At 32.5% G+C, this 144,179-nt stretch overlaps 1 protein-coding gene, 2 long non-coding RNA genes and 1 other non-coding gene across 15 annotated transcripts; 2 read left to right on the plus strand and 2 right to left on the minus strand.

Moving 5' to 3' along the window:
* Nucleotides 1-9,515: 9,515 nt before the first annotated feature.
* LOC105797400 (wall-associated receptor kinase-like 2) lies at nt 9,516-106,580 on the minus strand. The gene is made up of 3 exons (XM_052621133.1): nt 106,400-106,580; nt 105,459-106,168; nt 9,516-10,149 (listed from the first exon to the last, which is right to left on the minus strand). Exons 1-3 carry the CDS (start codon nt 106,578-106,580, stop codon nt 9,559-9,561), a joined length of 1,482 nt encoding a protein of 493 aa, XP_052477093.1. The 3' UTR covers nt 9,516-9,558.
* Nucleotides 58,980-60,397, minus strand: LOC105798213 (uncharacterized). Its single transcript, XR_001134972.2, has 2 exons — nt 59,576-60,397; nt 58,980-59,297 (listed from the first exon to the last, which is right to left on the minus strand). It is a non-coding gene; the product is annotated as an uncharacterized LOC105798213 (long non-coding RNA).
* LOC128032881 (small nucleolar RNA R71) lies at nt 77,629-77,735 on the plus strand. The gene has a single exon (XR_008189221.1). It is a non-coding gene; the product is annotated as a small nucleolar RNA R71 (small nucleolar RNA).
* An 8,002-nt stretch (nt 106,581-114,582) lies between the features above and the next one.
* Nucleotides 114,583-117,337, plus strand: LOC105798212 (uncharacterized). 12 transcript variants are annotated; one of them, XR_008188746.1, is made up of 7 exons: nt 114,594-114,824; nt 115,128-115,414; nt 115,528-115,644; nt 115,748-115,935; nt 116,073-116,182; nt 116,330-116,509; nt 116,735-117,337. It is a non-coding gene; the product is annotated as an uncharacterized LOC105798212 (long non-coding RNA). The 12 variants fall into 12 exon arrangements; XR_008188754.1 differs by having other exon boundaries at nt 114,596-114,824; nt 115,128-115,274; nt 115,743-115,935; XR_008188753.1 differs by having other exon boundaries at nt 114,598-114,824; nt 115,128-115,274.
* Nucleotides 117,338-144,179: the final 26,842 nt, after the last annotated feature.

A 144,179-nucleotide genomic window follows, 5' to 3' on the forward strand; every position in this document is an offset into this window, starting at 1 on the left:
ATAATTTGAGCATCATTTTATGATAAATTTGAGCTTTGCTTTATGATAAAAGTTGCAAATTGAGGGGATGTGGTTTTTAAAATAACATGAAGCTTTAGGCAAATGGTTAAGATAATTAAATTATACATTTTGTTGGTGCAACAATAGATGGTGTGCTTTGCAATATAATTTCAAATGTTGACACATCTTTTTCCATATACCTTGTTCAAGTAAGTATAAATCGAAATGTTTTTTACATTATACAAGATAATGTCACATTTCATTGAGACTTCTTTAGTTGATAATGTGATGGCTATTTCGGCTACATACTTTTTAAAAATAATCATATTCAATAGTGATCATCTAAATCAAATATTTAGAGATAATGCCATGTTGTGCGAATGTCTATGGCACACCTCACTAGCACTTTTATATTCACTTTTTAATTACGGTTTACAACTATATCAACTACCAAAATAAAAATCAATCATTATAAATACTAATTAAATAATTAATTTAACAAATTAACTCTCCCATTCCAACCGAAACAATTTGTGAAATGACATTAATTGTTGTTAAATTAAAATCATTAAAGGCGATTAACCCTAAATTTTAAGCTATATATGCTATTAAAATATATATACTTGGTCCAAATATATTTATTTTGTAATGTCAAATCAAATTATTATTTCTTTAATAACAAAAGTTGTTTTGATAAATATAAACAAATTAATTGTAAATATAAATGCCAAGTCAAAGTCTTTTGATAATTTTTAACTTATTTTAATCTTTGAATTCATAAAAGCAAAAAAATATCATATCAAAACTTCTATTTTAATTTAATATATAATTTACATAACTCACATAACTTACAAAAGTCACATACATACATAACTTACATAACCTACATAATACATAACCTACATAACTTATATAACTTACATAATACATAACTTAAATAAATACATAACTTACATAATACATAACTTATATAGTACATAACTTACATAATAACTTACATAGCTTATATAACTTACATAACTTATATAACTTACATAATACATAACTTACATAATTTACTTAATACATAATCAACATATATTATATCTTAACTTACATAATAACTTACATAGCTTATATAACTTACATAATACATAACCTACATAACTTATATAACTTACATAATATATAACTTACATATCTTTTATAATATATACATAACTTGCATAATTTACTTAATACATAACTTACATTGAGAAAAATATTAACTTACATAATAACTTACATAGCTTAGTTATACTTATCCCTAAATCCTAAACCCGTGCAATTTTTTGTCAACATCAGACTTAAAGAATTAAGAAATGGACCGGTCTTGGATGAATTTGTCAAGGGTAAGCAACGGTTATCGGAATAGAGTGGAAGTAGAGATAACATCGACGACAAATAAGAAATTTTGCCCCTTCCAGAACAAAACTTAAACGATAATATCCCTAGTACTAGTACACAATTTCAATGGGTTCGTCAGGATATGGATGAAGATATTTACGAATAATGATGTAGTAAGATTTTACGATTGTTTAATTATATGTAATTTTATAATTTAAATCTTGGTCTTATTATATATTTCAACTATTTTATATGTGTTGTTATTGTTGTAATTAGTTATTAAGTTTTCAACTATTTTATGTGTATTGCAGATAAAATGCCTAGAAGTAAAATTCTAAGGGGAAGCATTGTTCAAAATGATCCAAACTCGGCAGAAACAAATAGTACTGAACAACAGACAGTAATTGGATCTTTGAATATTCCGATTACACCTGAGGATCCTACAAAAGTTCAAAGTAATTTTACATTTAATTTACATGCGTGTTGACTTATAATTGATTTATTTTTCAAATTCTTATATTATAATATACCATTTGTAGCTGAAAATGGTGGGACGCGCAGAGGTCGAGGACGTACGCTACTTAGAGAGTTATACGAGTTAGATCCAGTCGAGTGTGTCAAAGTTGGACGAAAAAGTTTTGGTCAGCCTGTTGGATCAGAAGCTCGGCTTTTAGCAGGATACATGGGCATTTTAGCACGAAATGCAAATATGTTGCCTATCAACTACGAGTCATAGCATCAAATGCCTGATAGCAACAAAAACCAAGCCCTCGATAATATTAAGGTAACAAAATGTTAATGTCATCTGTAATGCTTGGGAAATAGTTTCATTTATATTTACTTTATTAACTTGTGTTTTTTGTAGGCGAGGTTTGCTTTAAAGGTCTTGGATGCTTATGTAAAGAAGGCATTGGGAAAAAGATGGAGAGACCATAAAGTAATTTCAAGAAATACTATTATAAGACAAAAACAACCCTTGATGAGAAATTGCAAAATGTCCCGCCAGGTATGCTGAGGTACCAATGGGAAGATGCGGTTAGATTTTGGCATTCGAAGAAAGGCGAGGTATGACATACTTCCAAACTATTGTAATTATTTTGGTTTATAGTATTTACTATTTATGTACTAAAAAAATCATAACGTAGGATCGTGAACGAGTTGGAAAAAGCAACAGGCAGAAACAAAAATTCACTCACACAGCCGGGTCGAGAAGTTTTGCATGTGTAGCTGAGCGGAGGTATTTTTAATTTTTTAATATTGCCAAATATGTATAACTTTCCATTAAATAATATTTTTACTACTATATTGTAGGAACTGTCGTCCGATCAAAAAGTTGGACGCCTTCAACTTTTTGAAATTACACATAGGAAGAAAGATGGATCTACTATGAATCCTGAAGCTGGTGAAATTATGGAACGTTTACTTAATACGATTTGACTTGTTTTAGTTATTTATAGTGTTTATTTTCTAATGGTTTAATTCATTTCTTGTAATGCAACTATTGTTGTGTTGCATTTGTTTTTTTAATATATATTATGCTTCCTAACTATGTGATTTATTTATTAGGAAAAACTAAAGGATAAAAAGCGAGTCTGGCGATTGCTTCTAGTGATAGTTCTGTTCATCTTGAAGACATTGATAACCGGCTTATTATCAAAGTTTTGGGTCCCGAAAGGTATGGTCGGGTTCGATTTCAAGGATCTTTTGTTAGCCCAACCAAATATTTTGGATCCATTTCATGACAATACATGGCTTCGGGGAGTTAGGCTCAAGCTGAAGTTCAGAGGTTAAAAGACCAAATGGCTCAGATGCAAGCGACCACAGTTGAGGTTCAAAGGAAATATGAAGAACTCCAGCTACAACTTAAAGGAGAGGCAGCAGCGAGGGAAGCAGAGGCGGCAGCGAGGGAAGCAGCGGCTGCAGCAAGGGAAGCAGAGGCTGCAGCGAGAGAAGTAGAGCAGAGCAGAAAGTACGACGAACTCCAACAGCAGCTTCAGAGTATAATGAAGATGTTTCAACAAGAACTTCATTGTCATAGTGTATTGCATAAATATTTTTATCATTTTAACTTTTAACATTTTTGCAAAAATAATATGAATTCACTTTTATTTGTTGATATTAATATTATTTTATTCGTTTAATTTGAAATATTGTATAAATTTATTGCTTTTGGTTGGTTTAGATCTGGTTGCTTTTGATTTGTTGCTATAGGAGGGCTGAAAAAAAGAAAAATTTTATATAAAAAAATCCCAAAAATAGTGGCGTTTTTTATAAAAGCGCCGCTAAAGAACATTTCTTTTAGTGGTGTTTGTGAATAAAGCGCCGCTAACAATCATGTTCTTTATTGGCGTTTTTTCTGAAGCACCGCTAAAGAACATGATCTTTAGCGGCGTTTTTTTTTTGAAGCGCCGCTAAAGAACATGATCTTTAGCGGCGTTTTTTATCAAGCACCGTTAAAGAACATGATCTTCAACGGCGTCTTTTTCACAAGCGCCGCTAAAGATCATGTTCTTTAACGGCGCTTGAAAAAAAAAGGCCGCTAAAGATCATATTCTTTAGCGGCGCTTAAGAGAAAACGCCGCTAAAGATCATGACCTTTAGCGGCATTTTTTTTCAAGCGCCGCTAAAAAACATGACCCTGCAAACGTTAGCGACGTTTTCGTTAGCGGCATTTTTTGCGGCGCTTGTGGAAGCGCCGCAAACACCTTTAGTGGTGGTAAAAAGCGCCGCTAAAGGCCTAAAAAAACGCCGCTAAAAACCTGTTTTGATGTAGTGATTGCCTACACTTTGGTTCATCATGTGCCCACCCGACCCATTTTAGATGTTCATTTTACTATTTACTTTGAAAAAGAATAATCATCCCAAATATTTATTAATGTTTTGAAAGAAAATTCTGTCTATCCAATTTATTGATGATGCATAAAAATAATTCCTTAAAATTTTACTAATATATTTTAAAAATAATTCTTTTGTACATATTATAAATGTGAAAGGGTACGATACTCATGTTTGAAGTCATGCTATACTCAATCACTTACTAAAACCAAATTAAAACAATTAAATTTACAATAGTGGCCATAAGGCACTTTTTAATTTCACTTCTAATATATAAATGTGAAGGCTTTTCTTTCTATAATGAAAATGAAAATGTGAGATAATAAAATAATATCATCTAGACTTAAATTAAAAGTAACAAATATTTCACTCTTAATATATAAAAGGTATTTATATTGAGCTGCAAAATTAAATTTCTTTATTAAAAGACTTTTATCTAAATTTTAGGTCTAATTCAAACAAATTTAAATTTAAATTGTACAATAGATGAAGATACTTGTTAATTTGAATTAATTCTTTGTTTTTTAATCAATCAAATAGGTATATAGGCTATGGATGCCATTTGCGTTTATGAATGGCTTTACCCCATATTGAGGGTTGGGTTGCAAGTCACTCTAAACCAAGGTTTAGTATAGCAGGTGCTATGGATTCCAAAAGGGGATGGAATTGTAATATTTCCACATACTTCTTTACCACAGGCAGGTTCTTGAGATTCTGCTGCTTGTAATATTGGGCACAAGAGGAAGAGGAGTAGGAGGATGAACTAACGCGGTAACTGAAAACCCATTTGCGTTGTTATTTTGTTTGAGGGGAATGAATGAAGATTTAAAGAAACAAAGGATGTTTGAGTGAGAAGCAAATGAAAATAATTTGCTCACACTTTCCTTGAAGTTCCAGTGTAAGTGCATTTGATTTGAGAATAATTCATTAATTTGCAAAGACTGTTGGATACAATTTTCCAGCTACACGTAAGACGTCTCCATTCAAAGAAATAAAAGGGAGAGTCGAGCCTTGACCCCTAATTTGTTTTATATTCCTTCAAATATTTTTACAATAGCATTAAGAAATAAGGATAATTTATGTTCCTCCTTCAAAACTTATAAATATTTCAAATCATATTGTAAAATAGAAAGCTTGATATTATAGATTAAATAAATTATTTTAAAATTTTATTAGTTAATATTAATTTAATTATATTAACAAGTGGATGAAAGAAGTGATAAAAAAACTTTATTTAAAATGAAGATATATGTGATTATAATCAATTTTAATTAATTTTGTACTTTATTTTTATATAGATATATTTATATTAATTATTAAGTTTATACAATCCTAGTTGTCTATAAAGCTAGAAGGGAGGAGATAACAAAGAGTGAGCATTATCCTTAATGAGCGATAGCAAAAGTGATTGTTCTTTACAATAACTTGAGAAGAAATTCCGAGGAATGTCACTTTTGACGCTGCTCCTATGATTAGAGGTTTCACATTTATATTTATAGCTATTCAACATAGTTAGTATCATAAGTCTAAGGATTATTTATGTTACCGATATATGTGGGTATTTTAGACATTTAAGTGAAATTCTCAATAAAACTCTTAAGTCAAGTTATATTTTATAATTTTTAATAATCATTAATATTTTATTTTCTATATTTTTTCTAAGTTTAGGTAACTTTTACATTTCTTAAAAATATTTTAATAATTTAACATGTCACATCAACATGCTTTCGCATGGCATACTATATGCCAACTTCTCATGACTTCCGTAAATCATGTAAACAACATATAATATTTAAATTAATCAAGAATTTTGATTTTTTTACTTAGTCTTTTTACCATTTAATTGTATATTAATATTTATTACTTTATTAAGAATTGATTTTTAGGTAATTTTCCGACAAAATTGGTATTGAGCTCAATAAAATATATTATATAAGCATAGATATAACTTCATTAAAATCTGTGAAGAGAAAACGTTATTAATTTGTCTCAAGTCCCTTTTTGAGCATATGAGAAATTTTGTAGATAGAAGTTGAATACAATTTTCTTTTTGGTGAATTACAAGAAGAGAATAGAGCTCGAAGTGACTTAAATCTAGACCGCATTTGGAGCAATAAATACTTTAACCATTAAACTAACATATGGAATTTGAATACGATATTTTGAAGTAAATGTCAACTCTTTGGAAAATAAAATTTCAAAAATTTCCGAGTCATAATCTTTTGTGGAATGGAAAAGTATACCCACAAAATGATCGAAAAGGCTTTGGGCCACAATTAAATCAACATCATTAAATTGTTATACCAAATTAAAGAGGAATAGTCTTTGTCTTAAATTAAACCTCTGAAATTAGAATAATTTGATAAATTTTCTTTGCAATTGTTTGGAAATAAAAACAAGCTGGTATCATTATCAACAAATATGGACCATAAGAAGATTCATTCCTTTTATTATATATTATTCATACTAACAACATAGAAATTTCCATAGAAATACTTTGATCTTGTTCTCAATTACGTATGCTTAATTCTTGATTTAATATTTTAGGTTATTAATCTATATTGATGTGCTTAAATCAGAGGAGGAATAGACCCTATATAAAAGTATATCTAAAGTAAAAATAATTTGAATAAGTAATAAATAAATAAAATAATGACTAAAACAATACTCAATACCAGAAAAATTAGCATGAAAAAGTAATAGCAAATGAAGCTACAATTAATATAATTAAAATGTACAGATGACATGAGCAAAATTAAAATAATCATAACCTTATTAACAAAATGTAGAATAAACACACCACTATACACATGAGTTGAATATAATCAATATAGCATATAGTTGGTAGTTAATCCAAAAATCATTATGTGATTGAATTTAATCCTTCACTGAGGCTTTGTTTGTTTCATTAAGAATGGCTTTTACAAAATGATTTCTTTGAAAAAGTTAATATTTTCGGTGTTTGATGATTTCTTGAAAATATTTCATAAAAATTGTTTTCAATGAAACAAACATACATTTGAGATTTATGATAAAGAGCTTAAATATGAAAATGCGAATTGATTAAATAGCGATGTTAAGGTGAAATTATAATAAATAATAAATCTTCATGATGTTAAGGATTAAATTGTAAACTTTGTGAAATTTATAATTGAAACAAGAGAAGTGATATGCATGAAAATATGTTATGTGAAATAAGATATTGTAATGAATTATTTGATTAAAGTGCTTATACGATGAAAAATAAATCACATGGCAATAGGGACTAAATTGAAAAATATACAAAAGTTTAAGCATGAAACAATTTAATATGTGAGTAAGGAAATTGTGATAAAACTTTAATGAATGTGTTATGAGATGATGAAATATGCATAAAGTATTGTAAAAGTGAAATTGTCGAAAAATATGAAATTTTTATGATGATAAGAATTAAATTGTTAAACTTAAGAAAATATGTGGATGAAATAATAGAAGTGAAATACATAGAAATTTGATATGTGAAACAAGATATTGAGATCAATTATGTAATTAAAGTGTAACAAGAAAGAAAATTAATTTATTATGATTTATCATGAATATTGAACTTTTATGACAAAAAGGAGCTAAATTAAAAAGTTATGAAAGTTTATATAAAAAACGTTTGATAAGTGAAGAACGTAGTAGAGGATGTAACATTCTAGTGCTTTTATGAGGGTGTTACAATGAATATAGCCTTATCAATTTGGAAAATGTATTACGAGCAAAAAATTGGGAACACATTTTACGGTAATAAGAGGGTAATTTTACATTGACCATCCTATTTTACATGAAACAAACATCGAAAAAGGCTGAAAATATTTTCTGTAAAAACTTTTAAGCTAAAACAAACAAAGCCTAAAATAATTTTATTAGTTAATATTAATTTATAAGCTTGATATTGTAGATTAAATAAAATCATATTTAAAATTTTATTAGTTAATATTAATTTAATTATATTAACAAGTGGATGAAAGAAGTGATAAAAAAAAACTTAATTTAAAATGTAGATATATGTGATTATAATCAATTTCAATTAATTTTATACTTTATTTTTATATAGATATTTTATATTAATTATTAAGTTTATACAATCCTAGTTGTCTATAAAGCTAGAAGGGAGGAGATAACAAAGAGTGAGCATTATCCTTAATGAGTGATAGCAAAGGTGATTGTTCTTTACGACAACTTGAGAAGAAATTCCAAGGAATGTCACTTTTGACGTTGTTTCTATGATTAGAGGTTTCGCATTTTTATTTATAGCCATTCAACATAGTTAGTATCATAAGTCTAAGAATTATTTATGTTACCGATATATATAGGTATTTTTGACATTTAAGTGAAATACTCAATAAAACTCTCAAGTGAAGTTATATTTTATAATTTTTTGATTTTTAAAATCATTAATATTTTATTATATATATATATATTATAAATTTGGGTAACTTTTACATTTTTTAAAATATTTTTACAAAAATGCTTTCAGATGGCATATCATATGCCAACTTCTCATGACTTCCGTGTAAACAAATATAATATTAAAATTAATCAAGAATTTTGATTTTCTACTGAGTCTTTTTACCATTTAATTGTATATTAATATTTATTACTTTATTAAGAATTGGTTTTATGTAATTTTCCTGACAAAATTGATATTGAGCTCAATAAAATATATTTTATCAGCATAGATATTACTTCATTAAAATCTGCGAAGTGAGAAAACGTTATTAATTTGTCTCAAGTTCCTTTTTGAGCAAATGAGAAATTTTGTAAATAGAAGTTGAATATGATTTTCTTTTTAGTGAATTACAAGAAAAAAATAGAATCCTAACAACAACGCAACTTAAATTTAGATTGCATTTAGGGCAATGAATATTTTAACCATTAAATCAACCTATGGAATTTGAATACGATATTTTGAAGTAAAGGCCAACTCTTTAAAAAATAAAATTCCAAAAATTTCCGAGCCATAATCTCTTGTGGAATGGAAAAGTATATCCACAAAATGATCGAAAAGGCTTTGGGCCACAATTAAATCAACATCTTTAAATTGTTATACCAAATTAAAGACGGAATCGTCTTTGTCTTAAATTAAACCTCTGAAATGAGCATAATTTCATAAATTTTGTTTGCAATTGTTTGGAAATAAAAACAAGAAGGTGATTGGCTCATCTTGTTTTTGGTGAGAAAGTAAAATAGCAGCCAACATGCATGCATTTGTTTTGTGGAAATTAAATTAAAACCAAGGAGGTCTCATTATCAACAAATATGGACCATAAGAAGATTCATTCCTTTTATTATATATTATTCATACTAACAACATAGAAATTTCCATAGAAATACTTAGATGAATTCTTGGGCAACCACAAGACTCCACCAGTGTGACAAATACAAAAGCCAAAGGCTATCAACCAAGATAAATTGTTTCAGGAGTGTTGGAAAGTAGAAAGATGAGTTCAACGGAAAAGTTACACTGTCGGTTGGAATTGTCCTGGACATTGAACTACTAGGATTGGTATCCCATGAATGGATCATGTCATCTATTTCAGATTCTTCATCACCACAGTCTTCAATAACAGTTCCACCTGAAGCTTTAATCAACTCCAGCTCCATTACTACTTGTTTCATGGTGGGTCTTTTCTTTCCATTAAGATTCAAGCATCTTTTTGCTAGCAGAGCCACAACCATAATCTCCTGCTCTGGACCATCCTTTACTACCATTGGATTGAGAATGCTAAATAAGGAATTCTCCTGCATTGAATGCAAAAAATAAGATACCAAGCTTTTCACTTGCTCTGATTGGTTTGCGGAGATGGGTTTTTGTCCTGTTAAAAGCTCAATAAGAACAACTCCAAAGCTATAAACATCACTCTTCTCTGTAAATTGATTTGTTCGAAAATATTCGGGATCCATGTATCCAAAAGTTCCTTGCACCTGAGTGGTTAAATGTGTCTGTTCAAGTGCAACTGATCTTGAAGTTCCAAAATCTGATACTTTTGCCCCATATTTATCATCCAAAAGTATGTTACTAGATTTTATGTCTTGATGATAAATAGGAGCAGAAGCAGCTGAATGCAAATAGAACAAGGCATTGGCAATTTCAATTGTAATTCGTAAACGCATTTCCCATGTCAATGGTAATTCTTCATTTTGGTTATGAATGAGATCGTATAATGTACCATTTGGGATGAACTCGTACACCAATAGAGGAACTTCAGCCTCTAAACAACACCCTAAAAGCTTAACCACGTTCCTGTGATTAATTTGAGATAAAATTACCACCTCTTTAATAAACTGTTCAACCTTCTTTTCATCAAATTTTTTTTCAAAATCTATTCTATTTTAAACAAAATATTTCATTTACAAAACCATAAAAACTTTAAAAATAATTAAATTTATTAAAAATTATATGTTAATTATATTTTAATTTGGTCTTCTTTGATTCTTTTAATAGTACAATGGTTAGATTAATTCATTTAATAGTAGAGGGACTAATTTGGTCAAATTCCTATAATAGGGACCCTTAGATGCTTCATCCATATAATGCAATAGATATTAAGTAATTAATGCATGCTGTGTATACATTTCTGGCACTATAGATGTTTAAGGATTTTTACCAATAAAATATGCATAATTATCTGCAAAAGTATATATTATTTTAGAGATTCATTTCAACGGTATAAAATTAAAGTTGTTTTACTCTCCTTCGTATCTTTTTGTACGGTTAATATTTTGACAATTCAACCATTGAATTTAATATTTTATTCATATAAATCATTCATGTCAAATTTGATATATATTAAAATTTCCAACTTTTGTTTAATTAAAAAATTCAACCGTTGAATATATATTAATATATTGAGTATTGTAGATCAATATGATAGAAATATCAAATCGATTTAAAATTTACATGCATGACAATTATAACCATAAATTCAACAGTTGAATTATTAAAATATTAATCGTATAGAGAGATACAAAAGGATGTAAAACAACTTTCATTTTTACCGTGTAAGTGGATTACTCCTATATTTTTATACAATTATTTATATATATATCAAAATTTTACATACTTTATTAAATATGATTTTTTTCTTGAATCTTCAACTAATTAGTATATTTTAGTCATGATATACCTCAACCAATAATAACTAAATTATGATATACTAACTATGTGAGTGAAAAAAAAACTTATGTAACCATTTATTTTAAAAGATATTGATATATAAAAAAGATTCGATTGAAATAGTAAAGTTAAGTAATAGCTACTAAGGTTTTTGTTAAAATTTTATTATACTCATTTTCTAGATTTTAGATAAAATATAAAATGATAAAATACTCTCATAATAATATTTATTCTTTTATAAAAGTAATAGATTTTCATAATGTTTCAATCGAATCGAGACTGAGTTGATGGGTGACACCAACTCAAGTAACCCTTTAAAAATAATATTAATTTAAGGTACACCGATAATGGAATCGGAAAAAATTTTATGGAATAGACATATTTATTAAAAGCTTATATAAGAATTAAATGAATCACTTGTTGAAATGATAAATCTTCAATCTTAAAATTTTTCGTTGAAGGTTCAAATCTCACCATCTTAAATTTATTATCGATTTTATATAAAAATTTAAAAGATGTGAATACCTTTAAAATAATGTAATTTAATTTGTTAAATAAAAAAGATAATATAGATATAAGAAAAAAATGTCCTTAAACAAAACATTAATTCATACCTTCGCATAACGTCAAATAAATGCGAGTATCACTATCACATGCACATAGATGATTAGAGCTCAACCATGACCAGCAATATTCACCATCGAATGTACAAGAAGTGTCCCAACCATCATTCAAATAGCATTCTCCAAATAATGGTGTGCCCCATTGCAGTTGTGTTGGGACATGCGTCCTACTACTTATATCAGAATCTTCTAAATCATAGTCATCAGAAATCAACGAAGCAAATCCACATGATTTTTTCTTACTATAATCACTAGAATCAACCCTACTACTCATGTTTATGTAGAATGAACTGAGACCCTGAGGGAAAAAAGTAAGACAGCGAGCAACACAGGAAGTCTTGTTATTAATCTTACAACTTGGTTGCAAACATCTACCCAACAAATTATCTGTTTCATTGCCAAAAATAGTAACCAAATTACCACAACCTGAAGACCAAAAACTGTTGTCAGAAGTTGAGTAGGAAAAGCGGGTGCCAGTTAGGTTGAGACTCATCCCATTGTGATGGTTCTTTTGACAGTTGAAGTAAGTTATTGGATGGTTGACCTTGATGGTGCCGTCCAAAAAATCAAAGTCCAGTATTTGTAGATTCGTGTCATTTATGTTTAAGAAAGGAACTTTTCCCCCGTTAGCGGTTTTGTTGCAAATTACTTCAAACCAATTGCCAGTTTCATAATCTTGGTCCTTCATTCTAAAGGGGTAGTGAAAAGTAACATTTCCACAGGACCATACCTTGTAGGTGTTGACGATGATACGTCCTAGTCCTGGTCTTCCGCATTCTGCGGATTTAGCAAAAAAGGAGTAAATCGTAAAATCTACTAAATATATGTACATCCAATTAGGGGCGAGTAAAGCTCGATTAGATTTGAAAATATCAAAAAAAAATTAAATTTCAAGTTAATCGAATTGAGATATTCAAATTATTAGAGTCAACTCGAATAAGTAATTCGAGTTTCAAGTTCAAATCGAGCTGAATTTTACAATTAGAATAATTCGAATAACAGATTGGTGTACATATCCTTTATGTCAATGTTAAGTTTGAAAATGAGCAAATTGGTCTCTCTCAACAAAATTTTAAAATAATTCAAAATAATTTTCAAAATTTCAAAATATTTTTAAATTTCAAAATATTTATAAAAAACCAAAATTTTATTTTTAAAAAATTATAAGAAATTCTGAAAATGCATAAAGAAAGTTAAAAAGTAAAAATTTTCTAGATTAATAATTTTGGGACCTAAATAAGTTAATTAATGATTCAAGTTTATCATACTAAAGTATTTTTAATTTTTCTTTGAAAAGTTTTCAAATATATATGGTTTCAAATTTATGTGCTTTAATAAGGAATTAGTTATATTGTAATAATATTTTAATTTGACATGTTTAATTTTTAATTTAAAATCAAAAATTTCGACTCAATTAAGATAATAAAATAGGACTTGTCAACTCGATTAACTCAAATTATATATATATAACAAATATGAATCCAATGTGTCCCCGATCTCCCTAATTAAGTGAACAAATTAGTAAACTACACCTTTCTGCCTCTTTCAAAATAATTAATAATTTAACATAAACACTTTAACCCTTGAATAAATGTAAAATTACATTTTAACTCATCTAAAAATAATAATTTAATTTAATTTATTCTCATTTAACTATTAATTCAAGTTTTTGGAATACAAAACTTTTAGGTATAATTTTTGAAAGCCAAAATATTAATATACAAAATGAATGATCCTAAAACCCCTTTTTAGAACTTATATGATTCTAAAGACTGATTTTAAACAATTAGCAAAATCTATATATTAACTGAATTAAAAGAAGAAGAATAAAAGCCAAGCAATTGAAGTGACAGCGCGTGACTGACCTCCGTCACCGCAATAGGTGGAATTCCAGTTGAGCACGGCAGGAACATGCGTAGTTCCAGTATTGATGCCAGTGGGTAATGGGTAAGCACTACGGAAAGAGTACTTGCTAAAGATGAAAACGTTATTAATTTGTGTCAAGTCCCTTTTTGGGTAGATGAGAAATTTTGTAGATAGAAGAATACGATTTTCTTTTAGATGAATTACAAGAAGAGAATAGAGCTTTAATAGTAATGCGATTTAATTTTAGACTGCACTTGGGGTAATAAATACTTTAACCATTAAACCAACATATAAAATTTGAATACACTATTTTAAAGTAAAGGCCAACTCTTTGGAAAATAAAATTCCAAAAATTTCCAAGTCATAATCTCTTGTGGAATGGAAAAATATATCCACAAAATGGTCGAAAAGGCTTTGGGCCACAATTAAATCAACATCTTTAAATTGTTATACTAAATTAAAGAGGGAATCGTCTTTGTCTTAAATTAAACCTATGAAATTAGCATAATTTCATAAATTTTGTGTGCAATTGTTTGGAAATAAAAACAAGCAGGTGATTGGCTCATCTTGTTTTTGGTGAGAAAGTAAAATAGCAGCCAACATGCATGCATTTGTTTTGTGGAAATTAAATTAAAACCAAGGAGGTCTCATTATCAACAAATATGGACCATAAGAAGATTCATTCCTTTTATTATATATTATTCATACTAACAACATAGAAATTTCCATGAAAAAGTAAGTTCCATGACATCCACGGAAGCAACGACAACAATTTGCCCCTATAACAATTGCAAAAAGACCTTGACTCCTCTAGAAATCCGTCAGTTTGGAAACTGTAACGTTTATGCTACAACCAGATAAACATTTTAGAAATATATGCTCTCCAAAGTCATCTTTTGTTCATCTTCATTTTCGTCCTTATATAAACAAAACTCCAACATATAGAAAAAGAAATGATAGCCCTTGAAATCCTTAATATCCAAACCATATTTATGCATAAGAAATTTGCATAGGAGACGAGAAAATTGAATCTGAACTTAACGGGCAATTTCGTCACAGTCAAGCTAAAGTTTAACAATTTAGGATCTTCTATCTATATGGTGTTCCACTTTTATGTATATTTCCAAGTTTGTCAATATGAATTCGGTTCAAGGAAAAGGAAATTACTTTAAATTTGTATAAATATTTTTTAATAATTTGGTATGCCAAATTAGTATACTTTCACACAACTTCTTATGAATCTCACATAACACATTATATGTTAATTTCTCATGAATTTCAGTAAACCATATTAACGATTAATATTATTCAAGTCAGCCCAGAATAATTCCAAAAATGAATTTTATTGAGAATATTGAATTACAAGTCGGAACTTAAACAATGAAAAAGTGAATCGAATACGTATGACTCAGTTTTATCTATGGTGCAACTCGATTGATTAGCCTTACAACTCGGACAATGTTTTAAAAGTGATTGGAATAATATAACTTATCCATTGCTTAGCAAAGGTTGCATTGCCTACACTTTGATTCATCATGTGCCAACCTGACCCATTTTAGATGTTCATTTTACTATTTACTTTGAAAAAGAATAATCATCCCATATATTTATTAATGTTTTGAAAGAAAATTCTGTCTATCCAATTTATTGATGATGCATAAAATAATTCCTTAAAATTTTGCTAATAAATTTTAAAATAATTCTTTTGTACATATTATAAATGTGAAAGGGTACGATACTCATGTTTGAAGTCATGCTAACTCAATCACTTACTAAAACCAAATTAAAACAATTAATTTTACGATAGTGGCCATATAGCACTTTTTAATTTCACTTTTATATAAGTCTTTTCTGTCTATAATAAAAATGAAAATGTGAGATAATAAAATAATATCATCTGGACTTAAATTAAACGTAACAAATATTACACTCTTAATATATAAAAGGTATTTATATTGAGCTGCAAAATTAAATTTCTTTATTAAAAGACTTTTATCTAAATTTTAGGTCTAATTCAAACAAAATTAAATTTAAATTGTACCATAGATGAATATACTTGTTAATTTGAATTAATTCTTTGTTTTTAATCAATGAAATAGGTATATAGGTATATTTATATTAAGTGCTAAGTATATACAATCTTGATTGTAGGTAAAGCTAGAAGGTAGGAGATACCAAAGAGTGCTAGCATCTTGCCTAAAATAAAAGGCATTATCCCTAATGAGTGATAGCAAAGGCGATTGTTCTTAGAGAATAAATTTTCAAGAATGTCACTCTTGACCCTGTCCGATGACAAGAGGTTCGACATTTTTATTTATAGCCATTCAACGTATAAGGAGAATTAGTATCACAAGTACAAAAATAAAATCCATCACAAATGAACAAAAAAACTTTCAGGTCATACTCTTTTGTGGAAAGGTATTCTCAATGGAAAAGTATATCCACCAAATGATAGAAAAGGCTTTGGCCACAATTAAATCAACATCTTTAAATAGTTATACGAAATTAAAAATGGAATCATCAATGTCATGACATGACGTCATCAACTTACAACTGTATACTCTAAAGAAAATTTTGTTAATTAATTACTACTTTAATTATCGATAATTTTGCTAATTATTTTTAAATTAGTACTTAGTACCCCAGCACCATGTTCGGGTGTTCCGTTTCTACGACTTATGATTTTCCAATGATTTTTGAATGAAAGTTTTGATTTAAGGATAAATTGCAATTTCGCATTAAAATAATATTAAAAAAATCCCCCATCTGTTGCAACATTGAACAGTGAGATGGTTGCCTGAGATTCTCTACGTATGAAAAGAAACAAGCAAGAAATTAGCGAGGCAGGTACTCAAGTATATATCTTTAGCAAGAAAAACTAACACAGGAATTCTCCAATTTGATCCACTATTGTGTTTTCTTTCTATGGGAAGAACATTAATCAATGTGCCCTGGTTACTTCCATGAATTTCTGCTTCTTTAAAAATAAGAAGAAGAAGAAAGAAAGAAAACCATCAACTTTAGTCCTACAATGAACTCGAATATATGCGTTAGTCCTGAAACTATGACTTAATACAACTAAACCTTTAGAAAAATATGGCCTCATCCTTAACCATTTCCCTTATTCTAGGGATACTGCAGCTTACCATCCTTCTAATTTCGTTTGATACAACTGTGTCAATAACAGATCCATCGCCATTGGAGTCCAAAGCCATAGCGCTGCTAGAAAGCGGGTGGTGGAGTAACCATAGCAGCAATACTTCACAACGTTGCAAGTGGCCTGGTATAACCTGCAACACTGCTGAAAGCATCACTAAAATTAACTTATCTGATGTGCCCAACATTGAGGTTGCATATAGATTTGGGAACCAGAACCAGCAAAACAACAAAACAACATTGAGGTTGCGCCCAACATTGCTGAATGAGCTACAATTTTGAACTCCATTTTGTTTTCCATATTGCATCAGAAATGTAAGAATAATCATATATGAACCAGAACCACAAATTAAGGGGATATTTTTGAAAAAAATCTGCTCTTCAAATTCCTTTGGTCTAGCAATCATTGGGTCCTTCTGCAACGCGAATGACAAAGTCAGTCAGCCATGGTGTTGGTCCTCCTTTCCTTTCTTGATGTAATTTTGTTGCAATATGCGGACACTAAGTTGGGACGAAAACCCATAATTTACTAAGGTGAAAGGATGTGCAATTCAATGATTAATAATTTATATACTAAAGTTTTATTTAAATCTTAAAAATTAATAATTTTATAATATCATATACATGATTAATATTAGTATATTTATATACTCATTTAATTAAATTGGGTTCATTGACTCTCATTATATCTCTTCAAATCCACTATATGCTTAGAAATTTCGAAGAAAGATGAAAACAATGTTATGGACAATTTTATCGAAATTGATCCAAAGTTTTCCAATTAAGAACCATTCGTGGAAAATTTGACATTTGAATAATCATCACATACAATTTTTATTTACAAGGTGTTCCACATTTGCATCTAATATATTTCCAATTTGGTCCAAAGAAAAAGGAAGATATTTTAAAACTGCCTAATTTTGAATTCAAAGGTTAATATATGTAATTTATGCTTAATACATTCAATATTTATGTGTCAAGTAAACTTATCAAATATAAAAAATATCTCTTTCAGAACCTCATGTGATGGCCTGATAGTCAAGAGTATTTGTCGTCTCAAATATGGTCTAAATTTAAGCTGTATTGGTCATGTTGATTGTTCGAGATTTGCCAAAAAAATATTGTCACTTTTATCAATTTGCATAAAGAAAACATTGAGGCGCCAAACCATTTAGAAAGGAAGGAATGATGCTCATAGCCTGAGTTTTATTCTGGGTGTTTAAAACTCTTAAATTGTCTTTAATAATTTCATTCGTTTTGATTTATTATTTTTATACTAAGGTTAAGTTTGGGGTATTTGCACTTATTTTAATTTTATTACTTTTAAATATTATTCGATAAAATGTCTAGTTATTTTTATAAATATTCTTAAAATAAAAGTATTCAATAACTTTTTAAATATATATAATTTTAAGTTATTTACATTATTTTTATATCATAAAATTAAATTAATTAATATAAATTAAAAGGATAAATTACTTTTAACTTAGTTGCTTTTCTCAAGTTGATACCTAATGTTTTGGATCTAAGTTGGTATTTGAACCTATATTTTAGGTAACATTTTACTCATTTTTGTATCAGTGTTAAATTATGTTAACATACATTTTAAGATTTGTGCCATGTTATCACTTTAAAATTTATTTAAATTTAAAAATATTAAATAATAATAAACAGTCATTTAAAATATAAAAATAAAACTATAAAAACTATAAACCCTTATTAAAATTATAAAAAATGAATAATTATAATAAATCTATTTGAAAATATTTTAATTATTTTTCTTTTACTTAGGATTTTTATTCCTTTATAATTAGTTATACAACAATTATGATAATACTCTAAAATGACATACTTTTATGTGTTAATGACATATATATATATTTTTTGAGCACGATCCTACTAATTTGGGTCGTTTATGGTTTTTTATCTTGTATGGACTAAATTGAAGGCAAAAGGAATTTAAAGACAAAACGGGTCAGCATGCAAAATAGGGAAGAAATTGTGCTGAAAATACAAAGTGTAGAAGACTTGGGGCAAAATTTCAAAGAAGAGATTTATGAACATAAGACTTTATTTAAATTTGAATTTTATTTTTAAGATTATTGTTAGGATTATTATATTGTTTAGATTTAATTTCAAATTATATCTCTTAAACTTATCATCTAAGTTTAAATAGGAACAAATTGGGTTCTTTCATGTACTATAAATAAGGAAGGGAGTGACATGAATATCCACTCATCATTTCTGTAAAAAAACTCATTCCCCCCTAAGGCTCCTAACCTTTTTGTTTCTTTTTCAATAAAATTCCATTTCATTAAAACTTGTGTTTTTTTCCAAAAGCATGAGTAACTAAACTCATCTAGTCAAAGGTTATCAAGACTCCTCCAAAAGAGTTCATGAGGCTTAGAACTCACACTTAGCCATTCTCAATGAATATTCATCATTTCTCTGCATTATAGGACTGACACTTCTGTCCATATCCTTCCAAAAGTAATCTTTTCATATTCTGCAAAGACGACCGTTTTGTATGTTTTGAGAAGGTTGCACAGTCGGTTCACTAACTTACTACGTCAGAGGTAGTCGAGCCCGAAAGACGAAATGGCACGGCATTCACCATTGAGAAATGATGATCTACTGTAAGACAGTCCTACAGAAGTGACGGTTGGCTAGAGTTAGGTTCCACTAGATCGTAAGGCTATAACCTAAGTGGAGCTAGTGGTCGTAGGCTCCTCTTCCATTATATCACCTAAAAGCCTATGATTGAACCAAAGGAGGATCGAGATAACCGGAGGCTGGAATCCCTCAATCGAAAAGTTCATATTTCTTAATTCTACTTCTTATCACAATTATGATTTCAATCTTTTCAATTTCAACTCAATCACATTTTTAATTCTGTTTTTTTCAAGTCAACTATTTTTCTTAGGCACAATTGTGCCCGAGATTTCGAGAAATAAGGAGCTATGGTGATCTAGTCCCTAAGGATTTGACCCTACTCCTCTTATACTATTTCTTTTTGTTTTTTAGGGATAGGATATATTTGGTGTGTAACACCCCTAACCCGTGTCCGTCGCTGGATTGGGGTTACGAGACATTACCGGACACAAAGCTTATTTTAAATTTTAGTTAACTTATGAACTTTTTTATACACAAAACCGAATAATGCACTATATATAAAAACATGTTTTTATATAGCATAAACAAAAATGAAACAAATCAAGTATAACAAATTTGCATGCTTAATAATTAATTCAAGTACATAAACTAATCATTCGTGCAAATTAAAAGTGTACATTTTACCATTTCAACCTAACTCGAATAACCTAGACATATTCAACCATCCATATTTCACAATCCCCATATAGTTAACATAAGCATATTAGGTCATTGCACATAAATTATTTAATCCTTAGCACATTATAAAAAATATAACCAAACTTATTTTAATCAAATACTATAACCGAATATGCTACATAACCAAGTTATAAATTTAACGATTTAATAACTCACTTAACCAAATATACAAGCACATAAAAGCGAATTTGGCAAATACCTATGAGGCCAAATATATATATTCAACTTAAACTTAACCTACTAAAGCTCGGCTATTATATACATATACATATAATATACCATCCATTACCAATCAAATAATTCAGCTAATGGCTTAACACTTCCATATTTCCATGTAAGATTTGTACTTACTATACTTGTAACTTAATTCATTACCCACTATCAAAACATAATAACAAGTTAAACATAAACTTACTTAACCAAAATTATACACGCAAACATAAACAAAGCTATTATATTACATGTGTAACAAGCTAAGGGTAAATTCTTAAACCGAATTCAATATGCACATATATAAAACTCATACCATAGTCGAATATACATAATTAACAATATCATTTCAAACTAATTATCAAAGGTTTAAGGATTAAACATAGCTCTACACTTATAAATCATAATGAATCTATATAATACCAAAAGCCAAATTACACCATACAAGTATAATATACTTGCTAGTATCTATCCACACATATATTTCATTTACCAACAATATATATACATTCGTAATTTAGTTCAACTCATAACCAATCGATCTATCATCCAATGCATAACAATTATATACATATACTAATCACTTAACCAAATTTAATATGTCCAAACTATATATATATCACATTTATTTTCATATCACAAGCTTATACCATAATCAAATATGCATAATTATAAACTCCATTTCAATGACCATAAAGACCATATACATGAACACCAAATTCGATCAAAAGAAGATGAGCCATTTTCGCATGTCCATTTATATACATGTTCCAAAACTAACCAAAAACATAAGCAAGCCTATACATGCCATAATATCGAGTTCAAAAATTTATCAAAATACCCAAAAGATGTCGATAGTGTGATAGACTTTGCTGACGATCCTCGAGCTCATATCGTGACTTCTAAATCTATAAAACAGAGGTAAACAACAACACACTCATAGTAAGCTTTTGCAGCTTACTAAGTCGTAAGCAAACATTATTCATTTTAACATTAATATCAAACCACTTTACCAAGCCAACCAAATCAAATATAAGTAAACATTTAACTTTATAAAGCTTAATGCACAAATACTCAAATACTTGTATACTTATCAATTTATAATTTAAAAACTATAATAATAGGCCAAATCTCCTTATACTACCAAATCACTTATAAGCACGAACATGCTCACATATTGTTCATATATCAAATAACTTTGTATCATCAATTCAATATACAACTTACTTTAATTTCATAGCATGATATAAATACATACCTGAACACTATTATTATTTCTATTTCACATTCGGTCTTCACTTAACATTGCCCGTTGAACCGTTCGGAATTAAAAAGGATACTCAGATAATCAGAAAGTTCGTACAATGCCAACGTCCCAGACGTGGTCTTACATGTAATCACATACCGATGCCACTGTCCTAGACAGGGTCTTACACGTAAACACAGGCCGATGCCGACATCCCAGACGTGGTCTTACATGAAAACACATATCGGAGTCCTATGGCATGACATAAGTATCCTATCTATTCCTAGGGTTCGTACGGGGCTTTTAGGCATTGATTATCGATCGAATCAAACTCGAAACAAAATTTCTATCTCAATAATCACATTTGGCCAAAACATATAACAAATAAAATAATTTAATTCATCACTTATCATTTATATATTCTTGAATTTAACAACATTTAAATGCTTATCGACTTACCTCGAATATCGACGGACGAAATCAACTACTCGACTACTTCTGACTTTCCTCGATCTAATTTTGTTTTCTTCAGTTCTTGATCTAAATAAGTTCAAATTTAACTAATTTAACACACAATTCACTCAATTTAATCCAAAAACACATAAATGAAAATTACTATTTTGCCCCTGACATTTTACACTTTTTACAATTTAGTACTTATTGCATAAAACACAAAATACACAAAATTTCAAAACAGCATAGTTAGGCTGAATCTTCCTTGTATTCATACAAGCTCATGCATTTCATTTATTTCACATTTTAGTCCCTCAAAAATTTATTTTCTCAATTTAGCCCAATTACTCAAATTCACCAAAAATTCAAAGACAAAACATGTTAATCTAACACTTATATTTCATATTTCATCAACTAACATCATGAAACTCAAACATTCGTCAATGGCACATTTCAAAATCATCAACAATTCACAAAATCAAGACATGGATTTTGAAGTATTTAAAGCAACGATCTCAAAAACATAAAAAATATTAAAAATCGAGCTAGAACTCACCTTGAATCAAGCTTAACAATGGCCGAACCTTAGCTTTCTTTCTTTATTTTCTTTTTTTTTTTGTTTCGTGTAGAAGATAAAGTAAAAATAATAATGATAATGACTTTCTTTTAATGTTTATTATAACATATTAATATATTATACTTATTATAACATTTATATATTATATTAATAATATAAGAAAACTATATATTATACCTAATGCCATCCACTAACTTGGAAAATAGCTTAATTGCCATATAAAACCTCTAATTTAAAAAAACAATAACAATTGAGCACTTTCATATTTAACCCTCGAATTTTCATTTTACGCGATTAAGCCATTTTCTCAAATTAAGCAAACAAACAATGAAATTAATTCATGAAACTTTCACACATGTAAATTCACACATTATAAACACACAAAATAATATTAAAATATTTTTTAGACTCGAATTTGTGGTCCCGAAACCACTATTTCGATTAGAGTCAAAATTAGGCTGTTACATAGTGCTTTCAACTTCAATCTTGATGGAAATCTGCTTCAGAATCAAATTCAATGGTGTTTTTTGAGATAATTTCTTGAGCATTCTATGACGGCTCACTCCTCTCTTCTTATCTTTGTCATATATATAAGTCTTAAAATGTTTGAAACATTTAAAAAGCATGTTTTCTTGTAGGTTTGGAGTACGATTCGCAATTTCCACACGGTTTGTCACATGGCCATGTGACAGCCCATGTGACTCACATGACCGTATGTCTAGCTCATATGGCTCCTAAAACTTGCTCCAATTGTCACTCGATTTTCACTCGTTTTGCTCCCAAATGCTCTCTTAAGTAAAGAAACATGAATTTAAAGGATTAGGACCATAAAATTCACCATTTTAAATTGAATAATCATCCAAAATACATTAAGAATGAGGCTAAAACATGTTATTTTTGGCATTTATCATGCAGTCTAGCATTTTGGTCGCATTAAGTTAAATTTTGCTATTAATCCTTGTATTTTAAAATTTTTTGTGGATTTAATAATATACTTTGATTTGGTCATTTTACTCCCTATACTTTTGAAATTTTAAAATTCAATTATCACCAAATGATAACGATTAAAATCATTAAGTTATGCTATTTGATGCAATGAATAAATTATCTAATAAGTGCAAAAGGTAATACATTTAAACCTCGTTCTTAATACGTTTTTGGGTGCTTATTTATTTAAATTGTGAATTTTATGCTCATAACCCTTTAAATTCATGTTTTTATACTTAGGAGAGCATTTGAGAGCAAAAGGAGCAAAAAACAAGCAAAAACTGGAAAATTAGAGCATGGTACAGGGAACGCACAGGTTGATCCCTTCCACACGTCATGTGAGCCACATGGGCTGCCGTACGGCCACGTGGCAGGCCGTGTTGATTTCACGAATTAGCACTCCAAACAATGAAAAAAAGATAAATTTTAGGTTTTTCAAGCATTCTAAGATGTATACATCTCCCAAATATGAAGGTAAGAGTAAGTCATCATAGAATACTCAAGAAAACAGCTTGAGAACACCATTGAAATAGATTCTAAAGTAGATTTCCATCAAGATTGAAGATCCACAGTTGATTTCTTAGGAGATTGTCATGAGTTTCTTTGTTCCTTTCGATTATACTGTGTTTTGGATGTTTTTATTTGCAATCATGAACTAATTTTCTAATATCTAGGTAGATGAACCCTATGATGGATTTTGTCTTTTGATTTTTATTTTATGCAATAAATACTTAGATCTTGTTCTCAATTATGTATGCTTAATTCTTGGTTTAATATTTCTAGGCTATTAATCCATGATTGATGTGCTTATATCAGAGGAGGAATATACCCTATATAAGAGTATATCTAGCGTAATTGAATGGATTTGCATGCAATTCTAGAAATAGGACGACATAAATCTACCGGATTAGAGTCAAATCTAATAGGGGAATCCATAAATCGAGTCAATGTAATAATAGAGGTTTTCATTAGAAAGAAATTTCATTTAATCAACCCAGAGTCAATTGCTCTTATTCTTGAAGAGAGATAATAACATAATTTAGGGATTTCTATGGATCAAAATACTAAGTGAAGAAATTGCATAATTGAGTTTGATAATGACATATGAAATCTAGGTGAATTTTTTCTTGAATATTGTTTCGCTTCTTGGTTGTTTACTCGGTTATTTTCCTAATTTTTTCTTTGTCTTTAGTTACTTTAATTAGTTAAATTTAGTTTTTAATCAATTACTCGAATTTATCGGTCAAATAATAGAAAGACGGTAATTACTATTACTTTTAGTCTTCGTGGGAATGATATTTTTGCTCACCATAGCTATACTATTAATTGATAGATGCATTTGTCTTAGTCAAAATTTTAGTTGCTTTATGACTGCAATCATTATCATATGTGTAATGTCATGTTAGGCGATTATTTCCACGCATGCTCACTAAAAATCCTATTGATGTAATAATGATTGTTATTAGTGTAAAAACTGAAATTTCAAAACATAAAAAGTATAGAGACTTAGATGACCCAATTGGAGAATATAGATTAAATCTGAAACTATACACATAGTACAGGACTAGTGATTAAATTTAACCAAACAAATTTTAATTGTTATTGTTTGGGTTAAGACTAAAATTTCAAAATTCTAAAAGCACAAAGACTAAAATCAGCTAATTCATAAAGTATCAGCAATTTCTCTTAAAAACTGGGTGACCCTTCATCAGCTTCTTAATCTATTTCTATTTTGAGAGTATTTCAAAATAATAAATGATTTCACAAGTCAATTTAGACTCATGTTGTCTTAAGTTTTATATGTTTTGTTTTATTTTTTTTATTGTTTAATAAGTATTTACTTTTATAAGTTTTTGTTTGCTCTTATAGCACATTTTTTAGTATTGCTTATGCATGTAGTCTTACTTTTGCAGGTGATTTTAATTATAGTTTTGTTGTCGTCCTCTCCAGTTTGGTAGATGTTTGGTTCTTTTGTTGATTTTGTCTACCATTTTGGACTATTCGGGGTTGATTTCCTTATCGTGATAGTTGCTTGCAGTCACTCTAGATATGTCATGCTTGAGTAGTGACAAAGTCTATTCTTAGCGTGTCATAATATTCTATTGATGTTGAGGCTGAGGCCTTTGTCGTGTCGATAGAGCTTGTCTTTTACCGACGACGATGATTATTTATTGTTTTCTCTTTTACTCGAATTATATGGTCTCATTCATGGAATGAATTAATGAATTTTATTTTAAAAAATTGTTTTTAGAATTTAGAGTAAACTACACTCAAAGTCACTAAACTATGAGTAGCAATTTTATTATTTAATTACTACTTCTTTTATTATCGACAATTTTACTAATCAATTTTAAACAAGCACTTAGTACACCTGCACCATCTTTTAACATACAGTTTCAAATTCAAATTAAACTGATTATTTTTATTTTGCAATTTCAAAGACATTTTAATAATTGCAACATACAGATTTCCAATGAAAAAAACTACCATTCTGAGTGAAGAGGTAAGTTTGGAACACATTTTTATATGTTCCATCACAACAGCTGGCACCTACAACAATGGCAACAAGACCTATTAAATTAAATTAAACTAATTTAAAATCCAAATTAAACTATACTTCTAATCAAACTAAAATTTAACGGAATTGACACTACACCTCTATTAGCAACAATCTTTGACTTTTCAAAGATGGATGGTGTCAGACAATTGGCACCGGAAAATCTAAGCATTTAAGGCACCGAAATTTGGTTTGAAATTTGGCATGGAATAATTGCAATTTTGGTCCCTAATTGTATAGAGACTTTGCAAGTTGATCCATGAGCTTCAACTATAAATAGGCCTAGCTATTTCTCATGTTCACCATCCCACAAATGCCATTCTCTACTTAAGGCATTATTCTCTCTCCTTATTTGTAAAATTTCACTTGTATTTTGGAGTGAAATATATTTGGTAGTGCCCGAGGACGTAGGCAAAATTTGCTGAACCTTGTTAAAATTCTAGTGTTCTTTATTGTCTATTCTGCATATTTTGTGAGTGTGATTGTAGTGCTTTATTGTGCTATTAAATTACGATAGAGGGATATTCTGGCTAGAAAAGACCTGGTACTTAAGCGATCTTCGTGATCCACCTCTCTTTCCTGGGAATTGAACTTAGTGTGATTTTTTAGTACAATAATTTTACTCTTTTACACGCTGGTATGTCGATGAATGACCATGTGAACTCATTCAATAAAATTTTAGTAGACTTGCTAAATTTGGATGAGAAGTTTGAAGATGAAGACAAGGCATTGTTGTTGTTGAATTCTCTTCCCGATGAATATGATTATCTTACCACCACATTGCTTCATGGGAAGGATACGATCACATTTGATGCGATCTGCGGTCGTTATGCTGATCTGAGACTCGAAAGAAAGATAAAAGAGATCACAGAGATACAACTGCAGAAGTCTTAACAGTAAGAGGTCTTTCACACAGCAACAAACCTGGTAAAAGGGGCAAGTCCAAAGGGAGACCCGCCAAAGATGAATGTGCTTTTTGTCGTGAGAAAGGGCATTAGAAAAAGAATTGTCCTAAGTTACAAAAGGGCAAGGCTATTTCTAATGCATGTGTAGCGGAACATGATGAGGAGTCAGACTTTAGCTTGGTTGGCATGGCAATGACATGTCATACGGATGAGTGGATATTGGATTCGGGATGTACTTACCATATGTGTCCTAATAAGGACTGGTTTTCTAGTCTTGAAGAACTAGAAGGTGGAGTTGTTTTTATGGGCAATGACAGTTCCTGTAAGACAATGGGAGTAGGTACAATCAAATTGAAGAATCACGACAGCTCAATCCAAGTCTTGACAGATGTTCGCTATGTACCTAGCTTGAAGAAAAATCTCATCTCATTAGGGGCCCTAAAATCTAAAGGGCTCACAGTCACTTTGAGAGATGGATTACTAAAGGTAGTAGTTGGGGTATTGACGGTGATGAAAGGCACTAGAAGAAATAACTTGTACTATTTAAATGGAAGTACAGTTATTGGATCAACATCAACAGCTTCTGCGAAAGATGCAGAGGCTACCAGGTTATGGCATAGACGATTGGGACATGCTGGTGAAAAAGCTTTGCAGACTTTGGCGAAGCAAGGCTTGTTGAAAGGTGCAAATTCTTGCAAATTGGAATTCTGTGAACATTGTGTTCTGGGCAAGCAGACAAGGGTAAAATTTGGTTCAGCAATTCACAATACGGAAGGAATTCTGGACTATGTTCACAGTGACGTGTGGGGACCTACCAAAGTGGCTTCTTTGGGAGGTATGCACTATTTTGTTACTTTTGTTGATGGTTATTCAAGAAAAATATGGGTGTATCTAATGAAAAGAAAAAGTGAAGTTTTGGATGCATTTTTGAAGTGGAAGAAGATGGTGGAGACTTAGACTGGTCGAAAGGTCAAACGACTTCGATCAGATAATGGTACTGAGTACAAAAATGATCCATTTCTAAAAGTATGTCAAGATGAGGGCATTGTGCGACACTTCACTGTTCGGGATACACCACAGCAGAATGGGGTGGCAGAACGTATGAATCGGACTATACTGGAGAAAGTTCGATGTATGTTGTCCAATGCTGGATTGGGCAAGGAATTTTAAATGAGGTCATTACATATCGTGCCATCTAATTAACCGGTTGCCATCACCGCAATAAATGGAAAAACTCCTATGGAGATGTGGACTGTAAGCTCACTCGATTATGATTCTTTACATGTTTTGGTTCCACCGCATATTATCATGTAAAGAATCTAAGTTAGACCCAAGAGCAAAGAAAGCATTATTCATGGGTATAACTGGTGGAGTAAAAGGATACTGTCTCTGATGTCCCGATACAAGGAAGATTGTTTTCAGTAGAGATGTGACTTTTGATGAATCAACCATGATGAAGAACAAGGATTCACAAAAGGATGACAAAACTAGTAGTACTTTGTAGCAGGTAGAGCTTGAAAAGGTTAATGATGATCCAGCTAATATTGAAGAAACAAATGATGATGAAGTTTCGACCCAAGAACTTCTATAGCAACAAGATTAAATTGCATATAGGAGGCCAAGAAGAGAGATTCGTAAGCCTGCTCGCTTTGATGATATAGTGGCCTATGCACTTCCAATTACAGATGATGATGTTCCTTCTACTTACACAGAAGCAATAACTAACCCTGATGGTGTAAAGTGGAAGCAAGCTATGAATGAAGAAATGCAGTCTCTTCATAAAAATAGGACTTGGGAGTTGGTGACATTGCCCAAGGGAAATAAGGCGATTGGATGCAAATGGGTATATGCAAAGAAGGAAGGATTTCCTGGTATTCGATACAAGGCTAGATTGGTAGCAAAGGGTTACGCTCAGAAAGAAGGAATAGACTACAATGAAGTGTTTTCTCCAGTTGTGAAGCATTCGTCTATTCGGATTTTGCTAGCCTTGGTTGCGCAATATGACCTTGAACTAGTTCAGCTTGATGTGAAGACGGCTTTTTACACGGTGATTTGGAAGAGGAAATCTATATGACTCAGCCTGATGGATTCAAGGTTGTTGATAAAGAAAATTGGGTTTGCAAACTGACGAAATCGCTTTATGGATTGAAACAATCTCCAAGGCAGTGGTACAAGCGATTTGATCAGTTCATGAAAGGGCAAAGGTACACAAGAAGTAAATTTGATCATTGCGTGTATTTTCAGAAGCTACAAGTAGGAACTTTCATATACTTGCTCTTATATGTTGATGATATGCTGATAGCATCTAAGAGCAAAGTTGAGATTGAGAGATTGAAGACTCGACTCAATCTTGAATTTGAGATGAAAGATCTAGATGAAGCTAAGAAGATTCTTGGCATGGAAATATGTAGAGATAGAGCTCATGGCAGAGTTAGCTTGTCTCAGAAGTAGTATTTGAAGAAAGTACTACAGCAGTTTGGCATGAACGAGCAGACCAAACCGTAAGTACCCCGTTGGCTTCTCATTTCAAGCTTTCTGCACAACTATCTCCTTCGACGAATACGGAACAAGAATACATGTTACAAGTTCCGTATTCTAATGCAGTGGGTAGCTTGATGTATGCAATGGTGTGTACAAGACCCGACATTTCACAGGCAGTTAGTATAGTGAGCAGGTATATGCATAATCCTGGAAAAGGACATTGGCAAGCTGTGAAATGGATTCTACGGTATATTCTGAAGACCGTGGATGTTGGAATACTGTTCAAGCAGGATACTACACTTGGTAAAGGTGTTATTGGGTACGTTGATTCTGACTATGTCGGTGATTTGGACAAACGAAGATCAACCACCGGTTATGTGTTTACACTTGCTGGAGGACCAATAAGTTGGAAGTCTACATTGCGATCTCACAGATTCGTTGTCAACCACGAAGCCGAATACATGGTCGTAATGAGAGGTCAGTAAAGGAAGCTATTTGGTTACAAGGTATGGTTAAAACCTTGGGATTGGTTCAGGAGCATATTGACGTGTATTGTGATAGTCAAAGTGCTATTCATTTAGCAAAGAATCAAGTCTATCATGCACGTACAAAGCATATCGACGTACGATTCCATTTTGTGCGGGAAATTATTGATGAGGGGAAAATTCGTCTTCAGAAGATCAAGACTGCAGATAATCCCACAGATATGATGACCAAGGTGGTAACAACAATCAAGTTCGAACATTGTTTGAACTTGATCAATATCCTGCAAGTTTAACAGTTGAAGAAGGCACTATCAAGTATTGTTGTCAAGGGTAGAAAGAATTGTGTGAAGATAAGATTATCCTAATCAAATCTTCAAGGTGGAGATTATTAGCAACAATCTTTGACTTTTCAAATATGGATGGTGTCAGACAATTGGCACCAGAAAATCTAAGCATTTAAGGCACCGAAATTTGGTTTGAAATTTGGCATGGAATAATTGCAATTTTGGTCCCTAATTGTATAGGGACTTTGCAAGTTGATCCTTGAGCTTCAACTATAAATAGGCCTAGCTATTTCTCATTTTCACCATCCCACAAATGCCATTCTCTACTTAAGGCATTATTCTCTCTCCTTATTTGTAAAATTTCACTTGTATTTTGGAGTGAAATATATTTTGTAGTGCCCGAGGACGTAGGCAAAATTTGCTGAACCTCGTTAAAATTCTAGTGTTCTTTATTGTCTATTCTGCATATTTTGTGAGTGTGATTGTAGTGATTTATTGTGCTATTAAATTACGATAGAGGGATATTCTGACTAGGAAAGACCTGGTACTTAAGCGATCTTCGTGATCCATCTCTCTTTCCTGGGAATTGAACTTCGTGTGATTTTTTAGTACAATAATTTTACTCTTTTACACGCTTCCGCACAACAACCTCAATAATAGTAACATGGATAAGTAATAAATAAATAAAATAATGACTAAAACAATATTCAATACCACAAAAAGTAATAGCAAATGAAGCTACAATTAGTATATTAAAATGTACAGATGACATGAGCAAAATTAAAATAATCGTAACCTTATTAACAAAGTTTAGAATAAACACACCACTATACACATGAGTTGAATATAATCAATATAGCATATACTTGGTAGTTAATCCAAAAATCATTATGTGATTGAATTTAATCATTCACGAGGTTTTGTTTGTTTCATTAAAATGGCTTTTAGAAAACGATTTATAGAAAATGACTTTTTTTAAAAGTTAATATTTTTTATGTTTGGCGATTTTTGAAAATATTTCATAAAATTGCTTTTAATGAAACAAACATACATTTGAGATTTATGATAAAGAGCTTAAATGAAATAGTGAATTGATTAAAAGCGATGTTACGTGAAATTATAATAAATAATATAAATCTTCATGATGTTAAGGATTAAATTGTACACTTTGTGAAATTTATAATTGAAACAAGAGAAGAGATATGCAAGAAAATCTATTATGTGAAATAAGTTATTGTAATGAATTATTTGATTAAAGTGCTTATATGATGAAAAGTAAATTACATGGCAATAGAGAGTAAATTGAAAAATATACAAAATTTTAATTATGAAACAATTTAATATGTGAGTAAGGAAATTGTGATAAAACTTTAATGAATGTGTTATGAGATGATGAAATATGTATAAAGTATTGTAAAAGTGAAATTGTGGAGAAATATGAAACTTTTATGATGATAAGAATTAAATTGTTAAACTTGAGAAAATATGTGGACGAAATAATATTAGAAGTGAAATACAGAGAAATTTGATATGTGAAACAAGATATTGAGATAAATTATGTGATTAAAGTGTAACAAGAAAGAAAATTGATTTAATATGACTAATTACTGAATATTGAACTTTTATGACAAAAAGGAACTAAAATAAAAAGTTATGAAAGTTAATAAAAAAATATTTGATAAGTGAAGAATGAAGTCTAGGATGTAACATTCTAGTGCTTTTATAAGGGTGTTACAATGAATATAGCCTTATCAGTTTGGAAAATGTCTTACGGATAAAATTTTGGTAAGACATTTTGCGATAATAAGAGGGTAATTTTACGTTGACCATCCTATTTTACTTGAAACAAACATCCAAAAAGATTAAAAATATTTTCAATAAAAACTTTTACCCTAAAACAAACAAAGCCTAAAATAATTGTAATCAAATCAAATATTTGGCAAATTTCCCCATTTTCAAATTCCATGTAACTTTGTACCACACATCCATACCGATTTATGTCATTTTGTTGTATTATTATACATGATTAGAGATGAATTTAGTTATGAAATATGTAATGAAAATCGTAAACATAATTAATGGACAAAATTGCTTAAAATACTTTTCATTATGAAAATAAAGTTTTGGACTCATAAGCTTATCTTATGACATGTAATTATAAGGTAATTAGTGTATATGTTGTACAAATGGAAGATTATCAGATAATAAGAATAACTATATGTTATTATTTATTATCATAAAAGATTAGCTCAAATTAAAAGTAATCTAATGTGGTTAACACATATTGGATTTTAAATATTAAATAAAAGATGAGCCAAATATGTCTAAATACTAGTTAACTAATTTCTAATTGAGGAAGAGCTAGTTAAAATTAATGTCAATGAGAAAAGTTAGGGCTATAATTTTCAAATCACACGTAATTAACTTCTTTGACATCTGTATTTAGAAAATAGAGAAAAGAAAATCACATTGTTTAAAATACTTGTGTTTTAATCTTGTGTTTTTATGTGTGCTTTGCAAGTGTTATGTTTTATCGATATTATTTTATTTCTGTTTTAATTATTCATTAATAAGATTTTTTTATAAAAAGGGGGAGGAATCCAGCACAAAATATGGGAAATTTTAAAATCTACGTTTGAACCTCATTGCCTTTTATAATATAGCTTGTTCTTAAGATTGTACACTGCTTTTAATGTGGAGTCTGAACGACTAATGTAATATAGCTGTTGCTTCTATTTTCACCAAATAATAATAATAATAATAATAAAATAATTTGTGTCATAATTAAATTAATTTATAAATATTTTAATTTTAAATATCTAAGTGAACTTAAAAGTTGGAGTTTGAATATTATTTAAGTGCGTTAAAGTGTATTATACTCTTATTTAAGAGTTGGAAGAAGTTATGAGTAGTTCTAAATATTTTTATATAAAAGGAACAAATATGATATTAATTTATAATGAGATTAATGTTAAAAAAGTTAAAGTTTAAATTTTAAAATTTATTATTATTTTTATCACAAGTTTATTTTTTAAAATAAATAATATAATGTAGAGGTATTTATGGTTGGACTGGGCCGAGACTCAATTTGTAAAAAATTCTAAAGTAAGCCTAAGCTCAACCTACATAAGTTCAAAGAATAACCTATTTCATTGTTTAAATTTTTTATTTAAATTTAATTATAAAATTTGTTTTAAAATCTTTTATTACTTTAACTAGTAAGATGCATGTGTTAGGCTAAGACAGAGTTAAAAAGTTTGGTCCATGAACATCTCTAGTGTAATAATATAAATAAAAATCTTAATGTTTCTAAACTAAATATTTAGGTAAATTACTTAATTGATCATACAAAAATTTTATTTTGAGCACCGAAAACACAACTTTTATTTTAGACACTAACATTAAAAATTGCTTTCATTTTGGTCAACCGCCGTTAATTCAATTATGTTATTATACATTCATTTTAGACACCCAATTTTAATAATTTTTTAGTCACTTATTCTATCCTTTTAATTTTTTTTAGTAAAAGGGGAAAACTTGAATGTATTGGAAAAAAATTAGGTTTTTTACATGAAAAATTAATTTTTTTTAAAGGCAAAGTAGCAGTATTATTTAATACATGAGGCTGAATGTTTCAGCTGCGGCTGCAAACTTACCTGAACAACATGAGTAACCTTGGCTTACTGCAATACCATACACAGAATTGAAAACAGGTTCAGAAACAAAGCAAAATAAAACTAAACACTAGCCTCTTACCCATAGCAGAGGTTCACGTCTACCCACACCCGTATTTGCCAAGCCGTCGGCCTCATGATTTGCAGTTCTAGGCATCTAATCACCCAAAAACCATCACCCGGTATAAGGTCAACAATACTATGGAAAATGTTTCTAAACTGTAATGGGGGACAAGTCCCAAGTTGCATTATGCACAGAAGAAAAATCATTTTTTCTTTTTAATTTCTTTTAACTTTTTAATAAAATTAATTTTAAACTTTCCAGCAAAACGAAAAAATTTAGAATTTTACAAGGAATTACTTGGTATTTTATAAGAAAAAAATCATTTTATCTTTTATTTCCTTTTCCTCTCTTTTAAAAATAATTTTAGTTTTTTTTCAGTAATAAGGAAAAAAACTTAGATTTTTTAGTGAATTATTTAGTTTTTACAAAGGAAATAAGTTACATAAAGAAAACAGAGGTTTCATCTTTGCAGACATTGAATAATTCAATTTCCTGTAAAATCCCATGTTTTTTCTTTATTTAAAATAAAATAAAATTAATTCTAGAAAAGAAACGAGTGACCAAAATAAAATTTATTATAATTGAGTGACCAACATGAGTGTACATAACATTGAATTAAAGATAGATGACCAAAATGAAAACAGTTTTAACAGCAGTACCTAAAATAAAAATAATTTTTTACTGCTGTACCTAAAATATATTTTATTTTTATTTTTGGAGATCAAAATAAAAACTTGTGAAAGTTTACTAATCAATTGTGTAATTTACCTAAATATTTTAGATCTTATACCATTTTTTTTTGTTTAAGTAAGCAACTACATTACTTACAATAGAGGAAAGGACAAATAGGTTTATAACAATTAGGATAGAACACTGAATCTTATGCTAATTAATTTTAAAACCAACACAAATTTTAGGATTCGGCTTCGTATGGTAATATTAATACTGAAAGTGTAAAAACCTTTGGAAATTCGTGCATAACATGCATGCAAGTAGGGGTGAGCAAAACTCGATTCGACTCAAAAAAATCGAAAAAAATTCGAATTTCGAGTTAAACGAATCGAGTTGAGTTTTTGAATTCGAATATCAAACTATAATATTTTACATTTTTACCCCAAACTCCCAAACCTTTTTACTTCTCCCTCAAAACTTTTACTCATTCCCACTTTCCCCCCAAAACTTTTACTCCCCTCCCTTCTCAACCCCCCAATCTACCCAAAATCCATTTCCCACCAAAATTTTACTCTCCCATTTACTTTTTCTCAAAATTTTACTCCCAAAAACCCTCAAAACCTTTTATTTTCCCCCAAAATTTTTACTCCCTCCCACTTTTCCCCTAAAACTTTTATTCCCTTCACATCCCACCTCTCATCTACCCCAAACCCTCTCCCATCCAATTTTTTTTTAATATTTTCCCTCCAAAATTTTACTTTCCCCTATTTACTTTTCCTCAAACTTTTATTCCCCAAAACTTTTTATTTTCCCCCTAAACTTTTACTTCTCACCCTTTACTCTCAAATAAAAAATTAAAATTATCCAAAAAATCACTAAACATAAATAATAATAATTTTATTTATATCTACTATTTATATTATTAAATTAAATTTCACATTTTATATTATTTATATTATTGAATTGTTTAGTCATATTGAATATTTATATTAAAATTGAATTATTAATTATGCCATAAAATATTCGTGTTAAAATTTTATATTGGTATCAATTTCACATTTTATTTTTAAAGTAACTTTTATTAAAAAATCATATTTTTACATTTAATATAGTTTTTAATTCCAAAATACATAGTGACAAGAATCTGAAGATAATTGAAACAACTAAGCAAGCAAAGAAGCTAACCAGTATATAAAAAATTAATAAATAAATTATGAGGTGATGAAAGTTAATAAAAAATTTAATTAAGGTGGACAAATTTTATTACGATGGGTGACAATGGTTATAAGGACCCAAAATTATCTTTTAAAATTTAACTCGAACAAATATATTCGATTTGATTCGATTCGATTCGAATTCCATCTCACTTGACTCGATTTGAGAAAACTTCAAATAAAGTTAAGATGATAAAATGAAATTCGAAAACTCGATTAATTTAAAAATTTTCGATTCGATCGAATGCTCACCCTACATGCAAGTTCCAAACGTGTTGCCTTTTCAAAGTGAAGAATAGTAAGAGCATTGACTATAACAAATGGAGTTTACTTGCACTGTGGAAAATATAATAAATGGACTTAAGTTTGACCCAGCACATTTTGGGGCGGTTTGGAGGAATGATCATAATGGAGAAATTATGAATGAACAAATTAATGGTTCCCGTGTGGGTCATTACTGGCCTCTCATGGCAAACCGTGACCATAGAAGGGAAGACCTTGACTTCCAAAGCAATAAACTTTGTTTAAATTGGATTAAGTTATTAGCCTGGAAATCACGAACTTATACTATTACCAAAACAAACAGAAATAAGCTCAAAGAAATTTGAAATTAGCCTGGCACTTCCTCCAACTTTGGGTCGCTTAACCAATTTGAAATTTTTGTACTTCACTTCAAACCAAATTAGTGGTTTCATTCCATCTGAATTACAAAACATGAAGAGTTTGGTTAAATTATATCTCATTAATGAAAACATGCTAGAAGGCCCAATCCCTTACGAAATTGGAAACATGAAGAATTTGGTTGCATTGGATCTAAGTAAAAACAGGCTCAATGGCTTTATCCATTCATCAATATCTTATTTGTCTAGATTGAGATATTTGTACCTTGATTCGAATTTTTTAGAAGGTCCCTTGCCACAAGTAGTGGAGAATTTGAATGATTTAAGATGCCTTAACGTCTCCAAAAACAATTTGATTGGACCTATTCCATCTCAAATTGGGGATTGCTCAATTTTACAAGAATTGTCTTTGAGTAACAATCGAATAATTGGAAGCATTCACTTTGAAGTTTTAGTCTGTCCATTTCATTCTTGATCTAAGTCATAACTTCATCGAGGGAGAAATACCACATCAATTTGGTATCATGGTCAACATAAGCATTTTGGATCTTAGCCACAACAAGCTAAGGGGAATGATTCCTAAATCCTTAAACGCCTAAGGAAAAGGTCAATTTGTCCTATAATTTTCTGGAGGGTCCTATTCCACATTACTTGAGTGGTTTTCCCCGACTCATTTCAGGGAAACAAGCACTTATGTGGAAAGATACCAACAGCACGTTTGGTTCGCTGTATTGGAATAGAGGTGTTGACACCATTTTTTTGACAAAACGGGGTCGACTTGGATTTTGAAAATGAAAACTAAAAACGGGAGTCGCCACCAATCTTTTTTGATGAGGTGTGATCGGGTCACCTTGAAAAGTGGTTGTTTTTAAAAAGCGATTTGATTTTATTAAAACAATAGTTTTGGTCCACGAAATTCAGAAAAACAGGTTCGAGAGTCGGTTACGTACGAGGAAGGATTAGCACCCTCGATACGCCCAAAATTGGTACCTAGTTGATTAGTTAATGTCTTAATGTCGAAAATTGAGAACTTTGAAGAAATTTAAAAAATACGATCCTTGTATTAAAACGTTGAAAATTTTCAGGAAAATGGGCATATTTCACGTTATTCGAGAAAGAGAATCATATCCAGTAAGTTAGGACATAATGTCTCGAATTCCCGATACGCGAATGAAAAATGCTTATTTAAAAAGATATTTAACTATCTTGGATTAAAAGGGATCACGACCAGTAAGTTAGGACACGATCCTATTTTAATTCCCGATATCGTTTAAAACTTGAGTTTGAAAAGATTCATGTAATAAAGTTTAAAAGAATATTCACTTGTTTAAATCAAATGAAGAAATCGCAACCCAATACGTTAGGGCACAATTTCTCAAAATATTAAACATTGAATATTGCATTTATTTCAAAAAATCCTCGTCTCGAGAAAACAACGTGTCACATCCAATGCGTTAGGACACAACGTATTGAATTTTCGATAACGAGCTTTTATCATTTTAAAAGAGTAATCCCGATTATTTAGATTCAACGAAAAAATCGAAACCCAATACGTTAGGGCTCGATTCTCTCAAGATCTAAAATACGAATATTACTTATATTTTAAAATTTCTTTTTGAAATCTAAATAAAAATGGGTGTAATGGAATGATGATGATAATGTAAGTAAAATAACACGAGCAAGATAAAAGATAAATGAATAATAAGACTAATATAAAAAAAACAATCATGCAGCACAATAACATAATAAATAGATAAAAACTAAAGCAAGAAAAATAATATTAGCAGACGCATACACAAATAAATTAACAAAATTATAAAAATTATAAAAATAAAAAATATATATATACACATATATATATATATGTGCGTAAAATTATGAAAAATGAAAAGCATATGTATGTTCACATTTTGAAGCTATTATACATAAAAATATGTGGAAGTATGTATGCATGAATATATTTCAAAATTCTTAAATATAAGAGGCATATATATATACGTATACATATATGAGTTATAGAATAAAGAATATATACATATAGATATATATTATAGAAATGTATATATACACGTATATAACAAAGTTTGTAATAGGAAAGAATAAAAGGACATGAATAAACAAATAACAATATAATGAGACAAATATCTTGGATATAAGTATACATAAACAACAGTAACAAATGATAGTAGTAGTAATAATAATAATAATAATAATAATAATAAAAGTAATAAAAGTAATAAAGGTAATAATACTATAGTAATGATGACATTATTAATAATAATACTATTAATAATATAAACAATATTGCTACTAATAATAAAAATAATGATAAAATAACAAAGATATCAAAAAGGGATTAAATTAAGCTAAAAACAAAATTTGGAGGCAAATTCAAAATAAATAAAAAAGGAAGAAGATCAAAATGAACGCGCAAAAAACTTGGAGGGGGCAAATGGGAAATAATCCCAAATTCAAAACGTACAGCTGTAATAGGGATTAAAATGAAGCAAAAAATAGAATTACAGGGTAAATTTAAAAGGAAAAATAGAACGGAATGGGACCAAATTGAAAACACTAAAAAGGTGGAAGGACCTGGTCTGCCAATAGCCCATTAGGCGCGAAAACACGCGGACCTTGGCTGCTCTCGGGTCGGGTTATCAGATAATATTAAAATGACGTCGTTTTGGCGCCTGAAACTCAGGCCCAAAACGACGTTGTTTTGATGAGCCTATTTAAGTTTTAAAAAATCTAAAATAAATCATTTCTAACCAGCTTTTAAAAAAAACAAAACATCCTTCACCTTTTTCTCTCAAAGCTCTCAAGTCCAGCCTTGGCTCCGGCGGTTCGCCACCGCATCGGCCGTCGGTCACCGGCGACAGCGCCGCTATACGCGGTGGCCGGAGAATAACAAAAACTTCATTTTTAATGCTTTAACCTTCCTAAAGCCAAATACGGACCCAAAGTTCTCAAAAACTTAACAAAAATACCCAAAAGCTCAAGAAACCTCTCGGTTTCCGGCCGCCTATCCTCGGAGGCGACTTCCTCGACCGTTCACGGCGCTAAAACCCGAATACAGGTTAGTTTTCCCACTACTTTTTCCTTTTTGACTTACTTTTATATATATGTAAATATGACAAGAAAGTAAAAATAACAGTAAACAAGAAAATGAAACGAGAAAAAGTAAAGCAGAAATAGGTATAAACCTTTAATTTCTTTCTATTGATTTTTTGAATCTGTTTTTTTCTTTTTTATTCCAAACTCCCCTTTTGATTACATTTCCTCCGGCTCTTATAGTCGATTTGCACTAGTTATACTACTGTTCGTATTACTGTTTCTTTGCACTGCTATTGCTTCCTTTTTTGCAGGTGGGGTGAGGTCAACGGAAGGATTTTCCATCTTGGTGCAAGGCAGTACTAGGAGAGCAGACCTCGGGCGGTGGGCGTGCTGACACCACACATAGGGGCAACGGCGCAAAAGGGCATTAGGGTTTCTGAAAACTTTATGTTGTGGGCTTGTATTTGGGTTTAATTTAGATTGTTGGGCTAGGGCAAATTTGGGCTTTGTACAGCTGCCCCTCTTTGCTCGTTGTCGTGTAACGAGAACAGAGCAAAGACCAAGAAAGACCAAATTTGCCTGATCTTGCTGAGTCTTAACTTCTTTGAGTGCTTCTCTTCTTCAAGTAGCTTTATCCCAGTCCACTGTGTCTTATTGCTTCAATCCACTTCTCTACATTTCAAAAGGATCTGACTTGTAGCTTTAATTTTCTTCGCCGTAACTCCAGGGGGACGATGTTTGTGGTTTTAGTCTACTCCGCTACAACGTCAAGGAGATAAGACTTGATGTGATCTGCTCCACTACTGCTTAGGGAGATAAGATCTGTGGTTTTAATTTGCTCCACTGCAATTTTAAGGAGATATGATTACTTTCTTCCGTCTGTTCCACTACTGCTTAGGGAGATAAGACTTGATGCGATCTGCTCCACTACTGCTTAGGGAGATAAGATCTGTGGTCTTCAGTCTGCTCCGCTGTTAACGCAAGAAGGCAAGATTTGTTTCTTTAACCAGCTCCACTGCAACTGATGGAGGCAAGGCTTTGTTTTTGATCTATTTCGCTGTTAACGCAGGAAGGCAAGATCTGCTTCTTTAACCAGCTCCACTGCAACCGATGGAGGCAAGACTTTGTTTTCGATCTACTTCGCTGTTAACGCAGGAAGGCAAGATCTGCTTCTTTAACCAGCTCCACTGCAACCGATGGAGGCAAGGCTTTGTTTTCGATCTGCTTCGCTGTTAACGCAGGAAGGCAAGATCTGCTTCTTTAACCAACTCCACTGCAACCGATGGAGGTAAGGCTTTGTTTTTTTTATCTGCTTCGCTGTTAACGTAGGAAGGCAAGATCTGCTTCTTTAACCAGCTCCACTGCAACCGATGGAGGCAAGGCTTTGTTTTTGATCTGCTTTGCTATTAACGTAGGAAGGCAAGATCTGCTTCTTTAACCAGCTCCACTGCAACCTATGGAGGCAAGGCTTTGTTTTTGATTTGCTTCGCTGTTAACGTAGGAAGGCAAGATCTGCTTCTTTAACCAGCTCCACTACAACCGATGGAAGCAAGGCTTTGTTTTTTATCTGCTTCGCTATTAACGTAGGAAGGCAAGATCTGCTTCTTTAACCAGCTCCACTGCAACTGATGGAGGCAAGGCTTTGTTTTCGATCTATTTCGCTGTTAACGCAGGAAGGCAAGATCTGCTTCTTTAACCAGCTCCACTGCAACCGATGGAGGCAAGGCTTTGTTTTCGATCTACTTCGCTGTTAACGCAGGAAGGCAAGATCTGCTTCTTTAACCAGCTCCACTGCAACCGATGGAGGCAAGACTTTGTTTTCGATCTGCTTCGCTGTTAACGCAGGAAGGCAAGATTTGCTTCTTTAACCAGCTCCACTGCAACCGATGGAGGCAAGGCTTTGTTTTTGATCTGCTTTGCTGTTAACGTAGGAAGGCAAGATCTGCTTCTTTAACCAGCTCCACTGCAACCGATGGAGGCAAGGCTTTGTTTTTGATTTGCTTCATTGTTAACGTGGAAGGCAAGATCGCTTTTTAACCAGCTCCACTACAACCGATGGAAGCAAGGCTTTGTTTTTTATCTGCTTCGCTATTAACGTAGGAAGGCAAGATCTGCTTCTTTAACCAGCTCCACTGCAACCGATGGAGGCAAGGCTTGTATCTTCGACCTGCTTCGCTGCTAACGCAGGAAGGCAAGATCTGCTTCTTTAACCAGCTCCACTGCAACCGATGGAGGCAAGGCTTTATTTTTTATCTGCTTCGCTGTTAACGCAGGAATGCAATATCTGCTTCTTTAACCAGCTCCACTGCAATCGATGGAGGCAAGGCTTTGTTTTTGATCTTCACTGATCTACTCTCTAGGGAACATGACCTGTCTAATGAACCTAATTATGCCTAATGACTAGGATGGCATGATCAAAATGAATCAAACGCTTCTAACTAGACATGTGTGAATGGTGTTTGCATGAATGCAGAATTTTATCTTTCCGAGAATGATCCCGCTTAGGTTGTCATTACTCGAAGTTTATTAAGGCTTTGTGACTGACGTGCTACGACGCCTTCTCGCTTGATTGGCTTTTCTGAAGAGACATTTAGCCAGGTTGCCCCCCACTTTAAACCTCCCAGTTTAATTCATTGGGGTGCAAAACTTGTACTATCATTCTCCCACTGTAATCCAAGGGTAGAAATATGGATTTTCCTCAATCCTCTCTTATCAAAATTCAAGGATACAGGATCTGAATCATTCTGGTTTCTTACACCATTCCCAAGGTGTCGTACCAAAAACTTATGCGTAGATGAGGGCTCTCTTCTCTGAGGTAACCTCTTCCTCTTGCCTGGTGATCATCGCTTGCTTGTTTATGTAAGCTTTGTTGCCAACATGGCATCTTGTCAATCAACGCATTTGACAACAAAATCCAAAGAGAAAGTCTAAATTTAGACTATTCCTTCTCAAATTTCCAACCTTTAAATTTGGTGAGTTCTAAACAATAGTCCTGTTTCAGGTTCCTGTATTATTTAGAAACTTTTCAGAGTAATATGCAAAACTTCCCTTGTAAAAGTTTTATTAGTCCATTAATCATTATTCCAATGCAACATGCTTGCAAAAAGGGTGATGACAATGGATAAGAATAAAATTGGTTCTGAGCATAGCTCAAAAGGAATAAATTATCAAAAATAATAAAGAAGGATAACAAAGAAATTGATTGGGAATGTATATCTTGGAAAAGAATAAAGTATTCCAACAACAACAAATTCAATATAAATAATATGAGAATTAGGTGTCTCAGATATCGCAGCTTGAACTTCTCTGTACAAACTTTCTGAAGATTATTCTGAGTTTGACAAGTGTTTAGGAGATCTACCATGCTTTGTCGATGCCCCAGGACGTCGCCTATCCTTTCCTGTTGATTCAGGCATAACAAGATTACTACATGCCCCAATCTAATTAAGATTCGAATCGCTTTGATCACTTCATGCCCCCTTTTGATCAATATTTAAGCCGCCCTTTTCGGGTTTTCAACTCAAATCCCCCTTGGCCTAAGGTGTCCTTTGCGGGTTTTCCCCTTAGCCTCTCCATTTTACTTTTTATTTTTCATTTTTCATTTTCATTTTTCATCTCTCTTTTTTTTGAACTTCATTGTCTTGCAATACAGTGACAAAACCGTGGTGCCTGATTTTGAACTAGTTACAGCCCTCAGCTATCGTGTTGTCATTCCAGTTCAATGCATTTTCCAATACCATCCTCTCTGGAATTCTATATCGGCATATGATGACATTGACGCGTGCAGTAGCCTCTATCCATTTGATGAAGTAATTAATCTCAATAGTGGAGCAATGCCCATTAGAAGTCTTCGATAATGGTGATGTCCATGCCCCATTTTACTCGAAATTTGAGTCGTCCTTTTCAGGTTTTCAACTCAAAACCACATTTGGTCACCAAGCGCCCTTTTGGGTTTTCGCCTTGGCCTCTTCTTTTCTTTTCTTTACTTTTCATATTTTTATTTTGACTTTGATTGATTTCCCTTTTTCTTTTCCTTTTTTCGAATCAGATCTAAACTCTTGGGATTAGGCAAGTCCTTGTTATCCCTTTCAAAGGATCTTCTCTGATATCGAATTTCCTTTATAGAGCCTTTTGGGGCAAAATTACAACTGGAAACTTTTGATCTTCCTCTTCCATCGTGATAAAATCCAACAACATCTTGAAGGGATAGAAACTCGACTTCAAACGGGCAAAGCTATGCTGAATCGACGAGAACGACATTGCCCCGACAAAGAATTTTCATTGCGTCATTCACACTGCAACTTTCGTCATTGTGTTTTGTGCAGATTTCATTATCAGCACTTAACTCGGCATATCCTGGTATAATCCTACAAAGACATCTTTGAACTCTAAAGGCCACTCAACAAGGTATCGCTTCGTCTTTGACGTCAAGTCAAATCTAATCTTCACCAAGCCCACAATTCCTAATGATTCCTTGAGAGGTAGGATCTGCCTATCCTTTTGTTCAACCGTCATCAACAAGTCCAAAGATGAACTACAATCTATGTCATTTTCAAAGTCATGTGATCCCTTTAAACACATGCCTCACTCAAAAGGAAAATCTGAGTCTATAGCAGTGTCATTCATGTCATTGATATCTGAGGACTCATAATAAGTACCAAAGAATATACAAAAGAATGTATAAATTTATGAATAATTATTTATACAGTATGATTATGAATGAATGAATGATGTGGAAGAAAATTCAAAAGAATGAAATAATCAGAAATAATTATTCAAAAAGAATATTGGCTCAAAAAGGAATGCAAATATGTATTTTATTAGAATAATAACGTTCAGACATTAGCCTATTTCACAAAGGAATTTCTATCGCTTTAGGCTAAAACGACAAAAATGTTTTGAACATTACTCTAAGTAAGCTTTGATAGCTACAGGGGATTGCTTAGAACACTCCAAATTTATAAGGGCGGGTGTCTAACAAGGTCACTTTTCCTTTGTGTCTTTTCATTGATGTGAACATTTCCCACTCTTCTCCATGCGTTGCATTGACTCCATTATCAATTATGATTGGGTAATGGATTTCTCGCACTGGAGTCTTCATCAAATTTGACGACACCCCTACTGATAAGCCTTTCAATCGCTTTCTTAAAGGCAATGCAATTTTCTATGGAATGCCCCGTATTTCCCGCATGATATTCGCATTGTGCCATTTGGGGTACGGAGGCTGTGGGGGTTTTGAGTAGAAAGGGGAAACAATGTGCGCATCGAATAACTTTTGATACTGCTCCTTATACGTCATCGGAATTGACGTGAACTGGAGGTTCTCAGTACCTTGTTTCACACAAGGTTCTTGTCTAGATGAACCTTGTTGACTAGCTACCCCTTTACCTGGATGAATTACTGACCTTGAGTAAGCTGTGTTTTTCACCTCATTTTCTCTTCTCCTTGGGTTGACCTCTTATCACTCTTCTCCGCCTCGATTTTTCCGGCTTTTATAGCATTCTCAATCATTTCACCATTCATAACTATGTCAGAAAAGCTTTTTGTTGCGCTTCCTAACATATGCGTAATGAACAGGGCCTTCAGTGTATTGATGAAGAGCATTGTCGTCTCTTTCTCCAAGAGGGGTAGCTGAACTTGGATAGCGACCTCCCTCCATCTTTGTGCGTATTGCCTGAAACTCTCGCTCGATTTCTTCTTCATGTTTTGTAACGTAATTCTATCAGGGGTTATATCCGTTACATGACTGTATTGCCTCATGAATGCTTGTGCTAGGTCCCTCCATGAACTAATCTCGGTACGGCTCAATTGATTGTACCATTTAGATGCTGCCCCTACCAAACTGTCCTGGAAGTAGTGAATCAACAGTTGATCATTGTTGATGTACCCGGTCATCCTTCGGCAAAACATAGTTATATGAGCTTCGAGACAGCTTGTTCCGTTATGCTTCTCAAACTCCGGTATTTTAAATTTGGGGGGAAGTACCAAATCTGGGACTAAGCTCAAATATTTAGCGTCGATCCCATGATAATTCTCGCTACTTTCCATTGCTTTGAATTTCTCTTCGAGCCATTTACATCTTTCCTCCAATCGGCTCGGCAGTTCTTCCTTTGCTTTCTCTTTTCCCATCATTTTGTCGAAATCAGGTACTATGGGATTGGTAGGGGCTTCTCTGAGATGAGAACCTATTCCAGTTTGGAAATTTATGGCATTGAAGTACCAGTCTGAAACTGCTGAGGCCTGATAGTGATAGATGATCTGCGTGGGTGCACCTCAGCTTGGGTTTGCGCATAAGGAGGAGTGAAACCTGGGGGATAGAGAGGGCTATCATTATTTCCTTCTTCTGTATTAACCACAGGGTCCTTTCCTTTGTCGTTCCCCCCTTTCAACAACTGCGTCAATTCAGCTATCATGTTTTTTTGAGACTCTGTCATTTCATTCCTCATATCTTGTTGAATCTTCTCTAACCGCTCTTGCATTTGCTCTTGCATCTCCTTTTGGAGTTTTTCAAGTCTTTCGAATCTTTGATCCATGGCTTTTGTCTTGCGACGGGTACCGTAGTGATAAACGGTTGGCGAATTTTTGTTAGTTTCCAGGGTAATTCTGTCATAATTTTAAATTAATTAGGCTCCCTTTTTAAAACTTTAATGCATATGATGATATGTAGATGCATGAAATGAATGCCTAAAGAGACGTTGATTCTAATTCAATTGCATTTAGGAAACTTTTCTAGAAAGCAAATTCCTTTACATAAAGCAGATGCATGTACCGCCTCGCCCTTATATTCCAAGAGGCAACATCGATCTTTTTCTTCATCCACAAGTTTGAGATAATCTCGCCAATTTCCAAAAGATGCCACTACTAGCTCCTTTTCTTGATCTTGGTCGCGATCCATCATCTGTCCATCTTCATAAGGCTCGTCAGCTTCTTTAAGGGAGTTGGAATGTCAAAGGCTCTTGGACAATCGTCTTGAATCCTTAGGCCATAAAGTAAAGGTCCCGAACTCTTTCATCATCCTTATTGAGTTTCTCAGAATATATTCGGGAAGTCTTATTATTTGCCACTTTATCAAGGAATTCGTATTCCATGACAAGATTTCTAAGTTAGTAATTAAACTTGAATCAATATCTCCTTCCTAAGATGCAAATGCAATGCAATCATAATCAAAACGAAACAAGATAGGTTAGTACCAAATAGAAGCAAACAAGGAAAACAGAAAGTACCTAATCAGGTAACCACTAGGGATTTAGAGTGGCTCTACCTATGTTAAGTTCCTAAGTCCACTATATGAGGTTTGGTTCTAAAGTCAAGGTACCCGAACCAGCAGATTCCTCGATCCTCACCCATTATAGGCTCATATAGACCGAGTTCAGTTCAGGGGGATACATTTCCCTATGGCTGCATAGAGATGAAAATCTCACGAAGACATAGGTACGGATGTATCCCGAAAGCGATCCACTATCCTGCACGGAGGTGAAAACCTCACGAAGGAGTAGCTTCTCACTCCCACTTAAACGGTTGTGACCAAAGGTCATGCAATGCAATGTGCAGAAAGATGCCAAAATTTAAGCCAATACATCAATCATAAACCACAATTGTAATAAAGACGAATGAAATGCAATGAAAGGATCGTAAATTTAAACTAAAATTTTGATTTTCGACAAAAGACAAAAAGTAATCAACTCGTGGCTTGACTCTCTTTTTATGTCCCCAGTGGAGTCGCCAAGCTGTTGACACCATTTTTTTGACAAAACGGGGTCGACTTGGATTTTGAAAATGAAAACTAAAAATGGGAGTCGCCACCAATCTTTTTTGATGAGGTGTGATCGGGTCACCTTAAAAAGTGGTTGTTTTTAATAAACGATTTGATTTTATTAAAACAACAGTTTTGGTCCACGAAATTCAGAAAAACAGGTTCGAGAGTCGGTTACGTACGAGGAAGGATTAGCACCCTCGATACGCCCAAAATTGGTACCTAGTTGATTAGTTAATGTCTTAATGTCGAAAATTGAGAACTTTGAAGAAATTTAAAAAATACGATACTTTTATTAAAACGTTGAAAATTTTCAAGAAAAGGGGCATATTTCACGTTATTCGAGAAAGAGAATCATATCCAGTAAGTTAGGACATAATGTCTCGAATTCCCGATACGCGAATGAAAAATGCTTATTTAAAAAGATATTTAATTATCTTGGATTAAAAATGGATCACGACCAGTAAGTTAGGACGCGATCCTATTTTAATTCCCGATATCGTTTAAAACTTGAGTTTGAAAAGATTCATGTAATAAAGTTTAAAAGAATATTCAATTGTTTAAATCAAATGAAGAAATCGCAACCCAATACGTTAGGGCACAATTTCTCAAAATATTAAACATTGAATATTGCATTTATTTCAAAAAATCCTCGTCTCGAGAAAACAACGTGTCACATCCAATGCGTTAGGACACAACGTATTGAATTTTCGATAACGAGCTTTTTATCATTTTTAATAGAGTAATCCCGATTATTTAGATTCAACGAAAAAATCAGAACCCAATACATTAGGGCTCGATTCTCTCAAAGATCTAAAATACCGACTATTACTTATATTTTTAAAATTTCTTTTTTGAAATCTAAATAAAAAATGGGTGTAATGGAATGATGATGATAATGTAAGTAAAATAACACGAGCAAGATAAAAGATAAATGAATAATAAGACTAATATAAAAAAACAATCATGCAGGCACAATAACAAATAATAAATAGATAAAAACTAAAGCAAGAAAAATAATAGTAGCGACGCATACACAAATAAATTAACAAAATTATAAAAATATAAAAATAAAAATATATATATACACATATATATGTGCGTAAAATTATGAAAAATGAAAAGCATGTGTATGTTCACATTTTGAAGCTATTATACATAAAAATATGTGGAAGTATGTATGCATGAATATATTTCAAAATTCTTAAATATAAGAGGCATATATATATACGTATACATATATGAGTTATAGAATAAAGAATATATACATATAGATATATATATATATATTATAGAAATGTATATATACACGTATATAACAAAGTTTGTAATAGGAAAGAATAAAAGGACATGAATAAACAAATAACAATATAATGAGACAAATATCTTGGATATAAGTATACATAAACAACAGTAACAAATGATAGTAGTAGTAATAATAATAATAATAATAATAATAATAATAAAAAAGTAATAAAAGTAATAAAGGTAATAATACTATAGTAATGATGACATTATTAATAATAATACTATTAATAATATAAACAATATTGCTACTAATAATAAAAATAATGATAAAATAACAAAGATATCAAAAAGGGATTAAATTAAGCTAAAAACAAAATTTGGAGGCAAATTCAAAATAAATAAAAAAGGAAGAAGATCAAAATGAACGCGCAAAAAACTTGGAGGGGGCAAATGGGAAATAATCCCAAATTCAAAACGTACAGCTGTAATAGGGATTAAAATGAAGCAAAAAATAGAATTACAGGGTAAATTTAAAAGGAAAAATAGAACGGAATGGGACCAAATTGAAAACACTAAAAAGGTGGAAGGACCTGGTCTGCCAATAGCCCATTAGGCGCGAAAACACGCTGGCTGCTCTCGGGTCGGGTTATCAGATAATATTAAAACGACGCCGTTTTGGCGCCTGAAACTCAGGCCCAAAACGACGTTGTTTTGATGAGCCTATTTAAGTTTTAAAAAATCTAAAAAAAATCATTTCTAACCAGCTTTAAAAAAAAAACAAAACATCCTTCACCTTTTTCTCTCAAAGCTCTCAAGTCCGGCCTTGGCTCGTGGTTCACCACCAGATCGGTACGTCGGTCACCAATGATAAGCGCCGCCAGACGTGGGCGGAGAATAACAAAAACTTCATTTTTAATGCTTTAACCTTCCTAAAGCCAAATACGGACCCAAAGTTCTCAAAAACTTAACAAAAATACCCAAAAGCTCAAGAAACCTTTCGGTTTCCGGCCGCCTATCCTCGGAGGCGGCTTCCTCGGCCGTTCACGGCGCTAAAACCCGAATACAGGTTAGTTTTCCCACTCCTTTTTCTTTTTGACTTACTTTTATATATATGTAAATATGACAAGAAAGTAAAAATAACAGTAAACAAGAAAATGAAACGAGAAAAAGTAAAGCAAAAATAGGTATAAACCTTTAATTTCTTTCTATTGATTTTTTGAATCTGTTTTTTTCTTTTTTATTCCAATCTCCCCTTTTGATTACATTTCCTCCGGCTCTTATAGTCGATTTGCACTAGTTATACTACTGTTCATACTACTGTTTCTTTGCACTGCTATTGCTTCCTTTTTTGCAGGTAGGGTGAGGTCAACGGAAGGATTTTCCATCTTGGTGCAAGGCAGTACCAGGAGAGCAGACCTCGGGCGGTGGGCGTGCTGACACCGCACATGGGGGCAACGGCGCAAAGGGGCATTAGGGTTTCTGAAAACTTTATGTTGTGGGCTTGTATTTGGGTTTAATTTAGATTGTTGGGTTAGGGCAAATTTGGGCTTTGTACAAGAGGCGTAATGGAATAGAGGCGCGTAATGGAATAGAGGCGTAATGGCAAATCAATTGTTTGGTTGAATGTAATGGAATAGAGGCGTAATAGTATTCTTGTGTTTGGTTGAATGGAATAGAGGTGTAATAACATAATGGAAAAAACTAAAATGACTAGAATACCCTTAGCATAAATTTGTTTGGGTAAATGATTATTGTTATTGTCATTTAAATTGTAATAAGATTATTAATATCAATAATAAATAATTTAATCATATTTTAACATAATTATTATTAAATATATTATTATTAAAAATATAATTTAATGAAATTCTTAATAATTAATATTCTTATATGAATTTACTCAAATCATAATATATGATACTATAAAATATAATTTAACATAATTATTATTAAATATATTTTAATTAAAAATATAATTTAATAAAATTCTTAATCATCAATATTCTTATATGAATTTACTAAAATCATAATATATGATACTATAAAATATAATTTGAAATAATTAATATTAAATATATTTTAATTAAAATAAATGATTTAATAAAATTTAAAATAATTATAACTAATAAATTTTCTTATATGAATTTGTATAATTTAAAATAATTATTATTAAATATAATTTCATAAAATTCTTGATAATAATTTTTCTTATATGAATTTATATCATTTAAAATAATTAATATTAAATATAATTTAATAATGATATATAATTTCATAAAATTATTGATAATAAATTTTCTTATATGAATTTATATAATTTAAAATAATTAATATTAAATATAATTTAATAATGATATATAGTTTCATAAAATTCTTAATAATAAATGTTCTTATATAAATTTACTAAAATCATAATATAACTTGAGAATTATATTCTGCATAAACATAATCAACTTATATTAAGAAAATATTAGATGAAAATGAAATTCTACATCATAATCCATATATTATATAGTTTTACAACATCAAAAAGTTTGAACATTGAATTTTAATGGCAGAAAGAAATCTTCTGACCCATTCCAATCGCGCAGCAGAAGGTAAACTAAAGAAAACGAGCATTTGAGTTAGATGATCTGAAATTTTACTCAAAGCTCGATACCGCTCATCGTCGGTTAAACCTTCAATTTCCCATAAGGCTGAATATAAATTTGTAGCTTTCTCTTGGATGATCTGGAATTCTTCTGACTTCTGCTGAACTACCACATCGGAGGCAATACTCCTACTGATTTGATCGCCAATGGCCCGCAGGTTTTCGGCCAATAAAATGGCAGCCTCATCAAATGAAGAATACATATTATCACGAGCATCAAATTTCTTCTTTCTCTTGTTTGAAGATGAGGAACCCCCTTGGTTTGTACCTCGTCGCGGCTCCGCAGCAGAAACATCCATGTCATCCAAAGATACGTCAGCTTCGCAGTCATAGAATGAGTTTCTTTCTTCATCCATACCTGTAGTAGGTATACCCTCAGCATTTATTTCTTCAAGAACATTAGCAGCTATTTGAGCATCTTTCCCAGTTCCTCGATCTCTTACGTATATGGTAGTAAGCTGGTCGTAGTAAGGGAAAGTACGATGTCTGAATTGAGCGGCTTCTTTGTGACTCTAAAAAAATGAGGAAATCATATTAGTTATAAGTTTGGTAAAAATAAGATAATAAAGACTTGAAATAATCTTACCTTTAAATAGGAGTCCCAAACCGCATCTTCAGCAACAACGAGCTGCCTATGCTCGACCCAACCAAAACTGCTATTGTTTTGGCCATTAAGCATGTCATAGACGATTGACCACTCCCTTTTTAGTAACCTAATCCTCGATTCAATATTAGGTTTCGCCTTCAACATTGCATTTGGTAAAACCCTTTGTAGCATTCTTTCCAACTCGTTTAAATAACCAGCTTTGAACCCGGTATCAGCATTCAATGTTCCAACATTGTTGGTATATGTATAATTGACCTAAAATTAATTGTTGGTATATGGCTGACTTTTTCGTTTGTATTATTATGGTTTATGGTCAAAACACATGCTCTTGAAATCATACTCTTATCCCAATCTATATGAATTATTCTTTATGAATTGGATATGGAAAATCATTTAGTTCCACCAAATAAAAATAAATAAATTCGATCAAATATTGATTTATGATAAGAGCTTAGGGAGTAATATTTAGTTCCACCAAATAAGAGTTTTTTAATATATAAATTCACCATTTGATTCATCGGCAATGCACAAGGTTAAAATTTTGTTTGAATTTTAAAAAATATATAGAAGGATAAAATTCATAGAGTATTTTATTATTCTATTTTAGATAATCGAGTTAGAATTCGTAGTGTATTGATAACCTTGTATTATCATTTTGTTAATGAATTATCTTTGATTTTTAATTTCCAAGTTGTTGAATTAATTAGGTTTCAAAAAGTCAATTCCATTCTTCATGAAATTAAAGGAAGAAGAAAAAATGATGGAAAACAATTGGAATGCATGATTTGCGGATTCAAAACAATTCGTAGTGTATTGGAATGCTGACTTTTTCCTTTGTATTATGGTTTATGTTCAAAACACATGCTCTTGAAATCATACTCTTATCCCAATCTATATGCCTGTTACAGCACGGTTTTAAAATTCTCTCAACACAACTATAACCAATTGGGTTAATTATTTTTTCTAATTCAAGTCAATTTTGTTCAAGTTGGTGGAATCATAGAATACACCTCAGATTTTGCAGCAACAAATGAAATGAGCTGAAAGATAATATTAGCAGTGTTCATTGCCCACGGTAGAATAATTTCAGCTACGGTCCCATTGCATAAGATTCAGGTCATTTGGTTGCAAGTAAATATATGCAGGATGAAGATATATTTCATAACATTTCATCACAAATCAATGCAAGAATATCAACAAATTTAAAATATCAATATCATTTCTTAAGCCTAATCCGATAATCGGGTTGTCTGTGGAATGCACAAGGTAAAAACGAAATGAAAACCAAAATTTGCCCTATTACAGTACAATTCAATATACAAATCCATCCATATTCAGGCAAATAAGGGTATCAAAAACGACAGTATCATATGTTAAGCCTAATCCGACTATTGTTTTCAAAGGATTGTCGGTCCTATGCTGATGAATAAAGACATACATGCATAATTTTCCCTTAATTACACTACAATTCAATAGCCCCATCCATCCATATTAAAGCAAGCAACACTATCAACAAACAACAGTTATCATTTCTTAAGCCTAACCAACAACACAAAACACATAATTTCCACTTAATTACACTACAACTGGATATATAAATCCATCTATATAAGAAAAGGCACCTTATCAACAAACAACAGTTATCAATTCTAATCCGAAAATTGTTTCTCCGGAACGGAATGCTGTCCTATGCAGAAGAGTATACATGAAATGCATAATTAGCCCTTAACTAGAGTAGGATTCAATATACAAATCCCCATATTAAGAAACAACAATAGAAACATGCAATCGGGGAAAACTAAACATTTTAATCGAACATGCAATACAAACAAAATACCTATGGAAAACTAACCTGTTGTTCTACACCAAGCAACAAGGTAATAATTTCTCGAATCGTCATCCCAATTGTTGGCTTTTTAGCCTTACTATCTATGGGTTTTCTTCTTTACTTAAGATGCGGAGTAGAAAATCATACTTTTAAGTCAAATGCCACAGAAAATAGAGATTTATTCTCAATCTTGAACTTTGATGGAAGAATTGCATTTCAAGACATCATTAATGCGATAGAGGACTTTGACAACCGATACTGGATTGGGACTGGTGGTTATGGTAGTGTTTATAGAGCACAATTACCAAGTGGAGAGATTGTTGCTGTAAAGAAACTTAATCATAGAGAAGCAGAGATCACAACTTTTGAAAAGAGTTTCAAGAATGAGGCAAAATTATTATCAGAAATACGACACAAGAAAATCATAAAGCTTCATGGATTTTGTCTCCATAATCATTGCATGTTTTTGATTAATGAATACATGGCTCGAGGGAGCTTATTTTGTGTCTTAGAAAATGATATTGAAGCAGTGGAGTTGGATTGGATTAAAAGAGTCAAGATAATAAAAGATACATCATGTGCTTTATCTTATTTGCATCATGATTGCCACCCACCAATAGTTCATCGAGACATATCAAGCAATAACATTTTATTGAACTCCAACCATGAGGCTTATGTCTCTGATTTTGGAACAGCTAGATTTCTTGATCCTGATTCATCTAATCAAACAATGCTTGTTGGAACCTACGGGTATATTGCACCAGGTAAAAGGTTTCAAGTATCCGATTGTTTTTGTTTGCTCATCCTATCTGTTTTATCTACTTAGGTTGAAAGTATCCCTTATCAATGCTTGTGGTTAATGATTAGCACGAGTTTACAGATAGAGCACCATGATTTTCAAGTGTTGAAGTATTTTTTTCTATAAAGAACGATAGATTTTAGATCTTTTACAAGATTTTAAAAACTATATTTTAATTGTGGTTCTTTCGTTGTGAAATGCAGAACTTGCTTATACTATGGTCGTAAATGAAAAATGTGATGTGTATAGCTTTGGAGTATTAGCACTTCAAACACTCATGGGAAAGCATCCTGGTGGACTCTTGGTATCACTATCGACATCATATTCCAAGAATATAATGTTAAGTGATATTTTAGATCCACGTTTATCACTTCCAAGTGATCAAAGAGTTGCAATGGATATTGCTTTTGTTGCAACAATTGCCTTTGCTTGCTTAAGGTTGAACCCAAAGTTCCGACCAACAATGAAGTGTGTGTCTCAAGAGTTCCTTTCTCAAAAAAGACTAGTAAAAAATCGTCTCCAAGCTATTTCTCTCTTGTAACTCAAGGAGCATGATATGTATTTGGATGATAAAGGCAAAATTCAAGCTCAGGAGTCAGGGGAAGATGGTGAAATCCATGCCATTTCTTCAACTTAATTTTCATGTCTAACATTATTTGAACAATGTGAGGCATCTCCTTGTTATTTGATCTCTTTATTTTATGTCTTTTCATTCGACATCAGATGTTAGCATTCTACTTTTGAATGCTACCCTCTATGTTTGTTTTTGTAAATATAAGGTCTGGGTATAAACTCTAAACCTTAACCCCTACTTTTATTATCAATAATTTTAGTGGAGAAAATTGATATAGAAACCATGTCTTCTTTTGCTAAGTAAAGATATTTTATTAATAATGTAGCAAAAGCACCTAATCCAAACATTAGCCTCTTTAAAGTGAAGAACAAGACAAAAACAAAGACTATTCAATCAAACGTGAAAGACCATTGAATTGTAATTCTTCTCACTTAGATTTATGTTAGTTCTAAAGTAAAATATTGTGTTTAGTTGAATAATTAGCGTAGATTTCATGAATTGCATCGTATTTGCGTTTTATATTCTTTTTACCTATTTTTAGTTAAATTATTTCAAACCATATATATAATTAAGTGTTTTGACTTGAATTAGTCTAATTTGGAATGAGAAGCGAGTTCAAATACAAGTGGAAGCAAGACGAAGGTTGAAAAAAAGGGAGCAGTAGAAGCAACGTGTGTTGGAGCATGCTGTTGGTGCAAACAGAGGCAACACCATGTCATTTTGTTGTTTATTTACCCTCAATTTTGTCCCCCCCCAAGGATATAAATAATCATTTTTAAGTCTTAATAGAGAGAGACGGAAGGTGCTAATTAGTCTTTATTATGTTTTTCTCTTTTAGTTTTTTGTTGATTTTCTTTCAAAGTAATTGTAGTTGCTGTACAAGCCCAAATTTACCCGGGCCTAATAACATTCAAAATAACCAAAAGACCAAGCCCAAAAATAATTAAAATTACAACCGCCAAAAAAATACAGCCGAAACCCTATGAAAAACTAGGGTTTCAGAACCCTAGTCCCTCCCATGTGCGCCGTACGCTTCTGCCGTACCCACTCCTCTGTTGCGCCACCTGCTCTGCCTGATATCGCCGCACCTACTCCTAGAAAAATAGAAGCCAAACAGAGAGAAACAACAGAGAACAAAAATAAAAAAAACAATATATTACTTTTGGCTATAAAAAGCCAAAATCTTTGTAATACGAAGGGGATTTTTTTTTCTTAGATGTTTTCTTCTTTTCTTTCGGCTAAAGCCGAATATGCTGTAAAAAAGGAAAAAAAACATTGTATGAAAAGAGATAAAAAATAAAATACAAAAACAGAGGTGATTCTGGTTTGATTTCGGTTTTTTTACGTTAATTTTTTTATTTTATCTACGAATATAAAAAAGGGAAGAGGAAAAGAAACTTACCTACGTCGGCCGATCTACTCGCCGTCGACGGCCTAGCCGGAAAAGGAGAAGAAACGAAGCATTTCTTTGTTGCTCTGCCGATTTGGCCGGGTTTTGGGGGGTTTTGGCCTCGGATCTTTGCTCCACGTGCAAAGGGCTTCGAAAAGAGGTTTTTTTATTTTTTCGGCCACCACGGACGGTGGCGTCGTCGCCGACGACCGGCGGTCGGTGTGGTGGTCGATGGTCGGACTCCAGGCCGGAAAAGGAGAGGAGCTAGAGAGAAAATGAAAAAGGCAAAAGTTTTTTTTCTGAAATGGTTTCAAAATGATTTTTTTGTTTATTTTTTACTTATATAGGCCCCTTAAAATGACGTCGTTTTGGGCAAGCCTCCCAGGCACCAAAACGGTGACATTTTTCCTTAGACCCGCGCGCGACCCGACCCGCTCTAGGAAGGATCCTCGCGTTTTCACAGAATGGGTTATTTACAATCCTGGTCCTGCCGCGTTTGCGTTTCTTTTAATTTACTCCCTATTGCTTATTTTTAACCTTTTTGAAAATTTTCCCCAGAATTTTGCTTAGTTTTCGATCAGATCCCTGACCCATCAGCGCGCTGAAAAGGGGACACTTGTCCAGGGTCTGGTTTATTCACTCATTTGGCCCCCGCCCTTTCATGCTCTCTTCGTTCTGGTCCCTCCTCGTTTATTTTATTATAGCTTTGACTCTCAAATTTCATTTTTGTCTTGAATTAGTCCATTTTCTTTATTTCTTTATCATCTTGTTAATTAATCTAGTATTATCATATTTATATTGTCATTTTATATTTATTCATGTATTATTATTATATCATTATATTATACTATTAGCATTGCATTATTATTATTTATTATATTCCTATATTCACTTATTTAAATTTGGAATATATTTATCCTATTGTATATTGATTATTATTACTTGCTTATACATATCATTTTATTTCAAACTTTATCATATATATATATACATACATATATACCTTTTATATTTGATAATTTTAAAATGTATTTATGCATACGCATGTTTTTTTCATATATTTTAAAATATATATATGCATACATTTTATAATATACGTACTTATATATTTTTATATTTTATAATTTTCGTATACATATTTATATATATACGTACATAATTTTTAATTGATTTGTATATATATATATACATACTTATATATTATATATACTTTATATATATACATATATGTGTACACATACATACATACGTTTTACAATACATGTATATATATGCATGTATATTTTATAACTCATACATATACGTGCATATAAATGTTTTTCATATTTCATAATTTCAAAGCATACACATATATACATGCATACATTTCTACAACATACACATATATACAGTCGGAACCATGTTTTAAAATTTTGAAAAAATTGGAATTGATTTTAAAAAATGGAGTTGCCACCAATATTTTATTGATGTGTGATCGGATCACTTTAAAAATAATTTTGGTCTGCGAATTTTGAGAAAATAAGTTCGGAAGTCGGTTACGCCCGAGGAAGGGTGAACACCCTTGTAACGCCTAAAATTGGTACCGAATTGATTATTTAATGTCTTAGTGTCAAAACTTGAAAAGATTTTTAAATACAATCCCATGAAATGAAAGCTTAAATAATTGAATTGGTTAAATGGACAAACCCATTTCAAAGAAATAGACCGCCACACTCAGTGAGTTAGAGTGCAATAGTTCAATCTTCGAAGTTTGGTTCGTCCCTTTTTAATTTTTTTTAAAAAAAACATGTTTTAAGAAAGATATTTGATTATTTAAGTCAATCGAGAAATCAGAATCTAGTAAGCTAGGGTTCAATTCCTCGAAATTCTTAAACATCAAATATTGCCTTTATTTAAAATCGAGATAATAAAATATCGTATCCAGTAAGTTAGGATCCAATATTTTGAAATCTTAAGAATTTTATTTTACTAATTGTATGGTTTTAATAAAATGAACACTTGATTATCTAAATTCATCGAAAAGAATTGAAGCCCAGTAAATTAGGGCACAATTCTCTCGAGAACCTATGAACACCAAGCTTTTTAAGGATTATGAAATAAAAAATTATAAGCTTTAATTAAATTCAACTCTTACAAATGGAACATGATTGAATAACAATACATATGATGTAAAAGATAAATGACAATTTAAACTTAAACTAGAAGCAATTAAACAAATAATAGACAAATAATAACATTGACCTTAATCACATCATACAAACATCCACATTAATAATTTAATAACCTATAAAACGAATAAAATAAATAAGGTTTAAGAAGTAAAACCTTTATATATAAAAATTATGTAAAAAGGGGAATCCGAAGTTAATGATATACTCTATATACGTATTGTAACAGGTCAATTTTGACCTGGGCCTAAAGGCCAAAAACAAATAAAAACAGGCCAAATTAACCCCAAGCCCAAAACTAAACTAAACCCTAGCCCAAAACTAATTTTTCTTTCAGCAAAACCATAGTTGCTGGCCGTCGCTCCTGCCCCCTGGTCAGCCTCCACCGCCGCAACTCACCAATCGCCTCATGCTTCTACCGCACGCCACTTCCTTTACACGTCTGACACTGCTCTGTCACCTGCAAAACAAAGCCACCGCAGCAGGAGAAAAGCCAAATAGAAAAGTGACAAAAAAATAGAAACTAAAAGGCTGTAAATCGGCTATAAAAGCCAAAAATCAGACGATTGTAGTTCTTCTTCAGTTTTTACAAACATCTAAATAAAAAAAAGAAAAGTAGAGAAAATTTCGAAAGGAAAAACTGTTTTCGGTTCTTGTTTTCATTTTATTTTTTATTTTCTTTTATTTTCGTTTTTGTACTAAATAATGAAATAAAAAGAGGAGGGAGAAGAACCGTACCTGGTCACCTTGTAATCCCGGTGCCGGTGATCTTTTTGTCGTCGTCGGAGCCGAACTATTGTGTAGTAAGGACCTTTTTCAGTCCTACGGTTTGAGAGAGGCCAATCTTTGAACACACTGCGAAGTGAGGGTTGAAAAACCCATTTATTTCGCTGTCGGCCGTTGGTCAAGGCGGCGGCGCGGCCTTTCATCGGTACTGACTATCGCCGGATATGGGGGGAGCATTTTGAGAGGTTTCTCTCTATTTTTTTAGGAAGAGGATTTGAAAATGAGGATTTAAAAAAAATCTGGCTTTTATAGCAATACAAAACGGCGCTGTTTTGCAACTGCAGGTCAGGTGCCAAAACGACGTCGTTTTGGCCCTGACCAGCGACCCGGTCCGGCAGCCCACAGGATCCGCATGTTTTCGCGGTGATTGGGTTATTTGCACGCGGGGTCCTTCCCCTTTTGCGCTGATATGCAATCGGCCCTTTTGTTTTTTACATTTTGACCCTACGAATTTTCTGGATGTTTCTTTTTAGTCTACATTGAACGCAGAGTTTTGGGGATGGGAAATATTGCGCAATCAGTCCCTTGTTTCAAACAAGCGTTTCATTTCAGCCCCGAGCCACCTTTTCTACTTATTCACGATTTTGACTCCGAATTTCAGTCCATTTTCAATTCGGTCCTTAGCCTATTTATTTTTATTTTTTTCTTCTTTCTTTTTTTTAAAAAAAAACACAAAACAGTTTTATTTAATATTCCATTTATTTATTTATTTATTTTCAATTTTTGGTCAAAATATCATTAGATTTATTTTATTTATTTATTCATTATTTTTAATTTGGCTTGTTTATTTTATTTTTGTTGTTGTTATTGCAATTTTATTCCATCATTTATTTATTTGTTATTTTCAAAATACTTTTCAAAATTTAGATTCAGTAGTATTATATTTATTGTTATTGTATTATTGTTATTGTTATATTGTTACTTGCGTTATTATTATTCATGCATATTGGCGTTAAGATTCATTAGTATTATTGCTATATGTATTTTATGATGCATGTTATGCCATGATCATTTCAATTGTATTGTAATATCGTTGTTAGCCATATGATCCCTCCAAAGATTTTAAGAGATTTCTGAAGGTATAACCGAATAAACTATGCGCGTTTTGATAGATATTTCATCGACTTACACCCATTAATAAAAAGGGATTTCTTTTTAAAAATTAAGGCAATATTTCGTATTTAGATTCGAGAAGGTCGTACCCTAACTTACTGGGTTTCAATTTTCACAATAAATTTAAATACATGAGCCTCTTCAAACTCACATTTTAAACGATCTCGGGAATTAAGAAAAGATCGTGTTCTAACTTACTGGGCATGATTTTCCCCTTTTTTAAAACCCGAGATAGTTAAAATATCTTTTAAATAAGTAAATCTTCGGCATGTATCCTCGGTCAGGAATTCGATACGTTGTGTCCTAACGCATTGGATGTGACATGTTATTTTCTCGATATGAGGATTTTTTCTAAAAAATAATAAAGGCAATATTTTGCATTTGGAAATTCGAGAAAGTGTGCCCTAACATGTTGGGTTTCGATTTCTCATTTGATCAAATAGCTAAATATCCTCTTAAAACTTCAATGTATGTTTTTTTTGAAACTATAAGGTGATCTTGGTTTCGATGGTTTAAAGTATTGTGTCCTAATGTGCTGGATGTGATACTCCTTCGGAACAAGAGAATCTTAAATTTCAATTCATGTTATTCGAATTTTTATTAAGATCGTATTTTTTAAAATTCTTTTCGAGTTTTTAATTTTCGACATCAAGACATTAAGTAATCAACTAGGTACTAATTTTGGGCGTATCGAGGGTGCTAATCCTTCCTCATGCATAACCGACTCCCGAACCCATTTTTTGGATTTTGTAGACAAAAAATTATCGTTTTAGTAAAATTAAACTTTTATTAAAATGATGAGGTGATCTGATCACACCTAGATAAAAAGGATTGGTGGCGACTCCTATATTCGTTTTCGTTTTTAAAATCCAAGTCGACCTCGTTTTATCCAAAAAATGGTGTCAACAGCTTGGCGACTCCACTGGGGACGTAAAAAGAGAGTCAAGCCATGAGTTGATTAATTTTTGTCTTTTTGTCGAAAATTGAAAATTTGGTTTAAATGTACGATCATTTGGTTGCATTTTTTTCGTCGTTTTTGTGGCCTTTAATGTGTTTACCTTTTTGGTTCAAGCCTTTTGATATTTCTGTACATTGCATTGCATGACCGTTGGTCACATCCTTTTAAGTGGGAGTGAGAAACTACGCCTTCGTGAGGTTTTCACCTCCGCATGTGATAGTGAATCGCTTCCGGGATACATCCGTACCTATGTCTTCTTGAGATTTTATCTCCGCATGGCCATAGGGAAATGTATTCCCCTAAACTAAACTCGGTCTATATGAGCCTGTGATGGGTGAAGATCGAGGAATCTGCAAGTTCGGGTACCCTCAACTTTAGAACCAAACCACATATAGTGAGCCCTAAGAGCCTACCCTAGGTAGAACCACTTCAAACCCCTAGTGGTCACCCGAATATGTGTTCTATTTATTCTTGCTTGCTTTTGCTTTGTAATAACCTGTTTTCTTTTGTTTTGGTTATGATTGCATTGTATTTTCATCATAAAAAAGAGGTGTTGATTCATGTCCAATTGCTAAATAGAGAGCTTGTCATAAGAAAATGGGTTTCTTGATAAAGTGGATGACAATACGGTTGTCCGAATATGGTTCAAGAAAACGTGATAAGAGAAGGATGATAGTTTAATGGAGGACTACATGACTTTACTTTGTTGCTTGAGGATTCAAGATGACAAAGATTATTCGAGAGCCACTGAAATTTCTTAAAGAACAGCCAAACAAGCATCACGAGGATGAGTGATCAACAAGTCGCGACCCGGATCATGCAAAAATGAGATAAAACAGACGCCCCTTTTGAAGAGTTCGTAAGATTTATCTTAACGCTTGAATGAAGAAGAGGATCAAATGTCTGCACATATGAGGGCAAGGCCGTATATATATATCCGCTTTATGTAAAGAGATTTATTTCCTAGTAAAGTTGTCCTAATAGAAATAAACCAAGAATTAACGTCTCTTTTTGCATTCATGTATCTGTGTTACATTTCATTGCATGCATCTTTTCATTCATTAACATTACATTTCATTGCATACAATAAATTTCCTAAAATCCAAAAATGCATTAAGTTTAGAACTCTAGTACGGAGCCAGATAGATGATAAAGAATTGGAATTCTTTGAAGATATCGATGGTATGGAAAGGAAAGGTGTTTGTGCCTTTGAAGAAGAAACTAAAAAACAAAAAAACCTATCAGGAATTTGTTTCTATATCCCTAGAGGCGTTCTGAACAATGGGACTGTGGAGGAGATCCTTATATTTTTTAGACCTAATTCAGAGTAATGTCCAAAACACGCTTATTGCTCTAAGCCTAGGAGCAATAAGAATCCTTTTGTGAAATAGACTTATGTTCAATATCTTTATTTCAATAAAATGCATCTTTGTTTCTCACTTCGAGCAAATATTCTTTTATTATTTCCATTTCATTCATAATCATACTATACAGATAAACATTCTTAGATTCTTTTATTCTTTGGATCTGGCTTCGTCCCTATAACAGGTCTCCAGATATCAAAGACATGAGCGACACTGCTATTGACTCAGAATCTCCTCTTGAGCAAGATATGTGTCTAGATGAGCCTCAGGACTTTGAAGATGACTGAGACTGTAGCTCATTCCCTGATTTGTTAATATGGTAGAACAAGATCCTACCTTACAAAGAATCAATGGAAGTCATGATTTTTCTCTATGTGGGGCACGGATATCATTGAGCCAATCTCGTCTAAGGTTTTGGTGATCATCAATTCATCTGTATGGTCGTCGATTATCACTAAGTGGGTAGAAGCTTTCATATGTAGATGTCACAAAGTTGACGACCAGTAAATTCTTGAAAAAGAAATCATATGTCAGTATGGAATGCCAAAAGGCTCATATCAGATGATGCATTGAATTTGAACAACAGCACGACATTAGAAGTTTGCAGTCTGTTCAAGATTAACACCATGTTGCCCCAAAATGAATGATTCAGTGGAGGCAAAAAAAACAAAAAAACAAACAAAAAACAAAAAACACAAAAAAATGAAAAAAAACCTCTACCGGGGCAACTCATTTCTCATTGGCATATGGAATATGGACAGTTTTACCCAACGAAGTTGATACTCCTTCCCTTCGAGTCTTGTCAGAGATGAATTTGGATAAAGCAGAATGGATCCAAGCCCAACATGATCAGTTAAAATGTTGAAAGCTATCTGTCATGGTCAAGTGTACCAAAAGCGAATGATGCAAGCTCACCAAAAAGGTTTGCTCCAGAGAATTCTATGAGGAGCACCTGATATCGAGAAGATCCTTTCCATCCAAAAGGACTTCAAAAGAAAGAGGATGCCAAACCTGAAGGACCTTATGTGGTAGGCCTTATCTGGGAGAGCATCGGTATTGACCAAGATGGACAGCAAGAACTTGCCTAATCTTGAGAATTCTGATTCAAGCAATAAATACTTCACTTGACAAAAAAATGAAAAGAAAAAAGAAAAGAAAATAAGAACGAAAAGAAAAGGAGAGGCCAAGGCGAAAACCCGCAAAGGGCGCCTTAAGACCAAATGGGTTTTGAATTGAAAACCCAGGAATGGGCAGTTCAAATTGTGATTGAATGTGGGGCATACGGTAGTCTTGTCCTCTCTGAATTAATAAGAAGGAGATATGCTACATCTTGGGGCATCAACAAAGTCTTCTAGGACTTCTAAACACATATCAAGTTCAAAAGGGTCTTCAAGAAGTTTGGGGCAGAGAGGCTCATGCTACGATATCTGGGGCACCTATTTCCATATTTTTTTTGTATTTTTGACAAAATACACCATCTTGATTAATTTATTCTCATTTTGTATTCTAGCAAAATTTTCTATCTTGATTGATTCATTCATTTCGAGCTTTCCTCTCAACAAAATTTTATCTTGTCCATTTCGATAATCTTTTTCAAGTGTTTTTCATTGAAATAACGATTATTGGACTGATGATATTCAAGCAAAAGAAGTTTTACATATTACTCTAAAGGTTTCTAAATAGTACGAGGACCCGAAGTAGGGCTATTGTTTAGAACTAACCGAACCTAGGGGTTGGAAGCATTTGAGAGAGAATAGTCTAAGTCATGACTATTTCTTTGGTTTTTCTGTTGAAGATACCGACTGAACAAGAAGACATCAGTGATGGGACCTTGATGAACAATGAGTAATGACAACCTAAGCATTAAAAAGAGATCATTCTCATGACATTCTACAAGTATCATACATAAACATGTAGTTAGGAGGATTTGATTCATTTTAATCATGACATCCTAAACACTAGGCATAAATAGTCCATGAAATGGATTTTGCAGGTCATGTTCCTCAGAGAACAAATTAATGGAATTACTCATACCCCTGAGGTTGCAAATTTAAAAGATTGAAGCCGCAACGGCGAATCTTACTTCTTTGGTAGTGCAGTGGAGCAGATTGAAGCTACGATGGCAAATCTTGCTTCCCCGACATTGCAATTTAAAAGAGTGAAGCCGCAATGGCGAATCTTACTTCCCTGGCAGTGCGGTAGAGCAGATTAAAGCTACGACGGTAAATCTTACTTCCCCAACATTGCAATTTAAAAGATTGAAGCTGCAACGGTGAATCTTACTACCCTGGAGGTGCGGTGGAGCAGATTGAAGCTACGACGGTGAATCTTGCTTCCCTGACATTGCAATTTAAAAGATTAAAGCCGCAACGGCGAATCTTACTTCGCTGGCGGTGCGGTGGAGCATATTGAAGCTACGATGGTGAATCTTGCTTCCCCGATATTACAATTTAAAAGATTAAAGCCGCAACAGCGAATCTTACTTCCCTGGTGGTGCGGTGGAGCAGATTGAAGCTACGACGGTGAATCTTGCTTCCCCGACATTGCAATTTAAAAGATTGAAGCCGCAACGACGAATCTTACTTCCCTAGCGGTGCGGTGGAGCAGATTGAAGCTACGACGGTAAATCTTACTTCCCCAACATTGCAATTTAAAAGATTGAAGCCGTAATGGTGAATCTTACTTCCCTGGCGGTGCGGTGGAGCAGATTGAAGCTACGACGGTGAATCTTGTTTCCCCGACATTGCAATTCAAAAGATTGAAGCCGCAACGGCGAATCTTACTTCCCTGGCAGTGCGGTGGAGCATATTGAATCTACGATGGTGAATCTTGCTTCCCCAACATTACAATTTAAAAGATTAAAGCCGCAACGGTGAATCATACTTCCCTAGTGGTGCGGTGGAGCAGATTGAAGCTACGACGGCGAATCTTGCTTCCCCGACATTGCAATTTAAAAGATTGAAGCTACAACGGTGAATTTTGTTCCCTGACATTGCTGTTAATTTGACAAAAATCAATCCTATCTCCCTGAAGTTGCAGTGGAGCGGATTAAAACCACAGATCTTATCTCCTTAGGCAGTAGTGGAGCAGATCGCATCCAGTCTTATCTCCCTAAGCAGTAGTGGAGCAGACAGAAGAAATCAATCCTATCTCCCTGAAGTTGCAGTGGAGTGGATTAAAACCACAGATCTTATCTTCCTAAGTAGTAGTGGAGCAGATCGCATCTAGTCTTATCTCCCTAAGCAGTAGTGGAGCAGACAGAAGAAATCAATCCTATCTCCCTTAAGTTGCAGTGGAGTGGATTAAAAACCACAAAACTTATCTCTCTGAAGTTGCAGTAGAGAAGATCACATCCAGTCTTATCTCCCTAAAGTTGCAATGGAGCAGACGAAAGAAACCAATCCTATCTCCCTGAAGTTGCAGTAGAGCGGATTAAAATCACAAATCTCGTCCCCATAAAGTTGCAGCAGAGTAGATTAAAGCTACAAGTCATATCTTTTTGAAGTGCAGTGGAATAGATCGAAGCAATAAGACACAGTAAACTGGAAGGAGGCTACTTGAGGAAGAGAAGCACGAGAACAAGTCAAAACTCAGCGAGACCGGGCAAAATGAGTCTTTCTTAGTCTTTGCTCTGTTCTCCTTACACGACAACGAGCAAAGAGGGGCAGTTGTGATACCCAATTTCTGCCCGGCCCACTAACAAATGAGACCCAAAACAAAAATTAACCCTAAACCCAATCACAAACTGGCCCAAAAATAAAAAACCTAGCCCAAACAGCATTAACATTTTCAGCAGAAATGAGCAAAAGAAACCCTAGGAGCCGCATGCCTCGCGTGGCCTCCTCGTCTGCCACACCTAGCCGCACGCCTCTGCACCTAGCCACACGTCTCTACTCCTGGCCGCCAACCACCGCATGCGCACCAAGCCTCTTCTACGCGTGTCTTACACCTGCAAAGAGCAATAAACATGACAGAAGAAACAACTAGAAATAAATAGAAAAAAGGTTGTAACGTGGCTATAAAAGCCGAAACTTAATCTTTGTATTTTTTTACCCACATCAGAAATCTAAAGCTGAATAGAAATTTTAAAAGGTTGAATCATTGCTTTTTCCTCTTCGTTTTCTTCTTTTATTTTATTTATTTATTTGTTTCATCTTATTTTATTATTTTTTCTCCTTTTTTTGCAAATCTATTTTAAATAACTATAATAAAAAATCAAAAGCAAAAAATAAGGGGAAGGTAACTCACCGGAAGTGATCGTGGTTGCGCCGTCGGAGGGTTTCTCCTCCGTCGCCCGAATCAGGTCCAAGAGGTCGAGAACCTCCTTTGTTTTCGACTCTCATGGGTTGAGAGAGCTTTGGCTCTCAAGGATGCCGTGGAGAATGGGCTAATGGGCTCATTTTCCAGTGCCGGTCGCCGGCCACGGTGGTGGCGCGACGGAGGTCTTAGGGGACCGTCGGCCATTTGAGGAAGGGGTGTTGAGAAAAAAAATGAGGCTCCTGCAGTTTTTTTTTTAAGAAAACCTGAAAAAGTGAAGTAAAAAAAATATTTTGGTTTATATAAGACGTTAAACGGCGCTGTTTTGGGAGTTTAGGTCCAAAGACCAAAATGATGTCGTTTTGGTCTCTGACCCGTGACCCGACCTAGTGGCGCTGAGGATCCGCGCGTTTTCGACTTTTGGGTTATTTACCCTTTTAGTCCTTTCGCATTTTTATTTGTTTGCAATCGAGTTTTTTTATCTTTTAATTTTGCCGCACAACTTTAATCCTGTTTCATTTTAGTCCCACTCAAAGTGATACGTTTTGGAGGGCGGGATATTTTCTATTTTGGTCCCTCCATTTCATTCGCGCACTCAATATAATCCATTTCCTTTTTTATTTATTTCGAGTCGGCCCCAAATTTTCGTCTTTAGGTTCGATTTAGTCCTTTACACTTGCTATTTTTTTATTAATTAATATTATTATTATTATTACTATTATTATTATTATTATTGTTATTATCATTACATTTCCATTTAGATTTACTTACGTAAATAAATATATGTGTCTCATTATATTATCATTATTATTATTGTACAATTACTTACATTTTTATATACTGTATAATTTATATGCATATATACATACATACATTTGATAATATATACACATATACACGTACACCTTTTTATAACTTATTTTTATAACTTATTTATATATATGTACATATACATATTTATATTTTATATACATATATATATTATAATTCGTTTACATATCTATATATATATCTATACATATATTTTATTTTCATAAACATATATATACATACTTATATATATTTTTATACTTTATAATTCTAATATACATATATACGTATACATACTTATATATCTTCTTATATATATTTTTAAATTTTATTCATTTTCTTTATTTACATATTTATTTACGCTTTCATTATTGTTAAAAAAAAAAGATGTTTCATTTTATTTTTTTATTTTATATGCTATTGATTTGTCCTTTATTTATCTTATTTTTGTTACTATCGCTCGTAATATTTTTACACCATCGTATTTATTATTGTTTTGTTATGCATAACCACAATGTAATTTTTTTCGCATTTTTATTACAACGTCGTGTTTCATTTTACTCAATATATCAAAATTTATTTTAAATAAATAGCATTTCGTATTTTGAGATTCTGAAAAATCGTACCCTAACTTACGGGGTTTCGATTTTCTCGATAAACCCAAATACATGAATCTTTTCAAACTCAAGTTTTAAACGATCTTGGGAATTAAGAAAAGATCATGTCCTAACTTACTGGGCATGAACCCTTTTTTTTTAAATCCGAGATAGTTAAATATCTTTTAAACAAGAAAATTTTTAGCATCCATTTGCGTATCGGGAATTCGAGATATTATGTCCTAACTTACTGGATATGATTCTCTTTCTCGATTAACGTGAAATATGCCCATTTTCCCGAAAATTTTCAACATTTTAATACAAGGATCGCATTTTTAAAATCTTTCAAAGTTTTCAATCTTCGACACTATGACACTAATTAATCAACTAGGTACCAATTTTTGGGCGTTACAAGGGTGCTAATCCTTCCTCGTACGTAACCGACTCCCGAACCTATTTTTCTAAATTCCGTAGACCAAAATCATTGTTTTAATAAAATCAAATCGTTTATTAAAAACAACCACTTTTCAAGGTGATCCGATCACACCTCATCAAAAAGGATTGGTGGCGACTCCCGTTTTCGTTTTCATTTTTTAAAATCCAAGTCGACCCCGTTTTCACGAAAAAAATGGTGTCAACACGTATGTATACTGAAAATAATTTCATATAAATTATATATTTTTTAAAATAATATTGATAAATTTAAAACATATTGATAATAATTTAAAAAATGTATTATTATTTTAAAAAGAAAAGAAAATTTGTACTAATAATGAGTTTTTGAAAACAATATTAAGCTAATATTAAAATAATGTTAAAAAATCAATATAAGAATTGATTTATTTAAAAACTTTTGAAATCAAAATTAAACATAAAAGGCATTTTTGAAATTGAAAATAATAATGAACAAATTTTAAATCGAAACTTAAATAAAATTAGAATAATAATAAAAGAAAACCAATCTAAATGAAGATACAATTGACTCAAAATATTAGTGTATAATGAATTTAACATACAAAATACAAACTAAAATAATAATTTGTTACATTTTAAAATATAATAATAATAAATTTAAACACTATCAAAAAGAAATATTATAAAGAATATTAAAACTATAATATATGAAAATAAAATTAATTATAATAAATAAAAAATAACGTTGAATTTTAAGAAAGAAAACTAAATTAGTATTAAATTAAGATTTATTTCGAAAATGAAGGACAAAACTAGTAATTATACGCGAACATTGAGATAATCCAAATCAATCATAGAAACGGCAACGTTTAAACTTGGATCTAAATGAATACAAAATTAAATATGAGGTACCAATTACATATCAATAAAGGAAATCAAATCGCAATTTTATTAAGCACGGGAGGACCTGTTGAATAAATAAACCAAATGATCCACAATGCGCGGATCCTTCCCAGATCGGGTTACCGTTTGGATCGGGTCTTCAAAATGACACCGTTTTGAAGCCATTGCATTATCAACAAACGATGACATTTTAAATTCTGTGCTTAAGACTAAAATAAACCTAAAAAAACCCTATCACTTTCAATAACAAAACCTAAACTAAAAACTTTGCGCCACTCGACGAATCCTCTTCTCAGACCCTCCAACCCCCGCTCAACTCCGATGACAATGGAGAGAGAGAGGATGCGGTCACCAAGTACGTCCTTCTTTCTTTTACTATTATCTTTTCTCTTCTCTTCCGATTAATGAACACAAAAATAAATAAAAGAAAGAAAAGAAAGGAAACAAATAACTGGTAAAATGAAAAAGAATAGATACCCAAAAAAATCACCTTTCGGTCTTTTGATTCTTTTTTGTATTCTTAATACGTAAAAAAAATACAAAGGTTCTTCCCTTTCTTTTATAGCCGAGAGAAAAAGAAAGAGAATAAAATAAAAAAACCTTTCTTTTATAGCCGAGAGAAAAAGAAAGAGAATAAAATAAAAATACAATATCCCTTTTCTTTCTGTTGTGTTGTTTTCGTCCCATTTGCAGGTGTACGGAGGCGGTGGACGTGACGCGTACGGAGGAGAAGGCGCACACGTACGGAGGCTCATCACGCAAGAGGGGCTTGGCTGCGATGCCTGGATCTTCTAGGGTTTCCGTGTGTTGTTTAGTGTTTTGGGCTCATTTGGGGTTTGGGTAGAATTAGATGTTGGACCTTAATTGTTTGGGCTAATTTTTTTTGGATCGGTGTTTAGTGGGTTTGAGGCTTAATGTAATCCGGGCTTGGATTTTATTAAATTTGTAATACTGGACTGTATTGGACTTTTATTATATTTATTTTATATATATATTTTTATATTTGGGTTCTAATACTTGGGTTTGGGTCGGAAAAATTTGGGTATTACATGTACATTTTTTTATTATAAATATACACGTATACACACACTCTTATATTTTAGATATTTCATAATTTTTATACACATATATATATATTTTATAACTTATTTATATTTTTACGTGTATATACATACTTATATTTTTCTTATATATTTTAATTACATACATATCTACATATTTCTATATACCTATTTTATAAACACACACATATATATCTTTTTATAACTTTGCTCATTCTCTTTATTTGTTTACTTATATACGTTTTCGTCATTATTTTAAAAGAATATTTTAATTTTATTTGCTTATACTTGTTATTTTGCATATTATCATTTGCCCTTTTTATTCATTCTTATTATTGTTGCTTGTATTATTTTTATGCTATCGCATTCAATATTACTTTGTACGCATATTAACCTCGTGTTTCATTTCTACTATTTCAAGTTAGATTAATTTATCTCGACGCATAAGTTTCGACTTTCAAATAAGCAAAATTTCATGTTTAGATTCGAGAGAACTGAGTCCTAACGCATTGGGTTCCAATTTTTTTTGTTGGATCTAAATAATCGAAAACGCGTTTTAATCAGAAAACATAAATAAAAAGCTAATTATCGGGAATTCAATACGTTGTGTCCTAACGCATTGGATATGACACGTTGTTTTCTCGAGATGAGGATTTTCCTAAAAAATAATAAATATAATATTAAATGTTTAGAGTTTTGAGAAATTATGCCTTAACGCATTGGACTGCGATTTTTTCATCTGACTTAAACAATTGAATATTCTTTTAAATTTTATTTCACGAGTTTTTGGACAAGCTCATTTTTTGGGGAGGTGAAATATCATGCCCTAACTCATTAGGTATGACATTTTATCTCTCCGAAATGAGAGAGGTCTTCACGGCTAATTTGATATATCTAAGTTTTTCTAACACAAGGATCGTATTTTAAAACCTTTCAACCTTCTACATTAAGACACTAATTAATCAACGAGGTACCAACTTTGGGCGTATCAAGAGTGCTAACCCTTCCTCGTACGTAACCGACTCCTGAACCTATTTTTCTGAATTTCGCAGACCAAAAGCATTGTTTTAATAAATCTAAACCGTTTATTACAAACAACCATTTTACGAGGTGACCCGATCACACCTCATCAAAAAAGATTGGTGGCGACTCCCACATTCGGTTTCATTTTTCAAAACCTAAGTCGACCCCGTTTTATCAAAAAAATGGTGTCAACAGTTGCCATGCTAACATTCATCGATACAACACTTGAATAGAGATTGGAGCTGCAATTATTCAATAAGAGTTTTTTTTTTCAATTACTGTTCTTAGTATTGATTTATTATTTTTGTTTGTTGATTTGATGTTGGTTATAAACTAACTGCTCAAATAGTGGTGAAGTAAATCAGAAATTAATGAGTTATTGATCAATATAACTTAGAAATAAGTTTATGTTAAATTTGTTTTTCATAATTAATGTAAGTGAGAGCTGGATTAAGGAATAATCCAAGAGAAAATTAAACATTGAGAGTGTTTGCTTAACTTTAACGATTTAGTTGAATAGTTACCTAAACCCACTAAGATATGCACCAATTGAAGGTTTTTCCTATAAGATATAAACCAACTTAGGCAGTAGGGGTTGATGAGAGTGATGATTTAAGGTTTAGTTAATTTATATATGATATACACTTATAAGCTATATACCAATGCAGGTACCTACATCTTGATGATCATCTCAGTCATGAGCCTTAGATTTATCAATAACCAAATTAGATGAATAAATCCCACTAACTAAATCATTACGACTTCTTTTCCACAACAGGTTCAATTATTAACTTATTTATTTTATTAATTGTTTATTTTTTAATAATTATATATTACTTAAATTTTATCAGTTTAATTATATTCTTGTATTGATAATATATATTTTTATTTTAGAATTGTAAATCTCTATGGATTTGATCTTCAGAATACTTCCTTCAACGAAATTTGTAATATATTACTTAACAATGATCGTATGTACATGCTAGTAGTAGAGGAAGGTATTAATCTCTTATGAGCTTAATTTTTAATTTTATTATATATATATATATATATATATATATATATATGATTTTCTCGCGTCAAGTTTTAGCACCATTTACAAAAAAAATCCACAAATTTCTAGAATAACAGTGCCAAAAGTAAACCAACATTGGAATTAGATGTATTTATTTTTTAAAAATCCTAAGATAGAGAAAACACTTCTGAACCCTATGAAACAGAGAAGAGTAATTGAAATCCTAAAAACTTCTAGTTCGAAAACCATGGCGTTACCACGTCAAAAATGTTTATTTGATTAATCTACTCAATAATAATAATAGACCAAACATACAAAATTCAGTTAAAGCCATCACGTATCACAATCATGACGTGATATGTGGCAAAAAATATATATAACAAATAAAAATCAATAAAAGTTATAAAAATTATTAAATTTTATTAAAAATATATAAAAATATTTAAATTTTAGTAAAAATTAGAAAAAATTATAAAAATCTTAAAAAATTATAGAACATATAGAAATATATATAAAAATTATAAGAATTCAAGGCAGTTTTAGTTCTCATAGAGTTCAATTCCCGTTCTCAACCCATGACCAATATGAACTCGAAGTTTCCTTCGTAACCCCCAGAACATTTTTTTATCTCACCCATTTATGTTAACCCATAACTCATATCTATGTTGTAAAACTATCCCTTTTGATTGACTCACTTTTTGTTGAGATTTGATTTGGTTAGTTGCCAAACTATGTTTCATCATTTGTATTGTTGAATTTCTTTTGCAAAAGAGAAATTGTGATAAAAAAAAGAAAAAATATTTTAAAAAATTGAGGATTTTTTTTTTATAATTGAGCTTAAATCGTTAGTTTTATATTGTGTTGAAAAGCTCATTTTTATTATTTATTTCTTGTTGATGTGAATTCTTTTAATTCGACAAATGATTTTTTCTAGTTTGGTAACTTATCAACTCAATTCTCGATTTTAATCAATTTTTCTGACTTTTTCCATACCCATAATCTAAGCCCCATTACAACCTTATAAAGACCTCTAGATTGGTGTGTCATCTCATACTATAGTGGTGGAGATTTGATTTTCAAGCAAGTCTATGGTAATAACATTTCTCGTTTGACTATTGAGTACATATTACTTGAACCTTAAACACTTTGAGTGAATCTTTAGTGAGGATGTTATTTCTTGTTGAGTTTTAATTTCAAGTAATTATTGAGATAGGAGAGATGCCTAATATTTTTAAACCTTGAAACTTTCTGCTTGGGTTGCTTTGTACCATTTAGTGTCATTTTAGTGTGAATTTTCAATGCATGATTAACTGTAAATTATCCTAAGACATTATCGGTGGAAATAATAAATTGAGAGAGGTTAACTTGAATGTGGGTTGAGGATTTTGCTTGATGATAAGCAAACGCTTAAGTGTGGGGATATTTGATATGTGCTAAAAGTAACATATTTTAGTCTCATTCTTAATGTGTTTTTAGGTGATTATTCAATGTTAATGGTGAATTTTATACTCCTAATCCTTTAAATTCATGTTTTTATACTTAGAAGAGAAATTGAGAGCAAAAGGAGTGAAAACTGAAATTTTGGAGCAAGGTACAAGGGCACACAGGCTGGCCCATTCCACACGGCTTAAACACACGACCATGTGAGCCACATGAGCTTCAACACGACCATGCGACAGGTCATGTCAATTTTACGAATTGCACTCCGAACAGTGGAAAAACGCGATTTTTAGGGATTTCGGGCATTCTGAAACCTATATATGAAAAAATAAGAATATAGGAGTGAGCCTTCATAGAATACTCAAGAAAATAACTCGAAAAATACCATTGAAGCGGATCCTAAAGCAGATTTCCATCAAGATTGAAGATTCCCTTTTGATTTGTTTAGAGATTATTATGAATTTCTTTGTTTCTTGTGGTTATATAGTATTTTGGATGCTTTTATTTGTAAGCATGAACTAATTTTCTAAATACCTAGGGAGATGAACCCTATGATGGATTATGTCGTTTGATTTTTATTTTACGCAATAAATACTTAGATATTGTTCTCAATTATGTGTGATTAATTATTGGTTTAATATTTCTAAACTATTAATCCATGTTGTGCTTAAATTAGAGGAGGAATAGACCCTGTTTAAGAGTAGATCTTACGTAATTGAGTGGAGTTGCATGCAATTCTAGAATAGGACGACATAAATCTACCGAATTAGAGTAAACTCTAATAGGAGAATCCATAAATTGAGTTAATGTGATAATAGGGGTTTTAATTAGAAAGAAATTTCAACTAATCCATCTAAAGTCACTAACTCTTATTCTTGAAGAGAGATATTAGCATAATTTAGAGATTCTACTGATCAAGATACTAAGTGAAGAAATTGCGTAATTTAGATTGATAATTGCAGATGATATCTAGGTGAATTCTTTCATGGGTAATGTTTCAATTATTGGTTATTATTCGATTATTTTTCCTGATTTTTTTGTCACATTCGTAGTTAATTAATTTAGTTAATTTCAGTTTTAATCAATCACTCAAATTTATCAGTTAAATAATAGAAAGACGGTAATTACTAGTACTTTTAGTCTTCGAGGGAATGATATCTTTGCTCACCGTAACTATACTATTAATTGATAGGTGCACTTGTCTTAGTACCATAAATGGGTTTGACCCTCTTGAATTAAGGTTCGAAGGGAACATTCGTGGATCCAATTTGTCTAGCAGTACTTTGTCCCCAACCTTGAATTAATTCGTTCTAATCACATGCACATCATGGTGTCCCTTTCTTTCTTCATCGTGTTTTCTTGGTTTCTCCACAACATTCATTTGTCATTCATCTAGCTCATTGAGTTGCACTATTCGCCCTTCCCTTGTTGCTCAGGTTCTATCACCTTGAATGAAATATGGCTCCTACATGTTTTCATGAGAGGTTTCCTACAAAGAACTTTGAGCCACATGATTACTAAAATTAACAGAACAATTAGTATCATTTCGCTTACTAGGGACTCCCACAAAACCAGGTGCTTGAAAAGTAATCTATTCATCACTTACACGAAGCAGAAGTTCACCAGTACCAACATCGATAATAGTTCTAGCAGTGGCTAAAAAGGGTCGACCTAAGATCATAGGTACCTCACTATCCTCATCCATGTCTAATACAACAAAATCAACAAGGAATGTGAATTTGTCAAATTTTTACAAGTACATCCTCAATAATACCCCTAGGATATCTAATTGATTTATCAGCTAATTGAATACTCATCCTAGTATGTTTAGGTTTTCAGAGACCAAGTTGTTTAAATATCTTGTAGGGCATCATAACATTTATGCTAGCCCTTAAATCAGTCAGAACATTTTCAATATTTAAACTACTAATAAGACAATGAATAATAAAACTCTCTAGGTCTTTAAATTTGTTGGGTAGTTTGTTTTGGAGAATGACAGAGCAAAATGCATTGAGCTCCATAGTTGACAAGTTGTCTAATTTCCTTTAATTTGTTAATAGATCCTTTAAAATTTTTATATAATTCGGCATCTATCGAAGAGTTTCAACAAACGGTAAGTTAATATGCAAATTTTTTAAAAGCTTAAGAAATTTACCATATTGTTCATTTGTGTGGTCTCTTTTCAATGCTGTTGGATATGTAATTTGAGGTTGGTATTCTCTAACCACTGACTTTTGATCTTTCTTACTTCCTCAACCTCATCATCTTTCACAATAGCTTTTAGTATCAGTTTCTATTCAGGTTCGACTAACCCTTCCACGTCTTGAAGAATAATTAGATGTATTTGCTCTCTTAGGTTAGTTTTAGTATTGCTAGGTAAGCTACCTTGTGGTCTTTTCGAAACAAGTTTGTCAAGCTGTCCAATCTAATTTTCAAGTCCTTGAATTGATGTTTGTTGATTTTTCAGTATTGTTTTAGTGTTTTGAAATCTAGTTTTGGAAACCAAAAGAAATTTGGCAAGCATCTATTCAAGGTTTGGTTTCTTCTTTTGCTGATAAGGTTGCTGAAAACCTGAAGGTTCCTTGACCACCTCAAGAAAAATTGGGATGGTTCCTCCAACCTGCATTATAGTTATTACCATAAAGGTTCTTTTGAGGTTTATAATTGTTACTCATAAAGTTGACTTACTTATTCTTTGTGCTAGAATCGAAGGGTAAACATTTTAAATTAATCATCCCTAATCCATTCGCAGTGCATTGCATCACTGAATTCACCTACGTAGAAAAGTATAAACCATCAATTTTCTTATTTAGTGCTTCCACTTGGCTTGACAACATAGTAACTACATCTAGATTAAAAACACCGGTTGTTTTCATTGATTTTGTTTTAATGACTTGCCACTAATAATTATTTAGTGTCATTTCCTCAATAAACTCATAAACTGCCTCGATTGTTTTATTATTTAGTGTTCCACTAGCTGTTGTATCAATTAACTGCCTAGTTGAGGGATTCAAACCATTGGAGAAGGTTTGAACTTGCAACCATAAAGGTAACCCATGATGAGGGCACCTTCTTAATAAATCCTTGAATCTCTCCTATGCAACATATAATGTCTCTAAATCAATTTGGGCAAAAGAAGAGATGTCATTCCTTAACTTAGTTATTTTAGCAGGTGAGAAGTACTTCAACAGAAATTTCTTGGTCATTTGAGCCCAAGTAGTGATAGAGCCTCGTGGTAAAGAATTTAACCACTATTTTACCTTACTCCTCAATGAAAATGGGAGCAATCGTAAGCGAATGACATCATCAGTGATGTCATTAATTTCGAATGTGCTGCAAATCTCTAGAAAATTGGCCAGATAAGTGCTTAGATCTTCATCTTGCAAACCATCAAACTGAACATACTATTGTACCATATGAATTGTGTTCGACTTCAGTTCGAAATTATTTGCAGCAATGGTAGGTCTCACAATACTCAATTCAGCCCCAATCAAAGTGGGCTTGGCATAATCATACATAGTACGAGGGACAGGATCTACAGGAGGTAGTTGATTATTTATCACCCATCTCCACAATAATATTATTGTCCTCTTGATCGTTTACTATATTTTGTTGACTTTGCCTAGTTTCTTTAATCTCTTGACGATTTCTACGAGCAGTTCTTTCAATCTTGCTGTCAAAAATCAATGGTCTCAATAGGTTCCTCTAGTCATAAACCAAAAGAACCTATTAAAAGAAAACTCAGAAAAATTAAAATGTAAAAATTAAATTAAAAATATATATAATAATAAAGTAAAAAAGTGGCTAAATTAATAGAAATAAAGTTTTCCTAATATTTCAGTCCCCGATAACGGTGCCAAAAACTTTATAGTCACGAAATCAACTAAAACTACAACAAAGGCAAATGCACCTTTTGATAAATAGTATAGCTACGATGAGCAAAGATATCATTCCCACGGGGATTAAAAGTACTAGTAATTACCATTTTCCTATTATTTAACCAACAAATTGGAGTGATTTATTTAAACTAAAATTAACTAAAATAATTAACTAAAGAACTCAACAAAGAATAAATTAGGAAAATAATCGAATAATAACCAAGAAGAAGAGCAATACCTAGGAAAGAACCCACCTAGACTTCATCTGTCATCATCAATCTGAATTAAACAATTTGTTCACTTAATATCTTGATCTGTAGAAATCCCTAAATTATGTTATTATCTCTTTCAAGAGTAAGAGCAGCTCACTTTAGGTTGATTAATTGAAATTTCTTTCTAATTAAAACACCTATTATCGCATTAACTCGATCTATGGAATCCCTTATTAGATTTGATCTAATCTGGTAGATTTATGTTGTCCTATTTCTAGGATTGCATGTAACTCCACTCAATTATGCTAGATCTACTCTTAAACGGAGATTTTTTCTCCTCTGATTTAAACACATTAAACATGAATTAATACTCCGGTAATATTAAAATAAGAAAAAAACACACATAACTGAGAACAAGATTTAAGTATTTATTGTGTAAAACAAAAAAATCAAATAACAGGATTCATCATAGGGTTCATCTCCCCTAGATATGTAGAAAATTAGTTTATAATTGTAAATAAAAAAATCTCAAAAATAGTATAACCACAAGAAAAAAAGAAACTCACAAAAAACTTCAAAGAAATTAAAAGGAGGTCTTCAACCTTGATGGAAATCTGCGTCAGAGTCAGCTTTAATGGTGTTCATTGAGTTGTTTTCTTCAATAGTCCCTGATGGCCACTTATTCTCTTCTTTTATTTGGTATTTATAGGTCTTAGAATGCCTGAAAAAGCTAAAAATGGCATTTTTCCTCGTATTTAGAAAGCAAATCGCAAAATTGACATGGTCTGACACATGGTCGTATAGTAGCTTGTGTAGCTCCTGAAATCTGCTCTAATTGTCTGATTTTCGCTTGTTTTTCACTCCTTTTGCTCTCAAATGCTCTTCTAAGTATAAAAAATATGAATTTAAAGGATTAGGAGCATAAAATTCACTAATTTGCATGAATAATCATCCAAAAACGCATTAAGAATGAGATTAAAACATGCTACTTTTACCACTTATCTGTTGGATAATTTTTTAAAAAATAAATGTCTTTAGAAATTAATTTTAGTTCTCCATTTAAAAATTAAAAGAATAATCTAAATAGAGTAGGTTACGTATAAAGAGTTAGAGACAAATAAAAGTTGAGCCTTAACCCCAAATTTGTTATATATATTTTTCAAATTCCTTAAAATATTTGTACAATAGTGTTATACACCAATGATCACCAACTCGAAATCCAAATAAGTTCCCAATTGCCTACCTGTAATCTGGCCTGGCCCCACCAGATGGATGTGTGCGAGATGTACAACGAGAGATCTACTAGAGGAGCTCACAGTATCAGCTTGCACGAGCCAATGAAAGTTCTCGATCTTAGTTCGCAGATATCCAAGGAGTTTACATGTTGGTGTTTGTGAGGTCTCGCGTGCAAGCCAAAACGTTACACGTGTCTAGCATGCTTAACACCTGCTCAGAGCGTCAGTCCTATAAATAGTGGGATCAAGTCCATGAATACTAGAGTTAAATCATGAACCATAATAGTATGTATAAATACCCAATTGTCCCCTACATTGGGACACAACAGAGAATTACTCAACAATTAGTGCGGTGAACATGGACAAACTTCCCTCCTATCTCCCCATCTATATCTATTGGGATTGGGGTTGTGACCCTCCAAGCAGTATAAGAACACATTCCTCAGTGCTAGAAGGTCTTAAATAACCAAGAAACTGCCAACATAGAGCATTTTCAGCTAAGCATAACCACTATCTGTCTTGATAATTTGCTTGAATGAGCACATATCCCAGCTCGGTGTAGACCACCCAATAGGAAAGCCAAACCCATATACGAGCTTGCATCTCACCCTGATATACTTCCCCCCAGTTTAGCCGAAGTTTAACACATCAATTCGCGATTATGGTTGTGCCTTTCCTGCAAAGAGAAAAGTAATAAAAACCCAATAAGTTTCTTTGATTTTGGGCCTTTAACAGGTACAAGCTTTGGAAAACCATGAGCAAAGGTCCTTCATTGCGGCAACAACAATCAATCAAATACACCACCATAATCCACTAAGAGAACCCACAAAGTTGACCTGGAGCAATCTCAAACTCTTAGAGCAGATGGCAGAAAAATAGATCTAGGGGTAGATGAAACCCAACTTCCAAGATGTGGAGGGGGAGCAAGAAACTACCATCACTGGTGTCGCTAAGCCTATACGACCCATCAGGAATCGAGAATTTGAAAGCAAAGTTAGAGATTTGAATCCCCACGTGCACAAAGCTCGATGCATCTCTTTATCTTTTGTAGTGCAGATGAAAAAGTTTGGCTTCAATAAGGACCTTAGAAGTACGCTCTCATGGTGGGCAACGTGGAATTAGCTGGCCATGAGCTCCTCTCATTCTCAACATATCTCCGATACAGAAAAAAGAAAAAAAGATAGAGGAAATTTAAAACCTAAGACAAGGAGTTACTGAGATTTACCTTGAAGAAAAGCTTTGACTGATTCTAGTAACAAAAATGCTAAGTTCGTGCATTTTAGGGTTTCAAAAATCCTTTTTCAAAGAAGCCTCTTCCCCCCACGTTTTGACGGTTCAAATAACCGAGGGACATCAGCGGTCAGATATATACAACCGCGATTCACCCGTACATGTGGTGAAGCTGACACCAGATTCCAATAGACACTGCGTATTTTGCAAGCTATAAGAACACAAAGTGATGGCCCTAAAGAGCACCACTTTATAACCCTCCTTAGGCCCATTAGGGGCAACTAGATTGTTATACACCAATGATCACCAGCCTGAAACCCAGAGAACTGCCAGGGGAGCTCACAATATCAGCTCAAAGGAGCCAAGGGGAGTTTGCGGTCTCAGTTCGGATCATATCCAAGGAGTTTACATGTAGGCGGTCGCGAGGTCTGGTACGTGAGCTAGAATGCTACACGTGTCCAGCATGCTTGAGGCCTGTTAGAGCGTCAGTCCTATGAATAATGGAGTCAAATCCATGAACAATGGAGTCAAATCATAAATAGTAATAGTATGCATAAATACTCGATTGTCCCCTTCAATGGGACACAACACAGAATTACTCAACAAATAGTATTGAGAAATAAGGATAATTTATGTTCATCCCTGCAAAACTTTTAAATATTTTAAATTATATTGTAAAATAGAAAGCTTGATATTATAGATTAAGTAAATTTATTTTCAAAAACTCATTAGATAATATTAATTCAATTCTACCAACAAGTGAATGAAAGAAGTGATACAAGACTTTTCTTAAGTATGTATATTGCACTGTAATATTAAAGTCATCATTGTTGAAACAGGAGCGAAGGCAAAAAAAAAAATTGGGGATCAGTAATTAAATTGTAATTTTTACAATAGTAAAAATACAATTTTTAAAGAATTAAATCAAAATTTTATCATTTTTAGGGAGACAAAACCTTTACTAATTTAAAATATTAAAGAGTTAAAATGAAAATTTTTATATTTTAGGAGGGCCCGGGGCCCCTACTAGCCCCCTAGATTCACCCTTGAAAGAATTTTACTCAAATATTACTTTTAGCTCAAACAAAATTTAACTCAAACTATGCAATAGATGAAAATATTTGTGATTAAAGTCAATTTTTATTAATTTTGTACTTTGTGTTATAATCAATCAAATAGGTATATAGGTATATTTATATTAGTTGTTAAGTACATACAATCCTGGCTGTCGATAAAGCTAGAAGGGAGGAATTAGCAAAAGAGTGTTTGCCCCTTGCCCAAAATAGTGGGCATTATCCTTGGTGAGTGATAGCAAAGGTGATTGTTCTTTACAACTTGAGAGAATGTCACTCTTGACCCTTTCTGATGACAAGAGATTCCACATTTTTATTTATAGCCATTCAACATATAAGGAGAATTAGTATCACAAGTCTAAAATTTATTTATGCTATCAATACATGTGAGTATTTCTAGACATTTGAGTGAAATATATTACATAAAAATTATATCCAGAAAATGATAGAAAAGGTTTTGGGCCACAATTAAATCAACATATGTAAATTGTTATACGAAATTAAAGATGGAATCGTCAATGTCATGACATCAACATATATAAATACAATGTTTCTTTCATCAATTCTCATAAAGATGAAATGGTTAGAAAAGAAACAGTTTCTAAAATGACTACGCCAAAATGGCCAAATCATTATGAGGGTTTGATTATTTACAATAATTTGACTCGGTTTAGTGGTTTCTATACTACTTTTAATTTTTGAGGTGTCCTACTTATTTTAATAAAATGAGTTGTTTTTATGATTTTGGACATTATGAGGTATAATTTCAAACTCTTTTCAATAATTTTTTTAAAAGGGTTTAAAATTTTCAAGTTAATAAAAATAAATAACTCTTATAAAATATATTTTTATGTAATAAACAAATTAATTATAAATTAAATAAGAAATAAATTTGAATTGATTCAGATAATTGTGATCTTTTAACTTACATTTCAAAATCATCTAAACACCATAATTCAAATATGTTTTAATTTCTCGATTAACAATGCTTGCTAGTCAAATGGTTCGAGTATGTTAAAATGTATTATCCTCCTATTTATGATTTGAAGAGGGACAATGAGTAGTTCTAGGCATTATGTAAAAAATAACAGGTATATAATTAAATCTATAATGAAATTATTTAAAAATAAAAATAAAAATTTATTAAAATTATGATAAAAGAATATATATATAATAGAATAATTATATATGATTTCAAAAATTTACTTAAATTACTAACATAAGTAATAAGACAATTTTAAAAATATAATGTTCTGTATAACACAACTATTGAAATAAAATTATTATACTTTTCTTTCTCAGCCAACAAAAGATTTTATTAAAAATATATAATAATAAGAAATCAACCACTCAAACAGTGGGATTACTATAACAACAATTCACGAAAATCACCAAATCAAACAAACAAGAAGAGACATTACAAAAACCAGCAAGAAAATACAAACAACTGCCCAAGGGTGAAGGCAAAAAATTGTGGGTCGAAATTAAATGGTATATTTTATGATAGTAAAAATATAATTATTTTAATAGTTAATTTTTTATAATTTTTAAAAGATTAAATTAAATTTTATCATTTTTGAGAGGATCAAAGTACAATTTTACCATTACTAATTTAAAATTTTATAAATTCTAAAAAAGTCCTAAATGAAAAAAAATTATTTTAGGGGAGTCGAGCCCCTACCAACCCCTTGACTTCGCCATTGCAACCACTAGTAAACACCCAGCAAAAAGTCCACTATGCCCAAAGAAAATTATTTTAAGTCCACCAAGCCGCCCATTGTACATCCCCCTGTTTGAGTCAACGATTACGAGGATGACCCACCTCGTTAGAACAACGACACTGGGGTGTTTGCGACACTATCAATGGATGAATGTATGGTGTCACATGGGCCGGTTGTGGAGAAAACGTGGGGATTGTCAACGATACCGGATGCATCGGTGTTGCTAGTGCCATCAACGTGTATTTTCACTCAATTAAACCATTCAAATAACTTAAAATAATTAATTTAACTTATAACCCTTAATAATGAGAATTTTACAAATCAACCCCAATATTTTACCTTTTATGCAATTTAGTCCTAAATCCCAAAATTTACAATTTAATCACAATTAACTAAAATTCATGTTACCTGAATTTTCTGTAACTTCTAAACAACCCATATTTTCCATCAATTGACAATATTTACATTAAATTTTACTATTTTCACAAATAAACCCTTAAACATTAAAGTCACTCAAAAGTACTTAACAAAACTTGTTTATTTAACAACCAAATTTAATACTCAATCATCTAAATTCACAACACAACAATTACATCCATATCATAATTCTAAACATTTAATAAATTCACAAATTGACCTCAAACTAGTTAAATTAAGTTAATACGAGCTCAAAAAGATAAAAATCACTAAAAACGGTGCTTGAAAACATACCATGCATGAAATTTAAGCTTTGGCTGAAAGCTTCATTCGCCAACAATGGTGATTCGGCTAACACCTCTCCGAATGAAAGAGATGATACCTTTTTCTTTATTTAATTTCAAGTTTAATTTACCATTTTACCCTTTAATATTAAACCAAATTTAATCAAATGCCAAGCCATGATCATCACTATTCTTAAAATTGGTAAAATTACTACTTAAGGCCCTTATTTCATGCTTTTATATCCATTTAATTCAATTAAGGCTATAGTGACTAATTTTTACATCTATTACAATTTAGTTCTTTTTCCTTAATTAACTATTTAAACGTTAAAATTTCTTGACCAAATTTTAATATAACCCTAATAACACTCCATAAATATTTATAACATATTTATAGGCTCGTTTTATAGATTTAGGTTGATAGAATTGGTATGTTTATAAATGTTTTAACCGTGTTTATGTCCATTGAATGTATGTACAAATGGAAGAGCTTGTTAGCCAAGGTTTGCCTTTGGAATGGCTTGTTTTAGGGGCTAATTATGGAGCACACGGCTTGGGACATGGACTGTCACATGACTGTGTGTCACACACGGTTTACTTACACGACCATGTATCTTATTATTTTTAGGAATAGGTTTCACACGGTCTAGCACACAGCCTACGACACAGCCATGTGTCTTAAAAAAGTTTGTTACACGGATTGAGACACGTCCAGCGACACGGCCGTGTGAACTAATTTGAATATACACACAGGCTGGGACACGGCCGCGTGTCTGGACTTCGAATGTCCACACAGTCTGAGCTGTGAAACACGGCATGGCCATACAACAATGTGTCCTCTGTTTTTAGAATTTTCAACTTTTTCCTAATTTTTCCGTTTTGTTTCGAATTGACCCCAGAATGTTTCCAATCTATTTTTAGGGCCACGAAAACACGGTTTAAGGCTCATATGCATATATTTAATTATGAATAGAATGTGATTTGATTATTTTTATTTATGATCAATTATAGATTGTAAATGATGTTAATTTTTGAAATGTTATCGTAATACTCTGTGACTCCAAACCGGCGACAAAGACGGGTTAGAGGTGTTACGTAGATGTTGCAGGGTTGCTTTAACCTTTTCTACACATAACTATACTCTCAAATCCATATTTGATTATGAGATCATGCCTTAGTTTTAAGATTTTCCCTTAGATTTCTCTTAAGATTAGCCTTAAAACTTTGGGTGATAGGTGACTAACCGACCAAGTCTGAATTGATTATTGACAACTTCACTTTTTAGTTTTTCGTGTCTATCTTGTTAGGTTCATCTCTAGCATGTTATGACAACTTAGCAATTCCACTATGGACTCTACTTTTGAGAGTCGATCTACTTTAGGGCTTAGCTTTTAAGTTTTTTTTTTTTATATAAGTTGTATATGTGACTTTATTGATTAATTTATGTGAGTTTTTTTTCTGTTACTTGTGATTACATTTGTTGTAAATTATCATTCACTTTACACATGAATTTGATTCTATTCGCTGATTTGTTCTATTAGGAAGAGTGGTCTCGGGCTTTAATGTGGTCATTTCCATAGCATAAATTGTTTTTTTAAATCGATAGTAAATTTATCATTTATTTATTTAGTTGTTGAAGAGTTTATATGTCAATGTTTATAATTCATTAAAAGTAAAATATATATATAATGTTCAATGGTTCAAAATTCCTTTATAAAATTAATATTAAAAAATTATAGTGCAATGTTGTTTAAATCATACTAAACTATCCGATTGGACTGGGAATTGATCGAGATATTGATCTAAAAGGTGAAATATCGGTGATTTGCAAACTAGGCTAAAAACAGTTGAATTGATTGAATTGTATTTTATAATTATTAATATTTTTATTTTATGATTTTTTAATAATTTTCTTGATTTGAATCTTACAGACTAAAAATAACAGCCTAATTGATTCGATTATTGATACGATCCCAAAAACATTAATATAATATTTAACTTGAATTGTAAGCTTTTTGAATTATATATTAAGATGTTCAAATTTAATTTGCTACAATTTAATTTGGATTCTTCAACTTAAAGATAACCAATCTGATTTAAGCTAAACTCAAGTAGTTTACAACTCTAGTATTTAATATTACTAGCTTCTAATGTCACAAGTATTACGTGTGATTTTGCACATTTAATATTTAATTAAATTATAAATTTTAATTTTTAATTGCATTAATTAACATAAAATAACATTTCTTATTTTAATTATTAGATATAATTAAAATATATTAACTTATTATAAAAAATATATGTTTCTTAAATTATTTTTTGTTAATGTTACACAATTATATATATGCTGGAAGTAATGGATGCTCAATTAGCTGTCAATATGCAGCCTTGATTGGATTTGTGTTTTTGTATGTTTCAAATCGTTTTTGTTGCCTTTTCTCTGTTTGCTGTTATTTTCTTATGGAATTGGATGTTTAATGCTGACTTGTATAATTCCCTTATATTTTTATTGCACGAGAAGATATTAAGCTAGTTTGTTTATTTGTAGGGAAAATCTGAAGAAGAATATGAACAATCAGAACGGTTCCGACAGGCGTTGAAATTGAAAGTTCGAGAGTTGTTGAAAGAGCAGTAATGGCGTCGAGAAAAATGGCAATGAGGGTATGTTGGATCTGTTAATATCCTTTTCTTTCCTTAGTTGTTCCCACTCAATAAAGGCTTACTATTACTATGATGAGTTAATCACCTCTTCTTATTTCATCTTCAGTGTTGGGATCGACTTGATTAAGTAATGAACAAGTAAAAATAGCGGAAGAAATTAAAAAATTTAACACACAAATTTAACATAAAAAAATCCGTCCAAAGAAAAAAAAAACTACGGCGAAATATAATTTTACTAAAATGGAGGCTATTTTACCAAAATAATCCAAAAAATTTATATTTACAAAAAATAACCCAGGTTTAAAAACAATCACCAAAATAACCTGAAAGAAACAGTAAAATGGGGTGGTGGCCTGTCAATGGCCGGCACCACCTGGTATTTTGGACCCATGATTGCTTGATAATTGTGTCAGACTTAAAAAAATGATTTTTTTGGTTCTGACTTGTCAATGGCTAGAACCAGTGTATTTTTAAAAAAAAAAATCTATCATACTAGTATACAGGGAAAAAAAATTTTGGTGGTGGCCTGGCATAGCCGGCACCACCTTTATGTAAAAAAAAATTTTACTTTTTGGGTTGTCATTGGCCAGCACCAGTGTACGAAAAAATTAAAAAAATAATTTGGTGGTGGCTTGCCAATGGCCGACACCACCTTTATGTAAATTTTTTTTTTTACATTTTGGGTTGTCATTGGCCGGCACCAGTATACGAAAAAATTAAAAAAAATTTTGGTGGTGGCTTGCCAATGGCCGGCACCACCTTTATGTAAATTTTTTTTTTTTTTTTACATTTTGGGCTGTCATTGGCTGGCACCAGTATATGAAAAACTTTAAATTTTTTTTTGGTGGTGGCCTGGCAATGGTCGGCACCACCTTTATATAAAAAAAAATTTACATTTTGGGCTGTCATTAGCCGGCACCAATATATGAAAAAATTAAAAAAAAAAATTTTTGGTGGTGGCACATAATGGCGGCACCACCTTTATGTAAAAATAGTTTTTTTTTACATTTTAATGTCATTAGCCGACACCGATATCTGAAAAATTTAAAAAAATTGGTGGTGGCCTGCAAATGATCGGCACCACCTTTATGTAAAAAAAAATTTACAATTTGAACTGTCATTGGCCGGCACCAGTATACGAAAAAATTAAAAAAAAATTGGTGGTGGCCTGCCAATGGCAGGCACCAACTTTATGTAATTTTTTTTTTTTACATTTTGGGCTGTCATTGGCCAGCACTAGTGTACGAAAAAATTAAAAAAAATTTGGTGGTGGTTTGCCAATGGCCGGCATCAAATTTATCAAATATATATATAAGGACAATGATCCTCCATTTTGTTTGGTTTGAATTTTTTTTCCCTCTATTTAGAAGAAACGAATTTTTTTTTTTTTAAAATGAGTTCCCAAATATTGTTTGTTTATGTTCATTTCGATGGAGAAAAATAGGAATGAGATTCAACAAACAGATTTTGCTGTCGGATTTAAAACGAAAAATCAATACAAAGATAGCAAGCCGTTGCGGGAAGCAAATGTTGAGATTGTTTTACAGATTTCCGATTTCAACTAATCTGCTAAAGTTCTCAGAAATGGAGCTTGAAGATGATGATGGTTTAGGGACAATGATAGCAATTTATTGCCCCCCTGAAATAGAAAATCCCAGCCCAGTTGAGTTGATTGCGGAGATAGCTGAACCAGATCCCATTCAAGTGGTAATTCCAGCAAGCCAACGCTCCGGAATTGATTTTGATCTTAATGTCTCTTGGGAAGATCGGTTAGGTTTTGGACGGTCATTATCTATGCCAACTCCCGAAAATCCAAAATGAAGCATCCGACTCATCATCACATTACATGGATCCGGATCCTTTGCATGAATTTCCTCCATCATTTGAAGATATTTTTGGTGACAACCTCTACCCTCAACATTTGACACGATCTGGATCATCATCCTCATACCACCCGGAGTTCCATCCCGAAGCACGTACACCCACCACTGAGGATATTTTTCCATCGACACCTCCGGTCACGCAATACCAATTAAGTCCCGATTATGGTGTATATGATTATTCTACCTTTCTAACTACACTGGATGGGATGCCGGATGCCGAACCGAGCAATTATCAAACGCCTCGACAAGGTGCACGGCATCACCAACGGAGGTATCCAGACCATTACATGCCAGCGCCGGGGACGTCACCGGGATCGCGACAATTTTAATTTTTTCTGTTAATTTTTACTTAATTTAAAATTATTCTGTAAATATTTCTTTTATTTTTAAATAATTATTTAATTATTTAAAATTATTCTGTAAATATTTCTTTTTATTTTTTCCTGTTAATTTTTACTTGATTTAATTTCACTAAAATAATTATTTGTTTAAATAAATGACTTCGTAATATTTAAAAATTAATAATTCAAATAAGTAATACTACACGACAAATTTAATTTACATACACAATAAAAATGAAACCTTAAATCCTAAACAACTATATGAAATTTACAGATATAAAAAAATACAAATATTTTTGAGAAATAATACAATTATTTTCAATACTAGTTTCTTCACAATTAATCGTCTTCTGCTTGAATCAGGTCTACGTTGCAGCGGTACTAGTTTCTTCACAATTAATCGTCTTCTGCTCTAGACCTTTTCTTCTTCCATTGTCCCATGAGATACCTTTTCATGGAGACTCTACCAACCGGTTCCAATCAGAACCTAGTTGCGGAATAAACTCTATTGCACCATAGATAATGTCCATCTGCGTTGGACAACTCGATTAGCCATCTACGGTGCAAATAATCATCCAAACCTTAATAGCATAACCTTTAGGGTGAACATGACAGTATATAATTCAACTCCATTAAAATATGACAGTATATAATTCAACCCCAAAATTTGGTTCTACACTACGAAAAACTCCATATACTATCCCATCTAAAAAAACTCATTTCATGATATACTACAAAACACTCTCATTTTGATGGCTCTCTTAAAATTTTTTTTTCATTCCATTTACACTATCAGAACCCAAACCACTCACTATATATAAAGTTTAATGACGGCCATTGGTAGGCCATCGGGAAATTTTTTTTATTTTTTCGTATACTAGTGCCGGCCAATGACAGCACAAAATGTAAAAAAAATTTACATAAAGGTGGTGTCGGGCATTGGCAGGCCACCACCAAATTTTTTTTTCAATTTTTTAAAATACTGGTGCCGGCCAATGACAGCCCAAAATGTAAAAAAAAAATTCTTTTTTTACATAAAGGTGGTGTCGGCCATTGGCAGGCCACCACAAATTTTTTAAAAATTTTTTTGTATACTAGTGTCGGCCAATGACAGCCCAAAATGTATGTTTTTTTTACATAAAGGTGGTGTCGGCCATTGTCAGGCCACCACCAAAACAATTTTTTTTTAAAATTCTTTCGTATATTGGTGCCGGCTGATGATAGCCCAAAATGTAAAAAAAAAATTACATAAAGGTGGCGCCGACCATTGACAACCCACCACAAATTTTTTTTTTTATTTTTTGTTTACTGGAACCGACCAATGACAGTTCAAAATGTAAAAAAAAATTTACATAAAGGTGGTGCCGGCCATTGGCAGGCCACCACCAAAAAACAATTTTTTTTTACTTTTTCGTATACTGGTGTCGGCCAATGACATTTCAAAATGTTAATTTTTTTTACATAAAGGTGGTGTCGGCCATTGGCAAGCCAATAACAGCCCAAAATGTAAAAAAAATTTTACAAAAAGGTGGTGCCGGCCATTGGCAGGCCACCACCAGAATTTTTTTTTCATATACTGGTACCGGCCAATGACAGCCCAAAATGTAAAAAAAAAAATTTACATAAAGGTGGTGCCAGCCATTGCCAGGCCACCACCAAAATTTTTTTTTAATTTTTTCGTATACTGGTACCACCCAATGACAGCCCAAAATGTAAACAAATAATAATAACTGTTGACACTATTTTTTTGTGAAAACAGGGTCGACTTGGGTTTTGGAAGATGAAATCGAATGTGGGAGTCGCCACCAATCCTTTTTGATAAGGTGTGATCGGATCACCTTGAAAAGTGGTTGTTTTTAATAAATGATTTGATTTTATTAAAACAACGATTTTGGTCCACGAAATTCAGAAAAATGGGTTCGGGAGTCAGTTACATACGAGGAAGGATTAGCACCCTCGTAACGCCCAAAAATTGGTACATTGTTGATTAGTTAATGTCTTAATGTCGAATATTGAAAACTTTAAAGAGCTTTAAAGTACGATCCTTAGAAAACTCGAATGACATGGATTAAGATATAAGAGGATATTTGGCTATTTGGTCCAACGAGAAATCGAAACTCAGCACATTAGGGCACGTTTTCTCGAATTTCCAAACGCAAAACATTGCCTTATTTTGAAATTATTAAAAGGATATTTGGCTATTTGGTCGAACGAGAAAATCGAAACCCAGCACATTAGGGCATGTTTTCTCAAATCTCCAAACGCAAAATATTACCTTACTTTGAAAATTTAAAAGGATATTTAGCTATTTGGTCGAACGAAAAAAAATCGAAACCCAACACATTAGGACACGTTTTCTCAGATTTCCAAAGGCAAAACATTGCCTTACTTTGAAATTTTAATAGGATATTTTTCTATTTGGTCGAACGAAAAAAAAATCGAAACCCAGCACATTAGGGCACATTTTCTAGAATTTCCAAACGCAAAATATTGCCTTACTTTGAAAAATTTTCCTTTTTGAAGTATGGTGTTAATATGCATAATGGAATAATGAATATGATAATATGAATGAAAATAATATGAGCAAAAACGAAAAATAAAAATTAAAAAGAACAAATCAATCATGTATACACAATAACAAATAAATAAATAAATAAACTAAAACATAAAAAATAGACATATAAATAAATAAATAAATGAACATAAAGTAAAAATAATAATAATAACAATAAAGAAAAATAGATAAAAATCATAAAATATGAAAATATGTTTGTACATATAAGGGAAATATATATGTATGTATATACATAAAATTATAAAAATATGAAAATATATATATATATATATGTTTTAAAGTTATTAAATATAAAAGTTTATGTAAGTATATATATATGTATATTTATGAAAATGAAATATATATATATATATATAAACATATATGTAGGTATGTGTATGTAATAAGCCCAATTGTCCAGGCTTGCATACGAGCCCAACACAACAAAAGTTTAAGCAACAGCAGGCCCAATAACGGGCCCAATAGCCAATTTCAACCCTAGTCCAGCAACTAAAGAAAACCTAAAACCCTAAGCAGCCTTGTATGTGCGCTCTCCTCTACCCCAAGCTGCAGCAGTTTCGGCCTCCATGCATGCGTCTCGGAGCCTCTTTCCCGCGCCATACTCCCACAATACCTACAAGCACAGACTAAGAGTCCAGAAGAAGAATATTGTAAAAGTAAAGCATTTATCAGGCTATATAAAGCCAAATTTGTACACTGATTAGGGGATCTTTTGACAGAGAGAATCGAGAATAAAAGCAGCAAAAACTTGTTTTTTAAAGGTGATTATTGGAGTTTTTTTTAGATTTTTTTCTTTTTTTTTGACTTGGTTATTATATCGTCGAAAAAATAAAAATAAAAAAAGAAAAGGAAGGGATTACCTTTGCCGTCGAGTCTGCTAGGAGGGGTTTAAAAAAACACTCGGCATGTCTCCGGTCACCGATCGCGATGAACTCGCGACGAAAGGGTGGTGAACGGCGGTGGCATTAAGTGGGGTGTTTGGGTATGAAACCCTAGCAGAGGTCTCCTCCGCTGTTTGAAAAAAAGGAAAATAAGTTAGGATTTTTTAAAATTTTCAGGGTTTTGTAACGATCGCAAAACGGCGTCGTTTAGGGCCTATTTCTGTGGCCCCAAAACGGCGCCGTATGGTGTGACCCGCGCGGTGACCCGACCCGAATGGGAGGATCCGCGCGTTTTTGCCTTGGACGGTATAATTGCGCATTTAGCCCCTCCCTTTTGCAATAAGACTTCAATTAAACCTGTTTTGCTTCTTTTTAAATTGGGCCGCATATTTTATCTTTATTTCAATTTGGCCCATGCTGCTGCGCAGCGTTCTGAGAGAATGGGTTAATTTCTATATGGGTCCTCCTCTTATTGCGCGCGTTTTGATTCGGTCCCTTTGTGTGTTTTCTAACTTTAAGATTCGGTTCTTAAATTCTTTTTATTTTATTTTTAACCTTCATTTGTCATTTTTATTTTTTTAAAATCTTGTTAATATTATCATTGTATCCTTATTATTATATTATGCATTATTTTTATCATCATTATTATTTTTAGCACCTACACGCATTTTATATATATATATACATATACTTTCTATAAATACATGCGCATTTTACATATATATATACATTATTATTTTATTTTCATATTTTGTAATATATTATACTTATTTTATTTATATTTTATAAGTACATGCATATATTTTATTATTATTTTCCTTTCATAATTTTTGCATACATGTATATATATATTAACGTTTTTCGATACATATATAAATATACATACACATTTTATATTTTATAACTCAAAACATTCATTTATACCTTTTCTATAATATACATACATTTTACTTATTATAAATGTGTTTTTTGTTATTTCATGTGTCCCATTACTCTATATACGTATTGTACATATATATAGGTATTTGAATACATACGTATGCTAATTTTCACGATTTATCTATGTATATACTTATACATTTTATTTTTCTATTTTGTAAATATATATATATACATATGATTTAAATTAAAATTTCATGTTATGCATTAACCTTCGTCACACTTTCAAAAACATATATTTTGGTTTTGTCAAAATTTTTTGTTTAAAACCATCATATTTTATAATTTTAAATATTTGGCATTCATGATTCTCGTGAAGGATCGGGTCCTAACTTACTGGATCGCGATTATTTTTCGATGAATTTAGAAAGCCAAATATTTGTTTTGCAATAAATTCGCAAATTTTAAATAAAAAGCTTATTCTCGGGAATTCAAAATGTTGGGTCCTAACTTACTGGTCATGACATTTTCTTCTCGAAATAAGAATTTTCAAAAGCAAAAGGCAATATTCGGGTATTTTGAAGATTTAAAAACATTGTGCCCTAACTCACTGGGTGTGGTGTTTTATTTCTTTGAAATACGAATATTTTTTTATTTTAATCCATTCATGAAATAAAAGTTTCCTTTTAAAATCTTTTCAAATTTTCGACACCAAGGCATTTAAAACAATCAATTTGGTACCAATTTTGGGCGTTACGAGGGTGCTAATCCTTCCTCGTGCGTAACTGATTCCCGAACCTGTTTTCTCAAATTTTACAGACCAAAATTATTTTTAAGGTGGGCCGATCACACCTTAATAAAGGATCGGTGGCGACTCCAGTTTTATTTTCAAAGTCGACAAAAATTTTTATTTTCAAAAAACGGTTTCGACAGCTTGGCGACTCCACTGGGGACTTTTAGAGAGTCGAGCCATAAATTGATTATATTTGTCTTTGTGTCGAAAATCAAAAGTTTTTTTAAAAAAAAATCATGAGTTCCCTTCGCATTCATTGATTTTTCATCTTGGAAAGTTGACAACTTTACATTTGCATTTTGCATTTCACCCTTAAGTGGGAGCAAGAAACTAGTCCTTCGTGAGGTTTTCACCTCCGTGCAGGGTAGTGGACCGCTTTCGGGATACATCCGTACCTATGTCTTCGTGAGATTTTCATCTCCGTGCAGCCATAGGGAAATGTGTCCCCCTGAACTAAACTCGGTCCATATGAGCCTATAATGGGTGAGGATCGAGGAATCTGCTGGTTCGGGTACCCTTACTCTAGAAACTAAACCTCATATAGTGAGCTTTAAGAACTTGCCCTAGGTAGAGCTATACCAAACCTTAGAGGATTCCTGAATAAATGTTCTGGCTATTTCATGTTTGTATTGGATTATATCTTTTTGGTGGGATACTGACTTGGGTTTATTTTGTCTTGCTTGCATGACATCATTATTGCATTGCATTTGCATCTTGGAAAAGAGATGTTGATTCGAGTTCGATTACTAAATAGAGAGCTTGTCATAAGAAAATGGGTTTCTTGATAAAGTGGATGACAATATGGTTGTCCGAATATGGCCCAAGAGAACGTGATAAGAGAAGGGTGATGGAGGAATACATAACTTTACTTCGTGCCTCAAGGTCAAGCTGATTATTCAAGAGTTTCTGACATTCCAACTACCTTAAAGAAGTTGAGGAGCATTACGGGGATGGGCAGACGTTGGATTATAACCAGGATCAAGTAAAAAAGAGGTAGAGGAGATACCCCTTTTGGAGAATTCGCAAGATTTATCTTAGCATCCAGATGAAGAAGGAGAAGATGTCCTTGCTTGGAGTTTGAGGGCAAAGCCGTATATATATATCCGCTTTATGTAAAGAAATTTGTCTTCTAGAAAAGTTTTCTAAATGGAATTGAATCAGAATCAACGTCTCTTCTTGTATTCATCTCATGCATTTGCATTACATAGTATCATATGCATTAAAATCCATTGAAAGAGCCTAATTGAGTAAAATTATTTCAGTTAAATTGGAAAACCAGCACCCTCACGGCACCCAAGCAAAGGCTAGAGAAATGGACCAAAGGTTGGAGAAATTAGAGCAAATGCAAGTGCAGATACAAGAACAATTGACCAAATTTCAGCAAGATATGAGAGATCAGCTATTAGAATTCCAAAGAGATATGATGAGCCAATTAACCCAGTTATTGGATAAATGGTTAGAAAAAGGGAAAAGTCCAGCGGTTCACTTTGGGGATAATAATGAGGACCCTGTCTATCCCCCAAAATTTATCCCAATAAGTGTTCAAATCCAGCCAGATGCACACCCACGAGGGTACTCTTTACTATCGAGCCTCAACAATATCGGTGGTACATCGACATCGATGAATCACTCGACAGCCCAGTTGTAATCTAAGAGGCAATCTAACCATCTGTTGCCCTTAATGACCCAAAGAAACAAAGCGAGCAAGAGTAGGCGCCCAGATCATCAAAAAGCCCCAAGGAAGAAGGGGAATAAGGTGGATAGTGCAGGCAGGTATAATAGGGGCTACTCAAAACCAACTATTGTGGGGCAGCCAAAGATAAAGATCACCAACCATCAGGCCCCTTTAAAGCAAGAACCTTGCATGAGAACAAATACAGGAAGGCTTCAGTTCACACCCATACCGATGTCGTATAGAGAGTTATATCAAGGCTTATTTGATGAACACGTTGTTTCCCCTTTTCATGTGAAGCCTCTACAACCTCCGTATCCCGAATGGTATGATGCGAACGCACAATGTGACTACCATGCGGGAATTACAGGACATTCAATAGAGAATTGCACTGCCTTCAAGAAGCTGGTTGAAAGACTCATCAACATGGGTGTTGTCAAGTTTGGTGACTCATCGAGGGCAGAAAATTCACTACCCAATCACATTGATAATGGGATGAATACGACATATGAAGAAGAGTTAGAAAGAGCTCATATCAATGCCGTATATGAAGACACACTTGAAAAGGGACCTTGTTAGGTATCCACCCTTATAAACTTGAGAGCGTCAAAATAATAGGATTGTAAAAGAAATCTCTATAGCATCTGGGGCTTACTTAGAGTAATGTTCAGAACACACTTGTTGCTTTCAGCCTAGAAGCAATAAGAATTTCTTTGTGAAATAGGCTCATGTCTGAATATTATTATTTTAATAAATACATTATTGCAATCATCTTTGAGCAAATGTTCTTTCAGTCTTTACGTTTTCTTCTTTCTTTTGGATTTTTTCTGCCAAATCATTCATTCGTTCATTCATATTATTCATACATTCTTTTGTATATCTTTGGTACCCACTATGGGTCCCCAAATATCAATGACATGAGTGACATCATTATGCACTTCGAATCTCCTCTTGAGTGAGACATGTGTTTAGAGGGATCTCACAACTTTGAAGATGACATGGATTGTAGCTTATTTCTGGACTTATTAAAGATGGTAGAGCAAGAAGGAAATTTTACCTCACGAGGAGACAATAGAGACTTTGACCTTGAGGGAACATGCATGATCGAAAAAAGTAATACGTTGTTGGGTTACTTCAAGCATTCAAAGATGCCTTCGCATGGTGATACCAGGATGAACCCGGTTTAAGCGCCGTCATTGCAATCTGAACAACAGTACAATATCAGAAATTTGCAGTATGTTCAAGGTGAATATCATGAATCATGCAATGAAAACTCTACCGAGGCAATGCCACTCTTTCCAGTTTATCACGTTTTTTCATTGAAGTTGAAATTCTTTCTCTTCGAGTTTTGGCTGAGCTGAAGTAGGATGAAGATCCAATCCCGATACGACTAGTTAAACCTGGTTGAAGAAAAAGGCTAGAAACTATTCATCAAGGTCAGATATACCAAGAAATGAATGATGCGAGCCTATAGCAAAAGGTTTGTCCCAGAGAATTCCACGATGGCGACCTAATACTGAAGAAGCTCCTCACTCTACAAAAAAATATAACGGATGCCAAATTGGGAAGAACCTTATGTTATAGAGAAGGTCTTTTCCAAAGGAGCTTTAATTTTGAGTAAGATGGATGATAAACCTGCAAAGTCCTGCAAACTCAGATTCAGTCAGGAAATATTTTGCTTAAAGAAGGAGATGACCAAGGTAAAAACCCGCAAATGGCAGTTTGAGTCCCAAAAAAAAAAGAAAAAGAAAAAGAAAAAAGAGGTGATGAAAATGAAAATGAAAAAGTAAAAATGGAGAGGCTAAGGTGAAAACTCGCAAAGGGCGCCTTAGACCAAAGGGGATTTGAGTTGAAAACCCGAAAAGGGCGGCTCAAATACTGATCAGAACGGGGCATGCAATGGTTTTGTTATACTTGAATCAATGGGAAAGGGTAGGCGACATCTTGGGGCATCGACAAAGTACTCCTAAACACATGTTAAACTCAGAATGGTCTTCAAAAAGTCTGTACAGTAAAGTTCAAGTTGCGATATCTGGGGCACCTAATCCTTATACTATTTTTGTTATTCTTGGAACACTTTATTCATTTCCAAGATACGCATTTCTAAATCAATGTCTTTGTTATCCATCTTTATTATCTCTGATAATTTATTCATTCCGTGTTATGCTCAGAACCAATTCAATTTAATCCATCATTTTGTTCTCTTTGCAAGTGTGTTGCATTAGAGTAATGATTAATAGACTAATAAAACTCTCACAAGGGAAGTTTTGCATATTACTCTAGAAGTTTCTTAAACAGGACTATTGTTTAGAATGCACCAAGTTCAAAGGTTGGAAGTCTAATAAGGAAGAGTCTAAATTAAGACTATCCCTTTGAATTTTGTTGTCTAAAACATCGATTGAACAAAATGGCAATATGTCATGTTGGTGACAAAGCTTAGATGAACAAGCAAGCAATGATCACCGAATAATAAGAAGAAGTTGTTCTTGGAGAAGAAAATTCTTCATTTGTGTATAAGCATTTGGTAGGACACCCTGGGAATGGTGTAAGAGACCAAAGAGTTTCACATCCTGTATCCTTGAATTGTGATAATAGAGGATTGAGAAAAGGCCGAATCTTTTTACTCTTGGGTTACAACGGGAGAAAGATGGTACAAATTTTGCGCCCCAATAGATCAAACTTGGAGGTTTACAGTGGGGGCAATCTGGTCAAGTGTTTCTCTAGAGACGCCAGCCGAGCAAGAAGACGCTATAACACATTAGCGATGAAACTTTAACTTTGAGTAATGACAACCCAAGTGATAAAGAAGGATCATTCTCAAAATATGACATTCTGCATTCATTCAAATGTCATTCATACATGTCTAGTTAGGAGCATTTGATTCATTCTGATCATGTCATCCTAATAACTAGGCATAATTAGGTTCATAAATTAAATTATACAGGTCATGTTCTCCAGAGAATAAACTGGTGAAACCATATATTTTACTTCCTTAGTAGTGCACTGGAACAGATTGAAGCTACGACGGCGGATCTGATTTCCCTGATATTGCAATTTAAAAGATTGAAGCCACAACGGTGGATCTTATTTCCTTCGCAGTGCAGTGGAACAGATTGAAGCTACAACGGCGGATCTGGTTTCCCTGATATTGCAATTAAAAAGATTGAAGCCACAACTGCAGATATTATTTCCTTAGCAGTGCAATGGAACAGATTGAAGCTACGACGGCGGATCTGGTTTCCCTGATATTGTAATTAAAAAGAATGAAGCCACAACAGCGGATCTTACTTCCCTGACGGTGCGGTGGAACAGATTGAAGCTACGACGGCGGATCTGGTTTCCCTGATATTGCAATTAAAAAGATTGAAGTCACAACGGCGGATCTTATTTCCTTAGCAGTGCAGTGGAACAGATTGAAGCTACGACGGCGGATCTGGTTTCCCTGATATTGCAATTAAAAAGATTGAAGCCACAACGACGGATCTTACTTCCCTGACGGTGCGGTGGAACAGATTGAAGCTACGACGGCGGATCTGGTTTCCCCGACATTGCAATTGAATAGATTGAAGATTTTAGACCTTGTCCCCCTAAGCAGTAGTGGGGCAGATCAAAAATGGCGAATTTTATCTCCCTGAAGTTGCAGTGGAGCAGACAGAAGTAAGCAATCCTATCTCCTTGAAGTTGCAATGGAGTGGATTAAAACCGCAGATCTCATCTCTCTGAAGTTGCAGTAGAGCAGATCGCATCAGACTTATCTTTAAGTTGTAGCAGAACAAAGTGAAGCTACAAGTCTTATCTCCCTGAAGTTGCAGTGGAGCAGATTCAAGATAGCAAATTTTGTTCTTTTTGAGAAGCTGCAACGTACGAAGCCTATCTCCCTGACATTGCAGTGGAGTAGATTGAAGCACTAGTTCCTATACCTCTGAAGATGCAGTAGGAAGGAACGAGGCTACTTAAAGAAGAGAGGCATTAAAGAAGTTGAGACTCAGTAAGACTGGGCACAATTGGGCCTTTTAGTCTTTGCTCTGTTCCCGTTACACGACAACGAGCAAAGAGGGGCAGCTGTAATAAGCCCAATTGTCCAGGCTTGCATACGAGCCCAACACAACAAAAGTTTAAGCAACAGCAGGCCCAATAACGGGCCCAATAGCCAATTTCAACCCTAGTCCAGCAACTAAAGAAAACCTAAAACCCTAAGCAGCCTTGTATGTGCGCCGCTCTTACAGCCCCCAACCGCCGCAGGTTTCGGCCTCCATGCGCACGTCTCGGAGCCTCTTTCCCGCGCCATACTCCCACAATACCTACAAGCACGGACTAAGAGTCCAGAAGAAAAATATTGTAAAAGTAAAGCATTTATCGGGCTATATAAAGCCAAATTTGTACACTGATTAGGGGGATCTTTTGACAGAGAGAATCGAGAATAAAAGCAGTAAAAACTTGTTTTTTAAAGGTGATTATTGGAGTTTTTTTTAGATTTTTTTCTTTTTTTGACTTGGTTTTTATATCACGGAAAAAATAAAAATAAAAAAAGAAAAGGAAGGGATTACCTTTGCCGTCGAGTCTGCTAGGAGGGGTTTAAAAAAACACTCGGCGCGTCTCCGGTCACCGATCGCGATGAACTCGCGACGAAAGGGTGGTGAACGGCGGTGGCATTAAGTGGGGTGTTTGGGTATGAAACCTTAGCAGAGGTCTCCTCTGCTGTTTGAAAAAAAGGAAAATGAGCTGGGTTTTTTTAAAATTTTCAAGGTTTTGTAACGATCGCAAAACGGCGTCGTTTAGGGCCTGTTTCTGTGGCCCCAAAATGGCGCCGTATGGTGTGACCCGCGCGGTGACCCGACCCGAATGGGAGGATCCGCGCGTTTTTGCCTTGGACGGTATAATTGCGCATTTAGCCCCTCCCTTTTGCAGCGCACTTCAATTAAACCTGTTTTGCTTCTTTTTAAATTGGGCCGCATATTTTATCTTTATTTCAATTTGGCCCATGCTGCTGCGCAGCGTTCTGAGAGAATGGGTTAATTTCTATATGGGTCCTCCTCTTATTGCGCGCGTTTTGATTCGGTCCCTTTGTGTGTTTTCTAACTTTAAGATTCGGTTCTTAAATTCTTTTTATTTTATTTTTAACATTCATTTGTCATTTTTATTTTTTTAAAATCTTGTTAATATTATCATTGTATCCTTATTATTATATTATGCATTATTTTTATCATCATTATTATTTTTAGCACCTACACGCATTTTATATATATATATATACATATACTTTCTATAAATACATGCGCATTTTACATATATATATACATTATTATTTTATTTTCATATTTTGTAATATATTATACTTATTTTTATTTATATTTTATAAGTACATGCATATATTTTATTATTATTTTCCTTTCATAATTTTTGCATACATGTATATATATATTAATGTTTTTCGATACATATATAAATATACATACACATTTTATATTTTATAACTCAAAACATTCATTTATACCTTTTCTATAATATACATACATTTTAGTTATTATAAATGTTTTTTTTGTTATTTCATGTGTCCCATTACTCTATATACGTATTGTACATATATATAGGTATTTGAATACATACGTATGCTAATTTTCACGATTTATCTATGTATATACTTATACATTTTATTTTTCTATTTTGTAAATATATATATATATATATACATATTATTTAAATTAAAATTTCATGTTATGCATTAACCTTCGTCACACTTTCAAAAACATATATTTTGGTTTTGTCAAAATTTTTGTTTAAAACCATCATATTTTATAATTTTAAATATTTGGCATTCATGATTCTCGTGAAGGATCGGGTCCTAACTTACTAGATCGCGATTATTTTTCGATGAATTTAGAAAGCCAAATATTTGTTTTGCAATAAATTCACAAATTTTAAATAAAAAGCTTATTCTCGGGAATTCAAAATGTTGGGTCCTAACTTATCGGTCATGACATTTTCTTCTCGAAATAAAATTTTCAAAAGCAAAAGGCAATATTCGGGTATTTTGAAGATTTAAAAACATTGTGCCCTAACTCACTGGGTGTGGTGTTTTATTTCTTTGAAATACGAATGTCTTTTTATTTTAATCCATTCATGAAATAAAAGTTTCCTTTTAAAATCTTTTCAAATTTTCGACACCAAGGCATTTAAAACAATCAATTTGGTACCAATTTTGGGCATTACGAGGGTGCTAATCCTTCCTCGTGCGTAACTGATTCCCGAACCTGTTTTCTCAAATTTTGCAAACCAAAATTATTTTTAAGGTGGGCCGATCACACCTTAATAAATGATCGGTGGCGACTCCAGTTTTATTTTCAAAGTCGACAAAAATTTTTGTTCTCAAAAAACGGTTTCGACAGTGTAAATATTATATAATATATATGTACGGGCATAATGCATATATGTATGAATATATATATATGAAATAAAAAAACCAAAAATAATATAAAACTAATTAATATATTATCACAATAATAATGAATAAATAAAAGAAAAATAAAACTAATAATGATCAATAATAAGAATAATAGTAATAATATGAGATTTATTAAGAAAATAAACAAAATAACAAAAGGACTAAATTAAAAATTTAAAACGAAATTCAGGGTTAAATCGCAAGTAAATAAAAGAGAAAGGACCAATCTGAACCGGCTGAAAAACTAGGAGGGGCAAATGGGAAATAATCCCATTCTTGCAAAGTGTAGAATTCCAGTACGGATTAAATTAAAAAACGAAAAAAATTATAGGGAAAAATTAAAAAAACTAAAAGACTTGATTATAAAACCATTAAAAAGCGGAAGGGCTAAAAGTGCAATTAGCCCATCCCTTGAAAACACGCGGATCCCCCTGGAGCGGGTCGGCCAATGGGTCAGGTCAAAACGGCACCGTTTTGGTACCTGAGAAGGCTGCCCAAAACGACGTCGTTTTGGAAGCCTATTTAAGCTAATTTTTTTCAAAATTTTCATTCTTCCCCCTCTTTTCAGAAAAAATCCGAAAATGCTCTCTCTTCCCCCCTTCTTCTCCCTAGAATTCGGCCAGCGATCTGACTGAGATCCACCGTACCGGGCGCCGGCGCCGCCGGAGAGACCAAAAGTTTCCTCTTTTTCTCTTTAACGCCCTCCCTTGGCCTCCCCGAGCACTCCGGCGCCACCGATGAAGGTAAAAATCTTTCCTTTTTATTCTTTTTTGTTTAAAAATAGAAAAGAAAATAAAATAAAATAACGAAAAAAGAAAAAATGCAACCACCTTCTTTGTTTTTTTATTTCTTTTTCTTCAAATCTTGTAAAGAGTTACAAAAAGAGATCCCCCCCTCTTTACAATGGGTTACAATCAGTTTTTTATACCGAAAATAAAAAATAATACAAAATCCCCCTTTTTCTTGTTGTTGTTTTTTGGTCTGTTTCTTTTGCTGTTTGTATATAGGTGATTGACGTTGATAGAGCAAGTGGGTATGACGATGGGACGTGCGGCAATGGCCAGAAGGCAGGTGGCGGCCAGGAACTAGGTGCGGCGGTAGCACTTGGGTTTCAGAAAAGTTGAAACCCTAGTTTGACTAATTAGTTTTGGGCCTGATTTGGGTGTTGGACCTGGTTGGGCTTGGGTTGTGGTGTATTGGGTTTTGGGCTGGGCAAAATATTGGGTTGTACAATAACATAAAGGTGGTGCCGGCCATTGGCAGGCCACCACCAAAAAAATTTTTTTTTTTAATTTTTTCGTATACTGGTGCCGGCCAATGACAACCCAAAATGTAAATTTTTTTTACATAAAGGTAGTGCCGGCCATTGGAGGCCACCACAAAAAAAAAAATTTTCCTGTATACTAGTATGATACGATTTAGAAAAAAATACACTGGTTCTGGCCATTGACAGACCAAAACCAAAAAAATTATTTGTTTTAAGTCTGACACAATTATCAAGCAATCATGGGTCCAAAATACCAGGTGGTGCCGGCAATTGATGTGCCACCACCCCATTTTACTATTCATTTCAGGTTATTTTGGTGATTATTTTTAAACTTGAGTTATTTTTGTAAATATAAATTTTTTTTTGATTATTTTGGTAAAATAGCCTAAAATGGCAAAAGAACGAAAAGTATAAAAGATGGAGATAAAAACTAAACTCCGAAAACTCATTAGAGATTAGAACTCATAACACGTTTAAAGAATTCTTTATTTTCGGGTTTTCGAGGTTTAGTTTTTATATACATCTTTTGTACTCTTCGTTCTTTTGTTATTATAGTAAATTTAACTTTACCCGTAATTTTTTATCCTTTGGGTTTTTTTTCAAATTAAAGTTGAGTGTTCAATTTTTTAATTTCTTCTACTTCTTCGTTACTTTAGATATAAAAAGAACAGCAAAAAGAGCTGTGGATAATTAGGGTTACTATTCTTTCGATTGATGGTGCCCTTGGATTTTGTATCCCTGTTTGGAGGTCTTTTTAATTAATGAATTCATCGACTTAGCAATAGAAAAAAAAAACATATCCAGAACTTGTGTTAGAAATACCTTCAAGAGATAAAATAACATTGTGTGAAACAAGTATGAATTCTTGGGCAACCACAAGACTCCACCAGTGTGACAAATACAAAAGCTAAAGGCTATCAATCAAGATAAATTGTTTCAGGAGTGTTGGAAACTAGGAAGATGAATTTAACGGAAAAGTTACACTGTCGGTTGGAATTGTCATGGACATTGAACTACTAGGATTGGTATCCCATGAATGGATCATGTCATCTGTTTCAAATTCTTCATCACCACAGTCTTCAATAACAGTTCCACCTGAAGCTTTAATCAACTCCAGCTCCATTACTACTTGTTTCATGGTGGGTCTTTTCTTTCCATTAAGATTCAAGCATCTTTTTGCTAGCGAGCCACGACCATAATCTCCTGCTCGACCATCCTTTACTACCATTGGATTGAGAATGCTAAATAAGGAATTCTCCGCATTGAATGCAAAAATAAGATACCAAGCTTCTCACTTGCTCGATTGGTTTGCGAGATGGGTTTTTGTCCTGTTAAAAGCTCAATAAGAACAACTCCAAAGCTATAAACATCACTCTTCTCTGTAAATTGATTTGTTCGAAAATATTCAGGATCCATGTATCCAAAAGTTCCTTGCACCCGAGTGGTTAAATGTGTCTGTTCAAGTGCAATTGATCTTGAAGTTCCAAAATCTGATACTTTTGCCCTATATTTATCATCCAAAAGTATGTTACTAGATTTGATGTCTCGATGATAAATAGGAGCAGAAGCAGTTGAATGCAAATAGAACAAGGCATTGGCAATTTTAATCGCAATTCGTAAACGCATTTCCCATGTCAATGGGAATTCTTCATTTTGGTTATGAATGAGATCGTATAATGTACCATTTGGGATGAACTCATACACCAATAGAGGAACTTTAGCCTCTAAACAACACCCTAAAAGCTTAACCACGTTCCTGTGATTAATTTGAGATAAAATTATCACCTCATTAATGAACTGTTCAACCTTCTTTTCATCAAATTTCTTTCCTTCCACCATTTTGGATTTCTTAATAGCCATAATGCTTCCATCTATTAGCATTCCTTTATAAACAGTCCCTTGACCTCCTTGACCAAGGATTCGGTTTTCATTATAATGATCCATCACCTTTTCCATCTCTTTTGAAGTAAATAACTTAATTTTTTCAACATTACCTTCATTGCTAGACAAATGTTGTTGCAGTAGCAAACCTCCTTTCCTTTTGAAGTATTTCTGCTTCAGCATGATTTTTTGTTTTCTTTTGAGGACTTTGTACACACTCCATGTTGCTAGTAGTAGAAATAGTGTCCCAATACTAGTGCTGCAACCTATATAGATATAAGAAACATAGATAAAAGGTAAATTTGAAAATTAAAATCAATAATGAGAGAACCTTATCGTACCATCCATTGTATCGATATTCAACTATTACAAATTTAATGATAAATAATTGTTACTGCCTCGCACATTCAAAAGTAAATATAACACACCTTGAATTGACATAATCCAATAACCATAATGATTCCACTTTAAAACAAAAAGTGTAAATCAGCACGTACCTATAATAATGCTTGTCAAGTTATGAGTATTTTGAGTTTGTTTTTTGCGCTCACAACGAAATCCCGTACTATTATATTCATAATGATTAGGAGGGCAAGACTCCGACGAGCAATAGTTGGTAGGGGTATTCAAACAAAGCATGCGACAATACTGATAATCCCCACAATTCCCATCTGTCATTTAAGAATTGAATAAAAAGAAAAAAAAAGGTTATAATCATATTATTCGGTTAAAGTATCTGAGAGGTCTTTATGCTATATAGATCGGATCAAATTAGACATTCTATTTTTAAATGGATCAATTTAGTACTTATATTATTAAAAATAATTAAATAAGTTTAAATTATAAAATAGTTAACCTTTCTTGTATAAAAATGTCTTGAATTTTTTTCAAAATCTATTCTACTTTAAACAAAATATTTCATTTACCGAACCATAAAAACTTTAAAATAATTAACTCTATTAAAAATATATGTTAATTATATTTTAATTTGCTCTTCTTTGATTCTTTATAATAGTATAAGGATTAGATTAATTCATTTAATAGTAGAGGGACTAATTTGGTCAAATTCCTATAATAGAGAGACTCTTAGATGCTTCATCCATATAATGCAATAGATATTAAGTAATTAGTGCATGCAGTGTATACATTTCTGGCACTATAGATGTTTAAGAATTTTTACCAATAAAATATGCATAATTATATGCAAAAGTACATATTTTTTAGAGATTCACTTCAATCGGTGTAAAATTAAATACATCAAGATAAAATTAAATATACTAATTAGTTTATCTTAGTCATGATATACCTCAACCAATAATAACTAAATTATGATATACTAACGATGTGAGTGAAAAAAAACTTATGTAACAATTTATTTTAAAAATATTGATATATAAAAAAAGAGTCGATTGAAATGGTGAAGTTAAGTAATAGCTACTAAGGTGTCTTTGTTCAAATTTTAGTATACTCATTTTTTAGATTTTAGATAAAATATAAAATGATAAAAATACTCTCATAATAATATTTGTTCTTTTATAAAAGTAATAGATTTTCATAATTTTTCAACTGAATCCATACTGAGTTGATGGGTGACACCAACTCAAATAGCCCTTTAAAAATAATATTAATTTAAGGTACACCCATAATGGGATTGGAAAAGTTATGTAATAGACAAATTTATTAAAAGCTTATATAAGAATTAAATGAATCACTTGTTGAAATGATAAATGTTAAAGCTTAAAATTTTTGCAAATCTCACAATCTTAAATTTATTATCGATTTTATATAAAAATTTAAAAAGATGTGAATACTCTTAAAATAATGTAATTTAATTTGTTAAATAAAAAAGATAATATAGATATAAGAAAAAAATTTCCTTAAAAAAACATTAATTCATACCTTTGCATAACGTCGAATAAATGCGAGTATCCCTATCACATGCACATAGATGATTAGAGCTCAACCTCGACCAGCAATATTCACCATCGGATGTACAAGAAATGTTTCTAACTATCATTCAAATAGCATTCTCCAATTATTGGTGTGCCCCATTGCAGTTGGGTTGGGACATGCGTCCTACTACTTATATCAGAATCTTCTAAATCATAGTCATTAGAAATCAAGGAAGCAAATCCGCATGATTTTTTCTTCCTATAATCACTAGAATCAACCTTACTACTCATGTTTATGTAGAATGAACTAAGACCCTGAGGGAAAAAAGCAAGACAACTAGCAACACAAGAAGTCTTGTTATTAATCCTACAACTTGGTTGCAAACATCCACCCAAAAGATTATCTGTGTCATTGCCGAAAATAGTAACCAAATTACCACAACCTGAAGACCAAAAACTGTTGTCAGAAGTTAAGTAGGAAAAGCGGGTGCCAGTTAGGTTGAGACTCATCCCATTGTGATGGTTCTCTCGATAGTTGAAGTAAGTAATTGGATGGTTGACGTTGATGGTGCCGTCCAAAAAATCATAGTCCAGTATTTGTAGATTCGTGTCATTTATGTTTAAGAAAGGAATGTTTCCCCCGTTGGCGGTTTTGTTGCAAATTACTTCAAACCAATTACCAGTTTCATAATCTTGGTCCTTCATTCTAAAGGGGTAGTGAAAAGTAACATTCCCGCAAGACCATACCTTGTAGGTGTTGACGTTGATAGGCCCTAGTCCTGGTCTTCCGCATATTGCGGATTTAGCAAAAAAGGAGTAAATTGTAAAATCTACTAAATATATGTACATCCAATTAGGTGTGAGTAAAGCTCGATTAGATTTGAAAATATCAAAAAAAAATTCAAATTTTAAGTTAATCAAATTGAGTTATTCAAATTATTAGAGTCAACTCGAATAAGTAATTCGAGTTATATTTTACAATTAGAATAATTCGAATAACAGATTGGTGTATATATCCTTTACATCATCATTAAATTTGAAAATGAGCAAATTGGTCTCTCTCAACAAAAATTTTAAAAATTCAAAATAAATTTTAATTTTCAAAATATTTATAAAAATCCAAAATTTATATTTTTAAAAATTTATAAGAAATTCTAAAATATATAAAGAAAGTTAAAAATTAAAATTTTCTAGAATAATAATTTTGGGACCTAAATAAGTTAATTAATGATTCAAGTTTATCATACTAAAGTATTTTTTATTTTGCTTTGAAAAAGTTTTCAAATATATATGGTTTCAAATTTAGGTGCTTTAATAAGGAATTGGTTATACTATAACAATATTTTAATTTGACATGTTTAATTTTTAATTTAAATAAAATTATTTCACTCAATTCGACTAGACTCAAATTTCATTTCACTCGACTCAATTCGAAAAAATTTTGAATTGAGTGAAGATAATAAAATAGGACTTGTCAACTCGAAATTATATATATAACCAATATGAATCCAATGTGTCCTTGATCTCCTAATTAATAGTAATAATTTAACATAAACACTTTAACCCTTGAAAAAATGTAAAAATTTCATTTTAACTCCATTGAAAAGTAATAATTTAATTTAATTTAATCTCATTTAAGTATTAATTCAAGTTTTGGAATACAAAACTTTTAGGTATAAATTTTTGAAAGCCAAAAATATTAATATACAAAATGAATGATCCTAAAAACCCTTTTTAGAACTTATATGATTCTAAAGACTGATTTTAAACAATTAGCAAAATCTATATATTAACTTGATTAAAAGAAGAAGCATAAAAGCCAAGAAATTGAAGTGACAGCGCGTGACAGACCTCCGTCACCGCAATAGGTGGAATTCTAGTTGAGCACGGCGGGAGCATGCGTAGTTCCTTTATTGATGCCAGTGGGTAATGGGTAAGCACTACGGAAAGAGTACTTGCTAAAGATGAAAGCAGATCGCATCTTTTCTTTGTCAGATACATGGTCATCATGTTGACGGTATAGGAAGTGAGATTTGCATAATTTGAGTAAAGCGACCAGATTCGAAGGACCATCGTCACACCTTGGTTGAATGCAGCCGCCAAGTGAAACAGCTTCGTTAGTTAAAATAGTAGCCAAATTTCCGCAACCTACTGACCCGAAATAATTCCTCTTACTTGAGAAGAAAAATGGAGTGCCTAAGAGATTGACCCTCCCACTAACCCCGTTTACACGATCACAATTAATGTATGTAACTGGATTGTTGATGAGAATGGTGTTTGAATATAAGGCTTTTCCAAGTACCTCCAGATCGATGCCATTTACGTTTATGAATGGCTTTACCCCATTGAGGGTTGGGTTGCAAGTCACTCTAAACCACGGTTCCGTATAGCAGGTGTTATGGTGTTGTGCGGAAGCATGTAAAAGAGTAAAATTATTGTACTAAAAAATCACACTAAGTTCAATTCCTAGGGAAGAGAGGTGGATCATGAGGATCACTTAAGTACCAGGTCTTTCCTAGCCAGAATATCCCTCTATCGTAATTTAATAGCACAATAAATCACTACAATCACACTCGCAAAATATGCAGAATAAACAATAAAGAACACACGAATTTTAACGAGGTTCAGCAAATTTTGCCTACGTCCTCGGGCACTACCAAATATATTTCACTCCAAAATACAAGTGAAAATTTACAAATAAGGAGAGAGAACAATGCCTTAAGTAGAGAATGGCATTTATGGGATGTAGAAAATGAGAAATAGCTAGGCCTATTTATAGTTGAAGCTCAAGGATCAACTTGCAAAGTCCCTATACAATTAGGGACCAAAATTACAATTATCCCAAGTCAAATTTCAACCCAAAAAATCTATGCCTTAAATGCTTAGATTTTCGGTGCCCAATTTTCTGACACAAATATCTTTGAAAAGTCAAAGATGGTTGCCAATAATCTCCACTTTGAAGATTTGATTAGGATAATCTAATCTTCACACAATTCTTTCTGCCTTTGACAACAATACTTGATAGTGCCTTCTTCAACTGTTGACTTGCAGGATATCGATCAAGTTCAAACAATGTTCGAACTTGATTGTTGTTGCCACCGTGGTCATCATATCTGCGGGATTATCTGCAGTCTTGATCTTCTGAAGATGAATTTTCCCTTCATCAATAATTTCCCGCACAAAATGGAATCGTACGTCGATATGCTTTGTACGAGCATGATAGACTTGATTCTTTTCTAAATGAATAGCACTTTGACTATCACAATACACGTTAATATGCTCCTGAACCAATCCCAAGGTTTTAACCATACCTTGTAACCAAATAGCTTCCTTTACAGCCTCTGTTACAGCCATGTATTCAGCTTCTGTGGTTGACAACGCAACTGTAGACTGTAGTGTAGACTTCCAACTTATTGGTCCTCTAGCAAGTGTAAACACATAACCAGTGGTTGATCTTCGTTTGTCCAAATCACCGGCATAGTCAGAATCAACGTACCCAATAACACATTTACCAAGTGTAGTATCCTGCTTGAACAGTAATCCAACATCCACTGTCTTCAGAATATACCGTAGAATCCATTTCACAGCTTGCCAATGTCCTTTTCTAGGATTATGCATATACCTGCTCACTATACTAACTGCTTGTGAAATGTTGGGGCTTGTACACACCATTGCATACATCAAGCTACCCACTGCATTAGAATACAGAACTTGTAACATGTATTCTTGTTCCGTATTCGTCGAAGGAGATAGTTGTGCAGAAAGCTTGAAATGAGAAGCCAATGGGGTACTTACAGGTTTTGTCTGCTCGTTCATGCCAAATTGCTGTAGTACTTTCTTCAAATACTGCTTCTGAGATAAACTAACTCTGCCATGAGCTCTATCTGTACATATTTCCATGCCAAGAATCTTCTTAGCTTCACCTAGATCTTTCATCTCAAACTTGAGATTGAGTTGAGTTTTCAATCTCTCAATCTCAACTTTGCTCTTAGATGCTATCAGTATATCATCAACATATAAGAGCAAGTATATGAAAGTTCCTACTTGTAGCTTCTAAAAATACACGCAATGATCAAATTTACTTCTTGTGTGCCTTTGCCCTTTCATGAACTGTTCAAATCGCTTGTATCACTGCCTCGGAGATTGTTTCAATCCATAAAGCGACTTCGTCAGTTTGCAAACCCAATTTTCTTTATCAGCAACCTTGAATCCATCAGGCTGAGTCATACAGATTTCCTCTTCCAAATCATCATGTAAAAAAGCCGTCTTCACATCAAGCTGAACTAGTTCAAGGTCATATTACGCAACCAAGGCTAGCAAAATACGAATAGACGAATGCTTCACAACTGGAGAAAACACTTCATTGTAGTCTATTCCTTCTTTCTGAGTGTAACCCTTTGCTACCAATCTAGCCTTGTATCGAATTTTATTTTTACCAGGAAATCCTTTCTTCTTTGCATATACCCATTTGCATCCAATTGCCTTCTTTCCCTTGGGCAGTGTCACCAACTCCCAAGTCCTATTTTTATGAAGAGACTGCATTTCTTCATTCATAGCTTGCTTCCACTTTACACCATCAGGGTTACTTATTGCTTTTGTGTAAGTAGAAGGAACATCATCATCTGCAATTGGAAGTGCATAGGCCACTATATCATAAAAGCGAGCAGGCTTACGAATCTCTCTTCTTGGCCTCCTATATGCAATTGAATCTTGTTGCTGTAGAAGTTCTTGGGTCGAAATTTCTTGATCATTTGTTCCTTCAATATTAGTTGGATCATCATTAACCTTTTCAAGCTCCACCTGCTGCAAAGTGCCATCGGTTTTGTCATCCTTTTGTGAATCCTTGTTCTTCATCATGGTTGATTCATCAAAAGTCACATCTCTACTGAAAAAAATCTTCCTTGTATTAGGACACCAGAGACGGTATCCTTTTACTCCACCAGTTTTACCCATGAATAATGCTTTCTTTGCTCTTGGGTCTAACTTAGATTCTTTTACATGATAATATGCAGTGGAACCAAAAACATGTAAAGAATCATAATCAGTAGCCATTAAATTCATCTTTCTAGTTTCCAACACTCCTAAAACTATTTCTCTTGATAGATATCCTTTAGCTTCTCTATTTGTCACATTGGTGGAGTCTTGTGGTTGCCCAAGAATTCATACTTGTTTCACTCAATGTTATTTGATCTCTTGAAGGTATTTATTATACAAGTTCTGGATATTTTTTTTTCTTTTCCTTTTGGTAAGTCGATGAATTCATTAATAAAAAAGGCCTCCAAACAGGGATACCATAAATCAAAAGAAAGGTAACCCTAATTATCACATCTCGTTTTGCTCTTCTTCATCCTTCCTTTGTTGAACTTCTTCAGATATCTGAAGATACCCTTATTGCCATTTTTCTCCGATGCCATTACTACTCTATCAACAACTCTCGAACCTTCAATTTCAACTCCTGTCGGAACCCCTCTGATTGATCATATTCTTTTTCAGATTTTCCCTACAAATAATCAAATTATTGGAAACATACAAAAATACAAATCCAATCAAGGCTGCATATTGACAGATAATTGAGCATCCATTACTTCCAATATATATAAATTGTGTAAACATTAAGAAAAAATAATTTAAGAAATATATATATTTATAATAAGTTAATATATTTTAATTATATCCAATAATTTAAAGAAAAATATTATTTTATGTTAATTAATACAACTAAAAATAAAATCTGTAAAAATTAATTAAATATTAATTGTGTAAAATCACACGTAATACCTGTAACATTAAAACTAATAATATTAAATGCTAGAGTTGTAAACTACTTGCATTTAGCTTAAATAAGCTTTGTTATCTTTAAGTTGAAGAATCCAAATTAAATTGGAGCAAATTAAACTTGTACATCTTAATACATAATTTCAAAAATTTACAATTTAAGTTGAATATTCTATTAATGTTTTTGTAATCGGATCGTTGATCGAACCAACCAAATTGTCAATTTTAATCTGTTCGATTTAAATCAAGTGAATATTAAAAAATATTAATTATAAAATACGATTCAATCGGTTCAACTGTTTTTAGCTCAGTTTGTAGATCACCTATTTTTACCTTTCTAGATTGGTATCTCAGTCGATTACCAATCCAATCAGATAATTTAATATGGTTTAAACAACATTGCATTATAAACTTTTTTACTATTGATTTTATAAAATATTTTTGAACCATTTAACATTATATATAATTTTTCTTTTAATGAATTATAAATATGGACATATAAACACTTCAAGAAATCAATAAATAAATGATAAATTTACTATCGATTTTAAAAAATAATTTATGCTATGGAAAGGACACATGATAGCCCAAGACCACTCTTCCTACCAGGACAAATGAGGGAATAGAATCAAATTCATGTGTAAAGTAAATGAAAATTTACAACAAATATAATTACATATTCAACTTACAACAAAAACCTTAAAGCCAAGAAAAGTAGATAGACTCTTGAAACTAGAGTTCGTGGTGGAATCGCTAAGTTGTCATAACATCTTAGGGATGAACCTAACAAACTAGACACAAAAAACTAAAAAGTGAAGTTGTCATTAATTAATTTGAGCTTGGTGGGTTAGTCACCTATCACCCAAAGTTTTAAGGCAAATCAAAGGAAAAATCTTCAAACTAAGGCACGATCTTATAATCAAATATAGGTTCTAAAATACAATTATGTGTAGAAAAGGTTAAAGCATCCCTATAATACCTATTCGAATACAAGACTAGGGGGCGTTTGGGGGGAATAGGCATGCATTCCCCCTATTCTAGGGCCCACCACCGAACGGGCGTTTGGTTGCCCGTGTTGCTATTACGGCCCGATTCGGTTATGGGGCTATTACCTCCATTGGCTTTAATAGCCATTCCGCTTATGATTCGGCGATTAGGGATTCTGCCATTGTTTCCTATTTTCTATTCCAATAGCTGCCCTCATCAAGCTTCGTTCCATTCGTTCCATCGATTCTCCCACATTTCCCTTCCAGAGGTAATTTCCCTTTCCCTTCCATCGATTTCTGTTTCTTTTTTTTATCTGTGATTCATTTATTCTCGTTCGTTTGTTAAAATCGATTTTTGTTCGCTTCTTCTTCTTCTCGTTCGTTTCCTTTTGCTGAAATCTGTGATATTGATTATTTTCTTATGATTTCCATTGGGCTTTGATTTTACTGTTTGTATTGCATGTTTGATTTTCTTGTTTGATTTCCTTGTTAACCCCTTGGCTGATAAAAAAAGATCAGATTTCTTTGTAAAATGGGCCATGCGTATCATTTCAATTCTCTTCATTTTCCAGGTGCACTTCTACTACCGATGACAGTCGTATTGGTTTATATGCAACCTAGGCTACAAGTTTTCACTTCTTTATGCAAAACTTCCTTGAAAGCCGTTGTTGGTTTTTGAAATGACCATGGGAGGTCTGCTATTAAATATGTTCTATACAGTAGGTTTTTGTTTAAATACCTGGAAATTGCTTTGACTCTCGTTTTTCTTGAAATATTCGTGTCTGACACATTCACATATGAGTATGAGTATACTGGTGGCTATTCTTAGGGAACTCGAACTGTTAAACTTTTCTGGGAGGTATTAGCATAATGGAATTTTAATTGATTTTTCTCATGTTTGACTTAGTTCCTCAAATGTTTTAATCATGTAAACTGCTGCATGAATACAATTCCGTTTTAAATTTTATTTAGGTTATGAATGATTTTGAGCCCAAAGAACGTTGTATGCTGCTAAAATTTGTGACCAGCTGTTCGTGAGCTCCTTTACTGTGGTTCAAATACTTGCAGCTAGCTTTCACAATTCATAAGGTACGCTGTTATATCTGTTAAAAGTTTTCCCAATTTCTACTTACAAAAAACAAAAGGAAGAAATTTCCCAAGATTTAAAAGAAAAATCTATTGTAAAGGGCAGGGGTGAACGATAATTGCAAATGGAGAAAGGGTACACGACTATCCTAAAATCTCATCTACAATTGAAACTAAGTCAGGAATCTTCTTGACCTTGTATATGTTGCAAGTGATGCTCTTCTTTGGGCTGTAATTGGAGGTTCAGATGTCGAGCGACTTCCATCCGCTTCTACATGCTATAACACTCTCAAGGTACAATAATGGGGGATGGATGCTCTCCAGTTTAATAATTACTATGTTTAAAGGCTCCATAACAACATCAAACTTCAACACAAGTGATTTTTTATTGTCTCGTATCTGTGTTTTCTTGTTCTATTGGATGGTTATAGCTTCCAACATACAAGCTGTCAAGTACTCTGAAAACAAAGCTTCGTTATGCAGTTAATTCTAATGCTGGATTTCAACTTTCTTAAGGAACTGAGATTTTTAACTGGCGCAGGTGAAGTTCCTTATTATCTAAATTCATTTATATCTGCCATAAGGATTTGAAGATATTAAAAATTTTATGTATGTTCGTGCTAAAGATCAAGTGTCTTTCAAGTTTTAATTGACATATAGTTTATTTATGGTTTACCATTATCACTAGGCTTTATAACCATGTCCAAGAGAGGCTGGTATATGTCGAAGACCACAAGTTTGAGACCAGGCAATCTGTCCTGTAGGCTTATTGACGTGCTGTTCAGTTTATTGTTGAAGGCAATGGCATCTTGGTTTAACCTTGCAACACACTGATTACTTCCAGCACCAAATAGGGTGATGGCTGCAGGTAAACAACCTGTTGGTGGTAAGGTTTTTACTCTAATCCTCCTTGCTCCCAGTCCATACAGATTCTGTTTCAATCATAAAACAGTTGTGTGCTTTAAAAAAACCAGTATGTAAAATCATGTTAAAAGTTCGGTTCATTTCAATGAAATTGTAACAAATATACTAAGACTGCTGAGTTTTTATTGATAGCATTGATTTATCTGAACCATGATTTTTGTTTATGCAGGCAACCACCGTATTCTGGGGACCAGAGTCCTTGGCTGCACCAATCGAGGTAGAGAACACTGATGCCAGGCCGTGCTGAATTCGTAAGTTGGTCACCAAGAGTGGATTCTAAACAGAAGATGTGGAATAGTCCGAAGATTGCCCCAGCATGGACTAACTCTCTTGTGAAAGGTTATTATGCTAAGCTTGGTGAAGGTGCTATAGATCATCAAGATTACTATTAAACCTTTCACAAGAGAAACCTCCAGAAGAAATTCACGGAGCAAGAATGGGAAGATTTCAGTCAGGAATCTGCCCGAAAAGCCATGGTGGAACTGGCAACTTCTCCGGAATTCACAGATTGGATGATTGAGCATGCTGACAGGATAAAAATCCTTCCACGTGATGATAGTTCAGGTGAATCAGTGGGAAGTAAATCAAGTTCAGACGATGAAGATGAAGAAAGCCACAGCTGGTTCAGATTATTTTAACTTGTTTGACGAAAATCGGAATTGTTCATGAAGTATGCGTGTTTGACGTAGGGACGGATGCATGATCCAGGAAAATTTAGAAAAATTGAACATACTCATGCCAGTAATATATTATCTGATACTTCCATACATTAGTCCCTGATTTAGGATTGATTTACTATTAACATTTTCTTTTTGACTAGTAAATAGCTTGCCTCATGTTAATTTTCTGAAATGAAATTCTATCCATTTGATGTCGGTGAAAAAAACTTGCGTGAGTCAAAAATAATTCTGCAGATGATGCTGTAAGAAATAAGGGTATTTGTTTCATTTTATTAACTAGCTTAACCTGTAGAAGGGGCCTCTTAAGTATATTTTTCATAACTTCAAATTAGAAAACTCATTATAATTATAAAAAATTAACTGAGTTAATGTTGTATCAATTTATTTACGGATTTGGCAATAAAAACTGGAAAAGTTACCGTAAAAAAATTATGTTGGTCCTTTTGTTAGTTTTAAATTATTTACACATTGTGTAAATTTAATTTTAATATTAAAATTTAATTCTTTATATTTATAATTGTTTCAATTTAATTTTAATTCTGAAATCTTTATTTTAAACTTAAACAATATAAACTTTATAAATAAAAGTTTATTGGCTAAACTTGTTGAATTATAATTTAATTTCTTTTCATTCATCATGTGTTATAATTTTATACAGTGTTGAGCTTTTGATTCATGATATTGAAATTAATTTTAATTTTATAAAGTGTTCACCTTTTGATTCATGATATTAAATTATATTTAATAATAATTATTTTAAATTATATTTTATAGTATTATATATTATGATTTTAGTAAATTCATATAAGAATATTTAATATTAAGAATTTTATTAAATTATATATTTTATTAAATTATATTTAATAATAATTATTTTAAATTATATTTTATAGTATTATATATTATGATTTTAGTAAATTCATATAACAATATTTAATATTAAGAATTTTATTAAATTATATATTTTATTAAATTATATTTAATAATTATTATGTTAAAATATGATTAAATTATTTATTATTTATATTAATAATCTTATTAAAATTTAATCTAAATTAACATTAATCATCTACCTAAAAAAATTCGCTAATGGTATTCTAGTCATTTTAGTTTTTTTTCCTTATGCTATTACAACAATTCCATTCGACCAAACACAAGAATATTATTACAGTTCTATTCCATTCCATTTGGTATTCTAGTCATTTTAGTTTTTTTTCCTTATGCTATTACAACAATTCCATTCAACCAAACACAAGAATACTATTACAGTTCTATTCCATTCCATTCAACCAAACAATTGAATTACTATTACGCCTCTATTCCATTACAGCTCTATTCCATTACACCTCTATTCCATTACAGCGAACCAAACGTGCCCTTAATGTTTAAGGTTTTAAAATTCTAGTCTTGACTCCGAATAGAATTAATAAAAAGGAAAGAAGATATCCAAATATTTAATACTAAATGAAATTCGAAATTATACTATTATTGTCTAAATTTCAAGGTTAACTAAAAAAAACTGTAAAATTCTAAAAATAAGCTGAATTGAACTTAAAATTCTAGGATTTTAAAATCTAACATTAAGAACTTAAAAATTCTAAAATTTTAAAAAATGAAATTTTAAAACCTATAAATTGAAAGACCTTTGAATCCAAATTTTAGACTAAAATCAAATTAAATCTATTAAAAACCAAAATTCTAAAATGTAGGGGATAATTTTTATAAATATGCTGAAAAAAGCAATTGAGAAAGTGTGCCTTTTTTTTTAATTTATCGATCTACGTTGTTTTTGGAGAGAGAAAGAAAAACGTACCCTGTAGCATGCGTTTTCTTTCAACGGTAACTATTCCAATTGTAACTTTTTCAACGACTAAAAGGAGTCCAACAACCATAATTTTTCCTTTATAAAACCCCTCCAAACCTCATTCTTTTCAACTCAATCCTCAATCCTCAATCCTAAATTCTCAATCCTCAATTTTCATTTCTCAATTCTCAATTCTTAATCCTCAATCCTCAATCCTCAATCCTCAATTCTTAATTCTCAATTCTCAATTAATTTTTAATTATTTTTTTGAAATTTATTCTCTTCAATTTTATTTTATTCCTTAAAATTTTTAAATCGCAAATCAACTTATTTGTTTGGATTACAAGCATATCTCCGGCATTAAATTACAAATAGTAATAAATAATTATTTAATTATTTAATTTTAAGTAGTTAATTATTATGATGTTTAGATTATTTATTTTTTATGTGTATATACTCAACCTAAAGATCGGATTTTGGAGGCATACATAAACAATTTAAGCGAAGGTGCATCAAGTGTCAATTATGGACACTTGCAAGATGTATGATTTTTGTACATAGCTCGCATGCTCGAAAGGAATAAATTGGATTCCCCACTTATCAGTGCTTTGGTCGAAAGATGGACACCGGGGGCACACACATTCCATATTCCCTAAGGTAAGTGTACGATTACACTTGAGGACATTAGTTTACAACACTGCCTACCAGTCAATGGGGAAGTCATTACATGGCCAGTGATTAGTGCCGATTGGATTGTAACATGCGAGCAACTACTAGGGAAGGTGTCGAACAAGTTTAAGGGGTATTTGGATCGAGATGAGATGGTTGGAGGACAACTTCAAAACTATTGAGGCTTCCACGAGTGACGTTGAGAAAGAACAATTCGCATGCACATTTATCTTGTGGTTGATTGGGGGTCTACTAATGCCAGATAAATCTCTCAATTTGGTACATTTAAGTTGGCTACTACTACTAGCCAACATGAAGGAAGTGGGACAATTTAGTTGGGGATTAGTGGTGCTAGTGACATTGTACCAAGGAATGTGTCGATCGACGATACCAGGAAAAGTTAAAATCAACGGTTGCATGCTCCTTCTTCAATCGTGGGCATGGTGTCGATTATCATTTTTATGCCCCCAAGTGGAACTCCCTTACGAATTCCCTCTCGTAATATGGTAAAATGCATTTGATAATATCATTATCGTTTTTATTTTTCATTGTTGTAATTTTGAAATAACATATTATTTGAATAGGTGGAACATCACAGTGAGACACAGCATTATATCGACTGAGCTCAAGGATATTCGACTAACTTTAGATCAACAAACCAAATGGGAGGTTAGTTTATGAATTTCAAAGTTATTGGTTTTGTATTCCAGCATTTGAAATTAAATATTAGAAACATGCCAAATTTTATAAATTTTTACTATAGTTTGTATGAATATCTTATGTGGATTCGAGAATTCAAGAATGTGTCTCGCTACACAATGAGATAATTTAAATACACTTGCTATGAAATGATTGGAGGGATACAAAATGAGACAGCACATTTGACGGAAGAAAATTTTGTTCCGCTACACATTTGTTCAATAGTTGGTTCTATTTCTTGATTGGGGCAGGAAAGAAATATAATTTAGTGGTAGAATATCATATGTAGAAGTCATCAATTCAAATCTAATTATCTTTAAATTTAAAGTAAGTATTTTTACTTTGTTTTACCTTTGTCATGATCGAATAAGAATGGAAAAGAGGCTCGTTGGATTGACGTGATAGGGTAGAAATGAATATATTTATAAGACGGAACTCTAGATAGATATGAATCACGTAGTATATATAAAAGCACAAAGTTAAAAAAACTTTTAAATAAATAAAGATATTTTTTTATCATATTACTAAATTTAGATGTAAAAAATTATAATTTATTTCGACATGTAGTGATGGTTGTGAAAAATATAATGTCAGTAATGACAATATATCGCAAAGAAAAATAGAAATAGAAAAATAAAGAACACACAGATTTTACGTGGAAACCCTTTCGGGAAAAAACCACGGGGAGGGGAGAAGAAAATTCACTATGTTGAATTCAAATTAATTACAAGAGGAGTAGACTATGCCTATTTATAGGCTTGTAAACCTTATTCTAATAGAATTGAAACTCCTTATTCAAATAATATCAAATAGATGGAGTTTAATAAGGTTTAAAAAACCTTATTCTAAAATAAAATAAAAGAAGTATAATTTTATAGGGATTTTACATTTATTTTATTTTACCACAGTATTTTATTTAAATAAGGATTTGGGTCACTTAATTCTAACAGTCTCCACCTTGACACGAATTCTTAATGAGCAAGTTCTTTATCGCGAACTCTCAACGAACAAGTTTCTCCACCTCTTCCATCAAACCTCTTGAGGGTTTATGTTCAACAATGAACACCAACCAAGTCTAAGCAATGCTCAAACTTGGTTATAGGAAGAGACTTAGTCATCATATTTGCAGGATTTTCATGAGTACTAATTTTGCTCACAACAATATCTCCATGAGCAATAATATCACGAACAAAATGATACTGAACATCAATGTGTTTTGTTCTCTCATGAAACATTTGATCTTTTGTAAGGAAGATGACACTGATCATCACAAAATCTTGTATTGATTTGAAGGTCTTCATTGAGTTCACTAAAGAGTCCCTTCAACCAAATAGCTTCTTTACAAGCCTCAGTAATCGCCATGTACTCAGCTTTAGTGGTAGACAAAGCGACTGTAGTTTGCAAAGTGACTTTCCAACTGATTGCACAACCTCCGATTGTAAAGACATAACTGGTGAGAGATCTTCTTCTATCGAGGTCTCCAGCAAAATCAGCATCAACATACCCAATGACTCCATCTCTAGTTCTTCCAAATCGTAAGCAAACATCGGTAGTACCTCGTAAGTATCTTAAAACCCACTGAACTACTTTCCAATGTTCTTTATCGAGATTCTCCATGTATCTGCTAACTACACTAACTGCATATGATAAATTTGGACGTAAACAAACCATGGCATACATGAGAGATCCTACTGCACTAGAGTATGGAACATGTGACATGTACTCAATCTCATTATCTAATTGTGGAGACAAAGCCGATTAAAGTCTAAAATGGGCTGCTAAAGGAGTACTAACAGGCTTAGCATTCTACATATTGAATCTGCGAAGAACTTTCTCAATGTACCCCTTCTGACTTAGGTACAATTTACTTACTTTTCTATCTCTGAGAATCTCCATACCAAGTATCTTCTTTGCTGGTCCCAAGTCTTTCATCTCAAATTCTTCATTTAGTTGGGCTTTGACCTTTCTTATCTCTCTTTTTATCTTTCGCTGCTATCAACATGTCATCAACATAAAGGAGTAGATATACAAAAGAACCATCACTGTTTTTCTTAAAGTAAACACTGTAATAGGCCCAATTTGCCCGGGCCCAAAAGCACAAATGAAAAAACCAAATAAATAAAAATAAAGTCCCATAAATTAATGTCTAGATTACAAAATGCCCACCAGGCCCAATTTAAATCCTAGACCCTAAACAGACCATAAACCCAACTTTCATAACTCGATCACAGTGGCCCAATTGGCCCAAAATCAGAAACCCTAAGGGTTTCTAGACCATTCTGGTGCGTCGCAACATTGATCCTCTGCTCTTGCGTCGTAGGCAAACCCAAACCAAGAGCCCCGCGCGTGCATCACCACCAGGCGCGTGCGTCATCTCAACACAGATGTACCTCCACCCTGCAAGCCATACCTGCAAAGGACGAACAAACGCACAGCAAACAAATAAAAACAACCAGCAATGAAAAGAAAACAGAAAAGAGAGCAAAAAAGAAAAAAAGAATAGAGAGTAGATGAGATTTTTTTTTTATGATTTTTTTTTATTTTTGCTTTGGCTATAAAAAAGCAGATTCATTTTCTGTAACTGGGGGGGCTTCTTCTTCCCTTTTTTACACGATATCGAATACAAAAATCGAGAGAAATCAAAAAACTTGAAAGGTGATTGCAAATTTCCTTTTTCTTTTTGTTCTTTTTTTCTGCTTCGTTTTTTTGATACTTATTCCATATTCAGTGCTCAAAAAAAGAAAAAAAAAAGAAAATAGGAGTTAAAGAGTCATATACCTGGTGACCGCATCTCCTTTCTCTCCGTCGTCATCAGAGTTGAAAAGGGGATTGAAGAACCTGAGGAGCAGATTGTTGAACGGCGCAGAGTTTTCTTTAGTTTAGGTTTTATTTTTGTTCTCTTTTTTCTTTCTTCTTTGCAAAACAAATAGAATAAAGGAGGGAGTATACTTACCTGCGCGGAGACAGTGACAAAGCCTTATCTGCTCTGTCCAAATCAGAGCTAGATGAGGCTTTGATTTTGTTGAGGCGGCGGATGAGAAAGAATAGGGGGCATAGGGTTGCTGATTGTGTTGAAAAGAAAAAGAAAAAGACTTGGTTTCTTTCTGATTTAGGGTTTAGAATGATGTTTGTAGGTATTCCAAACGGCACCGTTTGGGGCTAGACTTAGTGGCTCCCAAAACGGCACCGTTTGGTGCCTTGACCCGATGATCCGACTTGATTCGGGAGGATCCATGCCTTTGAAATTAAGGGAAATTTAGCATTGAATCCTCTCGCATTGACTTTCATTTTGATTCAGTTTCCTTTCAATTCTTAAATTGTTATTGCATTTTTATTTTAATTTCATTTAGATCCATATCTAAACGCCGCCATTTTCGCTGATCGGATTGGAGCATCTTAGCATTTGCATTTAATTGTTGTGTTGATCCTCGCTTTGAATCAATTATCAATCTAGCTCATTTTTAATTCTACTAGAAATTTAGTTTTTTATTTAATTCTAATTCTATTTAATTCTTAGTTTTGACATATTTATTTCTAAAACTTATATTATTTCAATGTTTAAATTTGATATTATTTTTAATTTTATTATTAGTGTGTTTTAAGATATGACATATTATTATTTTAAATCATTATTAGCATTATTTAAATTCATCATACATTAATGTTTTAAGCCTACTATATTTTTTTTTGTTTTTTATAATACTATTATTTATAAATAGATATAACTCACGAAATTATTCTTTTCTTAAGTATATATTAATATTTTGATTTCATTATGATTATTAGCTTTAAATTTTATTTATATATGTCTTTTAAATCGGTTTTATTTATATATAATTATGTTTTTAAAATGCAATTTCCTATTCTATTTTTTACTAGTATATATATATATAAATCATTATTATTATATTTTTATATGCATTGTTTATATATCAAACTAATAAATGTATATATTTATTTTCAATTTATTTCAAATACCAATTATCTAATGTTTTATTATACTTTGTGTCTATTTTGAAGATCATATATGTAATTTATTTGGAAGCTTTCGTACATAGGATATATTGTTTTTATTATCTTAATGTATCTTTTGAATTTATGATAAATTTATTTAGTTTTTGAGCATTGACATCGATGTTTGTATAGTATAATTGAAATCATTATGGTTATTTGCATGTACCTACTATTGTTTGCCACTTGTTAGTGTACATTTGAGTTGTTATTTATTTTTTTCTTACATTATATATATTGCTTCTGTCATGTCTCATTTGTAAAAATTGTATTTTATTGGAGCATTACAATCATTTCTATTTCGTAATTTTCAAAAGGACCTGGTGTTCATAGTTCTCGAGAGAATTGTGCCCTAACTTACTGGGCTTCAATTCTTCTCGACAAATTTGAATAGCCAAGCGTTTATTTTGGTAAAACCACACAACTTTAAAATAAAGCTTTTGAAACTTCAAAGTGATGGATGCTAACTTACTGGATACAACATTTTGTTATCTCGATTTTAAAGTAAAGGCAATGTCTGGTGTTTAGGAAATCTAAGAAAATTGAACCCTAACTTACTGGGTTTTGATTTCTCAATTGACCCAAATAACCAAATATCCTTCTCAAAATGTATGAATTTTTAAAATTTAAAGAGACGAATCTAACTTCGAAGATTGAATTGCTGCACTCTAACTCACTGAGTGTGACGATTTATTTCTTTAAAGTGGGTAGGTTTTATTTTCCAATTCGATTATTAAAATTTTCTTTTCAAAGGATCATATTTTAGAATCTTTTCAAATTCTCGACACTAAGACATTAAACAATTGATTCGGTACCAATTTTGGGCGTCACGAGGGTGCTAACCCTTCCTCATTCGTACCGACTCCCGAACCTATTTTCTCAAAATTCGCAGACCTAAAATTATTTTGAAGGTGATCCGATCACACCACAATAAAAGATCGGTGGCGACTCCCCTTTTTATTTTCAAAGTCAATCCCCATTTTTTCAAACTGAAAAATGGTTTTGACAGCTTGGCGACTCCACTGGGGAACGCTTAGAGAGTCAAGCCGAAAAATTGATTGTTTTTTGTCTTATTGTCAAAAATTAATAATTTGATTTGAAAAATCACGATCTTCTCTTTGCATTTGTTTGCATGATTACTGTAAATTGAGCTTTATATTTCGGCATCATATTGCATAAAGACTGTTTAGTCTTACCCTTTTAAGTGGGAATGAGAAGCTACTCCTTCGTGATGTTTTCACCTCCGTGCAGGATAGTGGATCACTTTCGGAATACATCCGTACCTATGTCTTCGTGAGATTTTCATCTCCGTGCAGCCATAGGGAAATGTGTTCCCCTGAACCGAACGCGGTCTGCATGAGCCTATAATGGGTGAAGATCGAGGACTCTGCTGGTTCAGGTACCTTGACTTTAGAGCCAAACCGCATGTAGAAGACCTTAGGAACCCATCCTAGGTAGAGCCACTCAAAACCCCTAGTGGTCACCCGACTAGGTACTCTTGTTTTCCTTGTTTGCTTCTGTTTTGTACTAACCCATCTTATTTTGTTTTGATTATGATTACATTGCATTTGCATCTTAGGAAAGAGATATTGATTCAAATCCAATTACTAAATTAGAAAGCTTGTCATGGAATACGGATTCCTTGATAAAGTGGAAAACAATATGTCTGCCTGAATATATTCTAAGAAACACAAGAAGGACAATGGAAGAGTTCGTAACCTTGCTTCGTGACCTGAGAATTTAAGGCGATTGTCTAAGAGCCTTCGACGTTCCAACTCCCTTAAAGAAGCTGACGAGCCTTATGAAGATGGGCAGATGATGGATCACAACCAAGATCAAGAAAAGGAGCTAGCAGTGGCATCTATTGGAAATTGGCGAGATTATCAAAAACATGCGGATGAAGAAAAAGATCGATGTTGCCTCTTGGAATATAAGGGCGAGGCCGTACATGCATCTACTTTATGTAAAGGAATTTGATTTCTAGTAAAGTTTTCTAAATGTAATTGAATCGGAATCAACGTCTCTTTAGGCATGCATTTTATACATATGCATAGTATGCATTAAAATCCATCGAAAGATTCTAAATGAGTAAATTTGTTTCAGCTAATCTGGAAAACCAATCAACCAAACATCCTTACGGTACTCGTCGCAAAACTAAAGAAATGGATCAAAGATTAGAGAAACTGGAGCAAATGCAAAAAGATATGCAATATCAGCTACAGAGGCAAATGAAGGAGCAAATGGAAAAGATTCAGGAAGACATGACACGAAATGTATTGGAATCTCAAAATGAGATGATGACTAAGCTGACACAATTACTGACTAATAGAGTAAATAAGGGGAAAAGTCCTATGGTTAATGATGATGATGAAGAAGGACCTCTATATCCTCCAAGCTTTATACCTCCTCATGCGCAAGTTCAGATCGAGGTGTACCTGCGCAAATCCTCAGTCACGATCATGCCTCAGCAGTTTCAGGTCGGTGCCCCAATGAACTTCCAAAATGGACCGGGCTCTAACCTTGGCAATAACCCTGTTAATCTCGCTACCCCTGACTTCAATGAAATAGCTGAAAAAGACAAAGCAAATGAAGAATTGCCAAAACAGTGGGAAGATAGGTGTAAATGGTTGGAGGAAAAATTTAAAGCCTTTGAAAGTGCTGATTGTTATCATGGAATCAACGCTAAAGATCTAAGCTTAGTACCAGACTTAGTACTTCCTCCCAAATTCAAAATGCCTGAATTTGAAAAATACAATGGAACTAGTAGCCCCGAAGCCCATATCACCATGTTCTGTAGAAGGATGACTGACTACGTTAGCAATGATCAACTGCTAATACATTGCTTCCAAGACAGTTTGGTAGGGGCAGCGTCCAAATGGTACAATCAATTGAGCCGTACCAAGATTGGTTCATGGAGGGACCTAGCACAAGCTGTCATGAGGCAATACAGTCATGTGACAGATATGGTTCCTGATAGAATCACCTTGCAAAACATGGAGAAGAAACCAAGTGAAAGTTTTAGGCAGTATGCACAGAGGTGGAGGGAGGTTGCAGTTCAAGTTCAGCCGCCACTCCTAGAGAAAGAAATGACGATGCTCTTCATCAACACATTGAAGGCCCCGTTTATCACACATATGTTAGGAAGTGCTACAAAAAGCTTTTCTGACATAGTCATGAGCGGGGAAATGATTGAAAGTGTCGTGAGGAGTGGAAAGATTGATGCTGGGGAGAATAATAAAGGTCAGACTTAAAGAAGAAGGAAAATGAGGTGAGAAATTTGAACACTTACAACAAATCGATTACACAGCCAAGAAAGGTGATTGCTAGTCAGCAAGGTTCATCTAGACAAGAACTTGGTGTGAAACAAGGTACTGAAAACCTCCAGTTCACGCCAATCCCGATGTCGTATAAGGAGATGTATCAAAGGTTATTCGATGCGCGCATTGTTTCACCTTTCTACTCAAAACCTCCACAGCCTCCGTACCCCAAATGGCATGATACGAATGCACAATGCGAATATCATGCGAGACATACGGGGCATTCTATAGAAAATTGCATTGCCTTTAAAAAAGTGATTAAAAGGCTTATCAGTAGGGGTGTCGTCAAATTTGATGATTCCTCCAGTGCAGAAAGTCCATTACCCAATTATAATTGATAATGAAGTGAATGCAATGCATGAAGAAGAGTGGGAAATGTTCACATCAACGAAAAAGCAACTGAAGAAGAGACCTTGTTAGATGTCTGCCTTTATAAATTTGGGAGTGTTCTAAGCAATTGGATTGCGGAAGAGACCCCTGTAGTTTTTAGAGCTTGTTTAGAGTAATGTTCAGAACATTTTTGTTGTTTTTAGCCTAAAAGTGATAGAAATTCCTTTGTGAAATATGCTAATGTCTGAACGTCATTATTCTAATAAAATACATCTTTGCATTCATTTTTGAGCCAATATTCTTTCATAATTATTCTTTCATTCTTTTGGATTTTCTTCCACATCATTCTTTTATTCATTATTATATTGTACAAGTAATTATTCATAAATTCACACATTTTTTGTATATTCTTTGGTACTTGCTATGGGTCCTCAGATATCAATTACATGAATGACTCTAATACGAACCCTGATTTTCCTTTTGATTGAGACATGTGTTCAGAGTGATCTCATAACTTTGAAAATGACATGGATCGTAGCTTATCTCTGAACTTGGTGAGGAGGGTAGAACAATAAGATAGACAGATCCTACCTCACAAGGAATCATTAGAAATTGTGAGCTTGGATTAAAATTGACATGACCGCAAAGACGAAGTGAGACCTCAAGAATTCAATGATATCTTCACATAATCACACCAGGATAAGCCTGGGTTAAGCGCTGATAGTGAAATCTGCACAACGGTACGACAGTATGTTCAAGAAAAATTCTTTGCCAAGGCTATGCCTTTCTCGTTGACTCATCATAGCTTTGCCCATTGGAAGTCGAGTTTCCACTAGATTTTATCCTAATTGAAGAGGAGGATTCAAAGTTTTCTATCGTAGTGTCACCCCAGAAGGCTCTATGATAGAAATCTGGTACTAAACAAGATTTTTCACAGACAAGATGAAAGTGGAAGATCTTACGTGGAAGAATTTAGAATAACATTGATTCTGATCGAAAAGGATGACTAGGACTTGCCTGATCCTATGAGTTTAGACTCAAAAAAAATGAAAATAAAAAAAAGAAAAGAAAATAGAGAGGCCAAGGTGAGAACCCGCAAAGGGCACTTTAGGCCAAAGGGGATTTGAGTAGAAAACCCGAAAAATGGCGACTCAAATTTTGAGCAAAATGGGGCATGGACATCACCATTATCAAATACTTCTAATGGGCATTGCTTCATTTTTTGAGAGGCTACTTCATGGGTCAAAGTCATCATATACCAATACAGAATTTCAGAGAAGATGGCATTGGAAAATGCATTGAACTTAAATAATGCGATAGTTGAGGTCTGGAATCAATTTAGAAGCGGACACCATGATTTGTCACTGAATTACCTAGAGGTGAACATCAAGAAAATTGAGGAAAAAAATGATTGAGGCTTACAAGGACTGACACGAGGAATTACCATTTGCCCTCATTATTTGACGAACATCTGTACCGGGGCAACACCTCTCTCTTTGGTTTACAGGATTGAGGTAGTTTTACCTATTTAAATTCCCTCTCTGCAGGTATTAGTTGAGCTAGAGTGGTGGGATCCAATCGCGATGTGATCAGTTAGACCTAGGAAAAGGGTTAAAAGCTATTCATCAGGGTCGGATGTCCCAGAAACAAATGATACAAGCTCATAATAAACAGGATCGTCTCAGAGAATTTCGCGAGAGGGCTGGATGTTGAAAAAGATCCTGCCTCAACGAAAGGATTCTAGAGGGAAATGAATACCAAACCGGGAATGTCCTCATCTCGTAAAGAAGACCTTTTTTCAAAAGAGCACTGATCCTGAGTGAGATTTCTAACCCTGTAAACTCGAATCCAGTCAAGAAATACTTCGTTTAAAGAAGAAGAAATGACCAAGGTGAAAACCCGCAAAGGACACTTTGAGTCAAAAAAATGAAAATGAAAAAATGAAAAAGGAAATGGAGAGGCCAAGGTGAGAACCTGCAAAGGGCACCTTAGGCCAAAGGGGATTTGAGTTGAAAACCCGAAAAGGGCGGCTCAAATATTGATCAGAATGGGGCATGAAGTGATCAGAGCAACTCGGGGCATGTGGTAATCTTGTTATGCCTGAATCAATAGGAAGGATAGGCGACATCTTGGCGCATCGACAAAGCACTGTAGATCTCCTAAACACATGTCAAACTCAAAATGGTCTTCAGAAAGTTTGTACAAAGAAGTTCAAGCTGCGATATCTGGGGCACCCAATTCTCATATTATTTATATTGAATTTGTTGTTCTTGGAATATTTTTCCTTTTCTAAGATATACATTCCCAATTAATTTCTTTATTATCCTTCTTTACTATTTTGGATACTTTATTCATTTTGAGCTATGCTCAGAACCTGCTTTATTCTTCTCCATTATTATGACCCCTTTTGCAAACATGTTGCATTGGAATAATGATTAATGGACTAATAAAACCTTCACAAAGGAAGTTTTGCATATTACTCTGAAAATTTTCTAAATAATACAGGAACTGGAAACATGACTATTGTTTAGAACGCACCAATTTTTAAAGGTTGGAAATTTGAGAAGGAAGAGTCTAAATTTGGACTTTCTCTTTGGATTTTGTTGTCAAATGCATTGATTGAACAAAATGACAAGATGTCACATTAATGATAAAGCTTAAATAAACAAGCAAGCAATGATCATCAGGAAATAGGAAGAGGTTACCTCGGAGAAGAGAGCCTTCATTTGCACATAAGTACGACACCTTGGGAATGGTGTAAGGAACCAGAATGATTAAATCCGGTATCCTTGAATTGTGATAAGAGAGGATTGAGGAAAAGCCACATATTTCTACCCTTGGATTACAGTGGCAGAATGATGGTACAAATTTTGCGCCCCAATGGATTAAACTTGGAGGTTTACAGTGGGGGCAACCTGGCTAAATGTCTCTTCAAGAAAGCCGGTCAAGCAAGAAGGCGTTGTAGCACGTCAGTGTTAAAGCCTTAATAAACTTCGAGTAATGACAACCTGAGCGGGATCATTCTCGAAAAAATAAAATTCTGCATTCATGCAAACACCAATCACACATGTCTAGTTAGGAGCATTTGATTCATTTTGATCATGCCATCCTAATCATTAAGCATAATTAGGTTCATTATACAAGTGATGTTCCCCAGAGAACAGATCAGTGAAGATAGCAGATCTTGCCTTCCTGCATCGACAGCGAAGCAGATCAAAGACACAAACCTTGCCTCCCTTGGTTGTAGTGGAGCTGGTTGAAGACAACAGATCTTGCATTCCTGCATTGATAGCGAAGCAGATCGAAAACACAAGCCTTGCCTCCCTCGGTTGTAGTGGAGCTGGATGAAGACAACAGATCTTGCCTTCCTGCATTGATAGCGAAGCAGATCGAAAACACAAGCCTTGCCTCCCTCGGTTGTAATGGAGCTGGTTGAAGACAACAGATCTTGCCTTCCTGCATTGATAGCGAAGCAGAACGAAAACACAAGCCTTGCCTCCCTCGGTTGTAGTGAAGCTGGTTGAAGACAACAGATCTTGCCTTCCTGCATTGATAGCGAAGCAGATCGAAAACACAAGCCTTACCTCCCTCGGTTGTAGTGGAGCTAGTTAAAGACAACAGATCTTGCCTTCCTGCATTGATAGCGAAGCAGATCGAAAACACTAGCCTTGCCTCCCTCGGTTGTGGTGGAGCTGGTTGAAGACAACAGACCTTGCCTTCCTGTTGATAGCGAAGCAGATCGAGACACAAGCCTTGCCTCCCTCGGTTGTGGTGGAGCTGGTTGAAGACAACAGATCTTGCATTCCTGCATCGACAGTTAAGCAGATCGAAGACAAAGCCTTGCCTCCCTCGGTTACAGTGGAGCAGGTTAAAGATAACAGATCTTGTCTCCCTAAGCAGTAGCGGAGCAGATCAAAAGCAGCAAATCTTATCTTCAAGTATAAGGAAGCAGATTGAAGCCGATAATCCTATCTCCCTGAAGTTGTAGTGGAGCAGATTAAAGTAATAGATCTTATCTCTTTGAAGTTGTAGTAGAGTGGATCGTATCAGGTCTTATTTCCCTGAAGTTGCAGCGGAGCAGACTTAGTAAGCAAGTCTTATCCCCCTGAAGTTGTAGTGGGGCGGACTGAGAATAACAAATCTCATTTCCCAAGCGGTGCAGTGGAACAGATTAAAGCCACAATGACGAATCTTACTTCCTCGACATTGTAGTTAAACAAATTGAAGCTACAAGCTACGAATCCTATCTCCCTGACGTTGTGGTGGAGTAGATCGAGGCACCAATTCCTATACTTCTGAAGATGCAGTAGGATGGAATGGAGCCACTTGAAGAAGAAGAACACCAGGGTCCAAGCTCGATCGGGCAAAATTGATCATTTTTAGTCTTTCCTTTGTTCCCGTTACACGACAACGAGCAAAGAGGGGCAGCTGTAATAGGCCCAATTTGCTCGGGCCCAAAAGCACAAATGAAAAAACCAAATAAATAAAAATAAAGTCCCATCAATTAATGTCCAGATTACAAAATGCCTACCAGGCCCAATTTAAATCCCAGACCTTAAACAGACCTTAAACCCAACTTTCATAACTCTGTCACAGTGGCCCAATTGGCCCAAAATCAGAAACCCTAAGGGTTTTTAGACCATTTCGGTGTGCTGCAACATTGATCCTCTGCTCCTGCGTCGTAGGCAAACTTAAACCAAGAGCCCCGGGCGTGCATCACCACCAAGCGCGTGCATCATCTCCACACAGATGTTCCTCCACCCTACAAGCCGTACCTGTAAAGGACGAAAAAACGCACAGCAAACAAACAAAAACAACCAGCAACGAAAATAAAACAGAAAAGAGAGCAAAAAAGAAAAAAGAACAGAGAGTAGAGGAGATTTTTATTTTTTTATGTATTTTCTTTTATTTTTGCTTTGGCTATAAAAAGCCGATTCATTTTCTGTAACAGGGGGGCTTCTTCTTCCCTTTTTTACACGATATCGAATACAAAAATCGAGAGAAATCAAAAAACTTGAAAGGTGATTGCAGATTTCCTTTTTCTTTTCGTTCTTTTTTTGCTTTGTTTTTTTTATACTTATTCCATATTCAGTGCTAAAAAAGAAAAAAAAGAAAATAGGAGTTAAAGAGTCATATACCTGGTGACCGCATCTCCTTTCTCTCCGTTGTCATCGGAGTTGAAAAGGGGATCGAAGAACCTAAGGAGCAGATTGTTGAATGGCGTAGAGTTTTCTTTAGTTTAGGTTTTATTTTTTGTTCTCTTTTTTCTTTCTTCTTTGCAAAACAAATAGAATAAAGGAGGGAGTATACTTACCAGCGCGGAGACGGTGACAAAGCCTTATCTGCTCTATCCAAATCGGAGCTAGATGAGGCTTTGATTTTGTTGAAGCGGCGGATGAGAAAGAATAGGGGGCATAGGGTTGCTGATTGTGTTGAAAAGAAAAAGAAAATGACTTGGTTTCTTTCTGATTTAGGGTTTAGAATGATGTTTGTGGGTATTCCAAACGATACCGTTTGGGGCTAGACTTAGTGGCTCCCAAAACGACACCGTTTGGTGCCTTGACCCGATGATCCGGCTTGATTCGAGGAGGATCCGTGCCTTTTGAAATTAAGGGGAAATTTGCGCATTGAATCCCTCTGCATTGACTTTCATTTTGATTCAGTTTCCTTTCAATTCTTAAATTGTTATTGCATTTTTATTTTAATTTCATTTAGATCCATATCTAAACGCTGCCATTTTCGCTGATCGGATTGAAGCATCTTAGCATTTATGTTTAATTGTCGTGTTGATCCTCGCTTTTGAATCAATTATCAATCTAGCTCGTTTTTAATTCTACTAGAAATTTAGTTTTTTATTTAATTCTAATTCTATTTAATTCTTAGTTTTGACATATTTATTTCTAAAACTTATATTATTTCAATGTTTAAATTTGATATTATTTTTAATTTTATTATTAGTGTGTTTTTAAGATATGACATATTATTATTTTAAATCATTATTAGCATTATTTAAATTCATCATACATTAATGTTTTAAGCCTACTATATATTTTTTGTTTTTTTATAATACTATTATTTATAAATAGATATAACTCACGAAATTATTCTTTTCTTAAGTATATATTAATATTTTGATTTCATTATGATTATTAGCTTTAAATTTTTATTTATATATGTCTTTTAAATCGGTTTTATTTATATATAATTATGTTTTTAAAATGCAATTTCCTATTCTATTTTTTACTAGTATATATATATAAATCATTATTATTATATTTTTATATGCATTGTTTATATATCAAACTAATAAATGTATATATTTATTTTCAATTTATTTCAAATACCAATTATCTAATGTTTTATTATACTTTGTGTCTATTTTGAATATCATATATGTAATTTATTTGGAAGCTTTCGTACATAGGATATATTGTTTTTTATTATCTTAATGTATCTTTTGAATTTATGATAAATTTATTTAGTTTTTGAGCGTTGACATCGATGTTTGTATAGTATAATTGAAATCATTATGGTTATTTGCATTTACCTACTATTTGTTTGCCATTTGTTAGTGTATATTTGAGTTGTTATTTATTTTTTTCTTACATTATATATATTGCTTCTGTCATGTCTCATTTGTAAAAATTGTATTTTATTGGAGCATTACAATCATTTCTATTTCGTAATTTTCAAAAGGACCTGGTGTTCATAGTTCTCGAGAGAATTGTGCCCTAACTTACTGGGCTTCAATTCTTCTTGACAAATTTGAATAGCCAAGCGTTTATTTTGGTAAAACCACACAACTTTAAAATAAAGCTTTTGAAACATCAAAGTGATAGATCCTAACTTACTGGATACAACATTTTGTTATCTCGATTTTAAAGTAAAGGCAATGTCTGGTGTTTAGGAAATCTAAGAAAATTGAACCCTAACTTACTGGGCTATGATTTCTCGATTGACCCAAATAACCAAATATCCTTCTCAAAACGTATGAATTTTTAAAATTTAAAGAGACGAATCTAACTTCAAAGATTGAATCGTTGCACTCTAACTCACTGAGTGTGACTGTTTATTTCTTTAAAGTGGGTAGGTTTTATTTACCAATTTGATTATTAAAATTTTCTTTTCAAAGGATCATATTTTAGAATCTTTTCAAATTCTCGACACTAAGACATTAAACAATTGATTCGGTACCAATTTTGGGCGTCACGAGGGTGCTAACCCTTCCTCATGCGTAATCGACTCCCAAACCTATTTTCTGATATTTTAGAAAAGTAACTGTGCCTGGGATTTCGAGCAACAAGGAGTTATGGCGATCTAGTCCCTGAGTATTTGACTCTACTCCTCTTATACTATTTCTTTTTGTTGTTTAGGGATAGGATATATTTGGTGCTTTCAACTTCAATCTTGATGAAAATCTGCTTCAAAATCGGCTTCAATGGTGTTTTTCGAGTTGTTTTCTTGAGTATTCTATGACGGCTCACTCCTCTCTTCTTATCTTTGTCATATATATAGGTCTTCAAATGTCTGAAAAATTTAAAAAATGTGTTTTCCCATAGGTTTGGAGTACGATTCGTGATTTCCACATGGTCTGGCACATGGTTGTATGGTAGCCCATGTGACTCACATGACCGTATGTCCAGCCCGTATGGCTCCTGAAACTTGCTCCGATTATTGCTCATTTTTCACTTGTCTTGCTCCCAAATGCTCTCTTAAGTAAAGAAACATGAATTTAAAGGATTAGGACCATGAAATTCACCATTTTAAATTGAATAATCATCCAAAAATACATTAAGAATGAGGCTAAAACATGTTACTTTTGACATTTATCATGCAGTCTAGCATTTTGGTCGCATTTGCCATTTTAACCAAACAAGCAACTTAAGGTAGCATTGTATCAACAATAACAAATTCTAAAATTTTAAATTATTAATATGAATGATAAGATAATTTTTATAATTTTGACCATATAATTATTATAACGAAGTAATATAACTTAGTTAAAATTTTCTATTAGTTTAGTTAAAATTTTCTATTAATCCTTGTATTTTAAAAAAGATGTGGATTTAATCATATACTTTAATTTGATCATTTTACTCCTATAGTTTTCAAATTTTAAAATTCAGTTCTCACCAAATGATAACGATTAAAATCATTAAGTTATGCTATTTGGTGCAATGAATATTTTATCTGATAAGTGCAAAAGGTAATACAATTAAACCTCTTTCTTAATATGTTTTTGGGTGCTTATCTGATTTAAATTGTGAATTTTATGCTCATAATCCTTTAAATTCATGTTTCTATACTCAGGAGTGCATTTGAGAGCAAAAGGAGAAAAAAACAAGCAAAAATTAGAAAATCGGAGCAAGGTCTCGGAGCAAGGTATAGGGACCGCATAGGTTGACCCCTTCCACACGCTGTGTGAGCCATATGGGCTGCCACACGGCCATGTGGCAAGCTATGTTGATTTCACGAATTAGCACTTCGAACAGCCAAAAAAGATAAATTTTAGGTTTTTCAAGCATTCTAAGACGTAAATATCTCCAAAATATGAAGATAAGAGTAAGTCGTAATTGAATACTCAAGAAAAGAACTCGAGAACACCATTGGAATCGATTCTGAAGTAGATTTCTGTCAAGATTGAAGATTCACAGTTGATTTCTTAGGAGATTATCATGAGTTTCTTTGTTCCTTTCGATTATACTGTGTTTTGGATGTTTTTATTTAAAATCATGAACTAATTTTCTAAATACCTAGGCAGATGAACCCTATGATGGATTTTGTCTTTTGATTTTTATTTTATGCAATAAATACTTAGATCTTGTTCTCAATTACGTATGCTTAATTCTTGGTTTAGTATTTCTAGGCTATTAATCCATGTTTGATGTGTTTAAATCAAAGGAGGAATAGACCCTATATAAGAGTATATCTAGCATATTTGAGTGGAGTTGCATGCAATTCTAGAAATAGGACAACATAAATCTACCGGATTGGAGTCAAATCTAATAGGGGAATCCATAAATCGAGTTTATGTAATAATAAATGTTTTAATTAGAAAGAAATTTCATTTAATCAACCTAGAGTCAATTGCTCTTATTCTTGAAGAGAGATATGAACATAATTTAGGGATTTCTACGGATCAAAATACTAAGTGAAGAAATTGCGTAATTTAGATTGATAATGACATGAAATCTAGGTGAATTTTTTCCTAGGTATTGTTTTGCTTTTTGTTTGTTTACTCGGTTATTTTCCTGATTTGTTCTTTTTCGCGTTCTTTAGTTAATTTTAGTTTTTAACCAATCACTCGAATTTATCGGTTAAATAATAGAAAGACGGTAATTACTATTACTTTTAGTCTTCGTGGAAATGATATTTTTGCTCATCATAGCTATACTATTAATTGAAAAGTGCACTTGTCTTAGTCAAAATTTTAGTTGGTTTATGACTACAATCATTATCATACGCGTAATGTCATGTTAGGTGATTATTTCCACGCATTGCTCACTAAAAATCCAATTAATGGATTAATGATTGTTATTAGTGTTAAAACTGAAATTTCAAAATATGAAAAGTATAGAGACTTAGAATGACCCAGTTAGAGAATATAGATTAAATCTAAAACTATACACATAGTACAAGACTAGTAATTAAATTTAACCAAACAAATTTAATTGTTATTATTTGGGTTAAGACAAATTTCAAAATTCTAAAAGCACAAAGACTAAAATCGCTTAATTCATAAAGTACCAGCAATTTCTCTTAAAAGAGGGTGACTCTTCATCAACTTCTTAACTGTTTCTATTTTGAGAGTATTTCAAAATAATAAATAATTTCTCAAGTCAATTTAGACCCATGTTGTCTTAATTTTTATATTTTTGTTTTGTTTTGTTTGTTTTTTATTGTTTAATAAGTATTTACTTTTATAAGTTTTTGTTTGCTCTTATAGTACTTTTTTTAGTATTGCTTATGCATGTAGTCTTACTTTTGCAAGTGATTTTAATGATGGTTTTGTTGTCGTCCTCTCCAGTTTGGTAGGTGTTTGGTTCTTTTGTTGATTTTGCCCACTGCTTTGGACTATTCGGGGTTGATTTCCTTATCGTGATAGTTGCTTGCAGTCACTCTAGATATGTCGTGCTTGAGTTGTGACAAAGTCTATTGTTAGCGTGTCATAATGTTCTATTGATGTTGAGGTTGAAGCTTTTGTTGTGTCGGTAGAGTTTGTCCTTTACCGACGACGATGATTGTTTGTTGTTTTCTCTTTTACTCGAATTGTAAGGTCTCATTCATGGAATGAATTAATGAATTTTATCTTTAAAAAAATTCATTTTTAGAATTTAGAGTAAATTACACTCAAGGTCACTAAACTATGAGTAACAATTTTGTTAATTAATTACTACTTCTTTTATTATCGACAATTTTGCTAATCAATTTTAAATTAGCACTTAGTACACCTGCACCATCTTTTAACATCATGCAGTTTCGAATTCAAATTAAACTGAATTTTCTTTTAAATTTGCAATTTCAAATTAAACTCAATTCAAAAATTGATTTTAATATTAATAACTTTATTAAAATTTAAATAATTTTTTATTGTTAACTTATAATACAAATTCAATAAAATATATAATATAAAAAGACACTGCTAATAAAGAGAACACCTTTAATTTGTCTGAAGGCCCCCTTTCCGGGGCTTGATTTAATATGGTCAGATAAGAAATTTTGTAGATAAAACCTCAACTATGTGAGAATTCGAGTCATAATCTTGCAGAAAATTCGACACCTAATGGAAAAGTATGTCCAAAAGTCTTGGGGCCACACATAAATCATCTTTAAATTGTTAAACCAAATTAAAGATGGAACCGTCATTCTCATGGGATCAACATCTTGTTACTTATACTCTATAGAGAATAACTTCAAGTCAACCCCAATTTATAATCATGTTAGTATATATGAGTAATAATTTTGTTAATTAATTACTACTTCTTTTATTATCGACATTTTTGCTAATCAATTTTAAATTAGCACTTAGTACACCTACACCATCTTTTAACATCATGCAGTTTTGAATTCAAATTAAACTGAGTTTTTTTTTTAAAAAAAATTCAAGCAATTGCAAAGACTTTTAACAATTGCAACATACAGATTTCCAACCAAAAAAAAAAATCATTCCGCGAGAAGAGGTAAGTTTGGAACACATTTTTATATGTTCCATGACAACAGCTGTCCCCTACAACAATGGCTACAAGACCTGTTAAATTATATTAAACTAATTTTAAATCCAAATTAAAATATACTTCTAATCAAACTAAAATTTGAAGGAATTGACAGTTCACCTCAATAATAGTCACATGGATAAGTAATAAATAAATAAAATATGTGGATGAAATAATAGAAGTAAAATACATAGACATTTGATATGTGAAACAAGATATTGAGATGAATTATGTGATTAAAGTGTAATAAGAAAGAAAATTGATTTAATATGATTAATTAGTGAATATTGAACTTTTATGACAAAAAGGAACTAAATTAAAAAGTTATGAAAGTTTATAAAACTATTTGATAAGTGAAGAATGTAGTAGAGGATGTAACATTTTAGTGCTTTTAAGAGGGTGTTACAATGAATATAGCCTTATCAGTTTAGAAAATGTCTTATGGACAAAAATTTGGTAAGACATTTTACGGTAATAAGAGGGTAATTTTATGTTGACCATCCTATTTTACATGAAACAAATATTAAAAAGACTGAAAATATCTTTTATAAAAATTTTATTCTAAAACAAAAAGCCTAAAATAGTTGTAATCAAATCAAATATTTGGCAAATTTCCCCATTTTCAAATTAGTTCATAAAAGAAATACTAGAAGTACAAAATTTATCCTCTGGAATTTTAAAATAACTTTTACCAATATTACATAAATAATATGGTATAGATCATTTGAACATTTTACTGAACTTAACTTGATTGGCACAAAATTTGATATCGAAATTTTTGAGGCATTGTAACAATCATTTAGTCTAATAATAACAAGAGCATATCAAAGTCAAAACATATGGACTTTAAATTCATTATTGTTAAAGAAAGAGCACAGAGTGATCAAGTGTTTATAAAGCATATTGGATTAAGGATTTGCTTATTAAGGGACTAAACCTAAGGTTTTTCATCATGACCACCTATCTTGGGGATATTGAGTTTTACAGGGAGTTTGTAATTTTAAAATTTTCTATTATCAACACATTTTCAGTTATATTAGTTTACAAATATTTTAAGGTTATTTGAATAGAAATAAGGTTTGCTTGGTTTAATCACAATATGATTTTGCTAATGTTTGATCACACAAAAGTTTAAGAAGAACTGGTTGGAAGCAGGCATGCTTAAATCACAATCCAATTAATTTTCATGCTACACATCTATATCTGATTTATGCCATTTTGTTGTATTGTCGAAACCACTTTTTATTTTGAAAAAATGTGGATCGACTTTAAAACAAAAATTGGAGTCGCCACCGATCTTTTATTGAGGTGTGATCGGATCACCTTGAAAACAATTTTAGGTCTACGAATTTTGAGAAAATAGGTTCGGGAGTCGGTTACACACGAGGAAGGGTTGGCACCCTCGTAACGCCCAAAATTGGTACCGAATTGATTGTTTAATGTTTTAGTGTCGAAATTTTAAAAAGATTTTAAAATACGATCCTTTTGACTTGAATAAATTGAATTAAATAATAAAACTCTTATTTCAAAGAAATAAAATGTCGCACCCAGTGAGTTAGGGTGCAACATTTTTAATCTTCAAAATTAAGTTTATCTTTTGACTTTTAAAACCCATGCATTTTGAGAAGGATATTTGGTTATTTGTGTCGAATGAAAACTCAAACCCAGTAAGTTAGGGTTCAATTTCCCAAAATTTCTAAATACTGAATATTGCCATTATTATTTTTTAGAGATCCTTAACTCACGGTAGCAAAATGTCATATCCAGTAAGTTAGGATCCAACATTTTGAAATCCCGAAAGAGAACCCTTTTATTTAGAATCTGTGCGATTTAATTAAAAAAGGGATACTCGGCTATCTAAATTTAACGAAAAGAATTGAAACCCAGTAAGTTAGGGCGCCATTCTCTCGAAAATCGTGAACACTAAGCATTTTGAAAGTTTTTGAATGAAATGATTTCGATACTTAAATGATATTAAACGTAATCTTTTGAACGAATAAAAAACGATTGGATAATAATGTACAACGTGAAATGACGATTTGTTAACAAAATATACTCTAACGAATGACAAATAATCAATAAAAACAAATAAACAATACCATACATAAAAGAGCAATAATCATTTGTAAATATTAACATCAACCTTTGAAAGCTAATGACCTAAAAGCTTGTCACAAATAAAATATAACAAATTTAAAATAACTAAAAAAGTAGCATGAGAGAAAAGAAATTTGAAATTATCAATATATATACACAAAATACACGTATATAAAAATTTTAAAAGAAGTAATTAAAAGGAAGACTTGAAATAATTTAAAAATAGAATTAAAAGTGAACAATAATATCTAAATGAATTTTAAAATAACTTTTATAAGAAGAAAATCAAAATAAATAAAACCCAAAATAATACACATATATTAAATAGGTAATATATATAAATTATGTATTATAAAAGAAAACTATTTAAAATAAATAAAATAAATTCTATTGGATTAATATAAAAATATAAAATAATTCATTATGAAATCAAATAATAATATATGATAATAATATATAAAAAACTTAAAATAACAGTACATAATAGAATAAAATAACGATATAAAAGGTTAGATAAATTGATAACAACAACAACAATAATAATAATAATAATAATAATAATAATAATAATAGTAGTAGTAGCAGTAGTAGTAGTAATAACAACAACAATAATAATAATGATAATAACAGTAATGATAGTAATAATAGTAATAATGATAAATTAATATTAAAGTAATTATTTTAGTAGCAAAAATAACAAAACAGATTACTAATTTGGAATTAAGACAGAAATTTAGGGGTAAGACGTGCAATAAAATGAAATGAAAAGGACCGAATTGAAATTCATTTAAAATTAGAGTGACTAGCACATAAATTAAACACACAAGTCCCAAGTGGCAATCAAGTCAGATCATCGGAAATAGAGTCGTTTCGAACGCTCGTCTCCTCAACTGACAAAAGGACGAAATTGAAAGCAGGATCAAATTATGTGGCAAAATTAAAAAAGACAAAAAGAATTAAACTGAAGTAAATCAAAAAACAGAAGGACCAAACATGCAAATAAGCCATTGAAACAAAACGCGCGGATCCTCCCCGGGTCAAATCGGATCATCGGGTCATAGGGCTATACGATGTCGTTTTGAGGCCACTGAAACAGGCCACAAATGACGTTGTTTTATAGGCGTTATAAAAGAAAAAAATTCTGCAAATCTATTCACTATTTCAGAATAAAAAAAAGGAAAAGGAAAAGGATAAAAAAAACCCTAAGGGTTTCGTCCCCTTCTCAAACGCAGCCCCCTGCCTCGACTCCGATTGTACCAGAGGAGGATGTGAGCTTCAATGGCGCCGACGTCAAGGTAAGATCCCCCTTCATTTCTTTATATTTTTCGCATAAATCAGAAAAAGAATCACAAATCAAAGAAAGAAAAAAGAAAAAAAAATCAAAAAGAAAACCCGGAGAATCCCCTTAACGATGTGTTCTTTTCTATTTTTGAATTTTTTTGTATTTTTGTATTGATCTCGCCTCCAAACTTACAGATTCTAAAAATATGGCTTAATATAGCCGAAAAAGGAAAAGAAATATAAAATCAAAATCCAAATTTTTACAATTGCTATCTGTTTTTGTTTTTGGTGCTGCGTTGTTCTTTTTTTGTTTGTTGCAGATGTACGGAGGCCAACCGAAGTACGGAGGTGGTGGACATGGCGCAGCACACGTGGGGAAGGCCATGGTGAATCGTTGTGGGGCTGCTGCGGCGGCTTAGTTTCTAGAAACCCTTAGAGCACGTTTGGTTCGCTGTAATGGAATAGAGGCGTAATGGAATAGAGGCGTAATAGCAAATCAATTGTTTGGTTGAATGTAATGGAATAGAGGCGTAATAGTATTCTTGTGTTTGGTTGAATGGAATGGAGGTGTAATAGCATAACGGAAAAAACTAAAATGACTAGAATACCCTTAGCAGAAATTTGTTTAGGTAAATGATTATTGTTATTGTTATTAAATTTTAATAAGATTATTAATATCAATAATAAATAATTTAATCATATTTTAACATAATTATTATTAAGTATATTTTAATTAAAATATATAATTTAATAAAATTCTTAATAATAAATATTCTTATATGAATTTACTCAAATCATAATATATGATACTATAAAATATAATTTAACATAATTATTATTAAATATATTTTAATTAAAATATATAATTTAATAAATTCTTAATAATCAATATTCTTATATGAATTTACTAAAATCATAATATATGATACTATAAAATATAATTTGAAATAATTATTATTAAATATATCTTAATTAAAATATATGATTTAATAAAATTCTTAATAATCAATATTCTTATATGAATTTACTAAAATCATAATATATGATACTATAAAATATAATTTGAAATAATTATTATTAAATATATTTTAATTAAAATATATGATTTAATAAAATTTAAAATAATTATTACTAATAAATTTTCTTATATGAATTTGTATAATTTAAAATAATAATTATTAAATATAATTTAATAATAATATATAATTTCATAAAATTCTTGATAATAAATTTTCTTATATGAATTTATATAATTTAAAATAATTAATATTAAATATAATCTAATAATGATATATAATTTCATAAAATTCTTAATAATAAATATTCTTATATGAATTTACTAAAATCATAATATAACTTGAGAATTATATTCGCATAAACATAATTAACTTATATTAACAAAAGGTTAGATGAAAATGAAATTCTACATCATAATCCATATGTTATATAGTTTTACAACATCAAAAGTTTGAACATTGATTTTTAATGGTCGAAAGAAATCTTCTTACCCATT

The sequence above is a fragment of the Gossypium raimondii genome, chromosome 9, assembly GCF_025698545.1.
Source record: "Gossypium raimondii isolate GPD5lz chromosome 9, ASM2569854v1, whole genome shotgun sequence".
NCBI classification, from domain to species: Eukaryota; Viridiplantae; Streptophyta; class Magnoliopsida; order Malvales; family Malvaceae; genus Gossypium; species Gossypium raimondii.

Bases quoted from the DNA above. Each gene is read 5' to 3' on its own strand.
- LOC105797400 (XM_052621133.1), bottom strand. From the start codon at position 106,580: ATGACAGATGGGAATTGTGGGGATTATCAGTATTGTCGCATGCTTTGT. The intron at 106,169-106,399 runs GTACGTGCTGAT...ATATCTATATAG, and splicing joins CTTGACAAGCATTATTATAG to GTTGCAGCACTAGTATTGGG. The intron at 10,150-105,458 runs GTGCAAGGAACT...TTAACCACTCAG, and splicing joins AGACACATTTAACCACTCGG to GTGCAAGGAACTTTTGGATA.